The 140,073-nt window shown below is 37.8% G+C and overlaps 18 protein-coding genes and 1 long non-coding RNA gene across 30 annotated transcripts; 11 read left to right on the top strand and 8 right to left on the bottom strand.

Annotated features, from left to right (window-relative positions):
* The first annotated feature begins 48,632 nt into the window (after window positions 1-48,632).
* On the top strand, window positions 48,633-49,397 carry LOC110186019 (uncharacterized). Its single transcript, XM_020955054.2, has 2 exons — window positions 48,633-48,767; window positions 48,836-49,397. The coding sequence occupies exon 2, from the start codon at window positions 48,844-48,846 to the stop codon at window positions 49,147-49,149; it is 306 nt and encodes a 101-aa protein (XP_020810713.1). The 5' UTR covers window positions 48,633-48,767; window positions 48,836-48,843; the 3' UTR covers window positions 49,150-49,397.
* A 1,446-nt stretch (window positions 49,398-50,843) lies between these two features.
* Window positions 50,844-57,181, bottom strand: Kua (Plasmanylethanolamine desaturase Kua). 5 transcript variants are annotated; one of them, XM_086841089.1, is made up of 7 exons: window positions 56,581-56,815; window positions 56,351-56,508; window positions 53,369-53,570; window positions 52,640-52,851; window positions 52,371-52,589; window positions 52,142-52,311; window positions 50,844-51,850 (listed from the first exon to the last, which is right to left on the bottom strand). In XM_086841089.1, the coding sequence occupies exons 3-7, from the start codon at window positions 53,565-53,567 to the stop codon at window positions 51,760-51,762; spliced, it is 891 nt and encodes a 296-aa protein (XP_086697215.1). In that variant the 5' UTR covers window positions 53,568-53,570; window positions 56,351-56,508; window positions 56,581-56,815; the 3' UTR covers window positions 50,844-51,759. The 5 variants fall into 5 exon arrangements, with proteins under 5 accessions (XP_086697215.1, XP_086697213.1, XP_020810413.1 ...); XM_086841087.1 differs by having other exon boundaries at window positions 56,351-56,473; XM_020954754.2 differs by lacking the exons at window positions 56,351-56,508; window positions 56,581-56,815 and adding an exon at window positions 56,990-57,181.
* Window positions 57,182-57,524: 343 nt separating this feature from the next.
* mRpS18B (mitochondrial ribosomal protein S18B) lies at window positions 57,525-58,384 on the top strand. The gene is made up of 2 exons (XM_020954942.2): window positions 57,525-57,925; window positions 57,979-58,384. The coding sequence occupies exons 1-2, from the start codon at window positions 57,633-57,635 to the stop codon at window positions 58,307-58,309; spliced, it is 624 nt and encodes a 207-aa protein (XP_020810601.2). The 5' UTR covers window positions 57,525-57,632; the 3' UTR covers window positions 58,310-58,384.
* A 113-nt stretch (window positions 58,385-58,497) lies between these two features.
* Pyroxd1 (pyridine nucleotide-disulfide oxidoreductase domain 1) lies at window positions 58,498-60,369 on the top strand. The gene has a single exon (XM_020954707.2). It carries the CDS (start codon window positions 58,708-58,710, stop codon window positions 60,175-60,177), a length of 1,470 nt encoding a protein of 489 aa, XP_020810366.2. The 5' UTR covers window positions 58,498-58,707; the 3' UTR covers window positions 60,178-60,369.
* On the bottom strand, window positions 60,174-61,154 carry Taf13 (TATA-box binding protein associated factor 13). Its single transcript, XM_020954708.2, has 4 exons — window positions 60,841-61,154; window positions 60,705-60,779; window positions 60,375-60,642; window positions 60,174-60,313 (listed from the first exon to the last, which is right to left on the bottom strand). The coding sequence occupies exons 1-4, from the start codon at window positions 60,883-60,885 to the stop codon at window positions 60,291-60,293; spliced, it is 411 nt and encodes a 136-aa protein (XP_020810367.1). The 5' UTR covers window positions 60,886-61,154; the 3' UTR covers window positions 60,174-60,290.
* Window positions 61,155-61,528: 374 nt separating this feature from the next.
* Window positions 61,529-63,720, top strand: nesd (SHC binding and spindle associated nessun dorma). Its single transcript, XM_020954544.2, has 3 exons — window positions 61,529-61,778; window positions 61,876-63,397; window positions 63,454-63,720. The coding sequence occupies exons 1-3, from the start codon at window positions 61,634-61,636 to the stop codon at window positions 63,614-63,616; spliced, it is 1,830 nt and encodes a 609-aa protein (XP_020810203.2). The 5' UTR covers window positions 61,529-61,633; the 3' UTR covers window positions 63,617-63,720.
* Window positions 63,721-63,748: 28 nt separating this feature from the next.
* Window positions 63,749-65,055, top strand: LOC110185602 (PI-PLC X domain-containing protein 2). Of its 2 annotated transcripts, none has more exons than XM_020954546.2 (2): window positions 63,749-63,967; window positions 64,025-65,055. In XM_020954546.2, exon 2 carries the CDS (start codon window positions 64,044-64,046, stop codon window positions 64,914-64,916), a length of 873 nt encoding a protein of 290 aa, XP_020810205.2. In that variant the 5' UTR covers window positions 63,749-63,967; window positions 64,025-64,043; the 3' UTR covers window positions 64,917-65,055. The 2 variants fall into 2 exon arrangements, with proteins under 2 accessions (XP_020810205.2, XP_020810204.2); XM_020954545.2 differs by having other exon boundaries at window positions 63,755-63,967; window positions 64,030-65,055.
* Window positions 65,056-65,323: 268 nt separating this feature from the next.
* Window positions 65,324-83,607, bottom strand: neb (kinesin family member nebbish). The gene is made up of 2 exons (XM_020955158.2): window positions 81,981-83,607; window positions 65,324-67,438 (listed from the first exon to the last, which is right to left on the bottom strand). The coding sequence occupies exons 1-2, from the start codon at window positions 83,424-83,426 to the stop codon at window positions 65,471-65,473; spliced, it is 3,414 nt and encodes a 1,137-aa protein (XP_020810817.2). The 5' UTR covers window positions 83,427-83,607; the 3' UTR covers window positions 65,324-65,470.
* fok (fledgling of Klp38B) lies at window positions 69,921-78,762 on the top strand. Of its 5 annotated transcripts, none has more exons than XM_020955160.2 (2): window positions 69,921-70,530; window positions 74,060-75,536. In XM_020955160.2, the coding sequence occupies exons 1-2, from the start codon at window positions 70,374-70,376 to the stop codon at window positions 74,293-74,295; spliced, it is 393 nt and encodes a 130-aa protein (XP_020810819.1). In that variant the 5' UTR covers window positions 69,921-70,373; the 3' UTR covers window positions 74,296-75,536. The 5 variants fall into 5 exon arrangements, with proteins under 5 accessions (XP_020810819.1, XP_086697212.1, XP_086697211.1 ...); XM_086841086.1 differs by having other exon boundaries at window positions 70,023-71,413; XM_086841085.1 differs by having other exon boundaries at window positions 70,023-71,807; window positions 73,773-75,536.
* Window positions 72,410-73,308, bottom strand: LOC147644779 (uncharacterized). Of its 2 annotated transcripts, XR_015273523.1 has the most exons (3): window positions 73,182-73,308; window positions 72,809-73,115; window positions 72,410-72,745 (listed from the first exon to the last, which is right to left on the bottom strand). It is a non-coding gene; the product is annotated as an uncharacterized LOC147644779 (long non-coding RNA). The 2 variants fall into 2 exon arrangements; XR_015273522.1 differs by lacking the exon at window positions 73,182-73,308 and having other exon boundaries at window positions 72,809-73,143.
* A 288-nt stretch (window positions 83,608-83,895) lies between the features above and the next one.
* pr (6-pyruvoyl tetrahydrobiopterin synthase purple) lies at window positions 83,896-85,693 on the top strand. Its single transcript, XM_020955159.2, has 4 exons — window positions 83,896-84,078; window positions 84,190-84,269; window positions 85,057-85,202; window positions 85,272-85,693. Exons 1-4 carry the CDS (start codon window positions 84,011-84,013, stop codon window positions 85,482-85,484), a joined length of 507 nt encoding a protein of 168 aa, XP_020810818.1. The 5' UTR covers window positions 83,896-84,010; the 3' UTR covers window positions 85,485-85,693.
* On the bottom strand, window positions 85,679-93,406 carry bwa (alkaline ceramidase). Its single transcript, XM_020954821.2, has 5 exons — window positions 92,728-93,406; window positions 91,088-91,344; window positions 90,854-90,991; window positions 87,203-87,495; window positions 85,679-86,045 (listed from the first exon to the last, which is right to left on the bottom strand). The coding sequence occupies exons 1-5, from the start codon at window positions 92,872-92,874 to the stop codon at window positions 85,975-85,977; spliced, it is 906 nt and encodes a 301-aa protein (XP_020810480.1). The 5' UTR covers window positions 92,875-93,406; the 3' UTR covers window positions 85,679-85,974.
* LOC110185814 (uncharacterized) lies at window positions 87,788-90,779 on the top strand. Its single transcript, XM_020954820.2, has 2 exons — window positions 87,788-88,262; window positions 88,453-90,779. The coding sequence occupies exons 1-2, from the start codon at window positions 87,892-87,894 to the stop codon at window positions 90,050-90,052; spliced, it is 1,971 nt and encodes a 656-aa protein (XP_020810479.2). The 5' UTR covers window positions 87,788-87,891; the 3' UTR covers window positions 90,053-90,779.
* Window positions 93,407-93,667: 261 nt separating the features above from the next.
* Window positions 93,668-95,883, top strand: vls (valois). The gene is made up of 3 exons (XM_020954751.2): window positions 93,668-94,343; window positions 94,410-94,768; window positions 94,827-95,883. Exons 1-3 carry the CDS (start codon window positions 93,804-93,806, stop codon window positions 95,014-95,016), a joined length of 1,089 nt encoding a protein of 362 aa, XP_020810410.2. The 5' UTR covers window positions 93,668-93,803; the 3' UTR covers window positions 95,017-95,883.
* lok (ovarian-specific serine/threonine-protein kinase loki) lies at window positions 95,626-98,180 on the bottom strand. Of its 2 annotated transcripts, none has more exons than XM_020954601.2 (6): window positions 97,690-98,180; window positions 97,385-97,542; window positions 97,193-97,301; window positions 96,673-97,113; window positions 96,375-96,609; window positions 95,626-96,310 (listed from the first exon to the last, which is right to left on the bottom strand). In XM_020954601.2, exons 1-6 carry the CDS (start codon window positions 97,823-97,825, stop codon window positions 96,004-96,006), a joined length of 1,386 nt encoding a protein of 461 aa, XP_020810260.2. In that variant the 5' UTR covers window positions 97,826-98,180; the 3' UTR covers window positions 95,626-96,003. The 2 variants fall into 2 exon arrangements, with proteins under 2 accessions (XP_020810260.2, XP_086697210.1); XM_086841084.1 differs by having other exon boundaries at window positions 97,639-98,177.
* A 277-nt stretch (window positions 98,181-98,457) lies between these two features.
* Window positions 98,458-101,246, top strand: barr (non-SMC condensin I complex subunit H). The gene is made up of 3 exons (XM_020954596.2): window positions 98,458-98,984; window positions 99,043-100,623; window positions 100,684-101,246. The coding sequence occupies exons 1-3, from the start codon at window positions 98,670-98,672 to the stop codon at window positions 101,026-101,028; spliced, it is 2,241 nt and encodes a 746-aa protein (XP_020810255.1). The 5' UTR covers window positions 98,458-98,669; the 3' UTR covers window positions 101,029-101,246.
* A 2,189-nt stretch (window positions 101,247-103,435) lies between these two features.
* sNPF (short neuropeptide F precursor) lies at window positions 103,436-134,884 on the bottom strand. The gene is made up of 4 exons (XM_020954694.2): window positions 134,473-134,884; window positions 105,500-105,649; window positions 104,978-105,429; window positions 103,436-104,915 (listed from the first exon to the last, which is right to left on the bottom strand). The coding sequence occupies exons 2-4, from the start codon at window positions 105,606-105,608 to the stop codon at window positions 104,631-104,633; spliced, it is 846 nt and encodes a 281-aa protein (XP_020810353.2). The 5' UTR covers window positions 105,609-105,649; window positions 134,473-134,884; the 3' UTR covers window positions 103,436-104,630.
* A 1,000-nt stretch (window positions 134,885-135,884) lies between these two features.
* Window positions 135,885-136,938, bottom strand: LOC110185957 (sperm flagella and cilia-associated protein 1-like). The gene has a single exon (XM_020954975.2). It carries the CDS (start codon window positions 136,711-136,713, stop codon window positions 136,000-136,002), a length of 714 nt encoding a protein of 237 aa, XP_020810634.1. The 5' UTR covers window positions 136,714-136,938; the 3' UTR covers window positions 135,885-135,999.
* Window positions 136,939-138,041: 1,103 nt separating this feature from the next.
* LOC110186029 (gametocyte-specific factor 1 homolog) lies at window positions 138,042-138,665 on the top strand. The gene has a single exon (XM_086841022.1). It carries the CDS (start codon window positions 138,072-138,074, stop codon window positions 138,531-138,533), a length of 462 nt encoding a protein of 153 aa, XP_086697148.1. The 5' UTR covers window positions 138,042-138,071; the 3' UTR covers window positions 138,534-138,665.
* Window positions 138,666-140,073: the final 1,408 nt, after the last annotated feature.

The raw sequence follows: 140,073 nt of genomic DNA, 5'->3' as shown, positions 1-140,073 counted from the left end.
ACAGTCGACAGTCGGCGAAAGTCGCGTATAAATCGTAAACTTTTTAGGGTCACATTTATTTACTTTGGCAGGTTTTTGGCCACTTAAGCGGGGGCGAAACGCAGCCATCACAAATTAGTCCATAAAAGTTATGAGTTTATAAACGCGAACCGTTAAATTGAAATCGGCCTAAGAGAAATGAATATTTTATTTAACCCAAAAGCAGAGCAAAACAAAGCTCGCTGGGCGAAAAATGGGATATCAATTAAAAAAGGGAAAAGGCTTGACCATTTGTTAGCGGGAAATTGATTTACGAAGCGAATTGTTTGGTTTTTTTTGTTGTTTGTGACAATCCCACGAAGTGGATTTTACAATTTTTATGAAAACACGCATTTAATAAAGATTTAAGTTTGCAGCCAAAGGGATTGTGTGTGATGGAATAAAATAATAAATAAATTCAATCGCAGTGACAGAAATGTGATAAACTTTGGTTGACAGCTGACCAAGTAAAAACTACAGAGTTTTCACCCATAATTTTCCTTATTTAATTTACTTAATTAATTTATTTATTTCTTTTGTTTTTTACCATTTCAATTTACTTGTTTTAATCCCCAAAATAAATCAGCTTTTAAGATATTTCAATCACTCGCACAGTTCGGCATTTCTTTTGACCGAATTCATCATTAATCAACACCTTTTTTGCTCCCTGTGAAACACCTTTATCCCAAAACCCAGGATGACATTCTATTAGTGAAGAGAGAAAAAAAAACAATGCGAAAGCTGGAAACTACAAATGGAAAATTCTTTTCGCTCATTTGCATAAATCGACCATAAAACCAAACCGAAAACCGAAATATAGAAAAAAAAGGGAAAGCCTAAATCTGTGGGAAATGCCCACGAAACCAAAGTGACATCTTCATTTATCAAGTGTGCAAAATCTACCGAGCCTCATCCACCACATTAAATGATAAATTGCCCAGTTTTGCTGTGGACCACATGTCGTATGATTGACGTGTGCACTAATGCCCGGCCAAGGCTTATTCTGGCTCTGTCTCCAGTCTCCAGTCGCCAGTCTAGAACCCTCCTCGTATCCCAGGGTCGTCGCAGTCTCTGCAAAACTATGCAAAATCGCATCCAAACTATTTATAATATTTTAAGCCCTGCACATCTCTCTGCCACCCCATCAATCTGCTTGCCTCGCCTCATATTAGTTATGCAGGCGGGCTGCGTTGATGAGAAAATGCAAATTAGTTGCCAACTTTGCCACAGCCCGCTACTCATGGAGTAAATAGCTAAAAAAAAAATAAAGGATCCGGAGGAGGAGGGTGGCTGGCTGCATCACCTGCTCTTCATCAGTGTCACAGACAGCCGAAAAGTATGCAAGCATTTTTCGCACTTTATAATTAAACAACTGAAAAGACAAAGAGGACTTAAAGGCGTTGCCTGGCCGCCTTCCTTTACCCCCCTCCCCCGCATCCAAGCCAGCGACTGGCAACATTTGCACTGTAATGAACTTTTGCAATAAACTGCGCCGCAATTTTTCGCTGACAAAGTTTTGCCCTTTCCACCATCAAGACGCCAGGACACAGACACAGACCGGAGCGGAGGCGGAGACGGAAGTGCGGGCACCATTTTGTGCCTTTTGCTTATTTGTTTTGTTGCGTCTCTTATTTCCGGATAGCTGCGCATTTTTATTGCGCTCAAAAAGTATATGCAAGTTCAAATGTCAAACTACTTAAAAACTTATTGTTAGCAAAAGTACGACAAACGGCAGTGGGAGTAAAAGAACTTCGCCTGTGGATTCCAATTTCCACATCGCAGATCGCTCCTCTAGCTTGGATTCGAAGAAAAAGAAGGCACATCATTAGCTATATTTAAGCCAGAGAACGGATTCTCCAAATATTAATATAAACCGATTCTGCATAGAACCCAAAAACTTTACGAGTAGTTTTTAATTTAAAACGCACCAATTTGCAGAATAAACACATATATGTACATACATGCGCACCGAAAACGAACTTTTCCTCCGTTTGCCATATTTTTCTCAAGCTTGGGAAAATTGTCGGAGCAACGGAGCAACCAAAGTCAAACATTTTCAATAAAACTGCAGAAATTATTTGTCATCTGAGCAGACCCACTTTGTAAGCCTCTGAGAAATCCCATTCTGCCGGGGTAAGAGAATGCCAGACTGAAGATAACCGCACCACGTAGCTGGGAACATGTTCCCAGTTTTCACTTTAACTGCAAATCAAAATGTATTTAAATGCATTTGGTCGTGATGGGTATACAGCTCCCACTTGTCCCTGCCACTGCCTCGTCCTCTATGCCTCTGTGTCTCTGTGTCTCTCTGCCCCTGCAACTCCTGTGCAGCTGTGCTCTACTCCTGGCAGTCGACTTCACCTTTTTGGTGGCTCAAATAGACATTGTTGACTTTGCATAATAATTGAGTTTAACTACTGCAAAATGGGAAATGGCATCGGAGGAGAGCAGGAGCTATGAGCAGGTGGGGTTATGAGTTTAGCTGCTTGGATGGGTTTTGTTTGTGGTTGAAAGAGCCAAGCCAGTTGAGTCAAAGCCAACCGAAGGACATGCATCCACCTATGCTATATACGCACACACATACTCCAGAGAGTGCCAGAGAGTGTTGCACCGCAATTTTTGGGAAATTTCAATGGAGTACTACACTACCGGGGCTACCGGGGTATCCGTATCCCCACACTCTCAACCCAAAATACGCACGGGCTCATCTGCAAAACAAACTTGGGCATAGTGCAAACTGCTCACGCACCATCTACCATATCGCCCAACCTCCTTTTGCGGCAATCAGCCACAGTCTGTGGTGGAAAGTAAACGGCAGACGCCATCAAGAAGGCTCCAAGTCGGGTGCCATCATCATCATTCTAGGATTGGCGGAATGAGGCTGTGCATAACTATGTATGTTTCCCGATGTGTCCCCCGATGTGCTGTCCCAACTTGCAACTGATTTCCGTGCGACTCAAAATCAATCCACAATTGGCAAGTGCAATCAGAAAGTGGCAAATTGTCGGAGGTTTGATCGATTTTCATTTGAAATATAAACGTGTCAATTGTGGCACAGTGCCGCACTATTAACTATTTTGGGACTTTGGGATATAGTAGTTTTTTGGTAAAATAAAATGTACAAAACATACAATTTACTTGAATTTATATATTTTTAAAAAATAAATAAGATTTCGGGGAAGAGGCTTTAACTCACAATATATTTAGAATCGAATCTCCAATTAAGATTAGTATGTGTATTGACAATGCAATCATTGCAAGTCCTAATTTCTTTAGGATCATTGGTTTAAAATCTTTCTCGATAAATAATATTTTAATTATATTATTTGTTGAATTAAATAACTAATTATGGGTTTTTGGAATCTTGAAGTTCTACTGTTTCAATAGATTATATATTTATACAAATGTTTATATTTCCGCTGCTTCTCATTAAGCAAAAGTAAGAACTTTATTCTTTGGTTTCAAAATACCTTAGATGCCTCTTAGCTTTCTAGCTTAAAAATATATATTATTTGAATACAGAACGAATAAATATCACTTCCTCTGATTCATTTAATAAAACCTTGGCTTAATAGTTTATTTCCTTTTTAATTAAAACCTCAATTCTCTGACTTACGACAAACCGTTCCCAAATTATTGAGATACTTGGAATACCTGGACCACACTGCCCCATTACTTTTCATCATGTCTGTACGCTCCGATGGTCAAGCTAAATCTATGGCTTCCAACATCCTGCGTCCTGCGTCCTGCGTCCTTCCACCTACATGCCACATCCCACAGCCATGGCTATGTAAATCAGAGTGCAGCTCTGCGGCAGTGTTGGTATTTGTGCTCCAGCGTGTGTGCAGGGAGAGACCGTGTTTGTGCGGCCAGTAAGGAGTTGTCAACAAAAACATAGAGACGCACTTATGGCCCAATATAGGCAAAAATGTTGCTGATGTGCTGTTGCTGTTGCTGTTGCTGCAGCTGCAGGAGGAAAAACAAAAAGTGCAGACAGCCAGACGGCTGCAGCAGTCGCTATCCTGCGAGAAGTCCTGGCCGCTCCAAAGAGTCCTTGCCTTTGCCGCCACACTCTTTTGGAGATGCGGTCCCCCGGTCCCCCCATCGTATCTGTCTGCGTGTGTTTGCGAACTTTATTAGCAAAATTGTGTTAGTACCCAAATATCCATTAGCCCAATTACGTGTACTTTTGTACCAACAACAGCAAACGCTGGACCAGGACGCAGCTCCTGGAGATCCTGGAGCACTTCAGGAACAGGTCTGTGCTACGAAAACTGATAAACAAAGTGCAAGCACTTGCACAATACCAAACAAACGAGACGACAACGAGATGACAACCGAATGCTCCAGCTTCTCCCACAAATAATTCTGCTGTACTCCCAGCACTGACCAAGCAACAAAAAAGGAAAGAAATAATAATAATGAATGTAAAACAAGTAAACCAGGCTGCCGAATCGTTTTGAGTACGCTTTGCTTTTTTTATTCGGAAATGCTTTCTTTCAAAAGTTTTTCAATTTAAGTTTAAATAAAGTTGCAATAGCTATGAATTATTGTAGCTGTATTTAAGTATTTAAGTTTATATAAAAGGGTTTTATTTCGACATTAAAACTCCTTTTAATATTTTAACAAAGTCTTGTATAAGTTCATTTCTTTTAACCTTTTTTTTATTGCTTACAATATATTGTTGTATAAAAATCTCTTTGGTAAGAGTATCTACCGAGTCCTTTTCACACTCATTTTCAATCGTTGTGGTAAAGATTGGCTTAGCTCTGTGGCTCTAAAGCTTTTACGTTCTAATTCCAATTGCCAAAAATTAAGATATATGTTCATCGAGTGCATTTGATTATTATTAAGTGATATGTATGTGCGTGCCTTCTGGGTTTTGTGGCTTTTGTGGTCACCAATGTCGAATCCTTACTCGGAAATTAAAAAATATTGCCTGCTGGCAGATTCCTAGAGCTACTGGCTTTGGTTTCCCTTACCTTAATGGTTTGAAAAACAATTGGACATTTAAGAGACATCTGACAACTCGGATGTCGTCTTAGTAATCAGAGACAAAATACATTCTCGCTTAAAACTGGATTTCGGTTAGACTTTCCTGGCTTTTTTACGTTGAAATATATTTTTTGTTTTTCCACTCCTGGCATAATAATAAGCCAACTTGTTAAATATATTTTTTTTATTTCCCAGTTGCCATGGCTAGCAAAAGCCTATTATATTCCCTTGACAGTCGGTGGTCCCACGGTGAATTACCAACATTTCCAACGTTCTTGGGGAAATTAAACTTTTACCCATAATTACTCAAAACAACGGGCGGAATAAGTATCTTGCCAGCACCTTGTCCTCACTCCCCCAGCTTCACTTTAAATGTTTTTCACACAATATTACAAATTTTTTCGGTTTTATTTGAAAGGCAAAGGAGAAAAATCCCAGAACGGGAGCTTGTGGTTTTAGTGAAAGCAAAGTACACAGGGGAAAAATTAGTTTTCTTTAAGTACTATGATTTATGATGAATTTTATTTCTAGTTCTCAATTATTTTTTATACCTTTAGTCTTTATTTTGGCAGTATCTTTAAGGCTTTAAATATTTCCAATGCGATATATACTTCAAATAAATTTGCCTCGTCCTCGCGTAGTCTTTCTTCATTAATGAATGTGTCTGGCCAGGCAACTCTTGCTTTTCTTCAACTTTTAAGAGCCATATTTTGAGGCAACCGGCTGGACGGTCATCCTGTCAGTTCCTCCTCGGAGCCTCCTCTTCTAGTTCTGTCTCTCCTGTCCACCCCCCTGCTTCTTTAGGCGTCTCTTGTAGCCCGTAAATAGCGGAAAATTCAATTAAAAGCTTCAGCCACTAGAAAAATATCGTCGCCATGGCTATGACTATGACATAGGTACAGCAGGCCGGTCTTCTGGCCTGCATGGCAGGATGAGCGAAAAGGATTCTCTCTCTTGGTTTTCATTTTTTTTTCCACTTTTTTTTTTGTTTTTTCCTCCCCCCTTCCACGAAGGACCCTCCCACGGCGATGACAGACCCTAAGCGCCGCACAAGTGACTGGCAAATGGCGATGGAGCGGATGGAGGAGGAGGGACTCCATGGAGGCACTGGGCCACGTCATTATTGCTAGCTAACGCCGGCCTAACAGCTAGTCCGGCCCAAAGGCAGAGGCGGAGTTGGGAAAAGGCTTTTTAGAGGGTATGCAACTACACTAAGACATAAACCTTTATGTTTTTAAAAATTTTAATTAAATTAAATTAATGATACTTTGGGATAAAAGTGAGAGTAAAATATTGATAAAGAATTTTTATAGATTAAATGCAAGTTTCTTTAAGAAATATGTATTAAAAAAACATGTTTCTTTTGTTAAATTTCCAAACGATCTAAAGATTAAAAAAAGGTATGTTCAAATTGTAATTAAACTATTGGTAAATAAAAACTTAAATTTAATGTACATGTCTTCGATAGGACATTCCAAAAACTAAGCATGAATTATTTACATTCTAAAATTTCAACAATTTCTAGCACAATTAAACAAGTACTTTCTGTGTTGAGAAGCAGCTTCGAAATTTCCATAGTTATTTAGATTTTTGCATTATTCTACGGATCTTAAAACATTTTTTTTTTGTTTATTTTCTTCTTTTGCTATTACTTTCTTGGCTATTATCTTTCTAGCCCAGTGGCATGCTCTAGTTGAACAATCCTGTGACAGGTTTGTCAGACTTTTGCTGGAAAAACAAACCGTGGCAGCAAAGTTTAGTTCAAAAATGAGTAAAAACTGCAAAATTGAATTCAACTATTTGATATTCAAATTTCACTTAATATTAAATTTTTCTTCTACTTTCTTGTTATTACTAACTGCTGTTGCCATGACAAAGAAACTAGATAGATAAAGCACCTGAAATACCCTTTAAAGAGTGTGCTCTCAGACTTTAGTATATAAATTTGCCTTGGTAGTTATTATTATTATTTTAAAGTTACTGCTATATATAAATCCCTCAAATAATCTCTGTGTGATTTCCATTGAATTTATTTATCCGCCAAACTAGATCAAGTCCTAAAATGAAATTGGGGAAAAATTGAATAATTGATAGTGGGAGGAGATGGACAACCGACCCCAAAACATTGGACATGCAACCCGTCGCGGTCTTGTTTCCACCTTTTTCGATGGCCATTCCCTTCCGACTTGGCCGAAACTACCTGCAAGACACTTGGCCTGCCCATCACGACCACTTTAGGGCCAACTTCCCCTTCCTTCTAGAGGTTGTTTGTTTCCCTGTTTTTTTCCTGCTTTCCTGTTTGCCTCCTGCCCCAAACCGGCCTACAGACATACGTAGACGGGTCTGGAATATGGATTGGGCAGGGCCGAACCGAACTGAACTGAGCTGAACTGAACCGAGCCGGAGTGGACTTGGACTGCTGCGTGATCGACATGCTTTTGCGCTTCCCTTGCTTGTAATTGACAGATTTTTTCCAACGTAATGGCAGACAAAATGGTAACGACATCGTTGGCTTCGTTGTCGGCGGTAAGAGTGAATCCAACTTGACCAACCTTTTGAGAAAGGGAAACTGCCATTGTCAGTTTCTCCTTCCCCTTATCCTGCCAATCATATGCAAACTAAGGGCTGAAACGAAAGTCTATAGCAGCGAAATGCTTAATAACGTAGGGTTTATGATATGAAGAGTCACGGGAAGGCAGGCTATTAAGATCTGCTGAGTGTGGAAAATATCATTTGAAATTTTCCAATATGAACCTGAACTTAAATGTATTTGTTTTCTCGGAATAAGAGTCAAGTTGATTTAGCTATCTCAAACTGTCTGCTGGAACTCAAAATGACAGATTTCTTTGTCTTAATATCTTGATCTTTATAGAAATCTTATAAACTCGTTGAAAGCAAAACAATTTTCTTTTAATATTTATACTCGCAGTTTTGGTTTACAATTTTCTTTACTTACTATTTAATCGAAAGTGAAAATATTCGAGTGATTTAGAAGCTAAATCAATTCACATATATTAGGAAACCCTCTTAATTTGCTCCCTGGCCTTTGCCATGTCAGACTTCGTTTGCATTTGGCGCCTGCTGCATTTGATTTGTCGGCTTTGGCAGCCAGCCGATATATGAATATTAATAGACCCTTCGGGCCATATGCACCGCATTCGAAATGATGCGTCCTCAGACTGTGGGGATCCACAACTGGATCCGGACTGGGCCAGGCCAGGAGCGATTGAAAAATCAAGTTAAATAATGGTGAATATTCATTTTACCCGGACAGACGAAATTCATACTTAGACTGCGTACATATAGTCGAAAAGCTTTTGCTTTCCCTCCAGTTTTCCCTGGTGTCTTTTGCTTTGCCAATTTTTCACTTTACTGCATAAATATTTATTGCAACTCAATTTCGCAGGCAATAGAAATGCCATTTGCACCATTAATTCAATGCAACACCTGCGAGCGACGACTTTGGCCCTGGTTTTGACTTCTTGCCGGCAAATTTTTTCCCACTCTCCTTCTGACTTCTCTGACTTTACACCCCAAAAACACACACAGCTAGCTTTTGCTCCCTTTTCGTGGGCGGGAAACTTGGAATTTGAAAAATGAAGTCGTGCTAAAAATTTTTCTGTGTTTATAAACATTCCAATAGCTTTATTTGCCATATACTTTCTCGCAGCAGTTGATGAAACGGGGTGGCATTTTTGGGAACGGAATGCCGAAAAAGGGGTGGTGGGTGGTGTTTCTGTGTGTTTTTGGTAAGCTTCCGGCCAGCATCGAGGCTGGCTGGGAAGACTCTGGATGACTGTATTCCCCATTCATGGCCTTTATCGTTTGTGGCAACAGCTGTTGCCTGAATTATGCTAAATTTACGCCCACAGCCGCCAAAAGGGAGACTCGAGCAAACAACATCATCAGCAGCCTCATCATTTGAGTTCTTCGTTTCCCGCTCCCCAGTTTCCCAGCTTCACAGCTTTCCCATTTCCCGAACTTCATCATTAGCATTGGCACCATCATTGTCATCATTTGCGGCCATCGCCGTTACTCTGCCAGCTATTTTCGGTTATTTTTAAGTGATTTTTAATAAAGTTGACTCCGGTCTAGGTGGGTTTTTTCACCCAAGCGTAGAATGGGAAAACCGCAAGCGTTTCCCTCTGTTGTGTGTGTGTGTGTGGAAACAAGGCCGGAAGTTTTATGCCAAACTTTGGCAATCTCTCTTTGACACTCATAGAGAGAAAATTGCCAGGCATTTATTATGAAATTTGAGGTTAAGTTTTATTTCATTAATTTTCCGCTTCACTGGCGAAATTTGTATTTTTCGCATCGTGTTAATGTGCGTGTTAAGTTTTCCAATCAACAGTCCTCCAGTTTTTCCTTCTACCCACCCTCCCTCCCTCACTTTTGTATAATATTGTTTGTGGTTTTCTGGCAAGCCACCGAGCAGACAGTCCCATCAATTTATTTTTTAACGCAATAGTACAGATATGTACATATGTCCACACATTGTGTCCGGTTGGTTTTCGTCGGTGCCTGTTGACTAGCAATTAAATTATAAAAGTAAAAGCAGCGGGATAATTCGCAATTGTTAATATATTTATTCATACAATGTGGTAAACAGTTTTTTAGGGTATTTTTTAATTATTAAAGATTTTCAAGTGCGAAGAGGCAGCTAATTTTGATATTGAACTATTTAGTTCAATCGTTCCTTTGGCAGCTGTCGGGTTTATTTATAAAATCTAAAATATACAACCAATATGTACAATTTTGACATTTTAAAATAAAATAAAATTTTAAATATTGAGTTAACTTTGTTCTCAAATCCAATATATTATATTTTATTGATTAAGATTTTTATTGCAAATCATAATATATATATAAATCATTGGTTTTTTATACCCTTGCAGGGTATTATAATTTCAGTCAGAAGTTTGCAACGCAGTGAAGGAGGCACCTCCGACCATATAAAGTATATATATTCTTGATCAGGATCAACAGCCGAGTCGATCTAGCCATGTCCGTCTGTCCGTCTGTCCGTTTCTACGCAAACTAGTCTCTCAGTTTTGAAGCTATCTGAATGAAACTTTGTAGTTAGCCTTCTATATACTCTCACTCGTATATAAGTCGGAACGGGCCGGATCGGACGACTATATCATATAGCTGCCATAGGAATGATCGGAAAATTTTTACAAAAAAAATTTTAACATTTTCAGTTTTCAATAGAATTGGATCAAATTTGAGATATAGCCATTTTACTATACTCTACAATTTTGTATAAAATTTTATGAAAATCGGACTACTATATCATATAGCTCCCATAGGAACGATCGAGAAATTAATAAAATTAAAAATTATAACTTTTTCAGTTTTCAACAGATTTTCATCAAATTTGAGGTGTAGCCATTTTATATTAGTCTTAAATTTTGTGTCAAATTTCATGAAAATCGGACGACTATTTCATATACATAGGTGCCATACAAACTATTGTTTGATGTAGAAGAAAAATGGAAATCTGTGAATGAAAAGCTGCAAATATAATATGTATAGGTGAATGAAATGAAAGCAGGTATTACTTCATTGTTTTTTAACACAAATATATATAATTTATATGGTATGGATTCCTAGTCATAGAATTTCTATCTGCAAGGGTATATAAACTTCGGCGTGCCGAAGTTAGCTTCCTTTCTTGTTGAAGTTTGTATAGCACTAAAAAATACTAAAATATATGTATTACAGGTATATTAAATCGAAATTTTTATATGATAATATTTTTGGGTAGTTCAATGTTTTTTAGTTATCATAACTACGCAAAAAAATACATTAATTTCATTTCCGAAAGGTTTTCTGTGCTACTTGTAAAGGGGCTAACAAGTTTCAAAACTAATCAAATTAAATTTTTAGTCAAATTTTGAAAATTTATTCGATGTAACCCTATATTATAATATGAAATTAAAAAAAAAATATAGTAAATTTGTTTTTCTACCAGATATATCTAGATTAACTCGGCTGTTGATGCTGATCAAGAATAAATATGGTTTATAGGGTTGAAAATGACTCCTTCACTGCGTGGAAAACTTCTGGCTAAAATTTAAATACCCTGAAAGGGTATACAAATATTCTACATCTAATTACTTTGTTTAGCATAAAAAAACAGATTTTTAGCTATCTAGCACTCTGGTTTCAACTATTGCTGAAACCCACAATCATTATTTAAAAAGCAAAAAACAAAAAAAAACTGTAAACTGAACTAAAGCAATTGAAATCAAGCTATTTATTATCCTGTCATTCTTTTTCTGCATAGCACTGCAAATGAAAGTCAACTAAATTAAATTCCGCAAAATACTCGTACTTCAATGACAAACAACTGCAAAAACGAGTAACCAAGGATGAATAGACAAGCATTTAGAAGGCACTCAGTGTCATGTCCCCTCAATTGAAAATGAATCATTTTTTATGGCGTTAAGGGATGAACCCATTTATTTTAGTCCATTATAAAAAGTTCCCCTTTCCTTTCTATAAAGATTGCTATAAGGGTTGCAAACATTTTAGTTATACTTTTAGTATAGTTTATAACATTAGAAAAGGTTAGAAGAGCGGATGATTGGTATAACAAAAAGTTACAAATTAAAACCATAACGTTGCTTCTAATAATATATATAAATTATACTGCTATAAAAATCTGTTATACTGGCATACAAACAAAGTTCACATTTATAAAGCTTTAAACTGAAACTATAATTATGAATAAAGTATTCTGCTACACAAATGTGTTATACCAACCAAAAAGTTTTGTTAATCGGTATTCTATAAATTTGGAAAATAATATATTTTATAATTTTTAGAACAACAATTTTATGGCTTCATTCTATGTTTAACTATAAAACTGACTTTGTGGATTGTAAATTTGGAAAGGCATTATTATTTTACTTGGAAACTAGTAACGCTGAGAAGGTCTTTTTCGACCCTATAAATCATATAAATATTTTTTATCAGCATCAGCAGCCGTATTTTATGAGGGGTTATTATTAAAATTTTTAAAAATTGACAACATTTTTAATATATAAAACTTTATATTTAGTATGCAGGTTTAGTAACCTAATCAAAACTAGCAAGAGAACCCTTCCCGAATTTGCTTAAAAAAATATGTATATATTAAATTAATCAAAGAATGCAAATACTTACGGTTTAGCTATCATCGATTTCTGATTAGGTCATATAATTCAATTGCAAGCTGTAAGGGAATATAAACTTCAGCTTCCAAAAATAAGTTACCATTCTTCAAATAAACTATATAACCAAAAATACGGCACTTGTGTCAAATTTAACCTTTTCTCTCACGTTACTAATTACTTATTAATGGGAAGAAAATTAATTTTGCATTTGCACGTTAACGATGCTGCCAATTGATAACTCTTCCTCCCTTAACCCACAAATTTTCTGGTGTCACTTTCATTACTAATTACAAGTTGCAATTTGCCCAAAAGGACTATTCGATTACCCCATCATTTAATTATTTCACTGCAGAATCAAAATTCTTTTCAACCAAATGTGTGTTGAAAACTATACATATACATATATATAAATATTCGCAGAGATATGTGTTGATGCAAGTTACACAAGGAAAGTGACCCCTTTTTAATGAAATCAAAGCTTTACAAATGAAATACAGGAAAGCAAACAATTCATTCCACCGAAAAGAGCAACACACAAACTGACTTTTAAAATCCGCTCAAATTTAATTAAAAAAAACTTCTTTGCTTTTCGCCGCGAACACAAACACAAATAAAGCTCAATCAATTGAGCACAGACAAATAAGCCCCCGTGCAGCATCAAACGCAAAAAAAAAATGTATATAAAACAGATTTGTATAGATATACTACGTATATAAACAGAAACTGCGGCTATAAAAATGCCAACCAAAAAATGCTTGCAAAAAAAGTGTGTTTCAAAAACGCCTAAAAAAGGGGCATATATTAAACCAGGGATAAATGTTGGCCATCTAAAAATGGGTAACAAAGTGGGTTTTAAACTTTAAACTTTTAAATGCTTGTTATAGAAAAACAGTAAAGATATTAAAGGCGTAAATAATAATTTAAATAAATTAACATATCTTAAATAGTGAAGATCTATGTATGTATAACCGTTGAGTTCTAGTCAATTAATTGGTCATTTATTATTGCTTTTGTAGTCTACAAAAAATATAACCAAGAGTAGTTTTTTCTAGTATTATTATAATCCATTTTTAAATACATTTTATCCCCCATATTATCGTATCGAAAACAAGTCAAGCTGACTAGCCTATAAAACCAATATTGAATGTGCAGTGAATTCAACTACGATAAATTTCTTTTCAATTTATGTGACACACTACTCTGTGTGTGTCGTGTTACTGTTTCAACTTTCTAGTGTTGCTTAGGTATTTTATATTTCATTTTTTTATGTCATTGCCGGCTGGCTGAGAACTAAACGGAATTGTAAGCTCAAATGCCTCTTTGAACCCACAACAATGTCAACACAAACTTGGCTAGAAATCATTTTATTTTTAGTCCACAACATTGATGCAAGGTATTTGGAAAGCCGCAGAAGGCAGTTTATAAACACTGAGCCCCATCCTCCCTGCCGTGGAAAATTTAACGTAAATGAAATGTGTTTTGCGTGCCGTTCCTGAGTTGTGCGCTTCCTTGCCAGCCCGCCATAGTGTGTGTGTGTGTTTTTGTGTGTAAGTTGTGTGTGGCCCTGCCAGTGTTATACTGTCAACTGCAAAAACCGCACGTGCAAACACACTCTCACACGTTCGTTGGGCACAAAGGCAAATGCCAAAAAACCTGAACCTTAACTGAGGCATATCTCCACATAAAGTTAAATGGAAATAAAAGCCTGATTTTATAAAACTGATATTGAAAATGAACTAACAGATTTAATTTTTGAAGGAGATAAAATGATAGTCTTCTATCAAAATCCTAATAATTGCTTTAAATTAATTAAAAAAATAAAAATACCTTAGAACATTTGTTATATTTGAGCAAAATATAGTATATACTTTGTATTTTTCAATATCTGAAGATATCCTTTAAACAAGCATAAAAAATTCGCAAGCTAAAAAAAATCTCATGCCGTTACGCATCTTAAAGCATATAAAAACAAATTCAAAAAGCATCTTGCAGGTGCTACAACTGCCTTTGGTTTCAGGATAATATACAATATATTACTATAGAGTTTATAATTGCATAGAACATTTCAATATTTGAGGGAATCCTGTGGCGTTACACATTTTTTCTATAAAACTGTATTTGCTTTCAGGATAATAGACATTATATTAAGCTAGCTTTTGAGTTCTTTTTTAAATGATAATTTCGTAGAAGATACCAAAACACAAACCCTGTTTATTCTTAATATTTTTTTAACAATTAACCCATTATATTTCCCGCCAATATTAAACAATAGAACGACCCTTTAGTGTAGTACAGCAGAATGTCACATGCAACAATTTCCGGGCGCATTTTGAAGACGCTTTTTATGCGCGCCTTTTTGTGTGTGTGAGTGAGTGCCGGCAGCGAGTACGACTAACACACATACATATAGTACATAGAGTACACCGTGCACTTCCAGCGCACAATTTTATTTGACTTGCGTGTAATGTTCACTCACTTTCGCGCACATTGGAACCCAGTTTTCCCTGCGCTTTTCGTACATATGTATTTATATATATGTGAAGTACAAGCCCACAGCTACAAAGTGTTCAACGACATACAAGGATGTGCCTATGCGGCTGCTTTTAGGCGCTTTGCTGATGATTAAATATTTCCAGGACTTGCAAAGGAGGGAAAGTTTGGCCTAGACCAGACCGAAAATTACCTTTGATAAACACATTAACCGGGGGAAAGGGAACAGGGAAAGCCTAAAGGACTCTAGCTAGCCTCCCCTTGCTTTGATTTCACAGAGACTGTGTAATATATGCCAACCAAAATCTTAATTTGTTGTCCGTTTTCCGCATGAACATATGTAACATATATGTATATGCCACCAAGTTCGTCCACAATTGCAGTTTCAGTCTCGTTTCTGTGCATGAGCTGCCTTCGTGCATTCTGCATAAGTCTGTGCTTAAAATGCTTTTTGGAGTGTGTATGTTGGATTATAACCACCTTCAGCAAAATCCTGGCCAGGATTGTGCATGAAGATGCGTATATAATTACATTTTAACTTCAGCCAAAGCTTCTACGTACGTTTGCCTGCAGTTCGGGATTTTTAGGTTAAAGTCTTACGAGAAGAAGGCAAAAGGTAAAAGGAATTGAGTTTAGAGAGATGGTAAAACATGTAGAAGCTGAAAACAATTTGTCTAATCACCATAAAGTAAATCAGAACTTGGCTAAACCCTGTCACCTGGCAAAGGTTGACAAAGGTAAATTTTTCCATTCAATTTACGTTAATGCCTTCGGCACAGCACAACGGCAATGAAACTAATCCCAGCCACAAAAGTCAGTCTAATTACGCGTAATAGTTTATTTAGCTGCCGGCGAAATACAATCCCAGCGCAAACCGCAAACGACTTAAATGCTTGTCCGGAAAAGGGGGTAGAGGCATTGTAATTTAATGTAAACAATGGCTAACACAAAAATTATGTCACAGTGGGTCGAAAGTGCGTCGAAAGTGGTTGCAAAGTTCTTTCGTGCTGACCCAAAAGGCAGTGAAAGGCACTCATACTCACTGTAGTGGCATCACGTATACGCAACGTAATCTGAAACAATGAAACCGAAAGCGAGAATGTTGCTCCGCCAGCTGACTGCTGTCTGGACAAGCTAATGTACAGCCCCGAACACATTTGCATAAAGTGCATTCTGGGGGGTGGAGGAACTAAGAGGAGATACACAGAAAAAAACATTTTTGGGCAATTAAATATCAATATTACTTTATAAAATTAACTTGATAGAATTTCTTGATTTTCACGTCGGGGAGGAGCAAAAAATATGTGTTGTTGACATTTAACGCTAAAATTATATCAGCAAATCTATTATTGTGCTTATGCAAAGTTCCTTTAAAGTCTTTTATAGTTTTATATATTCACAAACATTTGAAATTCGTACCATAAATATATTTTAATATACTAGAAAACCCGTGAACTTTGCCTCTTTTTTAATCAAGCGAAATTGACATACATATTAATTATATTTTGATGGGACTAAACTTAATATATTTAGCATTCTTGATCAATCAATCTCTTAATCATTTTCGCTATCATTTATTTATAAGACACTGTGCACGTTGGCTTGTCAACCATCAGGAAATTCACATTAAACTTCGAAGTGAAATATACAGTTTAGCCACAAGATTGCCACAGGCTTCAAGAGTTGATAAGTGGCTTTTCCGTATAGAGTAAAGGTCCTTTAAGAAGTGCAATTTTGTGCAATTGAGTAGCAATTCTCTTGCGGTTGAATATTAATTATAATATGACCAAATTATGCTAGACAGTGTGATTTATAACTAAAGTTTGATTAGTAATAAGGGTGGAAATTGTGATTTTTAAAAAAATTAGTCAAATTGATCTTCATTTATAATAAAATTCAAAGAAAATTGTAAATATATAAAATACAAACACAAATTAAATAACTTAAAGCAAATAAATATACATCTCCTTGAGCTATATTGGTTAATTTTAATTTTATCTTATTGAGGTGAAAATTAATAAAATTTTTAAATAATAATTAATTTAAAAGAGCATAATTTGTACATTTTTTATAATATAATCAAATCGATAACATTTTCTTTCTGTGTATTTCCTAATGAACGAGGTTCGCCGTAAACATTTTGTTCGCCCCACCCCCCTGTATACTCCCCTGAATTGTCGAGCGTGAAAGTGATAGTGAATGGGTTTTATAGAGCAGTCACACACACACACACATACACACACACACACTTAGTTCCTGAAAGTGCATAAAGTTTAAAGCTCTCACGTCCGTGTAATTATGTAGACCAGAACAAGCTCGGAGGAGCAGCAAAAAAATAAAGTTTGGCCAACAAATGAACGAGCTCACACACACACAAACGCACTTAAAGGACTCTCACATTTTTGCCTAATATTAGCAACAAAAGAAGCGCACACCAGTGCCAATGCACGTGTGTCGCATTTACAGGCACACGCCAGGTTTTAAGCACCTGGAAAATAATCAGGAGACTAAGGAAGGAGCATTTTGTGTGCATAAATTAAGGCTTGAAAGATTTTAAATATTTATAAATATTAACATTAACTCCTTTAAAAAATCCTCTAAAGTGTAAATCGGAACTCTATTAGTTTTCTTAGATTCTTAAATTTAAGCAAGACTATGTATAGTTGTAGTACAACCTGATCCTTTACCATTAACCGTCCAATCAGTTACCACAAATGCCATCCGAGTGGATGACCTGGCCAAAACGGACACCGAGTCCTTTGAACTAAATTTCGCCCGAGGCTGTGAAAGCTTAAGCCAGGTCCTCGTCCTTGGTTACGCAGAAAATGTCGAGCGTCGGTGAACGGTTAAAGGCGCGCTCACGGAAAGCAATTAAATTCAAATAAACGGACTTAATTGAAGCAGATTAACCCACAGCAGCCGTCGGAAGTGCCAACAACAGGCTGGATGCACTGCTGGCTGACTCCTCGAGTGGAGGAGGCAGGTTGTTTGTGATGCCCTGTGCATGCACTCAATGTCCTTGTTGGCGACATTTGCCCTGATTCCACTTCCGTGGCAATATCCGTCGTGCCAACATCCTTTTTTTCTATAGTTATATATACACAAGTACTCTTTGTTTATTTATATCAACCCTTAGTAGAACTTATTAAATGAAATATGACTTACTAGCACAGCGTGCATAAATTCTTAAAGGGCTGCGTGTTTGTATACCTATTTGGGTTAAAGGAGGGTGAATGTTGTCGCCTAGTTGAAATCCTTCTCCGGTTAATGTTCAGCGATTTTATTTTAGTTCCCCAACTGGAACAACAAAAGTGCACGCAAGTGTGCATAAATGGCGATGCATAACTTGTGCATAACTTATTTATAATCATTAAAGAGAAAAAGATGAGAACATATTTATTTTTGAGTGGATTATAAAGATATAAGTAATAAAATTTCCATTCGAACCAATAAAGTATTGTTAGGTTTTTAACAGAATTTTATCAGTTACTATTTTATATTTTAATTACTAGACTCTTGCCTGAAAATGTTATCTTAAACATTAGAACTTTTATGTTCTTTGGTATATATAGCGCATAAATTTCTGCTTGCATTAATTTACAATTTCTACAACAGTGCACAAACTGTGCATAAATGTGCATTTATTAATTTATCAAGCTCTTGGTCAGTCGGCTTTGCATGTGTGAGCTCGCACTTGAAGGATTAATTGGTTGCATGCAAATGCTATTAAATTACTGGGTCGTTCAGTGTGAGTTCAAGTGAACACAAGCTTATTGTTCTATCGGGAATACTCAAATAGAAAAGTTGAAATGCAATATTATATCCAATATAAGGAGGTGAAACCTGTTTTTCTATAACAATATGATAAAACTCTAATAATTAATTCCCTAAGAATGGTTGTTTATACATATATATTTTGGAATATATATTTATTATTTATATATGATTCATTTGTTCTTATATATTTAAAATACACAAAGTTTACTTAAATAAACTTCAACATACATAGGGATATTATTTTTTCTTAAACCTAGTATGAACTAAAAGCTATGTAGAAACTTTATACAGACTTTGTTCTAAAAACAACCCTCTGAAAAATATACTTTAGCTAATTCTCAAACGGTAAAAAGCCTTTCAAAGCTTCTGGTTAAAAAAATACCCTCTGAAAACATCCCTTAGCTAATTGTGAAACAATTTAATGCTTTTCTTAGCTTTTGATACCCTTGAAATTAATATAATGGACTTTCTATCATAGTTAAAATAGAAATACTTAAAGTGACAATAAAAATGTCATTTAATATACTATAACATATATCTAATCTATTACACTTTTATAGCTTCAATTGTAAGGAATCCCCAAAATCTGAGAGGCAACAATTAACCTTTAAATCACCATTTTGCTGCAATAAAAGTGAAAACAAGAAATAACAACCCTTGCCACCGCCCTGGGGTGCAATGAAAAACAAACTAAACATAAAAAAAATGAAAAATGGACGCTGACACAAGTTGGGGGAAGGGAGGTGGCATCCGAAGGGGTTTTCCACAAAGTTTCCACATCCATTGCAGTGGCAACAATTTCGAGTTTCAGGCAACCCCAAAGCACCGGCACACTTAAATTTGAATTGGAATAACATAAAAAAAGGACATAGAGGGGCAACTATAAAAACAAATCGCGAAGGAAGCGAGGATGGGGGGCTAAAGGAGTAGTAAAAGTTGTGCGGAAAAACTGTGAACACGAAAAGTGAAACTGACACCAGGAGAGAAGAAAGTTCCGTCTAGTAATTGTTGTTTTCGCTGTTGACGATTATGGGCGACGCGGTGGCGACACAAAGTTCAAGGTCAGGTCAACAGCGGCGGCGGCTGGAGGTCTGAGTGTAATGGCAGGCAGCCCTCGACGACATCCTTCAAAACCAGTAATTAGCTAATAAAGACAAGAGGTCGATGGCCTCAGAAATAATTAAAGTTGATGTGATTAATGCACAGTCTCCAAGACACTGCTGGTCTAGTCAATAAGTGTCAATTTGATGAAATGAAAACTTTCAAGCCAGGATATCGAGCCACTAAAAAGGGATTTCGCCACTGGATCGCTTTACAATTTACGTCACGATGCCTCCCTCAATTACCTTGATTTGGCTGTAATCTGGCTGACAGGACTAACACGAGATGCCTGTCAATTCCAGGACTTTCAAATAAACTCCCAGACAAGTCAGTCAGTCGGTTGTCAGATGTACGGCCTTGGGATCCCTTTAAACAATTTTGTCAGGCCCATGATGTACGGCATTCAGAGTCCTGCCGGAAAAGCTATTTTCGTCAACGAGCTTAACGAGTTTTAAAATGAGTTTTTATTCCTACCTCTGGTTCTTGTTCACGAGAATAATGCAGCAAAATTATGTAAATACAATAATACCATTCAATTTTCAATTAAAACTTATTTATTAATTTTTACATAGGGTAATTTATTTAAAATTATTTAAATTGCATAATTTACTTTTCAATTTGCTTGTTTAAATAATATATTTTTGTGAACTAACTTTAAAATCAGTTAATATATTTCTTTAGCCAAGATTTTGTTGCCTAATTCCCACTCAAAAATCATGCCGCAAAAGTCAAGGTCATTGCCATCACTTGCCTTCCTTTGATTACCCTTCAATCATCATAAACTCAAAGTTGTGAAGTCATCCCCCAAAAATCTGCGTCTCACCCAAAATCATCATTATTATGCCGCATTATGGTGATGCCAACCCACTTCCAATTTAGCGCCTGCCAAGATATTATTAACCCAAAATGTATGCATTATGTTTTTGTATGTATTTTCATTACCACCGCGCGTGCAATTATTAATATTTTATGCACTCTTCCTTTTCCACAAAGGACGCGGAAAGGACTCCCCTTGACGGGCAGAGCAGGGCAGACGTCTCATCAGGCACAATGGGGCAGACAGGAAGTAAGCAACAGACAAGTGTTGAATGGTACGGGAAAAGCGGGGGCGTTCCCTTCTCCCACCCACTCGACACCTGTTCAGCCCTCTGTGCGGGGCCTTCAAAGCGCGAATAAGACCAAGGAACACACACACCCAACTTAAATGCGAAATAGAAATGAGACTTTAAACAAGTGCCCAGCACTAAACTGCGCTGTAAAAAAATATTTCCGACTGTTGTTGTTGATACTTTTTATTTATTTTGTCAAAGCATTAATTATGACGTCTTGGGGGAATGTTTTTGTTTATATTATTTTGCATTCTAGTTTTCAAGAATATATTTAGATATCAGAATTTATCAAGTTGTTTTCTTCTGCTCTAGATTACAAGTGAGGGACAATATAATAATAAGATGAGCAAACCCTTACAGTTCAAACATCGCATCGTTTTAATAAATTGTCATTAGTGAAAAGGTAATACAACTCAATGGTATCAAAGGGATGTATATAGAAAGGAAAATTTGGATATTATAAAGCGACAAAAATATCAGGCTCAATATAATGTGCAAATATCGAAAATATTACATTTAATATTGAAAAATATGCGAAAATGTACACAGAAATATACACTTTATTGTTGCATGCATAGTTATTTTCTATAATTTCAAAAATTCTCTTAGGCACACAAATTTTCTAACGAACCTCTTAAGTATATATCTATATATATACCATAAGACATACGATATCACCAGCCGAAGCAATTTAGCAAACCAGTACATTTACATATCTATTATCTGTTCATCTTATCTCCTATGTTTTGTATTAAATAAACTCAAATTTTGTAAACTTTCGGAACTTAATTTCTGTAAAATTTAAAAGGTTCCTGCTCATTAAATATTACATCGCTCCGTGTATCCGTTATACAAGAGCGGAAAGACAAAAGGTATGAATAAGGAACTGGCTGAGAATGATGAGAAAATTGCAGGAGACGTGCAAGAAAATGATTACAAGTAACATTTATTTTTATTAAAGCCCGGTGCCAGCAAAGTGATAGGAGGTATAGCGGTTGGGCGCCAGGTAAACCTGTGGGTAGGATAAATCAGCGCTGCTGTGGGCGTGGCTAACTCTGCTTTCCCAGCACGTCACACACAAAGTGATCTCATAATCATCTGCCGTGTGTATTTTGCTCGGCAACGATGCCAAAACGCCAAACAAGGCGCATAATTTTTACAAAAGCTTCCCCGCTGCTCCACGTCTCCGGTCTTAATTCTACCATTTTTGTTTTCCTTCTCTCTATTTTGTTGTATTTTTATTTCCCTCTTCTTGGCTGCAGCCTGGGAAAGAAAAGCAAGGAAAATGTTGCCGTTGCTGTTAAGTTTAAGCGCGTGTCTGTGTGCAGATTAAATGTTTGTCGTATGCTTTTGGTAAAGAAAAAGACGTGGGACGGGGGATTATCCCAGATGGAAGGCGAAAGACACATGGGCATGGGGTGCATGTACCGCCCAAAGGACATCAGTTTATTACGGTTTATTAGCAGGTATGGCACAAATTTCTTTCATCCCTTGGCCTCGTCGTCGTGCCTCAATGATGTTGCCAGTTGAGTGGGCTTGTGGCAGGTGAAGACAGCCACCAATGATGGGGGGATATACGTTTACTGAAAAGTCTATATGAAAGGCTGAGAAATAAAACTGTTTCAAAAGAAGAGTCCCTGACTAGGTTCACAAACAGCAATAGAAATTACGATTATATATGACGTTTACCTGACCTGTATGTAATTGAGCAATAAGGTTGAAGTGTATAAAATTGCAGAACTAGAAAATTTATTGGTATAAGTAGTAACTTTTACAATTTTAAATGATTGAATTTAAATAATTTTGAAAACTTTAAATATTTAATTAAATTTTCACACATCGTAAATTTCTTAACTTTAACCTGAAATTGTGATGACAGAAAATTGGGATACTCTATCGATATTTGACATAAAGTATCCTGCCAAAAATCCATAATCTATTTGATTTATCGGTTAATAAAAATCGTTCAAACAGACAAATAAATGTAATAAAATAAAATAATAACGACATTAATATGTTCTTGAAATGAACAAATTGGTATTTCCAGTTTCGATATAATTAAATTACATATAATAATATCGATATATAGTTGAATATCAATATATTTCGATATTTTCAATTTCGTAACGGAATTATCCCTCTATATAGTTCTCGTATTCTAAATTTGTGTGCATTAAGTATTATTTTAATATGCAAATAGATTTTTCTAATAGTGATCAAGACCAATAACTCATAATCTTCTGCGGCCTCAAGTGGAAATTATCCCTCAACTGCTACTCAACGAAATGCAGTTAAAGCCGTTTTCTATTTCAAGGACTTACAATTAATTAAGGCGAAAGGATAACAGCCAAAAGGAATATTTAAAAAGTGGATTCCACTGGCAGCTGCCTCCTTGTCCTTCTTAGTTAACATGCCTAATTCGTTGAGCTTTCGCGTCTCAATAATTGCAGCAGCATCATTGGCGGCCACGTTGCGGCCATTATGCTGCATAGTTAAACATACAACTGGCTTAAGTAATTAGAAGTCGATTACAAGGACCACAGAGGCTGGGCTTGAAGGCATTTATGATGACTGTTAGCGGGGAAAGGGTGGATTGTGGCCAACTTGCCAACAAACATTTCAGGCGCATTCAAATGCAAAGGATAGAGAACTATGTAGAGAGCTGCAGTTAACTCGAGTTAACTTCAGGCAGAAAGTTCCGAGTGCAGAAATCCAGGCAATTAAAAAAGGACCATAAAAAAAGGCAAGTGGGTGGAAAGAACGCGACGGGCGCTTAGCCAAACAAGGCGGAAAAAACATAAGAAGAGAAAGCCAAGCTGACAGTTGGAAAATAGTAGAAATAGAAGCAGAACGAAAGGTGCAAACAGAACCTCAGCAGAAAAAAAAACGCCGCGAGCGTTGCAACAATTAGCCAAAGTCCGCCCACCCCCCAAAGTCGCCACATGACCCCAAACGATCCCGCCAAGTTGAAATATTTGCCCACATACTACACATGGGGTTAAGGGGGGTTTGGGCCATGTTTTCATGCCACGACAAATTGCCCACAATTCGTGCCTAATTTTTAGCTGACAACTTTTCCCTCAACTGCGCCTGGCAGCCTGTATTTAAAACGCGACTCCATTTCAACTTTAAGAGTCTGCACACATCGTTCCATTTATACATATATATTCGTTTTGCATATATCTTTTGCAAGCATTTTAGCGCTGCACTTCACTTAATTGAACGCAGATTGCGTGGGATTTTCGTGAGTTTTCCGGATTTTGAGGCGACTAGAGAAATTGCTGAAGCCCTGCTAAAATTTTATCATTTTTTGGAAATTCAGGGGACATTCAGGTTCATCATTGTGGATTCATTTAATTAAAAAACAAGCCTAAAAGACCTATGATTAATTCTTAACATCGTGTTTACACTTCTTCTAAATCATTTAATTAATTAAATAAATAAAATATAATATAAATTGGGAAAGGTTAAAAATGTATAAATGTAAACATAATGCCTTCAAATTTATATATATATTTATCGTTCATGTATTTATATAAAATAATCTATATTTTGACAGTGAGATTTATTTTGGGCTTTTAATCTATTATGTTTGATATTAAAGATCAATTTGTGGCTATAAAAAGATAGTAAAAATGTAGTTTTGATTGGGACTTTTACCAAATTAGAAGAGTAATAAAAAATATATAAATTTTTTTCATTTTATTCATATTTTTGTCGTCATATTCTATATATCTTTTCGACATAAATCATTAAATAACAAGATATAGTATACATATGTAAATACTACACACGAACTAAAATTGGTATTAATTCTGTATAAAAGAATTTTCCAAATAAACTAATAATAGATGTATACCAAGCTTAGCAATTTGAAAAAAAAAAGAAATGGTACAAATATTGAATAAGTAATTATTATTATTCAATCCTGAAGTAGATTAAGAGGAGGACATTTGGTCTCACAGTCAATTGTGAGCTGAAAACCTTGGATGAATGGAAAATCTCATAATTGATTTAATTCCCACCTTACATGCATACCTACAAAAGCCCCCAGTTTGAAAAATATCGAATTGATATGTGCATACTGCTTCTGTATATAAATTGAATTGCCAACTAAGTGCCCGGCGGCCGATTTCATAGAAATTGAATTCCCCATGCGAAATGCTTTTATCAAACAACGCAAGCCAATCAAACAAATAGGCAAACAAATCTGCAAGCTAAATAAATTCAACTTTCTCTCAATCTCTTCCAGTTTTTCGTTGGGGAAAAACAACTCATCGCTTGGAAAAATGACCGAGGGCGATTGGGAAAAACTGCAAAGAACTAAAAAAACACACACACAAAACTTGAAAAACGGAGCAAATTTCACAGAACAAAAAATAGGTTTTCTATTGACTTTTGCAGACAAGCGCATATAAAGCACTGGGAATCACATCAAAGGATTGTGTTTTAGGATATTTAGTTAGTACAATTTTTGAGCGCGTTGAGGTCATACAACATAGAAAAGTTTTTCAATTAGAGTTATTTATATGGAAATTAGATTGCACACTATAAAAATATACAAACATACATATGTAGAGATGGTGGATTTTGTAACTACTTAGAAAGGGCATTAGTTGTAAAACTGAATTTCAACTATATCACCGCAAATGCAGAGCTGTCAGTCGCGAGGTTTGTAGAGGTTTTCCCTGTCAGCTACTTGCATTCAAATTGACAAATGTCACTCACTGCAGACATCGTAACTGGAGCATGGTTTGGGTTGAGGTGAATGCCATTCGAAACTTTCAGAATGTTGGGGGGATTGAGAGTGTGGGTAAGGGGCGGAGCCCCACATGACATCATTAAAATGCAAAACGCAAATTGCATCCATGGCAGTGAAATTGCCAATGCAAACAAACTTTGCGGGGAATGCCAGATAGTGTACGAGATGGAATCAATCGATGAGATAGCTAAGAACGGATTGCAGGATACATTTTTGTGGCGACATGGTATCTGTACAGAATGAAGAACAAGAGCTTTTGGTTGTTCTATGCGATAGATAAAAGTAGGAAATGGTTTTCTTGGCTAACAAGTTGTGCAATGGAATTGCAGTTGATAGAGATATATATGTAAATGTTTCTGTTGGTAAAGGATTCAAATATTCCTTTCTTCTCAAATAAATATGTTAAAATATAACTATATAGAAATAATATATAAATAAAATATCATTATTTCGAGATACTTTGCTATCTCTATGCTTATATTCTAGATAAAATAAAACATCCTGCTGCAAGGCATGTTGTTCTGATGAAAAACATATGAGTATATGTATTTTATATCGTAAGAACACAGAAATCCCATATTTCAAATACCAATAGTATACGACTTTGAATTAATTACCCACTGAACTAGGAGACCAAGTTTTGCCCCAACTAAATCACTAAATTCTCACAGCATCTTCAACTCCACACACAAGCAACAAATACAAGGTCGGCTGGCTTTAGTGATTAGCTTGGTCAATAAACAGAATTCGAATCAGAACCACAACTTGACGCCTTTCCAGGCCTACAACAAACAAACAGAGGCCTAATCAAAGGGTCAACCTACCGCACGGACAGCAACCTCTTTAATTTATGCGGAAGATGGGACTCGAAGCGGCTTAGAGGGGAGTGCAGCCTGATAATACATAATACCAAAGGCGATTACACTAATGGTGATTGGCTTTATGCCTTTGCGCAGAGGAGGAGAGCCAGTGGAGCCCGTCAACTTAACGGTGGCAACTTTGGCCTAACTGTTGATCACCAGCCAAATTTGTCAGGCACTCACAAATCTCTTCTTCCATTCCCCCGTGTGGTTCGGATTTTTCCTCTCCGGCCAAAACTACTTACAAAGTCGTGACAAAGCCATTGACTGTATGGCATTTGCATAGAAATGCAATTTTCGGCCAAGCACACAGAACTCTCAACTCGAATCGAGGAAGACGTCGCCAAAGTTTTATACCCGACTTCCCCCGGCCGTTGCACATAATTTCTGGCTTAGAAAGTTGTCGGTCGCGTAAATTGCTAGCAGCATCTTAGCCCACTTCATCCCTCCTGAAATCGATTTCGAGTGCCTAAGCTGGGCTAACCAAGACCGTTTAGCAGTTTATCTGTATCTCCTACCCAATGGGAACAAAACCCCCCGAAAAATTACTCGGCTAATAGTTGCCCAGCATATTGACAGCTTGTTTAATCATAAATTCCATGACCTAAGCTTTGCCGGCTACGAAATATGGCCAAGAGCAGGCGACAGAGGGAGCAGATAGGGTCGAAAGCAAAGAGATTCGGTTTCTCCATTTTTCTGGTAGCTGGAAAACTCAATGTCGGATTGTTGGTCGAAAACTAAAGGTTATTGGTCTGCTTATTAGAAAACATGTTAAATATTGCAATAGGTACTTAAGCCGAAGAATGATGTAAGATAAGATACAATATGTATCTCATATATAGAAAACTTTGGCAGTTTCAATGAATATAATTCTTTTAATATAAATTCCCTGTCTTTTGGTACTTGGTCTGTGTCTTACAAGGTTTTCCTTCTTGCCAATATTGATTTCCTAACATTCAAAATTCTTTTAATCAGCTAAGGAATGTCTTTAATTTAGTTTTACTTAAGCAATCTTATCTTTGCTTCTTAAGAGCAACTTTTACCTTAAATAATTTTATAAATAAAACCATAATAAATAAGTTGTGCAGTTTGAAAGTTTTGAATACTAAAATGTTAACTTACACATTCATTTATCTCTCGTCAAAAAATGAAAACACTTCAAAATATAAATGCAAATATTTGTAGCTGCTGCTTTTGCATTTGCATTTCACTAAAAAATTTGTTGGAAAGTGCATAAAAATGTTACGGTCACCGCAATTAAAAGTCACACATCCACACCAGTCCGGCAAACGGAATTCAACCACATATGGAAAAAAGGAAAAATAAGTAAAATAAATGGTAGGTTAACGTTGTGTGTGGAAAACTGTCACAGAATCACGTTGCTGTTTTGGTTTTTTTCCTTTTTTACCAATTGGACGTTGCACTGGCATAGCTTTCGCGATAAAGCAATTCAGATTCATTCATTATTTCCACAACGATACGCGAAACAATTGGCTCCCCGCGGACCAGAAAAACAGAACCAAACAATTTTGAGGCTTTTAGAATTTGATTCTTTTATTTTTAAAACATTTTGTTTTTTTTTTTTGGTTCGTTTTTGCTGGTGTTCGCTGATTGGCATAAAACTTTACCCCAATGGAACTGCAGTCGACATCTGACTCTTGAAATGACCGCAGCAGCCTCCGGCAAGAGGGGGACGGGGGGGAGGGAACTTCCAAGTCCTTTCCCGCCCGCGCAATCTGCGCTCCCGTAACTCGAGCACTCCAAAAATTTGCCACACTGACACAATGAGGCCAGAGGTGAGGTGAGGTCGGGATAAGAACAAACAGTGCACCGAACCAGGCTGACTGCCTGGATGGCAGCTCTTTTTAACCATTGCATTTTTAATGTCTGCCAAAAAAAAAGGAGGATAACAGCAGTTCCACATTCACCATTCAGAGCAGCAGCTGTCCTGGAATCTCTATCGATTGGATATCTGACTTCCTGATTACAGGATTTAGTAATTGTATTGCGATGTTTTATTTTTGTACAATTTTGTCTTCAAATGAACCCTAGGTCCAAAGCACTTTCTAAAATTGTTGCACCAAATCTAAAGAAAGGTTTAAGTTGGAGGAAATCCAATTTGAATGTACTCTTCTCATCTAAGCAAGATGTTCTATCTATTATTATCTATCTATAGTTCTATTTATTATATGAGGGATGATAGTACACGTCAATATAAATCTATTGCAATCTAATTAAGATTAAACAATATTGATGTTGATGTATTGCAATAATACAATAAAACAATACAAATATTAAGTATTAAAAACCGTTTACGTTTAATATCCTATACGATATTGGTATTTACATCTTGATTTGAAATTATTAGTGGGTTCTAATTTTAAATCATAAGAAGTCCGATAGGATTCTATCCTATATTTAACGATAATATTGATTTAACGTGAAATGCAAAGATAAAGAATTAAAAATAATTCCCATTAATCATTCAAAGATATTTTCTTCAGGAGTAATATTTAATAAATCAAAGCAAATTTCGCATATTTTGAATGTTAAAGGTTTTCCCAAAGACTCACTTACTTACTTAAACGAGTTAAGCGATGTAATTTATAACATACTCTCCACGTAACCCATTTATTTTTTCATTCTGATGCCTATCACATAATCTTTTGTAATATCTAACGCATTGTACTGCATTCAACTTGGCTAAATTCCCCTTGACACCGAAATACAAAAAAATAAAGTAATTCACAAAAAACCACGAAGCAATCGCAAGACTGCAAAATTCAACTGAAACCACTTCAAGTCCTTGCCAAACTACCTTTTTCCCCACATTTTTGTACTCACGTTTTTTTTTTTGTTGTATGCCGCAAACCGAAGCGCCGACATAACTTAATGACGTCGTTTTATGTTTCACTTTGGCGGCGAAGGCAATAAATTCACAGGGTCTTGGTTCTTACAACGTTCCTGCTCCTGCTCCTGCTCCTGGCCCCCAGACCGCGCTTGTTGTGCAATGCCAGTGCAATGGCAACCACACTCCGTTGAAAAATCCGAGGAATTCATTGCAGCTTGGGCAGGGATTACTGGCGCCGACGGCGCTGAATGCTGTGAAAGTGAAATTCCTGGGGCACGAGAAATGCCCAAATGCACGGCGGAGATTCGACGCCGCGGCAAATATTTCACATGACAAGCCAAGATGATAGGAAACAGGAACCAGAATGGTCAGGAGCGATGTGCCATGTAATGGTGAGAAACTGAAGGTTATTGGGTTTTGGTCTAAAGGATATACCCCCAAATATTTATTTAATATGCATATAAGAAGCACTGTTTTCAGAAGATCCTTCTAGAAATGTATATCGAGAAGAAGTCCGATATAATATGTTATCGAGAACATCCTAAGCTTTGATGTATCGAAGTTTTGAGTATCGAAAAATATCTCCTTTGACTTTGAAATGCCCATATTTTCTATATTAATTTATTTATATTTATTTTACTATTTAGTCTGCTTAGTTTCCACTTCAAGCTGAATTACGACTGCTCTCATATTGAAGCTTTAAAACATAGATTTCTTTCTCATAGAATATCGATACAAAATAGATATATCGATCACTTTTGACTTCCTTATACCATTGGTGATAAATATATTTAACTAAACTAATATCTCTAAACTACAATGCAAATTGTCATTGTCAGGATTTCCTGATCTCAGTTCCATTCTAATTTTATTTTGTTTCTTTTTTTTTTAATTGGAACAATATAAAAGATTATTTTTCATAAAGAAGAGTAAATTGAACACTTTTAAAGTATGCATTAAATGTCATTGGCATGCCAAAAAATGCAAACAAAAGTTTTCAGCGATACGACAGAATCTGAAAGTGACAGAAACAATAAGAGAAGCTGAAGCTGGTTGGATGACTTTTCAGTGGATTTCCACACCTGAATGTGTTATGCAAGTGGCAAGTTAAACTCAGCGAGACAGACAGACAGTTGGTTTATGAAAAAGCATCAAAGAATTCTCGGATAAACTGTTTTCTCACTTAACTTGTCACTGAGCTTACTTCCACATAACGAAGGCCGAGGTTTTTCTCTTTGAATAGTTTTTCGAGTGCTTCTACACATTGATTTAAGTTTAAAATGCTGGAAAAGTGTATAAAAGCCCAAGTGGATTTTGTACGAAGCTCTTGCGGGAAATTTGTTTAAACATACATATATATTGGTAAAACGCTCACGTAGCTACTAGCAGCTACCACAAGGGGGAACGAAGAACGTTGAGCAAACTAGCCAAAAATAAAAGGAGCCACATTACACGGCCAATTGGCAACTGATTGGGCCTGAACCATTGAAGTAGATACGAGAGTAGCTCGACCAGATTGATTGCTGTCTGCAGAGCAGGTGAAATTTCATCAGCCCGGCCAGAATTTCGCATTTCCTTGCTAGCCAGCCTCCTTCTCAGATTTCCTGCCTGCACTTGAAGTGTGTGTACATTTCGCCTCAGGGGCGCCGCAAAAGTATGCAGTGAGTTTGCAGCTGCCGGAATGAGTTGAGTATTTTGAGCTATATAAATAAGTAATTATCACATAGTGCAGATAAACCTTACATGGCACATACTGTGCTGGGATCGTTCACATACGCCTCCTTAAAGCGCAATTTAGTCTCTGAAGCTTTGTTCTTGCATAATGAGGCTTCAACCTTATCGTTTATACGTGCTAAAAATTGCACCTTTGCTTCTTATGCGACCTTCTGGCCACCCACAACACATAAAAGGCAACTGAATCTGAAATGTGAGAAGAAAAACACCCACAGACAGGCCCTTATGTCCACACGTGAGTTGATCATCTAAAATGCAGGTGATTTGAATAGCCTCTCATGGCCTTAAGGAGGATATTTACCAAAACTTATATATATTATCATGATGGAAGCTGTCTGTAAACAAGGTACTAAGAAATGACTTAGGATAGATAACTAACAAAAACTTTACTCATTAAAAATCACAACAAAATATTGTATCAAATGTATGGCTTGTTATTAATTGTTAGTTTCATGACAAACTCATTATAATAAACAATAAAAAACATGTTTGACCTAATTTGATTCAATAATATTTAAATCGTTGGCTTGCCATTAGATACATTTAGATATCGCCCCAAATAAAAAACGTTCTCTGGTAATCGCACAGGATTATCATTTTATATTTTATTAACATTTAAATTCCTATTAAGAGCAATTAATATTAATGACAATGTAATTATAGCTTATAAATAATACTTGTATCTCAGAGAACTTGCACACGGTGGACCACCAGCAATCAAATGTCAGCTGGAAAAAATAGCCACTAATTACCGCATATAATCGATAATGCTAACGAGTCCAGTGCATTAGATTAATGAGTTTTTAATTTGACTTTTGATATGTCACAAAGCTGATTTTTAAATAGAACTTTTCCATTAAACTGACTTTTAAGACAAAATGTGAAGAAATCTGCTGCGGATTGATATAATATTTTCCCCATCATTGTGCCATATGATTTAACATAATAACGTGAGAGTAAATGCTACCGGACAATCCATTTGAAGTGGGTCGAAGGAGGTGCTGTCAGTCTCGTGACTTAATGTTAAAATCGGACATGAATAAGGCCATTGAAGTGGAGTTGCGATATGGGCTGGAATTGTGGGGATTGTTGGCCAGGCATTCAATCAGGCAATTAACATTAATTATGATATACGCTCGGCGACTCATCTTCCCTTTGCCACTCATGGCGTATACTTCATCGCATTCGGTTCGCATTAAAAGCATTTTTGCGGCAACAGCTACCGAAATTCAATTTCGGTTTCCTTTCTCCAATGCCTTTCATTATCTTCCTCCTTTTTTTCGGTGAAAATTTGCGTTGTTGATTTCCCCACAGGCTTTTCGGTGAGTGGGGCAAGGGGGCCATGTAATTAATGCGGATTTCAGCAATGGGGGAATGGGAATTTACGTGAGCCATCAGCCATCTGCTGTGTGAATATGGCAATCGATATGACAATTTGGTGCATCCATTTTCAGCAACTAATTGGAAGGTAGAATCTCATGGGAAACGGAAATATGCTGGACGCTTTGTCCTGCAAATATGAAGTACAGATTGCTGGTATTCAAAAATTGTCAAGCATAGAAAATGTATTTATTTCCTGGCAGGATGTATTCAAATTTTCTATTGAGTAATATTCACATATTGTCAACCGAAAACTAGGGTAACAGAAGAGAGAAAACTAACTTCGAACTCATAAAGAATGAATATACGTTTGTATATGCAGACTAGACCCAAATAATTATTAGTTATGTACTTGCATATATCGATAAATATGCGTATAAAACCCTAATTGTATATTGAAGACTTCGCATAATTTAATATATTATTGAAATATCGTAAAATATTGGAGAAATGTTATATAATTTATTTTTGTCTCTTTCCAATTATAATTATCCCATATAACGAACAGAATATCTAATTATCACACATATATCGAAACGTTAAATTATTGATGTCTACATGTATCGACTTTTTCGATATGGTATATATTTATCGATATTTTCTCTGACTCCTAATTAATATCAAAACGTCTTCTTTAGCGAGTTCTGATAAATTGGATTACATTGAAAGAGTATATATCCATTATTAAAAAGTAACTAAAAAATGTGATTCCCATTTCTAAAAATTATCAAAGCATATATTTTATTTTAGATCTTTTTACCTTCGTAGAGAGCATGGGACATAATTAGACCGTGACATTTGATTTGTCATTGCAAGAAATGACATTTGTAAAAACATATTCCATTTCACAGAGCCTTTTTATCATATTTTCCTGTGTGGCATGGCGAATGTGTGTGTGTGTGTGTGTGTAACAAGCTTTAACACATTTTCCAAAAATGCTCTTTGGTTTCCTTTTGGACACACACTGCGCATTCGCTTTGTTAGTTCTCAGTCAATTAGAGTAATTAATTTGACTTCACGCCGCTTCACTGTGACCAAAAAAAATAAAGCACCAAAAAATAAATGAAAAAATTGAAGGAAAAATCTGTATGTGCAGGTGACCAAAGGACAGTGAGCTCGGTGTGTGTGTTCCTTTTGATTTACTTTTTTTATGCAAAAGGGCCACGGAATTTCGGTGACCAAAAAAGTGATGGGAAAAGTTACTCTGTAATTTCAGAATTCGCAATTCACCTGCACAGTGATTTAAATTGAGATGTCACTAAAAAAAGAAGCAACCCCTGCTGGTCTTTAAATCTCTTTTAAAGCTCTTTTTGTTTCCTGCACATTTTGGTATCGCTCCCCGGCAGCCACCATAAGTGGATTAGTCTTTCAGTTGAGTGGCTTAGAGAACTCACACGGTGACACATTGAGGGAAAAGGGGAAGCTAAAACCGCGGGCGGTACACAAGTCAAAGAAAAACATACATGCAACAGAATAAAACGATGATGAGGAGCTCCGAAGAACCTATCAATGGGGTTTGTAAGCCCTCTGTTAGGCGGCAAATGTGGCGCTGCTAATGCGTGTTTTATTGGATTTATTATTTCACGACAAATAAATAACGAATTTGGCACACATACGGTTTCGAGTGAAGTACAGAAACGACAAGCTAAAAGTTCACCAAACAATTGAGCTCTGTTAAAGCGGACAAAAGTTTTCCCTTTTTATTTCCTCATTAAAAGAAAATCGGCAATAAACTGACAGCCACTTAACTCATTTCCTGCACCAAGTGACTTCCTCATTGTAAGACCGACGTTTCGCAATAAGTTATGCAAATTAATTGCAGTTGAACTGCAAGAGAGTTGAGTCTTCAATTGGTCAAAAGAAAGCCCAATTAAAGTATATGAATTTTAAAATTAAAGTTTAAGTAAAGACTTCTTAGTTGTAGCTCAATTTAAACTGGTTAAAGATAACCTCAACTCTTTCAACTCTTAATTTATAAACAAAATATATACTATACTCTATTGATCTACAAGTTATTCTATTGAAAGGAGAATTATAATTATATATAACGCTTTGCTTTCTTGAAGTTTGTACCATTTCTTTGTTGTTGTTTAATAAAAATAAAAACAAATACAAACTATAAATTAATTTTAGCCAACAATCTTTTTATTACAATACCTATAAATTGAAGCATTTTTGAAATGACTTCAAAATATAACCACAATAACCCAAAACTCATTCAAATGAATATGGGCCAAAACCAAGACTTCCTTTTACACTTGCTTTGCACAACACTATTATATGTGGTAGTTGTGGTTTATGGAAACGACCCGGAGATAGAAACAAAAGGCCAAAATATGAAAATATACAAAATGCTGGGTCTCAGTTCTGGGGCTCAACATATACTATATATGCATATATACATGTGTGGCACCTGGGGAAATCAAGCAGCCAAAAACTCACATGCAGGCCTCATTTTGCCACTTGAACTGCAACTGTAAATGAAATGGAAACTACCACAGACAAATAACAACAAGTTGGGTTTTCTCTCCCTTTTTTCTGGTGTCGAGAAAAGAGCTGCATTTGACAGCCGACTAAAGTCAGAAAAGCGAAAGAAACCACTTCTTTTAGTTGAGTAAAGTCTTGGTAAATTTAAGATATAAATCAATCAAATCACAGAGTGAATGTCGTACAAGTGATGGACTTTTTTCGCTTAAGCAAACATCTTGATATTTAATCTAAGCTCGTGATGCCAAGACCCATAAAGGTTACGTTGTTCCTTAACCAAGGACCTTCCTTACTTCCCACTCTCTGAACTGCTGTCGTAATGTATTAAATAGCCAATGTGACCCAAGGCAAGAAGGGGAGGGAGCTGTGTTGGGCAGACTAGCTCTAACCGCAATTTATGTCGACTTCACTTCCGGTCTGTGGGAAATAACTCTTGTTAGGCTGCGCCAGCACCGGAGTCCTGGCCTGTCCTGTTCTGCACTGCTGTGCACTCTCTCTCTCTGTGTGTGTTAGTGTGCGGAATTCCTTGTCATCATTTTCAGGCGGCTGCAAATTAACTTGCATAATTTAAGCTTCAGTGCGAAAATACAGCGTTCAGTCCATCAGGGCATTTAAAGCATTGGGCGAGGACTCACTCCTCGGCCTTTCGTCCTTGGCTTTTAAATTATGAGCGCACTGGGCGAATAAATCAACACAAAGCTTACGCCCATTTCTTGGCTCAATTAATAAGAAATTTCCGTAAATGGGCCTTAATGAGATTGGTGGGTTAAATGAAAATGAAATCTGTTCAAAAGAATTACTTTTAAATGTTGTTTAAAGCATCTTGAAGTTCATTGTCAGTGGTTAAAGTTGAAGGAAATAAAAGTATTTTACATTTAAAATGAAGATAGAGGAAGCTCTTCTTTATCTTTAAGAGCATTTTCTTATGTAGTTCGGAATGAACTCAGGAAATCTACTCACTCTTGATTCTTTCTCAATTGGTTTGTTGGTTTCTAACTTTTTTATTGTTTTCTATTTTTTTAATTATAATTCAATTAAAGAATATTAAAGTTTGTATTGAAGTTCAATCAAACAGACTTTGTAAACAATCTTTTGACAATAAACGATCAATGGAGACTAAATATTGGTACAAAAATTAAAGAAATACGTATGTATGTTAAGAGAAACTTATTCAGTTTGTTTGAAAACAAAAATTGCTTAAAGTTAAGTAATGTTCCGCTCAAAATTCGATTTTGTAATAACAATTACTTAGTCATTTTAAATTTTATACCAAAATATATATATTTAATATTATTTAACTAACCCGACTTTCATGAACTAGGAACTAGGGTTGAACAATATGTTTAACGTGAGGAAATGTAAGATATGTTATATCACCCTCTATATCATTCCAAAAGTATCGAAATATTCAGTATATTAAAATATAAAATATCGAAAAATAAAACTTTAATAGATAACTTATCGAAATTATCAATATTGCACTCCAAGCAAAACTTTAGCTGCAAGTTTGTTAGATATATCAAAAAGAATATTGACTTATCACACCTACAATCATTTACTCCAACTTTAAGACTTCACTTCATATAGCAATCCAGTATCGATTATTAGATTTTTAAGAGCTTTCTTTGCTTTGAACCATGATTTTTTTTCTGTGTGTACCCATTATGCATAGTCACTGAGTAAAATGACGACACTGGTCTCGATGTCCTTGGCTTCGGCGCCAAAGAGTCCCCTGGAAAAAGTCAAGTCTCGGGACTCACATAAATTCTCTGGTGCGTGCGGTTTCTGGGCTCTAGTTCGGGCAGTATATTTTGGAAAATTTTTAAGCGCAATCCCAATTTTGGCCAGAAAACTGCAAAAGCCAATGACTGCCACTTGGCAGAGCATTGGGAAATTGAGAGCAGAGGAAACTGGAAAATACAAAAAAAAAGAAAGATTGAAGCAAAGGAAATAGCGTATAAAATGTGAATGCGAATACTGGCGGCTTGTTGCCGGCATTGCAAATTTACGAGTGACACAAATGGCCTTCTTGCTGCATTGCAGTTGCTTCGAAAGGGAAATGGGGAAGAAGTTGGCTTAATGACAAGACAAATTATGAAGTTTTTTAAGATCCTTAACTCTGGCTAGCAAGCAAATAATAAATGCTAGTTACGTCATCTAAATAAATGAAATATGGATAAGTTATTAAAATTTAAGACCTAAAAACAAGTTAGAATGCTTTCTAAAGTATTACAAATTTAGCACACGCTTTAAAGGCAATATCATCCCTTGAAAATCCGCAAACAATGCACCGCTTCGTCCTTAGAACTTGGTCCAGAGTCAAATCGAGGGATGACAATAAAGCACGAAGCTGAAAAAAAGCAAACAGAAAAGCGACCAGAAGCGACCAAGTTAAAGACAAAAGGCATTTGTCACATATTGTCCTGGTAGGCCGCAAACAGGTCGGGCCGCAGGATGTCAGAGGTGCCTCCGGGGGGAGATGGAACCACTGCCTCCACTCGGGATTCGATTCATACTCTCGCGTGTGGCCGTGTCAGCAGAACCATTAACAACGGCAACGGCAACAATAACGAATTTCTCGACCTATCGAATTGAAGTGACAAAGTGTTTGGCGGCAGCGTCTTGCCACGACGGTTCCATTTCGACCAACTTCAGTGGCTTGTAGCCCCAAATCCATGGAACCTGGCTGGCAACACTGAAGACTATTGTTAACATCAAGAATATTGTGCCTGACAGGAGTCCGGAATTGATGTGGGTGCGGCACAGGGATATTTGTATTTGCCACTCGAAACAATAAATCCACTCGAGGCAGCATGAAAGCATAGTGTTCTATAAACCAATGGTAAAAGTTGCAACTAAAAAAAAGTGTAAAACCCTAACCACAGCTTAACTGGGTGCCCTAATTGATTTGATTTACAAATCCTCTGAAGTTAAGGAATCTCACAACCTGAGTCTGTAAACTTAAGCTTAACAATGTACCAAATTTTTATAAAATCTGTATCAGTTGCTTTAAGTTTAAGTTGACTTTACTCACTTTACCAATTAGCACTTGACTGGCCCGATAAAGTTTAGCAAACCAATTTATTAACCACTAATTGCATTGGCAATGAAAAATAATTAATCAATTTGCATTAAATTGAACACAAAACCAACCAATTTCCTTTTGATTAATTGCAAAAACTGCGAAAGTCAAAAAGGAAAAAATGCATAGTCAGAGTGGACAAAACTGTCTAAAGTCAAATCAATCTTCGTTTTGGACGATTTCTTTACATTTTCTTTTTCCATTGCTAGACATATTTTGGGTTTTCCTCTTTTTCCACCTTGAGATTGAAGGGTTCTCAATTATTGTGAAAGGAAAACCTTTTGAGGACAATTTTTAAGGGAGAGTGTTTAAGATAAATGAGGTTAAGATACATGCTATCTTTGCATTATATATTCAATTATAGTATTTAATCCATATTAATCTCGCTTTATAGCATCCTTTATTATAATTTTAATGAATATATTCACTTAGAAGTTTCCTTGACCCTCGCTTGGAAATAAAACACAGTTGTACACCGACGTCTCATTGTATCCTAACTCGACATTGTTGTTTCGTCTGGCAAAAGCACTCGAGACTGACATATAAAACACGTCTAGCTCGAAGTGCGTGAGTTTTTCTGTGCTGTCTGCAGCTTGTTAGCGAAAGAATCACCGAGGCAGACACGTCGCCTCCACCAAAGTCCACGGCAAAAAAAACCCAGCCCAGTGCAGCTCCTAGCCAAGTTCTCTCGCTGTCACAGTCAATTTGATGCTTAATATTTAACCATTTAGTTCGATCAATTTGTCACGATTTCCTGCAGGGCATTGAAAAGGAAATCGCGGACGGAGCGCCAGGACACCACGGGCTGTGTCCTATTGAAATCTAATGGGACACATGGCTCAGTAACAGCGGATGATGGCCAAGATGGCGGGACCACGGGCCACGTGGGTCATTGATCAGATCTACGCGACAAACATAACAATGCGGAATGTCCCGAATCGAAACCAGCACGTACTCTGAAAATTTGTAACTTGTTGAAACCGTTTCCTCCTGCGGGTTAACCCCAGGAAGGCGCCAATAAATGTTGACCCCAAATGGGGTAAGCCTTTATGGTTGGTCAACCTATAAACCTATAAGAAAAGGGTGTTAAAATGTTCCCAAAATTATATACAACTTATTAGGTGTCAAATTGTTTAAATACATTATCATTGAATCGGAAGCTTTGTTATAGATATGAATCTTTAAGATACATCATTTAATATTTTTGTTTTCTCTGGTTTTAAAATAATAATACTCAGTTAATAAAATATGTTTAGAAAGGGATTATAATTAAAAAAAAAACTAAGATTCGTCTGTAAGCTTTTATTACAATATAAATATTACTATATTTTTGTATTATTATTCATTTAAAAAAAAAAACATTTTATTTAGTTATTTAATTTATCTCACAAAAACATATTTAATGCTTCTTAAACATCCATTACTATTAATCTCATAAAATAATTTAATAAGTTTAAGCATTATAAGCAAATAATAAGCATCTTATATACAATTTTTATTTAACTTTTCTTTGTATAATGATATACATTGGCACTATAAGGTTAATGTCACCTTGGACTGGGCTTACATTATAGTGTGACTTCCACGTTTATCTCCTGGGCTCCTTCGTGCGCAGCTCCTTTTGACTTATTATTTTTTAACGGGGAAAAAACCGCACAGCGATGCATACCTGCAGGCATAGCAATAAGTTATGACATAATGGTAACATACACACACAGTCACACACACACATTTGGACTTCTTCCCGTCCCATCTTCAGGGTCCTTTGGCATCCTGCAGCAGTTTCTATTAAAATTCAAGTGCGCTGCATCGCTGTGTCCCCTGTGCGGAAATTACATAGTAAATATTACCACAAAGTCCAACCTAGGACGGCCAAAAACGTTTCGGCTAAAAAAGGAAAGCAATTTAATTAAAAATCTGGCGCGAAAGTACGAGACAAACAACGGTTTTCAACGACCCTTAATTAGATGTCGACCTTAAGTTTTCAGCAGAGAAAGCAAAGAAAGGATAAAGAGTATTCCCTTAAACAATATGAATAGGGTTATTTTTGTTATTATTATTTGAAAAATAGTTTGATTTAATATGAATTAAATATTTTTTATTCGACTATGTAAGGTATTCATGAATTTGAATACGTGTTACATTTAAAGCCAATGTTTGCCATGTTCGTCTGTACGTTTCTACGGAACCTATTCTGATAGTTTTATAGTTATCTGAATGAATAAATATATAAGTTCGAACGGGTCTGATCGAACTACTACGTTAAATGTATGTCCGTCTCTCTCTATGTATCTCCAGAGATCTCTTTCTCTCTAATTCTTTCTGTCTATCTCTAGGGATAGCTCTTTCTCTCTAACTCTCTCGCTCTCACTTTCTCTGATCTTCTCTTTACTCGGAGAGTATAAATACAGGCACTTACCTCGCACTGACCTCATTCTGTCCGCGACCTTTCCAGTGTTTACACCTTTTGTGATGGTGGCAGTGATAGTAATTGCCCTTCGACCCAAAAAATATTAACTGACCAATGCTATGCACGAAAATATTGCATTTTAATTGATAGCAAAATTAACGTTGTTCTGATCAAGAACACATATTCTTGATATGCGTTGCAAACCCCTAACTCCTTTGCAAGAGCATTAAAATAATCACTATCCGGTGGAAAAATATGACGCTTTTTTAATTCTCTTGAAACTTTTATTGATTAACCTCTTTACCAATGGCGCCAGTAATCAAGATCAGTCAGGTGCTTGCTCCACGCACACTAACACAAATTGCTGAGCATATAAACTCGTATACCACCACCTTTTTTTTTATGGAGCACTTAAAACCTAGATAATGTGATAATGGGACGGGAAGAGTGAAAAGGGGGGGGGGGGAGGACGGGGTGGTTGTCATTTAAATCCGAGCTAGTGACAGGTTTGCAGCGGGTTAAGCAAAGTGTTTTGTCGACCGCTCATCGCATGTTGACCATCGTCTGGGTCACTCGACTTCTCCAGCTCCAGCTTAAGAGTCCATAAAAAAAAATCTATGACAAGGGAGCCCCAGGGAAAATCGTTCCTGATATAGCTGTCACTTTTTTCTCGCGCAAACGTCACGCGATTTCCACGGATTTTTCCGTTTTTTCCCCCTCAGTTGCATTTCATACTCTCACTTTTTGCGTGGCTCTATGGTATTTTTTTTAAATAAGCACTGCAAATGCTTTCATTTTCGATTTCACTTTCTCCTGCGGCTCCATACTGTTCCATATTTGTTCTGATATCCAATTACTGACCAAAGAAATTAAAAAAATGTTGTTTGCTTTTCCTGGTTTTGTGCAGATTCAACATTTGTATCCAAGAGTCAGGCGTTTGAGTTAATTAGTTGATTTTTGGTGCCTTCAAATTTTTAGAGCTAGAAAAATGTTATTATTTTAAATTATTAAAGTAATATAAATTATAAATTCACGTTAAAAAATAATTTAAATGTCTACATTAAGTATCTTGAGATACCAGAAACTTATAAGTATGCTCAGACACTCTGAAAGTAAGTTAAACACTTAACTATTCAAATTTAAATATTTTTAAAGATCTTGAAAGTTACTTTGTATTTTTTTATCTTCAAATAAAAAGTCTCACATTGACACAAAATTATAGATTCTAAATCGACACCAACTTATGTTTTATCTTTCATTTCTTACAAACTTCAAATTGAAATAAAACCAAAGTTAAACCTAATCTTAAGCAAAGTAAACTCAATAATAAAAGAAATTTTCACGCCACTCTTGTAAGAATTTTCAAGTCATAAATACTGGGCTTTTACAACTTTATTATGGACCTCACAGAAGACAAAAACAAACGAAAAATATAAAAATATTTAGCTTACAAAATTTTCAGGAAATAAAAAAGAAAAACAACATGACGTTGGTGTGCGATGTAAAACATTTTACGACTCCATTTCGGTTTTTGGTGTCTGCGAGTTTTACTTACTTTCACCAAGCTTCTTTCTACCTCCCAGAAAATAAATAATTTTGTCTCGACAATTTGATTGTTATAGCCCCTCCATTATCATTTGTGCCATTATTATGAGCATTAAGACTAGGGGCAAGCCCAGGCCATGAAATGCTCGAGAATGTTTGGTCCAATTAGAAACGGGCAATTAAAAATTCGCAGTCACGTTTTAATAATGTCGCGCCAGGGACACACCTGAACTGTCTTTATTGTTCTACGCAAAATTAAGACCTTTGCCCAGCCCTTTTTTCCATGACAGCAGATTGTCCTTAAGGTTCTACTTGGAGACAGTGTTTACGGTTTGAAATTAATAAAAATAATATTAAAATTTAATACTTTTCAAGACCAATATCCCAGTTATCAAACAAATATATATATTCAAAGTAAATTGAACAAATTCCAAGACTTTTTCTTTAACAGAAAAAGACTGAAAGGTTCTCATGACTTCAGCCTAACTATAGCTCAAATATGTCTAAGGAAAACTTATTCTCTAATCAATATATTAACTTAATGCAATCAAATTATCGAACGCTTCACATTGACCTACATTTACGTTATTTACGCTAAGCCATTTATATGATTTTATGAAAAGATTTCCTGTAAAATAGTTCTTCGATTTGTCACCGCCTGTTGAAGGTATAGATCTCACCTTCATCCTGGATTGGCAACACGTTTCTGGGGCATTAATATCACAGACACGCATACGCATACATACATACATACATATGTACCTTCAAGTTGCAAGGACACGCAACGGAAATGTAGGTTTCGAAAGGACAATGAAGCTCGCCTTAAAGGTGTCTCGCTTAGAATGCCGATATAAGACACAGACGAAGCCAAAATGTTGCCGTAAATACCAGGAATACTAACTATAAGTCTGATGGCAAGGGGGCAGCCCTGCAGTGTTGCGTATACACAAAAGTAAAAGTAGTTCTCAAGTGCCGCACACTTCCGCACAATGCGACAAAAATAAAAAAAGGAAAGGGCAACAGGAGAAGCCAAAGACGAATGAATCTCCAGACAAAGACAAAAAGTTGCAAGTTGCAAGACGCAAAGTGGGGCACAGGTCGGTCCAAAGGATGCGAAAACAACAAAAAGAACACATCTGGGAGGGAAACCCGAGAGACCGGGACTCGGACAGAGCCTGAAACCGATGTGCATTTTCTTTACGGAAGCCGAGATGCATGGAACATGGATGGGATATACTATATGTCAGCCGGTCGAAACCGTATGTCCTTTTGCCTGCATGCATGCTGACAGCAGGATGGCAGAAATTCAAGTCAACACTTCCAAGTGGAAATTAAAATAAAAGGAGCAAAGAATAATGTGCCACATATAGCTGACGATTTCAGGGGAAGTGCATTACAGGCGACACTCTGAGAAAGACTAACTAGTATTATATATTCATAGATAATTATTGTACCATTGTAATGCTCAGATTCAGTGTTTGTTTGGTTAGTTAGTTATTCAATTAAAATGATGCCAATTCCATGTGATTCTCCATCAATGATTCACTGTAAAGTCATGCATTCATATTACAGGCAAGGACATACATAACTTGGTCGTCGCCGTCAACAGCTTGTATGTATGCCATGAGGATGCAAGTTGGCTCGTTGGAGCCAAAACAGGCAAGTGGCCAAAGACGAAGCCACTTGCAGCCGGCGAATGTCATGCTCACACAGATACTCACTCACACGGGAGCAAACGAATGCAACTACTTGTAAGAGGAAGCTGCAGCATCTCCAGCAAGTTGATCCTTGAGTTTTTCAAATAAATATATGGCAGCTTAAAACCGAACAAATACGGGACAAAAAAAAAAGATTCTTAAACCTACATATGTGCATTTATATATCCTTGCTTTATCGGCACGCACAATTCAAAGAGAGTTGGGAAAAACTTGAATGAATTTTATTGTTGAATAGCAACGGTCTTTCTCTTTTTAATAACAGAAATATTTCAGTGTCCAAGAATACCAAAAGAGATAAATTAAATTGAAATTAAATAAGTAAACAAAATCTAGACTAAGACAGAAATACAATATATAAGAAATAAGTACAGAGAGACAAGAAAGCTATGGGCTAAATTACATGTTTTAATATGAAATACCAAGAAACTTTTAAGGTTTCTATTGCAGTATCAGTAAAATTATAAATGGTTTATATATATCCTATTTTCAGCCTGTATTTCTCTATATTTCTCAGCCTTATTGACCCTTGCTTTATGCAATCCAAAGCCTAGAGATTGAGTACTTCAAATATTATTCTCCAATATATTTGAAAACTTTATACTCTTTATTTAGCAATTTCTCAAAGAATATACACTTTAACTAGAACACAAAAATTTCTCAGAGTTCAATGATGCAATCCCCGAAGCTATTCTACCGCCCAGAAAAACCAAGTTGAAACTTCGCTAGCTTTCGTTCGCTGGGAGCCACAGAGCAACAGAAAGTAGTCAAAAGTTATAATTTCAATTTCGGCAACAACTGAAAACTTTTTGCAGCTCTTTGGTGACTTTTGGCCAAAACATCTAGCAAATAATTAAATAAGAAAATAAAAAACAGCGACAAGGGTTGAGGAGCTGCAGCGGAGTGCAGAAAGCAAAAACTAAATGCTAAACGGGTCCCCGGTGAATCGCGACAATCAACGCAAAATGAAAAAGAGAAATAGTAATAATAATAATAATAGTATAACTGAAACTGCAACTGCAAGTAGCCAAACAATTGCATATGCACTTGTATCCTTTCGTGGCACTCCAAGAGCCCCAGGACTCTCAAGGCCTGGTCGAATCTGACCATTTGCCAAAGAAGAAATGGAAAAGTTTTTCAATTAAATTTGTTTAGAATTTAACTTGGCGATTGCCCTGAGCCCTGGCTACCTCCTTGCCCCAGTGAATGCTTGAAATGAACCAATATTAGCTTGGGGTCGGATGTAGAATTTAAGAGTTTTTCACTAGATACAGTGAGGGAAATGGAATGAACAATTAATAATTAATCCATTTGACTTCTGCAGTCCAAACAGTTCAGTGTGTTTGTGTTGCAATTAAAAATTTATAGATTCATCCAGGCTTTAATTGACATCGAACGTGAGTGGCATGCCCAAAGTACATGGGGATCAATTAGGGATTGATTGATGCTTTGCCAAAGATGCTTCTTGAATTTAAACATGTATGATTTATAGGGAATATATATACATAGATTAAATAGATACTTTCTTTGGGTAAAAGTATCCTAGAATCAGTTCCAAGAACCTTTTAATTTCAAATCAAACTCTTGCAATCAGCATTAAGTAAGCTGGATATTTAATTACATAATTAATTGATTTTAAGCTAATTAGGCATTCCAATTTAATTAACATCTCACACTAATTTCAAAATATGTCAAGATTTCCTTTTCATGTTACATTGGCCAACATTTACTGCTTACATCAATTGGCTTTTCAATATGTCGTCACAAATGCTGGCTTGCTTATCCTGGCTCCTTTCTAAGTGTGGCAAAGGTCAGGCTGAAACTAAAGATTAAAATACCGAGCAGAGGCATTTACTGTTTTAATTAGTCGCTCAATATGCTGCCAGATAGTTGAGTCAACCAGGATGCATATGTGTCGTGTATTAATCGCTGGAAAATGGCCAAAGCCAATGCACGTTCATGTTCGGTCAACTGTCGCCTGGCATTTCCCTCCCAGTGTGCCCCCAAACTCCACTTTTATCTTTCCGTCCATGGTCAAAAGCCTTATCGAGGGCGTTAAATCCATTTTACATGCTTCATGAAACAAATTGTGCCACACACGGCATTAATAAATTACATGCAATAATTTTGATTGTGCGTCTGCATGTCTGTCCTAGAGTCTCGGGCATCGGTGTGAGGGCCATTGAATTTCCACTTTTCCATGTCCACTTTATAAAATATGGGAATGCAGCCATCGGTATTGTCAGCTCCAAGCTTTCCCGGGTTGAATGAATTCAAATAGGAATTATAATTACTAAATAAATTAAGAATATTTCGTATTAATATAGTTTAGTTTAGATAGTTTAATAAATTATAGTTTTTGGAGTATAAGTTTTTATAATTATTCCTAAATATATATTTTATATAAGAACAGGATCCAATTGTAATACTTTGTATGCAATAAAATTTTAGCTACTTGGTTTTGCTATAAATTTATATGCTAGTATTAATAGTTGCTTGTGTATACTTTATAAATTTTAAGAGATCAGTGAACCTTTATAAAATGCCACAGAAATTTTGTTCTCTTGAGATTGCAAAAACATATCTTGTGTGTTTTTCGATGAACAAAAAGATCATTTCCTAGCAGGTTCCATCTGACTCTTTTATCTCTATCTTTTACTTATTCAAATAATTCGCTTTATAGGGTTGTGTAAAACCTTCATAGCTGCAATGGAATTTAATAATATAAATGTAGACTTCCTTCCCTTAAATATTATTAAGAAAGGACTTTGTTAATTCGTTAAGCACTCGTTGCCATCACTTAATTGTACCAGAAACCGCTTCACCGGCAAAGAAAAAATGAATGCGACACCAAAGAAATTAAAAACGAAATGCAAAAGGACAGCGAGTCACATTGGAAAAAGTTAACCCAGCAGACTCAGAAGCAGATACTAAAAGTGTATGGGGAAAGAAGGAACTTTATGCTAATTTCACTTTTCTTGAACGCCGCATAACCAAATTGTCCTCCATGGTAGTCTGCCATTTTCTTATTTCCATACAGACCCGCCAGATAAATGGCGCCAGGACAACCAAGCTGAAGGAGAGATGAAAAGTGCCTCGATACGAGAGAGGAGGCTAAAAATTATAATTTCCAACATTGAAGGCCATGTAAAGATTGCATAAACTAAACTCATATCAGTATTGAATTTTTTAAAACGATTTTTAGATTTTTAAACTAGGAAAATTCATTTTTTTTCAACTGCGTTTTGTATACTTTACTATATATTATAAAATGAAAGTTCTTATGAGATGATTTAATTATTCCAAGTACATTTAAATCAACATTATTTTAAACATTCGTATTTTTTTATCCCTCAACCGCATTCAAGTCAAGAAAAAATATTGTTGGACAGTTAATTTGCTCGGCCAGAGTGGAACAATATGAATAACTAATTAACGGCTGTGAAGGATGGATACCCAAAACAAACAAAGGCGGCTAATTAACATTTTTGCCTCATTTTTGACGAGTCATCAGTCAGTCAAAGTCGCGGCCTTTTTCTAACCCATTCAAATAAAACTCCCAGGAGATGGAGAAAGTGTAATTTTTAAGGCAATTATTTAAAATAGAAAAGTAAAAATATTAAAGAAAAGTTATATTTTTATAAAAATATTGTGAAGAGTTAAAAAAAAAGCCTTAAAAGATGCCCTTGCTAATTATTATTTTTCATACAAAAAATATTATATTAAATTAAAAAGAATATATGTACATATAAATATATTTAGTAAATTTTCCAATTAAAAACATGAACTTCAAAAATTCCCTGACAATAAAGTTTAAAGTTAAAGTTTAAAAGTTACATAAAGAGTTACATCTTCCCGCTTTAATGTAAAATAAAACACTCCGATGCGCAAAGGAGGGGCAATGGTTCCGTATTATACAATCCCGGATAAACTTTGAGTCCTCAACACTGCAACATGCTGCTAGATGCTTGGGAGCAACTTTTACCCTTCATGTTTGAGTGAAATTGTATACCGAACATGTTGCATCAACACGTTGCAGGGAGGGGGTATGGTGAATTCATACGAACTGGGGTTTCCCCGGCAACACAAAAGTAAGCAATGTTGCTGGCCTGCTTCGAACAAAAGTTCTTAGCAACAGAGTTCCAAGCTGCCAGGAGGAAAGTTCCAAGCTGCTGGCGACATTTAAGTGTTGCTAGCAAAGTTGGGAAACATCAGTTTGAAGTTTTGAAACCTTTGTTGAAACATTGTATATATATAATTGGATTCTGTTTTCGTTTTATCTCGATCGGAGTGATTATAGCTTTGCTGTATTTTCATCTACGTCGAGATATAGCCGTTTTTATTATAAAAAATTTTGGCTATAATTTTATGATAGTCGGTACAATCAAAAAATGTATAAAAACAAGATAGGAAAGTAGTTAATATACTTTTGCAGTTTGGGACTGAATAATATCTCTTTGGAAATCGATCATAATTATCCTTAAAATGTTCGCATTATTTGAATCATTATTTATCGATATTTTCATATAAACATTATTTCAAACTCTAACTCTCTATCAATAGCTGCCATTGGAACGCTCGAAAAATGTAAGGGAAAATTAAAAATGTAGGCATTACTTCTCTGTTTTTAACATACATATATATAAATAATATATATAATATATTATCTAATATAAATAATATAATTTATATTGTATTTAGTATAAATAATAGAATTGCAATTTAAAATGGTAAACAAACAACGGCGCGCTCTAATTCTCCATCTCTATCCCTCTGCCTCTCGCTCTCTTTCTAACTCATTATCTGTAGAGCTCACGCTTACTCTCTATCTTTCTCTGCCTATCTCTAGAGGTATCCCTTGCTCTCTCGCTCTCACTTTCTCTGTTCTCTTTGCTCGGGGACTATAAATAGAGGCACGGCCATTGCGCTCGCCTCAGTCTGTCCGTGGGGTACCCAGTGATTACATCTATAGTGATAGTGGCAGTGATCATGATTACCCTTCGACCCCAAAAAAATCACCTGGTCAATGGAATGGAAGAAGCTCACTTCAATGAGTTACTAAGAACTTAACTCTACTCTGGAAGGAATTAGGCCATGACTACGGTAAGTCTGAACTATTTTAATTATATACCCCATTACTTAATTTGGTTTCGAGCATTTACTACTAACTTAAACCCATAATCTTTTTATAATCAGCAAGCTATGAGTTCTCTATAATAACTCCTGAGCTGTCAATTATAAACACACATATGTTTATTTTCTTTCAATTCACACAGGAGTTAATCAAATTGGTATGAAAAAATTTTAAAATATAAACTAGGTTTGATTAATTACAGCACTATTTATATTTCCAATTCAGGATCCAACATGGTCTTTACTCTGGTGCGTCAACATCTTCTATCCAACCGGCGCTCGATGGCTAAGATACAAGGAGTTCCAGTACGGAACTTCATGCCTGTCGCAGGACCACCTCGCTTCCCAATGAGCACTGTTCAGCGGCTGATCTTCGGGGTTGGACCACTAATCCTTATGATGATTATACCCTACTGGTCCATTTTAAACCTGCCCCGTTGGTCCCGAATGCATTTGGGTCTGCCACCCGAGGATGAGGAGGAAGAGTCACCGCCGCCACCGGAGGTTAAGGACGAGCAAAAAACCAAGGATGCTAAATAACAAAATCAGAACCATATTATTCTGGACATTCCATTGAACGGTGACTTCAAATGGACTTTTACTGGGGTCTTCAAACTCGCAACGAAGACGGCAAAACAAGTACTTAAACTAAATACTTTATCACTCCGAAACATTTAAATGAAATTCAGCAGACAAATAGCAACAGCGTGGAAATATTTCTAACAGCAAAATTTCACACAAATGCTGTGCTTATCATTTAAATAAAAAGGCTATATATTCGAATTTTATATCAATATTTTATTGAATTAAAAACTATGTTCTTCTTTTTAGTCAGAAATATAACGATTTGATTTTATTCAAAAATTATTTAATTCGTTTACATAGAAGGAAGGAATAAGTTTGTATACCCTTGCAGATTGAAATCCGATCTCTGGGAATTATAACAATATGAATTATAAATATTTATGTTAAAAAACAAAGTAATGCCTGCTTTCATTTCATTCACATATACATTTTATATTTGCAGTTTTACATTCACAGTTTTGCATTTTCCTCTATATCTAACAATAGTAGTCCGATTTTCAGAAAGTTTTACACAAAGTTCTAGATTAATATATAAAGTATATATATCAACTTTGAAGAAACACTGTTGGAAACTGTAAAAGTTATAATTTATGTTCCTAAAATGTTTCGATCGTTCCTATGGCAGCTATATATATGTAGTCCACCGATCCGCCGTGCTTCGACTTACATACTCGTAAAATTATATAGAAAAATAACTCCATAGTATCATTCAAAAAGCTTGCTCTTAAATTCGTTCTAAAACAGATCTCGCACATCTGTCCATATGATTCTCAACTGGTTCTAACATCCCCGGAATGAAGCGACTTCTGCCGGCCAAGTCTCAGATATGCTTTGTGTTAAAAAAATTGAAAGTCATTGTTTATTAGTGTTCAAAGATAGTAACTGATCGTACAAACTGGTCATAGATATTTACTGCTCATAGATACTTACTGTTCAGAGTAACTTAATGTACATAGAAACTTACTGATCATACTTAATTACTGGGCATAGTTAATAACTGATCCTAGTTATATAAATCGTCCTATTCTTCCTATGTCACCAATATATCAGTATATATATAGTCCACCGATCCGCCATGCTCCGACTTATACACTAGTTTAATTTTATAGAAGAATAACCCCACAGTTTCATTTAAACAGTCTACTCTTAAATTTGTTCCAAATAAATCTCGCACACCTGTGCCTATGATTCCCAACTGGTTCTAATATCCCCGGACTGAAGTGACTTTTGCCGGCCAAGTCGTAGAAATGTGTTGTGTTACAAAAGTTACAAGTCATTGTTTATTAGTGTTCAAAGGTAGTAACTGATCATGCATACTTACTGGTTATAAATACTTACTGATCATATTTGCTTACTGGTAATAGATACTCACTATTCAGAGTTACTTACTACTCATAGTTAATTACTGATCATTGTTATTTACTGATCATAGTTAATCACCGATCATAGTTACTCAATGTTCATAGTTATTTACTTACTGTTCATATGAAACCATAAAATGCTTACTGTATTTTCCTTTGTTAAAGTTGATCGAATTTATAGTTTGAGGAATGTAACCCAAAAAAGGTGATCTCTTAAGTCTTTTAATTGATTATAGCTTTCAGTCCCGTGCAACCCACAGGCAATATAAAATAATGTAATGCCATAAGTGTTATTCAATTAGCTTTAAAATTTATTTTATTGGATCACAATTCATATTGCTGTCTTAGAAGTAATGCCAAATGATAAAAGCAGCTAGCACTCTTCAAAAGGCCACTTGGGTTATTAATATTTCTTAAAGAGCTAGTGAAATACCTGAAAATGTTTTAGCACATAACAAACATACACATAAATAAATATTAAATTTGTTTCGTTTACAACATTTTCGATATACATTCATTTTATACCTGTAAAAAGTGTGCGCACTAAAGACTGTTTTTTAGAAATTGGTTTTTATAATATTTCTATAAAAAGGTTTTAAGGCAAAATTTGTAAGTCACATTCTGATTGCATACAGCGCCCAATTTAATTGTATATATATAGTTATATTTTGTTGTAAATAAATATGATTTATTTTATAGCCATCGAAAAGCAGCGATGATGAAATGTATTAAAAATGTCTTTTTGTTAGGATTTGGTACAAAAATCAGTTGCTCTGCAAGTAATTATATTTCCCTTGTGTAAACTTTTAAAAAATTATACGGCAATCGAGCACTGATTTTTTATTTGTCCCTTTAGTTATTTTAGGTATACATAAGGCTCACTCGTAGTATGATTTATCTGGGTCGAGATCAATGAATATATTATATATATTTATGTGCGTGTGTGGTGCTATAATTGTTATAAAAAAAACACTAACTTAAGCTAAAATAATCAACTATTTATAACAATTCAATACAAAATTCTTTGCTCTTGCAACTAACTTTGATTTGTGTAACTTAAAAAATAAATAATCCGCTTTGCCCTCATGTAAAGCTACTTTGTTGTGCAAAACATGTCAATAGGATGATAACATTTGAAGTTGACTTCTGTCAGGTCAAGTCAGCTTGGTCCAAGGTTTCTATATACAGTCGCTGGTTAGCAAACCTATGTGAGTTTCTTTGCCCATTTCATGTCGTCATCTCGAGGCTTAAGACCCGTACAGTGCTCGATGATATGCTCAAATGTTGACCAGAATCTGAAAAGAAATATTAAAAAATCTAGTTAAAATATTGAGCATTTAAAAATTAAACTATAATACATGCAAAAAACAATGACCTTATAATAATAAGAGTAGTATCGCCTTAGGAAAGATTCTAGTCTTTACACATGAAAACTCATTCTATATCTAATTTCTTACACTCTGAATTTCGTGAAAGCGAAAGAGGCTCAGCAAAAAATTGCTTGGATAGGACAATCCTAATTTATGGGCGTTATGCATCTTGTTATTATAACGGTGTGTTTCCTTACAAATCGAAGAAAGACAAACCTAATGCGTTCGAGTGGCCAATTAAGCCATCCGGTTGTGATGCAAAAGTACGTCTCATGCGGCGCCACATGATGAATGCGGTGATGTTTGCGAGGCAGGATTATGTGACAGCTCTGCAATAACAGCACCCACCTGGGTAGGCCCCAGTAAGTGTGCGACCATTTGTGAATCTAAAACAAATAATTCAAATTGGTCAATATATATTTGGAGGACTCTGTTTCCGCCTCACCTGATTGGTCATCACCACAAATATGGAGCACAGGAATACATAGGATATCCAACCGAAATGCTGCTGTATCTCGCTTGGCGATCTGATGTAGAAATAGTGCGCCAAATACCCAAGGATGGGTATGCCAACCATAAAGTTGTCCCCATTCGTTTCAATAAAATCGTGACGAGTTATTGATGTTGGATCCAGATGATGCTCTCGAAATGGCCTCAGAAAATTCTAATTAAATTGAATTAGTTACTTTATTACATCGAATTTAATTTACAAACCTTTCCAATTAGTGGCAAGTCCACCGATCCCCATGTATCCGCTGCCCAATGAACCATTCCAGAGGCAAAGTCAGCTGTTATAATTCCACATAAAGCTGATATAAAGGCCACACTTATTCGCTCCAAACGCATATGCCTCACTATTAAAGCCAAGTTTATAATCATTAAGCCGATACAGGTGTACACGCAAATGAGTTCCTGAGCCCGTTTTCCTGGTGAAATAAGTTAAAATTTTAATTAGTATAGGTTGAAGTTTTTCTTTAGTATTGACTAGATTTAAAAGTGGCCCAAAAACTAATTGTTTGCTTAAGAAAACTGATGAGAGTTTGTGTTTCTAGCTTATTTGTCATTGCCTAGAAATATTATAAAACAAATAAACAGGCCTTTTTTTCAAGGATATTTAAAAAACATCTCTAAACCTTAATTTTTGAAAGCCACTATATATTTTTTCCATCAATTTCAGTTTAATTTGGATAAGACTCCTAAGCACAGTCCCATATATCGAAGAGAAAATCGATTTATATTACACCTTTCAATTTAATTTGTCTTAATAATTCAACCTCTTACGCCAAATTAGATGTCAAAACTTAAGTGTCCTCATTCATTAAAGTCCCTATAATTCCAATTTTTTTGGTTTAACAAACTCTAAATGAGTCTTAATTTCCATTAATTCTTGATTTATTTTAAAACCTAGTCCAATTCCTTCAAAACCGATAGAATACAACTCACCTGGACTGTACAACGAGGCCAGTTCTTGGGCACCCTTATTTTGTGGTCCCCAGCGTGGAGAAACATCGGTGGTTGCCTTAAGTGCCTCTGGTCGGGTCGATTCCTGGTCTTTGGTGGTGGCGGGCGCTGAATTACCATTGGGGTCATCCTCATACATGGAGTTGGCCAGAATATCCTTATCGGTTTTAGCCATTATCATTGTCTGTGGAGCACAAAAAGTATTAGGTGAGCGGCGTAAAAGAACTTAAAGGTCTTGATGACAGCTCATGACTGATTGACAATGTAGTGGCCGGATTCAATGCCAGGACATTGATTTGTTTGCCTGTGAACAAATACATCTGGATTGCCCTCTCTATAATTAATGACTCCGATAGGGAAACCCACAGGCCTGAAGCCAGCTGGGACGATTTGAAAGTTTATAAAAAATATATATTTAAATTATTATTTTAAATGTTTTGAAAATTACCGCCACCGAAGGCCAGTCCGACACGTAGCACCAACCAATGACCTCTGCTCAGGGATCCCCAGCATGTTGCGACGTTGATGTCATTGCCTCCAACTGCACGGACCTTCCTGCCCCTTGCCCCGTGCCACGTGCCCCAAACCATCTAAACAAGACGACGTGTCACGCTATATTTTGGACTTATAGAAGGTCTGCGGGGACCCAGGCTCAGCTCAGGCTGAAGCTAACTCTTCAGAATGAGTTGTCAGTGGCGGAGGCGCGGTCTAGAGGTGCCTTAATTAGGCAAATTGGTATTTAAATTGTTGTGAACGCTATCTCTGCTTTTGGGGTAGGTTGGAAGCAACGTGCGGTCAAAGGATTATATTTTTAGCAGCTTATTTGTTTCTTTGTTATTCGGTTCTTTATATTCGGATTGACATTACGCTGTGATAAATGAGAATAAACACGAAATGTGGGCGGGAAATGTATATAAACAGGACGTACGTGAGGCCTAAAATAAACAAGGCTTGTATGGGTTATGATTTAGCAAATTAAAAGCCCTTTTTAGGGGTAGTTAAATTAAAAAACAAAAAAATTAATTGATTTAAAAAAGCTGGCGAAACAGTTTTTGAAGTAGTCTTTGATTTCAAAAACCCATAATATATGGTATATACAGAAATTATCGATATATGACGCAAAATTCGATATGTACTTCTATATTTTAATGTAAAATGCGATATAATTCGGTTCTTAATATATCGATCTATTAAAGTCTATGATATTTTCGATATAAAAATTTGTCTCGATGTATTTTATTATATTTTCTTATGTTAATAAATCTCAATCCTACTGCAGAATTACAGTAAATCGAAAGACCTAGTATAGTCAATTGATTTAACTTACTAACAATATTAAACATACGATAACTAATTTTGGAAAAATGGGTTCGCAATTACATTAATGAGACCATTAGGATTCGGAAATATTAAACAAAATTAACCTTTTCCAGCTTTGTGTAGACTTGTGACCATCTGACATTAGGTAGGCGCAATTTGTGGCTTTTGGTGAAAAACACATTAATCAAAACTGGCAACAATTTATTGATAAAGCACCATCGACGTGGGCATAGCTGCCAATGTTGCCGGTCTCGAACCCGGAAGGGGTCTCGAAGGACACGGAACAGAACCCCATAATCTGATGGTTGGGCTTCCAACGCCTCCGTGTGACGTGCACACCGGGCAGGATAAACAAAAGTCGAACGGAATGAACACCAGTAGAGGAGCCCTGATAGAAATTTCAATAATAAATGTAAGCTAGTGGAGTATCCAGGTGAAAATACTACTCTTGTGCAGTAGCAGAGTGTGTGTGTGTGGGGTGTGTATTAATGCGAGAACTTTGACAACTAAATTCGTTGGCGCCAAACTACCCTGCAATACAGGTTAATGACAGAACCAATTTCAGCTAAGAGACTTTTTGAGTGCCACTAATTTTATAAGAAGTAGTAAAGTTTTTCCTTCAGATTTGATCAGAAAGATTTTTTCTTACCCTTAAGATTTAATCAAAAAGTTTTTCCACTTACATGAATTATAAATACTTGTATTTCATATAAAATGAAAGAAGCTTTTTAATTGTATTGAATAAGTACTTATATGTATATGTAGCATACCTTGAATTATTAGTATTAAAAGGTTTCTATACTATTTTTCTATTGCTCGAACAGACGGGACTTGTCTAGATCAATTAGGCTGTTGTTGCTGATCAGAAATATAAATAAACTCTGGACTTGTTTAAAATAATAATAAGGCTATAAAAGATATAGGAAAACCTTCTTGCTTTTACAAAATATAGTTATGGAATAAATGAGAACTAAATTAATAAAAAGAAATGTATTTTGAACCATAGATTTACTACATTTATATAAATTTTTAACCAGTACTTTGAATATTAAAAATTTCCCTAAATATGGAAAATACAACGCTACCGTAATTTTCCTCTGAACTTTTTCAAGAAGTATCTCATTTCAGAATTGAATAGGTTATAGTAATGCTAGGGAACTCGAGACTTCAAGCCACCCCCAGCTTACTCATTATTTGTTTGTGTGAAAGGCATAAAAAACGGGGGCGCACAACAGCCAACAGGTACTAATTTGGCACAACGTTTACAATGAATTTCTTAGTGGCGCCGACGGAAAATAAATAAAACAATTTATTACACGAAAATGCGCGAAAGCACACACTCCAAAAAGGAAAACTTTGTATTTCGGGGTTTCTAGGCTTCGTCAGGGGAGGGGTGTGGGCGGTCACCACCCCTTTTGCTGGGTGCCAAAGCCATCAGCTTTTGCTCGTAGGGTTAACTGCGCTCTCGTTTAAAAATTCTGTTTGTAGTTGGCATAGCGGTATTTATAGACCCCGTTTATTGTTGTGGTCGGGTCTCTTTGCAATTGATAAGAAATTTCAATGCGGCTCTATTTATAAAAACAAGCGAAAACACCCAAGCATAGCTCTCGCTCGCTCTTCTAACGGTCAAACCGATTGACTCACCTATACGCAGGTGTGTGTGTCGTCTCAGGCGGCAAAACTGGGTATGTTTGTTGGTCTTGTAATGCTCCCTCTGCTGTTGTTGTTGTTGTCTTACAAGGGCCAGGCTTTTGTTTAGGCCCACTTCTGTCTTAGGAACAATTAAAATTAAATGACCAAGTCTGCCAAATATTGATTAGAACGAAACGAAAAAAAAGGAAACTTATGCATGCACGCAAGCTATTACCACGTACCCGCGGATGGATAGATGGATTACAGCGCGAGCCTGGGCGTCAGGACAAGCTCCGACTGATTTTTTTGTCGCAGCCAAAGGTAAATAAATGCCGTGTTTTTATACACGTGATTTAAGGCCCCACCGCACTCACACTCACTCACACACACACACTCACTCGCGCGCACACAGACAGGCACTCGCGACACTCCGCTGCCGCTGCAGTAACGCTACTTTGCACTAGTAAATTCCGAAAGAAACTAAACTATAACGGGACCGAACGTAGGGAGCAGCTTTTTTCATTCATTCATTCTGCCTCTGCTTTTGGCTTGCGTGTGGGTTGTGTTTGTTTGCTGTGTGCTGCTCCTGCCTTGGTGTGGGATTTGCCGAGCGGTTTTTGTACCGTTAGCCTAAGATACTGGATTACTCACGTTTGTCTCTCTAGGAGATCCTGCGTTACAGCTACTTTCTCCCTTTTATTCTTATTTTTCTTTTTCTTTTGTTTAAAATATAAATGTTAATTAATTAAATTATTTTATTTTAATAATTTATTTGACATCTAAAGAAATGCACATGTTGACTTTACAATTTTGAAAACTAACCACCTGCAAGTATCGATAGTATCGATATGTACTCAGAAATACTTAAATGTATCGAAACTTGTTCCAAAAAGGTTTTAAAAGGAGTAAAAATGCCAATTGGTTTTTAAATACTTTATTTTATTCGAATTAGTCGAAATAAATAAATTATAAGTGCAGTTTTAAAGATATTTATCTTTGGCTAAACATTTTCCCTGAGTTATATATATTTTAATGGATAAAATTAATTAAATTCTTGATCATATATTTTACAATTATAAGTGGTTTTTACTATATTTAAAAAAAAAGGTTTAAAATACAAAATATTTTGTAGTAAACCGATTTATTATTGTTCCAAATGTAATATTTCCGCCCTGAATAGCGCTACCAACCTGCTTAAAATAAAACAGCTGTTCTACCGGCTGCACGCTCGCAAGCTTGTTACGTCGTCTTTCCTTCGCTAATTTCAATAACAAATTGATTTTATTTAATTAAAATGTTGCCAATTGCACGCGGCTTGTACAGTGGCTTGGCCACCATAACGCGTTCCAGCCGCGGAGCTCTGCACACGGCCAGTGTTCTTCGTTGTAAAGCGGAGGCAGAAGCGGAGACGACGGACGAAAAGAGTTCGGAGGCAACTGAGGGCGAGGGCGATGGCGACCAAGTTAGCTCCGGACCTGATCCGAAAGATCGCACCAAAAATATTCCTGTAGAGACATCAATGCGCTACCTAAAGAGCGCTGCCTATAAACAAACTTATGGGGAGGATTTTGTGTGGACGCAGTATAGGTAGGCGAAATGATTTACCACTGAAGAACCCATTTTAATCCACATTCTAAAAGGCGAAATCACAAGGGCATGTTTGCGCCACGGAAAACTCGCAAGACTTGCATCCGCCAGGGTCGAATTGCAACCGGAAATCCATGTCCCATTTGCCGAGACGAGTATTTGGTCTTGGACTACCGCAACACTGAACTCCTGGAGCAGTTTATCTCTCCCCACAGCGGCGATGTTCTTAGCTACTCGCAAACGGGTTTGTGCCAAAAAACTCACTTTCGCCTGAGGGTGGCCGTCCAGCAGGCCCGAGATTCCGGCTTCATCACCTACGATGTGCCTTTTAGGGAGTACGATTACAGCGAGTACTACGGCCAGAAGGAAAAGCAGAAGGCTTAAATACTGATTAAGTGAACATCTAGATGATCTTGCTTGTTATTAAAAATGCGAAAAGAAATTAATGTTAAATGGAAACCGATGTATGTTATTCTGAACCTTAATAGGTGTTATCCTAATGCATTTAGAAAGGAATCAACCTGGATTTGATTAGTAAATGAGACTCCAAAAAACAAGAACAAGCATTACTGATTGATAACAAACAAAAGATTCAAAAATATCGGTATTACAATGCGTATGTCCCCAGTTTCTTAAAATATTTTCTTCTACTTTTAATTCTAATTATTTTTTAATCATTGTGGAATCTTATTGTTTTTTATTTTCCTGTTTTGCTTATAGTAGTAGTGGTTTTAGGCAGACTTCACTGTAATTTTTCCAATCAGCTGTCATGTCAGCTGTGAATGAATCACTTGCAGTGTTTGGCATTTTATTTCATCAGAAGGATGTCGCGGGAGTGCGTTTTCCTTGTCGTCGGTGGTGGCATAGCTGGCGTTAGCTGTGCCGAAACCTTGGCCATCTGCCGACCATCGGCATCCATTCTCCTGCTCACCGAGTCCAGCATTGTAAAGAGTGTCACGAATTTGGTGCCGGTCGCCCGGTATCTGTACAAGTTTGATGTGAGGGAACAGAATGTCTCCGAAATGGGAGCCACCGTGGACACGCTCGTGGACCAGCTGGAGCACATCAACAGCAGTGAGCACTGGGTCCGCACTAGGAACGGTGTGGTGATTCGTTATCGCTACCTTTGCCTTTGCACCGGTGGAGCCCCCAAATTGTTCAGCTCTGCTGCCAATGAATCACGCATCATTGGCATTCGAGATACAGACTCTGTGTTGGAACTACAGCGACGATTAGCAGCGGCCAAGGATGTCATGATCCTGGGAAACGGAGGAATCGCCAGCGAGCTGGCTTACGAGCTCAAGAACGTTAATGTCCATTGGGTGGTTAAGGATAGCCACATCTCTGCCACATTCGTTGATCCCGGAGCCGCAGAGTTCTTTCAACTGGCAAGAAAGGAAGTGAAAGATGAGGGTTCTGCCCCAAAAACAGCGATTAAGCGGATGCGTTACGACGAAATGCTGCCCAAGGATCAGGATAATAAGCATGGCGCTGCCTTGGGTCCGGACTGGCATCGCACCTTTGATTTGAGAGGTGCGGCGGAAACGATCGGAGATAAGAGCTTACCCAAAATCTACTACAAATCGCACATAGAGGAGTACACGGAAGTTGAGCCCGAGGCAGGAGGAGGTCTGAGCATCAAGCTGAGACACGAGGATGGAAGCTCTGAGCAGTTGACCTGTGACTTTATAGTTTCCGCCACTGGCGTCCAGCCACGCCACGAATACACTACCGATGTCCCAATCAAGTTTTCCGAAGACGGTGGCATTTCGGTGGATGAAATGATGCGGACCAATCTGCCTGATGTTTACGCAGCAGGAGATGTTTGTACAGCCGACTGGTCACCTGCGCCCCACTGGTTTCAGATGCGCCTGTGGACACAGGCCCGTCAAATGGGTTCCATGGCGGGCAGGAGCATGGCAGCAGTTAGTGAGGGCGAAACTGTCTACCAGGACTTTTGTTTCGAGCTCTTTGGCCATGTAACGCAGCTTTTTGGATATCCTGTGGTACTACTGGGCCGCTTTAATGGCCAGGATCTGGGACAGGACTATGAGATCCTAGTGCGTTGCACCCGCAACAAGGAATACATCAAGTTTGTACTACAGAATGGAAGGCTGCGCGGCGCAATCCTCATCGGAGACACCGACCTGGCCGAAACCTGTGAGAACCTCATACTAAACGGCATCGACCTGGAGCCATTCGGTGATGATATACTCAATCCCGACATTGACATTGAAGACTTCTTTGATTAGTTAATATTATGGATTAGCTTACTATATTCCAGGACTTTGTGAAAAATATTTTAAGGACATTACAACTACGATTGGCTTGTGGCTTGAACCGATGGCGATTTCTTTTGTCGCTTTCATTTGAGCTTGCCCTCGTTGCCTGTGCAAAAAATATAGATTTATTTATATCTTGGTTGAGACCCGAGACAAAAGATACTTACCAACATACTTGATCTCATCGAAGGCCTTGCGCGCCTTTTTCAGCTCTTCGTTCATGGTCAGCAGGTCCTTGACCCTGGCGTATTTGCGGGGATCCTTACGAACCAGGAATATGATATCCTCCACCTGCACGCGACCTGTTCGTCCAATCTCCATGGCTCGGTGCGTTGTCTCCGCTATATATTCTATAACGAGGTCTTCTAGAAGGTCCACCGTTTCCGTGTAGGGATTCTTATCGTCACCAAAGCCGAACATCATGCAGCGCAGCTCCTGGGAAAGGAAATATATAATATATTTATATTGTGTAAGCGTGTATTACATTTTCAGCTTACTTTGCTGAAGAGACGCTTTCTTCCCGCATTTGTGGCCACAAATTGGTCATCGTCCGCATCGTCATCAAAGTTAAACTAAAAAGCGAGATTTTCAATGAAAATGTGTATTTTTGAATATCGCTATCAGTTTCCTTACATCTCCGCCTTCAAAATTATCTTCTGGCATATTGTTTGAGGCCATATTTTAAGTAAAACTTTAAAATTGTTTATATCTTTTAAAAACCAAAACTTGAACAGCTGTTGAAAACACCAGTGATGCTAACAACATAAAGCTAAATACCCAATACTAATAATAGCTGACTTTTTGCTCTTAACCAACACATAAACTTCGCACCAAAAATATTGAGAAGGCGAAATTTAAATTAACGAACGCACACGAATTCTTATTATTTTTATACATTTATTTGGAGCATTGACGAAATATAAATATTTAAAATATCGAAGCCTATGAAAACTATCGAATCATATTCGATATTTTTTTGAGAAAAATAATGCACAGTTTCTACTATGACCTGCTTCAGACACACGATTTTACTGTGAAATATAAAGAGGAATATAGTAATGAAGAACAAAATCTCTTTTATTTTCCACAAGTGTGTTTTATTTTCTAATTTAATCAATATTAAGTTTTTAGCATGTTTGCGAATCTCACCCAAGGGGAACTCACAACGATGTGTGTTCGCTGAATGAAATAAGAAATACAAAATTGTCGAATCAAATTATTAAGCTTTTTAATTAGAAGAATAATTAATAATTTGAGATTAATTTCGCAACAACTCGAAAAGCCGCAGTGTGAATGTTTTATTCTCATTATGTTAATGACAACAGCTTGCCATCTCTAAGTATCGATAAATAGATCATACTGCCCAGCTCCAGCACGCATTTCAAAAATTGCTAAACGGCTCCACCGGCTTGGCATAGTCGCGAAAATGGAAGTTTTTACATTTGAAAAATCGTATTTGGAGCGCCTGAAGGAAGCCGAGGCTGTACTTTCGTGGGAAGGAGCTGTGATACCAGCCTCGCAGGTTCGATCGGAGTGGAAGTCTTACGTGGAGCTGAAAATTGAGCCGGCAGGTAAGCCATCCAACCAACACACAGATGTGCTCAAGGCAAACAAAGGCTTATACATATGCACACTTACACACGCTCACCCACACATTCACCTGAACAGGCTGGCAGGCAATTTGGAAAATACCGCGCGTTATCTGTGAGGATCTGAAGCTGCGCTATCCCACAATTGTGTACGGCTACGTAGAGCAGGTGATCTTCGACGAGCTAAAGGCTGTGTTCGTGGTGACCGCCGTACAGGACAATGATGTCCACCTGCCGGAGAACAACGAGGTGTCCCTGGTGGAGCTGTGGCCCACGGTGCAGCAAGAGAACTCCGCCCTGAATGTGGACACCACGGCGGAGTGCATCGATCGGTTGCGCTTTTTTTATTCGCACGTTTGGATGCCGTGGGACAAGGACTATGACGATGACCGCGACTGGGTGCAGATGCACCTGCAGGCTCGAATCCAGCTGGCTTGTGATCTGAGCAAGAACAAGCTCTCCCGTCCGTTGGCTCTGCACATGCGCACGCTGCTCGCGGAGGCCAAGTACATACAGCAGCGTCTGGAGTACCTGGAGCTTGACCTGAGCGATGCCGAGCCAGAGAGCGACGACGAGGCTGTGGAACTTAACGACAATGGTACAGAGCCGACAAGGAGACAGCAGCCTAAGCCGGGAAGCTCCGACGGAAACAGCCTTAACGTGTCCACCCTTCCCGTGACGGATCTTATGTGTCTGCACCTCCGCATGGCTATAATAAGAAGTGAATTCGAGATTCTCGAGAATCCGGAGATGAGGCGAGCTTACAGTGAAATGCAGTCAAACTCCCTAAAACGGCATCTGCTACAGCGCAGCTCTGGGAGAACCGCCCAGCCATCGGACGATCTGTTGATTGAACGCGCTCCCATTGGCCACGTGGTCGCAGTTCCTGGTAAGCTGCAGGAGCAGCTTGACCTGTTGCTGCTGGCCAAGGAGCAAGTTAAGCCAAACACCCAGATACAGCTAGCGAATACGCTCCAAGGAGTGCTGAGCATTTGCCAGAGCAACGACGACATATTACTCTCGCCTGGTAAACACACCATCAAATTTATGGAGCACCTCAACGATAATGGCAGTCTCAGCGGGCTGGTGAAGCCAGAAGCGATCCTAGCATCCGTCATGGACCTCTCCAAGATGCCTGTGGTGAGCTCCAGTGATGAGGACAGCACTTTGTTGGTCATTGACGGTGACTACGCTGTCTCGCAGCTTGTCCTAGATTGTAGGCATGTTCGTCGTGGTATTCTCCTGCGCCAGGGAACCCTGACGATGCGCGGATGTCGTTTGCTGGGCGATGGTAACTCTAGCACCCAAGAGGGCATTGTCTGTATGCCGGGCGCCAACTTAGAACTCAAAAGCTGCATCATCGAGAAGTTTGCTGTGGGAATATCGATGCAACCTCGATCCAGCGCAGAACTGGGAAATGTTCAGGTAAAAAACTGTCATACGGGAATGGAACTAATGGAGAAAACAGTGTCCCTGAATCTGCAGGGCAGCAAGTGCAGTTTTGACAACTGCAAGCTTGGTATATGGGCAGACGGCTTGGTTCAGGGTCAGGAGACCTCCAAAAAGTTTGTCTCTCTTCAGCAATTCCGAGAACTGCAGCGGTAAGTGTACTATTTTCAGTGCTAATGGGTATATTCAAATATAATTTGACTTTCAGATACAACGAGGAAAATCTACTCGGTAATTGTAGCTTCAATAACTGTGCAAGCACAATAAAAGTTTCGAACGAATCCGATCAGCTGCTGGCTCAGCGATCGCAGCAGTGGCTCCTGGAGGACGAACTTGAGGGTGAAAATAAGGAGAACAATCAAATGGTTTAAGGGTATCATATATATATATATATCAACGCAATTAACTCAGATTTCTCTATAACAAAAACTACATCATATAAAAATAAATTTAAACTTTAGCGGTCACCTTTAAATCGATAGTTCACAGGCTTATTTAGCCCCATTCTTTGACTGCTTGTATTTTCCACCGGGTATGCACTGGTCACACCATAAATCAGAAAGCAAAACATTCCGCAAAACGGTTTTATTATCGGTTTGAAGTTAAAGATTACCATTATTTACGAAAGAAAATTGGGGGCGACACCATGACAAAGGAGTACTGGATGCGGGATCTGCCAATGGCATTGCGCGACATGTCCATCATTAATCTGGCCATTCCAGGTTTGCGTGATGAGATCACCCTTCAAAATTGAGTTAATTAAAACGTCGCACATCTAGTATAGGTTCCCATAACTCTATGACCTACGGCATTAGCAGTAAATCGAGACTGGCGCCAGATGCAGACAACACCGTAAGGAGATGGCATCGCTTCTTTCCATGCTTTGTTCGCCGGTGGAGCAGGACACAGGCCTCCGGCGTAGTTGAGCAACTGCAGCTTGGTGTGCGGTACTTTGACCTTCGGATAGCTCAGAAGGATGACAAGTTTTACTACTGCCACGGCCTGTTTTGCATGGAGGTGTTTGAGCCCCTATTGGAGCTTCGTAACTTCCTGGACTCCCATCCCGAGGAGGTCGTCATCCTGGATTTGCAACACTTCTACGCTCTGACAGTGGCCCATCACCAGCAACTCCACAAGGATCTGATCACCTTTTTCGGCCATCGTCTCTACTCCACCGCAGATGGATCCCTTAAGGATTGTACTCTGAACCGGTGCGTTGAGATGCGCCGCCAATTGGTAATCATCTATAGGAGGTGTCCCATTCCGCTTCCCCTGCGTTTTTGGCCAAGTTATGCTTGGCCAACCCCCTGGCCAAATAAGTCGAGTGTAAAACAGTTGCAATCATTTCTGAAGGATTCCCTCCTCTCCCGGCAGCCCCAACAGGGTTATGTATCTCAGTGCCTCATAACGCCATCTGGTCGTTATATTGCCTTCCGCCTCTTCTTCACATTGAAGAGCACAGCCAAGCGGGTAGATAAGAAGCTTCATCCGTGGATAGCAGACCAAATACCCGGCCCCTTTGAGCCTAAAGAGGAGCCCAAGGTGAATGTTTTTCTTGCCGATTTTGTAAACCTTAAGGATGGACAGTGGTGTGATTGGGTACTGCAGCTCAACACAAAGTTGCAGGAACGCATCACGAATGAGACTCTGCAGGAGGGTGAAGTATCATGATGTTATTGGTCAAATAAAAGAGTTTATCTAGTGGTGCTATTATTTTTTACCTTTTATATAAATATGCAAAACACATGTTAAAGTTTTACATTAGATATATATGATTAAAACAGGTCGGTGCACAAACAAAACCAATTAACTTAATGGTTTCTTTTCATTTTCGTGCCACAAGAACAGCAAACTAATCTCTCTAAAAGAACTTGGTAAAACCTGGAAAACTAAAACCTAAATATTAGATTCTTTGGGAATACATTTCTATATATGTTGTCTATTGAAAAATACCTCCTCTGCAGAGGCACTCTTAAATATCGAAACCATAAAGGTCACAACACATTCTAAAGTCATTAATATTTTGTTCTACAATACCAATTTAAATTATACACAATTATGCTCAAAATTCGTCTTCATTTTGGTGCTATTAAATATTTTATTTTTAAAAACCAATACACAAAAAATATATATGAGTATACATATATAAAAATAAACATAAAAACAAACACAAAGCACATTGCAGCAACTTGAAATGTAGTCCAAGGTGGGAGAACTAATAGCCATCAATCGATAAGAAAGCGCACCGCCTTCTGTGCTTTTGTTGGTGACATGGCACCACCTGCAGCAGCAGCAGCAGCCTCCGCCTGGGCAAGGGAGCTGCGTATTCCGTTCAGTACGCTATCCAGTCGTCCCAGCGCCTCCTGAACACTGACAGCTAGGACTCCGCTATCCTGTTGATTCTCCCGCTCGAGCAAAACGCTCTCACATTGCCTCTGAAGACGCTGTGAACAGCGCTGTATCATCAGCAGCTCTTGATGAACAACGGCGGCGAAGTTGCTACTGTTTCCAAGGGGCGTCTCCTCGGGATCGTACGTGAGCAGACGCTTGGTGTACTGCACCAGTTTGCTGCCAGGAGAGGGACTAATGGGCGTGGTTTTGGCAGATGGCGTGGATGTCTGTCTTGGGGAATTGTTACTACTACCCGAAACGTTCAGTAGCAGCCTCTTCAGGGGCTTATTAAGCAGGACATCCTTCATGGCACTTAGATTTAGAGCTATTCGACTAGAATTGTGCGTGTCACTCAGTGTCTCATTGAGATCCGCATCAAGGGGTTCCCAATCAACCTCCACGCTCTGGAAAATGTTGCGGGCATTTTGTTTATCCGGCTGCTCCGCTGCACTGTCCCTGACCATGTCAAGCCACACGCCCAAACGGGCCGTAGGCCACTCGGCCTTCAGGCCACGCTGCTTGTCCAGAATCAGGATCACCGTCCGCAGCAGTCCAAACTCGTCTGGCGTTTGGGTTTGCCGAAACTCGAGTTGCAGACCCAGCTGACGACACCTTTGTGTGGCCTCCCTGACCATTAGCTGGGTCTTATGCAGGCTCTCTTCCGATGGATTCAGCATGATGCGTTGTATATCCTCCAGAAGCGTTGATTTTTGCGCTGGAGTCGATGTTGCCTGCTCCTCATTAAGCGCTGTTTGCTGATGCTGCTGAGCCAGTGCCTGACGCTCCGTTTCCAATATCTCGCTGTTACACTTGTACTTGAACTGTTCCAGTTCGAGGCACTGCAGCCGCTCCTCAAAGTCCCTGGCATGTTGGGCACGCTCCTGTTCGATGCGTGTTAAGGCTGCTCGCTTTTCAGCTTCAAGCTCCGAGCGCAATTGTTGCTCCTGTTTCTGCAAAATCTCCTGGTGGGCCAGCTGAAAGTCCACCGGCTGCTCGGTTTTGCCTCTCTGTGGACAAAAAGGATTGGAGATGCGGAAATAATGGGAGCCACCAATCACCAAGCGATCGCCATGGAACAACTGCCGACGATCCTGCAAGAGCTCTCCGTTCACATAGGTCTCAAAGTCCTCGCTGCCGGGTATGACGAAAAGTTTTCCAGACCGATCGTGTTCTATATTGCAGTGCTGCAGGGCAACCAAGGGACCATCCAGTACAATATCCGGCTGGGAACTGGAATTACTGGGAAGGCGACCGCGTCCGATGCGCACTAGCCCTTGGGGTAGCAAGTAAAACAAGGTGCCACTTAGGATCGGATCCGCTGTAAGATTGACCAAGCATGCCTGCTTTTGATCGGCAGTCAATTCCAGGGCTAAACCGCGACGCTTGAGCAATCGGAGCTCCGACTTGCGCTGATCCTCCGCCTCCTTGAGCTTCTCCATCCAGGATTTTTGAGCACGACTAAGCTCTCGTTCCCTTTCAGCCAGCTGCTGTCGTAGTGCCTCCACCTCGGTGTCATCAACCGAAGTCTCGATAATGATCTTTCTTGGCACCGGATTATTATTGTTGTTCCCGGAAAGACGCCTTTGCCTCTCGTACTCGTTCCGCAGTGACTTCAGGCGATCCACTTCGGCACGCAGGTCCCGAATGATCTTGTCATGGGGAGATTCATTCACCTTAACCCGGTTAACGATGGAGCGTGCCTTGCAGGCATAACGCAAAGTGGCAAGAGTTTCGTCCGCATGCAGACTAGCTGGTGAGATGGTAGCCAACATGACAGTTTTTGAGTTTCCACCGAGGTTTTCCTTGAAAGAAGAAAAATGGAAAGTTATAAGTTTTGAGTTCGTGAAATGGTCATTTAAAGAAAACTAATATTGCCTTATATGGGAGTACTTGAAAGTATTATTTGCATCACTTTTTAAAATCACAATAAAAAAAAAAAAATTACATAAAGAATTAATTTCAATTATTTCTAGAACACTTCTATCTGCGCATATTTAACTTAATATACATACATATACAGACCTCTATATTTTATAGGTGTCATTAAAACTTTGTCGCGGAAATAAAATCTACTAATGATAATGGTATTATGTTTACTTATAAAACTTCATACATACATATGTATTTAATTATAAACAGATATACTGTAAAGAAACTAAAGTCGAGTGTTCTCTATTGTCAGATAACTGCCCTCTTAGAAAAACTCTGCGAAATGATTGAACAACAGTCTTAATGTTTCGGTTAAGATATTTTACTTTGATCGAAATGGAAATATAAGGAATTTAATGTCTAATTACAATCATTTTTATCATTAAGTTGTATTCAATTTATCAACGAATGATATCACAAATGTATCATAGAAATTCCATTTAAATTAAAGCCATTAGTCAAAGCGCAAAAAATAAACTAGATGGGATTGATTTAAAAATACACTGTTATGTATGTGCGTAAATGAATAGGTTTTATGTAGAACAACGAATATTTAAAATTGTTATACATCATAAGAATCGAGTGCAAAACTTGACCTTTAATTGGGAGCTCTTATTCAGATAAGTACATACATATGTCGTTTTCTTTCAGTGTTTTGAGATTATTATCTATCGCCCAACTGTTATCAGTAAATGCATTGAAGGCAAGGAGGAAAGAAACGAAGATAATCAAGCATTTGTTGTTGTGCCAACAAAATACATACTATATACATACACTTACTTTTCCCTATATCCACTAACAAAACAAACAAATATGTACATACATATTTAGCATTTAGTACACATACTTGCTTGCCAGAGTTCGGTATGAGTAAAAGACACTTGTTTGATTAAGCAGGTCAGCACCGTGGGCCAAAAGAACGTTAGAGAGGCGGTGAGAGCGGGCAGGGGATATTTACTCAAACTGCGCAGCAGCAGCGGCGTAGGCGTAGCTAATTGAGAGGGCACAGTGGGCTGTATTAACACGTTATCTAATTAAAGTGTTTTTGAAGACACGTTATACAAAATGGTCTTATGTAATTTACCATCTGAGTATTTAATTAATTAATTCTGAAGATCCAAAGACGGTACGATAATGCAAACGACCTTTAGGGGCTTGTCCAATCCAAACAGATGGAACTAAAACTGGAACAATTAACCGCAAACTCAATTAATGAAAATTGTGGATCGCGATTAGTCATTTGGGTTCCAAAGCGGCCCATATAAGCAAAGTATTAGCTATATTTAGCCATCTTATGTCCGCCCACCTTTAGAAATCTGTCACGATATCTTCGTATGCCCCGAAATTCGTGTATAGCAAACTTAAACCGCAAAAATTTGTTAATAAAGCCGGTAGGTCGATAATATAAGGGAACCGGCTAAAATGACGTAGACCATCCATTAACACTAGGTTTACGAATATGTACGATAATGTTAACATTTAGTAAACAGAAAAAATAACATAAGCTGCACATTTTTATGTTTGGTGTGATTTTTAAGGGTCCAAAGAACCATAAGCACTAGGAGCTTTTGGTTTGAAACCATGTTTAAATTAACTAACCCCAATAAAATCAAATACCGCTTAGCAACCGAATTTCGCTTAGCTCAATTAAGGCTAAAACAACTCGTGCTCGGCCTGCAGTCTAGACTTTGATTAGCAAACCTTATAAAGATATATCTAAACCTCCAGATGGACAGCAATCCAATCCATCATCCATCGTATCACTCTCTTGGCATCTGGTTTCGGTCACCTTTTTGCTGTTAGCAATTGATTGCTAATAAGAAAAACTTCCAGTATGATTTTCATGCCCTCACCTAATTAACATTTATTAGGAATTTTTAAAACTAATGCAGGGTGAATCATTAGGAAAATGAGTGGTTACGAAGCGCATCGATTTCTGTGTTTGTCCCACTGTGCCTCATGTGAGAGCGCTGTAAGCACTCGACGAGGAGGGCAGGATGAAAGGTGAGGCCTCAACAAAAGCACGAGACGCGAAAACACAACACAACAAAAGGTCGTACACACATGCTTATATACATATGTGTACACAACGAAACATACAATTTTCACACAATCCAGGTCACTTGAATAATAGCGAAAATTACATTTTAAATAAGCAAAATAGCGATTAGAATAACTGAATTTCAATAAATTTAAAATAGGAAATATTGAATACATGCTAAGAAATAAGAGAATGCGTATCAGTGAATCCGATTCATACAATTCTAGCCCCCAAGTGTTTCTACCATTGTGCCCCCCATTGCGCACATACACTCACACGTAACCAGTAAATATGGGGGACAAAAACAACTTTACGCACGAGCTGTGAGACCCGAAGTCGACAGCAAAACAAGAGCCGAAGCAGCCACCGCGCACACGAGGGCTACAAAAATGCAGTAATTTCGACGCTCGGCTTTTAGTTTCATACGAGACTTGCCACTGAGAATACATCGAAATCGGTGAAATATAGACGAACCCATTTGCATTAAGACTGGAATGCACAAACAACATACCTGACTTTTGGTGTTCACGCTTAAAAAAAGTGCATAAATACGCGTCAAATAAAAAAACGCCTGAGACTACGGCCGCAAGACACAGTGATTCAAACAGAGTTCATTGCACGGCAAAGAGCAGAGAGACAAAGTGAAACGACCTCGCACAACGCGCCGTTCACAGAGAGAGAACAACACACCCACGTCCGCCAAACCACCATAACTGTACCGCTCCTTGCAAGGCGAAGGAAGAGAAAAAAAAAAACAAGCTACAGACATGGATGTTTGGGGATTCTGTGTTAGCGACTCTACCATGTCATATGGCGGATCGATGCGCAACGGCTATTACCGCGACTACGAGCAGTTCCCATACGGAACCCTGGAGACCACCACATCTCCGTATGCGGTCAAGGATTGCTACAGTCGAGTGCAAGGTAATTGTCGGGGCCCCAAAAAAATGGCCATTAACGATAGTCCTCCAGAGCTTCCAGTAAGGCAATTGTAGAGTCGTAAATGCAACGAAAACATGCTTTCGAGTAGAATGTGCATTCATACATACAATATGTGCATGTACACACGTACGATAGCAAGACCCGCCCCCTTCGTAACGCCGTTCACTTTGTGAATTGCGTGCGTTGTTTGTTGTTTTTGCAAGTTTATAAATAGCCAGCCCGATTTTTCGTCTGTGAATACGAGTGGATTTGTGTGTGTGTGGGGAACACGCCTTAATTTTTTGCGCATACACACAGGGTGTCTACGGTGGTTTCTTAACAGGGCACCCGCTTTATCAGCTCAGCTTTCCATCTTTGTTTACGATTTTTCCCTCTTCTGGTGGCCTAGCTCCACGTGTGGTAGGATATGGACAGTCAATTGCAAAAAACTAAACGAGCACGTTAATAGGTTTCCATTTGAATTTAAAATTTGAGGCGCAATTAAGGTACACAAAGAGTGTATTGTAAGATGTGGAAATCGTAAACAGTCACAAAAAGGTGGTTAAACTCGGCAACCGATTCCGTGTTATGGAGGTCATTAAAGTCCAATAAACAAAGCATGCATATACTATAAACAGACACATGCCAAGACTGACGACTGTACCTCCACAATTGGTCAACAAAACGCAAAGACTGTATTGGTAACTCTCTTTTGCACAGACACACATATATAAATCAGAGTTGGGCTAAAACTGAGGCGCAATAAAAGAACTAAGGTGCGCGGTCAATAAATACAGATATATATTTTTTGGAGTACATCCGCATATCATATGACTAATTACCCCCACTGTGCCGTTCGGTTACCACAGCAGACAACAAAAGAAATGTAAGAAAAATATAGAAAATTCGATACGATACTAAATTCATTAAGTCCGCTTTTCCAAATTGAGGTTAGGGCAAAACCTGTTAAATATCTCAAAAGTAGAAGTAGTAGTAGTAGTATCTAACATTTTTGGAATTTACGAAGAATATTTTCAAATTTTCAAAATTCTACTTTCATTCTGTGTCTAATTTTAAAGCTTTTTTATTGATTAATTTCCTTAAAAATAGAACAATTAGTTTTTTTCCGTGTGTTATATATATGGTAACATAGATTATGCAAGGTCGCTTATCACAGCGATTGGCTATTTATAAACCGTTTCCACATGAATCGGCTGGGCTTTGATTAATAAGAACCGTTTAGCATTTAACACGGTGTCAATTGAGCAATCAAAGCAATAGTGTCCCTGCAGTACCTGTCATCAGTAATTCATCAACGTTTCATCAACAGCGAAGGGGGTGCTGTTGATGATTCATCGATGACAGCCCATACAAACTGTTGATGAATTTAACATGGGCATGTCCTAGGCTGTCATCAATAGAAATTCATCAACAATAAATCGATGATTCATCATCAATTCATCGATGTATTGTTGATGACACATCGATGAAACATCGATGTTTCATCAACAATTCATCGATGTTTCATCATCAATTCATCGATGTTTCATCAACAATTCATCATCAATTCATCGATGTATTGTTGATGACACATCGATGAAACATCGATGAATTGTTGATGAAACATCGATGATACATCGATGAAACATCGATGATACATCGATGATACATCGATGAAACATCGATGAAACATCGATGATACATCGATGAAACATCGATGAAACATCGATGATACATCGATGAAACATCGATGTTTCATCAACAATTCATCGATGTGTCATCAACAATTCATCGATGTTTCATCAACAATTCATCGATGTTTCATCAACAATTCATCGATGTGTCATCAATAATAAATTAATTAAAAAACATAAATAAGGGATTTCATATTTCAATTCATTCATTTTTATTATATCCTCTTAAAAACTAACATAATAAAATTATAATTATACATAAAATAATACAAATAATCAAATTAAAAATATTTCTTATAATAATACAAAATACATTTTAAAAAATAATAATACAATAATAATAATTATAATAATTAACATTAAAAATTAAATATTAATGTATTGAAAAACGCTCGGACCACATTCTAACACGTCTTCATCCCTTTTCCTTTTTTTATGTTGCGCCTCCAAATTTTTTGCGCAAGGAAGGCTTTTAGTTAAACGGTTGGCAAGTGGCTCCGTTGCATCAACTTGACTTATTGCATCTGAAAAGGAAAATTTGGAAAATAAATTGATATCAAAATCTAAAAAAAAAAATACATAATTACCTAAGAGTGCAGAGTAGAACTTCTTATGGTCTCGAAGCCTTTTCTTACACTTCGCACCATCGATGTATCACAATAGATGCATGCAGACACGAAGTGGGAGGACGGGAAGATGTACTCAAAATAGAAGACAGAATTGATACGAAAGTAAACTTTTTTTAAATCTTTACATAAAAACTCACCTGATATATAGTTTCAATTATTGAAAACTAAACAGAATATTTATATATGTACATATGTCAAATTTTTTTTTTTAATTTGGCGTGCGCAGTGCGCAATCCGCACACTTCTCACTTAGCTCACTGTTTAACTGCAAGTGAAAACACGAATAAGCAATAGAAAAAAAAAGGACCGTGCCTCCAACAACAAAACGAACCACGATCCGGAAAAACGGATCCTCAAGTCCGTTTTTTTTCTCTTATTGTTCGTTTCGTTTCACAAAGTCCCGTTTGGCTATCTTGTGTCCGAGTGTTTTGCTTCCTTGTAAACAGGGTATAAAGGATATATCCGACGAGGCAACAAGTTACTTAAAATGTTATTGCAGCTCAAACAATTTTGTTCGATATGCAATTATTTTTTCATTCGCGTTTTATATTTAAAGAATATTTATTCCTAATACCATCATTATAATTGTTAATGATAATATATTATACACATAAAAATGCTAAATTTCTAGGGTGCGAAACAGTTGGTTCGATTTTAATTGTTAACTTATTTGCTTTTGGCTCATCTCACTCGTTTGAAGAGTGAGTGAGGCAGTGAGATAGGCAATCACCATGGCAGCATTAGAGCGTAGGCTCCGTACAAGTCGCAGTCGGCAGAGCGTCGACTTTATAGAAGTCGCAGCGGGCAGAGCGTCGACTCGGTAGAAGTCGCAGTCGGCAGAGCGTCGACTCTATAGAAGTCGCAGTCGGCGCGTTGATGACGGGTTGATGACAGTGGCTATTGATGACACGCGGTACTGCAGGGGTAATCTTCCGACTGTGTGTGTGTGTGTGTGTGTGAGCCACAGGGTCACCACGGCAAGTAAGGTCGCAAGAGGAAAAGGAGAGTGAGAGCAGCTGGTGTCGACGTGACGTCGTGAGCATAGGCCCAGCGACGTCACGCCGGTACAATCAGCTGTCTGGCCCAAAAGGGCAGTGGGCACGTAGGCCAAAATAGAGGAAGCAAGGGCGAATGTGAGAATAGAGGAATGGAAGATAATTAATGCGAGCACATAAATAACGGTGTATATTCATTTTGCTTTCCTTACAGAAAAGTGCAAGCAGATAAAGTCCGAGAAGCAAATGCGCAAGGACTGCCCCTTCTGCAAGGAGCACAAGAAGCGACCGCTCATCAACTACATGCGCAAGCGGGAGCAGCGCAAGCACCATGACAGCATCTGCGAGGATGAGGAGGAGATGCACGAGCATGAGCACAGCCACGAGGTGGTGCAGCAGCCCGCCCCAGCGCTCTCCTCCGTCCTTGCCCAACAGAGCTGCAAGGTGTGAGCGGGACGACAGCCCTGAAAGCAAGAACAGCAATTCGCAAATGCCATATAAATGTTAACCAGAAGAAAGGAAAAACCTGAAAAGTAGCAAAACATAAAAGAAGACAGTAAAACAAAAAGAAAAACAACGTAAAAGGTAAAAGGAAAAAGCTGTAAGACACAAAAGATGGCGCGAAGCATGCGAGAAAGTGGGACAGCAGCTGTGCAGCTACAATAATCCAACGCGACTGTACTTCCGCATCGCGAATACACTACCATTTACAATGCAGAAGCCAGAACTTGATACCAATTTACAAGACCCTATACTCTTATTGTTAACACCCATATAATCTTCCAAATGCTTTTACAAAAAAAGTTTCGTGTGAAGGCTTAACAGTAAACCAAATTGTTTACAGACATACAACAAACAGCACTCGATGAGAAAATCAAACAACGAAAACCTGCCTGCTTGACCAACGCATTTTTTGACCCTAGGCGAACCAAGGAAAAAAAAAAAAAACACTTAATACACAAACCACAAGGGAAGCAAAACGAAAAAAGCTAAAAAAAATAACATTTTCTATTTTGCGTACGAGACTGAGTAAATTGCAGTAGATACTTTTAAATCTACATGTGCGTAATTTGGTTTTTTTTTTACCTTATTGGATCAGTTACAGGAATAGAATATTAACGAAAAATAATTAAAAGTAACAAGGAAAGAAAAATGCTTCATTGACGCCGATTAAGGTTTACAATTGTTATTTTTTTCAATATGTATGTATGTCTAACTACGTATACTTTGGACCCCGATTTTTATTGTATCCTTGTCTATATTAGACATTTCCCTATATATTTATTGTAATACCAACTGAGCATTGTCACAGTCCGAGCAAGTGTCAAAATAAATCTAAATCTAGATATATGCATATATGTAAAAGTTGAAAATGTTTCGAAAGTTTATGGCCAAGTTAAATTTTCTTAACCCAACTTGTAATTATACAAAATATAAAAATGTAACCGGTTATTTGGTATTCAAGCTCAATTGTGCAAAATACGGAAATATTATGAAAATAATTTAACATTTGCTTTAGACGTATAAGTAATTGATCAAATATGTGTTGATTTGTGAAAAAATTGCTTGCAGGTACCGAGAAGTTTTTCAATTTACACAATGTTATATATCATATATATTATATATTAATGTTTAATTTAAATTAAATATATATTACAACAATAAATACAAAAATGAAAATCAAATCGAAATATATTTGTTTCTGCTTTTCGGACACTGTTTATAAGAATTCACAAGACGAATCGAATTAATTTTTAAACGATTTTTTTACTTAAATTAATATATGCGGAGAAATATAAAATAAAATATTGGGGTGGGTCAGTTTGGGTATCTGACTCAAGCTGGATTATTTTACAAAAAAACGTTATAATTTTTAATACAAATTCTTTTGGAAATCTTTCCGTCTCGCACCACTTTGTTAATTAAGGTTAATAAATCATTTGTAGGCAACATCAAAGACTTTTGAGCTTGAAATAAGATTAAATATTAAATTAAGAAAATATTTAATGGGTAAGGTCGGTTTTCAAAGCCGACCCACAAAATGAAAATAGGTTTGACAAACAACGCCTTGAACCTCTAGTTAAACCAACCGGGAACCTGACCCTGAGGAAGTGAATAATAAAAATGTATTTCCCTGAAATCTCTCTTAAACAATCAAAGTTTGTCGGAACATAACCTTACACAAATTATAGTCCCTCTCATCTGAACTGAATTGAATTAGAGCAACGACCATAGACACGCGAGGATGAGATCAGCTTTTGTCGCTATAATAATTCAAGAACAGCAGCAAAACAGATTGTTTGTTTGCATATTTTTAAATTGTTTTTATTTTCCCTGTGGATCCGGACAGGGAGGTGATCAGACTGTGAATTGCCCAGCGTGCTATACGATTTATATTATACGAATTTAAGTGCACTGGGTTTATACGGTGAGAGCTGCCCTGGAGAAAAATCAGCGCATGAAGGGAAGCCATAAATGCATTCATTTAATATTCAATGTTAACCACATTGCCCAGGGAATGGAACTGACTATATTATTATTATAAGCTTGCTCTGATTACTATTGTTTGTTATGCAGCAAACTGGAATTCAAGCTGCATGTACTACTTATTATATAATGTAAACGTCATAAACTGTATTCTACGAGGTAGGTTTTTCGTAGGTTTTAGATAGGTTTTTTTAAAAAAAGAGTGGAAAATACGAAACAGTTTTTTGTTGAGTATGAATATTTTGAATAATTGTGTAAATATAGTGAGTGTCAAGCCCCTAATAAGCCCTAATGAGTTTTGTTCAATTAGCAACAGAAAACAGGCACTTTATTTTCCATCACTGACATTTGCATATCGGAGATATGTACATACCTTATTGCTTCAATTTTGTTAATTAAAGTTAATTATTGAGCTAGCAACGTGGCTTAGTTTAAAACTGATATCGCTCCCAAGTGTTGCTAATTATGAAAACAATAAAGTGACGTAGCTTTGGAGGCACGCTTTCCTTATTAGAGTCACGTATCGAATGCGACAGATCCACGAATTTTTTTTATTGTGTGAAAAATTAACCCCAGAATTTAAGTCGATTTTTCTAGACTATCTCTGAAAAGCCACTTCCTTTATAACATATATAAAAATGTTTGTGGCATGTCAAAAAGAGTGTTCGGGTTGCATTGCGGTTTTGCAGGGGCTTTGCTCACGATAAAGAGAAAAACTAGCTCAGAATTTATTTAGAATTTTAAGTTGTTTTAGTTCTTAAATGGTTTCTGAAATGTAAAGGTCATAAAGTAAAAAAAATCCTTTCAAAATCCAAAAAAAAAAGGATAAAATGCTTAAGCGTCTTTTGGACAAAATGAGAACTCCTTTTGGAGTAAAGTTAAAAGGTGAAATTTGTTTGCTTAATAATAAGCAGTGCTGCCAATTTGGATTTATTCCCGTCAAAACTGGCTTTTTTTTAAGCCTAACTGCGGGAAAAATTTGTGAATTGCGGGAATTGTGAAAAGCGGGAATTCTGGGTTTTTTGGAAATTGAATTGGCTTTTTCCCGATTTTTTTTGTGTTGTTAAAACTTAAGTACAAAATATGAAAAAGTGGCAGCTAAAAAGTTAGCTTTACGAACAAACCAGATAATGTAGCGACGTATCGATTGTTTTAATAGATATACGCTAATTTCATAAGTCGCTTAGTTTTTCCATCTCTATATAAAAAGTCCGCGTAAATTGTTAGCAAGTTCTAAAATGCCGAAGGAGTATAAACAAAAATGCCGCGATGTCTGGCTTAAAAGTGATGAATTTAAGGCATGGATTCGCAGGGATGACACAGACCTGCAAAGGGTTTATTGCAACTATTGCAAGACTACTATTACAGCTAAACTCAGTGATCTGCGAGCTCACGCTGCAATAAAGAAGCATACTAGTGCAAGCAAAAGATATTCATTTCTATTTATATTCATTATATTTATTTTAATATACAGAAACGGATTGCGAAGGGTCGGGAAATGCTGCGTCGACTATGAAGTGCCAATCAAATATCTGCAGATGATAGGAACTATTAGGTCTTACGAAAATAAGGAAGACCATGAAGAAATTGATCAAATTATGGAAATCTTTTAAACAAAACTGAACTTATTAAATTTTTATATTTGTTGAAATTTTTTCTATTTTTTATACATTTGTTTCAGCTTTTTTTTTGGATTTTTTTATAAATTTTTTAAGCTTTTTTTTTCACTTCCCCCGTCGAAAACAGCTTTTTTTGTTGGTCAAAAGTTGGCAGCACTGATAATAAGGGATATAATCAGACCTATGAAGTCTCTATCTGGATTTTGAACTAATTTAGTGAAACTGAAGATATATGTTATTATTCGAAACCTGCTTTGAACTAGAAATACAGATTCGCTTGCTAAATTAAATAATTACAAGGACCGACTTCTAACCCCAATCTTAAAGTTAGAGGTCAGATTAATTCAGTGCTGGGTTAGTAGTAATTACCGGACTCCCTTCGCGTTTTTCTTTTCGGCTCGATAAAAAACCAGCTTACTTAATGGAGTGAAGACAACCAAGTTGCTTTTACGATAAGTTTATCTGATATTTATATTTTTCGACAAGATAGCTATCAGGGCCTTGTGAGGGTAGAAAAAAGACCCAAGTTTATTTAGCAACAAATAATACTTTGTTCCTTTAGAATAGGGTTTGTATACCTATAAATTATTCATATTATTTACGACATTTTATTACAGCTACTAAGGATGGCAAAAAGTTAAGCAAGAGCAATTGCAAATGCGAGCCAACTGCCTGTAAATGTGGAAAACGACGACATCTAAAAGTGTTGGTGTCGCAACTTCAGAGACGCGATAACGTATCAAGTGTTATATTGTTTTAGTACAAGTACACCAGAATAAATAAAGAAAACAAAAAACAATGCAGCACATTATCAGCAAAGTATTTTTAAATCGGTGGTGTGAGAAAAAGATGTACACATGTGGGACTTGGGTTTATATTATGCAAAGATAGGAAAAGTACTTAAAAGATATTAGGAACTGTATGGAAAACGAAACGAAAAGTCTAGTATAAAAGTGAACTTAGGACAGGTTGCTAGCTAAGGCTATATATGGTTGCCTAACAATGTTGCATTCTCAATCAAAACGTGATTCCTTATTGGCTTGGTTACGATGTTACTACGACGCCATAACTGCAAATATTTGTCACTTTTAATGGCCAAGACTATTTAGTGGGAAATAAAGGGCTGAGATTCAGTTCGGGGTACTACCGTAACTTAAATTAAAGTGCTTAGACAATAACAACACTTAAAAATGAAAAAAGACAAGTGCTTGAACCTTGTAATCCCTTCAATCAAATGATAGTCTGTTTCTATAATTACTCATCCAGTTTTTGGAATGATTAAAAATAACGTCGTAAAAACTGAAGCGCCACTTTTCACTTATGTAAACACGTTGATACTAGAAGTTAAGACTTAACTTTAAAGGAAGATTAAATGCTTAAGTATTGACTAATAATAATCAGAAATCAATCAGATAATACCTTGGCTCTAGGCAAGTATTACATTGGCAATTCACACATATCTCAACTCTGAAAATTGTTCCTTGGCACGTGTTAATTTTTGAGGGGTGGAATTCAAAGAAATGGGTGCGAAATCTCCTCATTGTTTAAACAAAATCCAATTTGATGAACTCAACGTTGTTATTTTTAAACGTGTTGTTTAATTGTTCAATGGCTCACAATTATTTTGTTCAGTTATTTACTCTACTTAGTCATTCAGAGGAAAGTTACAAAAAAGAGGAACTGTTGTGCGAGTTTTCAAGTTATGAGAATTCAATTTAAGTTATCAAATTTGTTGTCAATGTTTAAAAAAGGTAAGAAAATGAATTAATAATATGAATGAAAAGGTTTTTATATACCTTCTAGTAATGGAAAGTCAAAAGATAATTTTAAAACGACAGAATAAACAATAAGTGTATGTGAAAATTGTATGTTCTCTTTTTAAAAAGTTTTAAATTGTTAAGTTTGGATTTTTTCATTTAACTCTGAAATTCTTTTCTGTCTGAGGCTTGGCAGATAAATATGATGATCCTTAAAATAGGACCTTGTGACCGTTTGTTTTATAGTTCCAGATTCCTATATGGGAAAATGTTTTGGTTTTTAGTTTTGAGGACTTTGAATATTTGGAAAAACACACATTAGTACGTTCCATGTGAGGCCTCATGTATCACAATGAAATTAACACTTAATTATAGTCAATAGACACACCTGATTTTTGTGTTTTTAATATAATACACTCAATGTGGTATGTACTCTGGAAAATCTATTTATGAAGAAAAAATAATGTTTGCGTTGAATATTTTTGTAATATTTAAAATAAAAGTCTTGGAGACATTCAAAATAGTCATATTTTGTTGTTCTTTAAAACGTTGGAAAGAAAGTTTACAAAAGTTTAGCTTTAAATCTAAAATTTTAATTAAAAGCTTTAACTTTCATTTTAGGAGTAAAATAGTTAATAAGCTTCTATATATGCCGTAGTTTGAGTATGATTTCTATGGACACGTGCCCTTATATCAGGTCATGAATTGTATAAGTATAGAAAAAGCAAAGCAAACGTTTGAAGAGATATGATAAGAGCCCAAGGAGAAGCTTTAATCACTCAATTGATTGTTGCGCAGGGAGGTCTTTGATATCTCTATAAGACCGAGATAAAAAGCTCTTCTATGAATTAGATAGGGGAATAGAAATAAACTGGGTCTACATTTTTATCAAAATACAAAAAATACTTTTCAAAATAAACAAAAATGGAAGGTAGATTATAAATTAAAGCTCAAAACTAAATCAAATGTAAAGAATTCTGATAAGAAAAATAAAATAATCCTCTCATATATGTATACATTGAGGTATTTTAATTAGTGTGATTATCACAATATATTTAATAAAATATGAAAACCTAAGTACCCCAAACATCATCTACAAAGTAAAGAAAATTTTACTCTCATGAGACAAAGAGGAACATCACGAGATTGACTAAAACAATGTGATGGAAACCTTCATGATTATGTAAATGTTAGCCAGGGAACATGGTGTTTTCAAACTCTTTGTGGGGTTTCCATGGAGGTTATCGTTTTGTGTGCATTTGCAGTGCACTTCTCTGTTCTGATTGCTTTCCGAGTAATTACTGATTGTGCGGAGGCCTCATTCCATGGGCCATCAGTTAATCAAAGTGAAAGTGTAGATAGCCACGGCCCCTTAGGGATGGCAGAGCTTTGAAAAATATCGCAGGGAAATTTATTCCATATAGGAAAAATACAATAAAAATTATAGTAGAGATGAAATTTAATAAAAATTGTATTCTGACAAAGAAACTAAATTTCAATGTTAATGAAAAATCAAATAAAATTGTCAGTTTTCGCTGATTAATAACATTCTTTTTACCCTTTTAAATGTTTCTATTATGATACATCTATAAAGTATAAAGAATGTTTAGTTTCTTAAACCAGCAAGGTCAGTTTTTATATGTACAAATAATAGAAAACATTAAAAAATCTTTTGACCTGTATAATCAATATATTGGGATCAAAACATTTTACGACGTCAACACAGAGCTAAGCACTGATAAGGATAGGAGAGTTATCAAATGATCGGTAAAAAGGGACACCGTTCTTCTCAAAAGCTACATGTTCTATACTTGCGACCTTCAAGGATTGTACTAGATAGAAAATAATAAAGTACTCTCATTGATCTTAGAATAATTAAAACCGAAACTTAAGACAAAATTGATCTAATACAATTATTTGAGGTCTACAAATGTTTTTGCTTGAAAGCACAATAATACAAGAATATTATGTCTTGCCAACATAATGCTCATATAGAGTTATGTATATCGATTTATTTATACTTCATAGGATCATATTATCCATTTTTACTGTCTTGCAAACTAGTGGTCAATAGAGGTTTAAACTAAAATCATGGTAATATGAAAGAAAGAAATATATTACAGTCGAAAGAGACCACCTAGGCTTTAATCTAGCTGTCGAAGTATTGTTGGTAACTGAAGTAAGATACAATTATCGACAGTGGAAAGTAAACCAGCCCAATGACCCATTTGATAAGCTCAAAAAAGATTAAATAAATAATAGTTATTCTTACCCTTAGGAGCCAGGTTAGGACGCTTTCACGGTAGGGAACGAATGTGCTTGGTGTTCCAGAGGATCCCATTTGACTATTTCCGGCCGCCTTGCGGGAATCTGCCAATGCTGCAATTACTTTGCCCAAGGTGAGCAGGCTCTTGTTTATGCTGACGCCTTCGCGTATCCGTTCACCGTTTGAGCCTGAAACGCTGATGCGTTCGCTGCCGGCCAAATCCACCAGACTGATCTTGCTGCGCCGCGTCTGTCGCAGAGAATTGGCAGTGCCCGAATCCGTGTCCGAGGAGGACAGGCCTTCGTCCCCGCTACTCAAATTGGTCAGGTTCAGGACTATGTTGAAGATGGAATGCGAGCGGGAGCTCTTGTCGTTCATGGCCGTAGAGGCGGTGGCCCGCTGCGAATTGCCCACAGCCAGCCAGTTACGGAGCGCCGAATATGAGTCCACCGAATGGGCACTTAAGTCCACAACGTAGGGTCCAAATATCGGGTGCTCTCTCACCTTCAGAGCCGGCCGTTGCTGCTGCACGGGCGTGGAGTCACCGGCTGCCGTGGTGGCATGCTGAACACTCAGCAGATCATGGATCTTCTCGTTGTAAATCTCAAAGTAGCTGACTTCGACCTCCACTTGCAGCTGCTGATGCGCCTTGACCTCTTCTATCCGTCGGAACAGAGCGTGGCAAAAGCGCGGAATGATCCCGGCTTCGTCATGTGGTGGCCCACCGTCAAGGGCTGCATCATCCAAGGCTTCTATGCCCATCATGCTGTAGGACTTGCCCGATCCCGTTTGGCCGTAGGCAAACAGACATGCATTATAGCCATCGAAGGCGGTATCAATGAGCGGTCTGGCCGTGCCCTCAAATACCTTTGCCTGATCGGCAAAGTTCTTGCGCTCCGGATCGCACGAGTAATACACCTGGTCGTAGCTGAAGAAGTGCGTTACACCCGCCGAGGCGTCAGCACTGCAGCCTGCCTGGACGGTTAGCTCATTGCTGTCGCCATGCACCTGAACCACGTTGGTAACCTGACCACGCGTGCACTCCAGGGCGTTCAGAGGGCGCACGCGCACCGCTACTATCATATTGCTTTCCTCAGAGACGCTATGGAAAGACTCGATCATGGAATCCTTGTCCTTTGCCTTGCTGCTGCTGGACATACCGCTCGGCGTCCTCGTTCTCCCGGGTGTGTGCGAATTCCGGTACAGTGATGAGGGAGTGTAGCAGGCATTGAGGGCAGTGGACTTCTGCCTAGGCAGCGGCTGCGGTGTGGTGCTGCTGAAGGCCGTGTTGAGCAACTGCTGATCCTGGCGAACATCGCCGCTTTGTCTGGGCGTCCGCGTCAGCACCTTCCTCCGCAATGCACTGGCGTCTGATGACGGCGTCGACTTCTGGCCGCCACGTGTCTGGAACTGCTGGATGCGCTGGCGCACAGGAGTGCTTTTGTTGTTCATCTTTTTGAAATATCCACGGTGTTTCAGGACCTTTTTGTAAATAACTTCTTAAATAGTTCGAATTATTGCGCGGCGTCGTTTGTTGATAAATTTTCGTTAGTAGTGATGTGCCTTGTTCGATAACAGAGTAGGGTTGTTCGATGACAGGCACATGTGTGATTTACAAATGTCTGGCAACACTGGTAGTAGTTAGCGATGGGCTAAATATAATTTACATTCTTTTGCCACTTTCGATATATTTAAAAAATTGTGAGTCTACAACATAGTTTCATCGTCTGGCTGTTTCTCTCAACAAAATTTCAAAAGCGGTTTTTGCTTTGCAAGAGCTGATAAAATCTAACTACTATCGATAATGATGGCCGATATTATCGATATTGTCATCAATGTTTTGACAGCTCTAATGCATTTGTTGTGCTACCAATTTCCTCGTTCTCGCCTTATAAATACTCGCCAACCAAAAGCAGGTTTTGCATTCACTGTAAAACAGTGTTCGGCGTGCAAGTCACACTTTTAAGATAAACATTATACAGGTGGTGCCTTTTTTAGCGAAGATAAACACACAAACCGGATCAAATCGCCAGAGAATGTCTCAGCAACCTGTGGCTTTCCTCACCCGCCGCGAGACTTTCAGCGCCTGTCACCGCCTGCATAGGTAATTAAAGAGAATCGATTCAATTGGTTGATTCGATTTCCGTTTAAAAATTAACTTTGTTCAATTGGCTTTAACTTCTTAATGAAATGAATTCCCCGACTCTCCCCTCAGTCCCCAGTTGAGCGATGCCGAAAACTTGGAAGTCTTTGGCAAGTGCAACAATTTCCACGGCCACGGACACAACTACACAGGTGAACGAACATTTCAACTATTAGATTGTATACCATTCATTTAAACGCTTGATTAACCGCGAATTGGAATCCATAACGCTAATAACTAGGTTTTGTCAGGTATAACCAAGCCACACAGCTCAGGGAAATTTGATACCTAAAAACGCTTAACCATAACAAAACCTTGGCCGATAAGCTCGCTTATCAAAACCATGTTCAAGTTCAACGCTCAATGGTAATAAAAACCGAGAATTGATAATGAACAGGGAGGGAGAGAGAGAGATCAAAGTGATCACAATAACTTTCAACACGAGCATAGCATTTGAATGAATGTAGAAATTGTCATAGGAATATACATTTATATATTGCATATTTAGCAGAAAAGAGAGAACAGGTTAAGGCAATATATAGCAATATTTATGGATTAGAACTGCCATGAAATTAAATTCGAAATGTATTCCTTTTTCCCTTTCAAAATAGGGTATCATGTCTAGCTTGAATAACTATTCAGAGAACTCTTCAGCCAAGTAGCCACGTTTCATATACGTGGATACTGTGGATTTTGTCGCTATAGCCTTATATTTTCATGAGTTCTGCTTCCTACTGAGGAGGTCCTCTGTTAAAACATTTAATGTATTTTTTCCTATTCCTTTTATTTACATTTAAGGGACTAGTCTTTGTGTCTAAACCCGATTATCTATACAAATTTCAACATTTGTGCATCACTTTTAACACAAATAACTGAACTAAAAGGATGTTTACTTCCATGCCTTCAAGCTTAATATACTTATTTATTGACTTTTTCCAGTTGAAATTACTGTTCGCGGTCCCATCGATCGGCGAACAGGAATGGTGGTAAACATAACCGAGCTAAAGGATGCCATTGAGACGGTGATTATGAAGCGCCTGGATCATAAGAATCTCGATAAGGATGTCGAATATTTTGCCAACACAGTAATTTTAATTTGCGCCACTAACTAAAAAGAATTAATAATAATATTAATAACATTAATCCCTTCTTAGCCCAGTACGACTGAGAATTTGGCCGTTTATATTTGGGACAACATCCGTTTGCAATTGAAGAAGCCGGAACTGCTGTACGAGGTGAAAATCCACGAGACACCAAAGAATATTATTAGTTATCGCGGACCCTATCCGCTCAATGGTATCTACAATCCCATAAACAAGCGTATTGCTCGCGATTCCTGCACCAATATATCATCGGATTCTGATTAATTGGGGCTAGACGGAAAGCGGGATGAACTATGAACGAATTTTATTGGATGAATGCTCAGCGAACACACACACACACGTATAGGAAAAAGACATTAGTTATCAAGTAAGAAAATAAAAAGTTATACGATTTACAAAGTATATATATATTTATGTATATTGCTGCTGGTATAAAATAAAAAGAAGTAAAGAAAGACTTGTGCTTAATAAAATGTATACTCTTTATTATGACAAAACAAGATATCATGATATTAACTCAGTACATTTGCTATCTTTTTTAATATGTTTCTAAATATTTCTTAACATTACGTTCTTTATGGCAGCTATGTAATTTGGGTTTCAATAAATCTGGTTTCTGCATTGAGTAGTAAGCTTTGAAATATCTAGGGATTGTAAAATTAATTTAGACACTCGTTCTTCCCCTTCTTATAGCCTAATTTATATCACGGTGTAATTGTCTATTTTTGTATTACAGAGAGAGCGAATCTGGTCACTAGTTCTTTCCGTGCTTGAAGTCGTAGTCCTGCATATACAGGCTGCAGTAGATGAGCCAATCTTTTGAATCTGTGGGATCAGCAAGGTAGCGGATTGAAGTTGTATCATATTTTGAGCAACTAACTACTTTGATTAGTGAAGCTTTGGGTTATTATGTATATTCATACTTGTGGTTAGTACAAGGCAATACTATTGGTGTTATTTTAACTATCACGATAATACCGAAAGAAATCAATTTTTTTTTGTATAATTTTATAGTCTTTCTGTTTAACTTAATTCAACTCAACTTTTTAAATTTTAAATTATTATTATTCAGAAATCGGATAAATTCTTTCTTTACAAAAATATGGATTTGCAAATTTAAAGATTATTCATAATATTGTTATTTTATATAAAGTGATAGAATCGTGATAGTATTTATTGGCGCCACTACCGATGTTTTCATATCTCTAAGCCCAAACCAAGAAGTTTTAGTAGGATGGCGAAGATTACAGAGAATATTAAACACTGAAAACGTTGAAATTTTTCAGGTAACAATGGGGTTAGTCAACAAAAGTGTAGGAACTGTTTTCTTTTCATTTTTTTTTGTGGAAGTCTTGATATAAATTATTTTATAACATATCACAGTCTGATGGTATACGGATACACACACTTAAAAAACATGTTGAAGACTTTGGACTAAACTCATGGGAAAGGCGAACCGGAACCTACACTTTGGTATGGCGTTCTTTTTGTTACAGATATGTGTTTTTAACTTAGCTTGATCAATAGAGCTTAAAAAAAAACACTGATACTATGAGGATTTTTAACGTGTCAAAAAGGGTAAAAATCAATTTTGTTTTTTTCAACTTGTATACATTGTATTTTCTTGTAAAAGATCGAAAGATACGATTTTTCTCAAGCTCTATTGAACAATCGTCTATCTAAGCACCAAACAAAGCTCTACGATATTATTGTAATACGTCTACGGACTTATGCCTTCAGATACAATTTGCGACTCGAGTTCATTTTCTAAATTATTTGCTAATAGAATACATTTCAACTACATAAAAATATTGTGCGCTACAATAAATGGTTTGCAGTTTTACAATCTTTGGTTATTTTTGGTTTTAGTTTTAAAGCATTTACGATATTATCGATTTGGTCTTTAGTCAATGCGCTGTGCTCTCTCTTTCTCTATCCGCTCCAGTAGCAGCGCACTTAGATTGTGTTGCGCAGCGCCTTACCTGGATTTCTTATCGATATGAACGGAATTCCGAACTCGAAGTCATTCTTTGGCCAGTACTTGAGCAGAGGCTGCCGCTGAGGGAGCTCCGATTCCACGTAAAAGTACGCGAACAATACTAGCACCGTATACGCAGCAATGAATATGAATATGTGCCAAAAGCCGTGCAGGTACGGGAAGTTAATTGCAGACCAGGCTTCACAGAAAATCCTGTCGTTGATCCAGCAAAACACAGCGACGGCCCAAACAGTCGTCGATCGGATACCCAGGCGGTAAACTCTCTGGTCGCGTACCCTGAATGGGATTAGAGAGGAAATAAGGAATTATAATATAATCTACAGAGATACATATGTATAAAATAATATCATAATATCAGACCTAAGTCAATATAATAAACATGTTTAATGCTTTACGATTTTGTTACACTTAGCCACTCAAGTGTATGGGCATTGTGCTTCTTATTCATTATATTATTTAAATGACAACTTGGATGAAAAGCAGCCAAGCACTTTTAAAAGTAAAATAGCGTATAGGGGCACGTGATGGAGTTGCAAAATTTAAGTTTACAAGTCATAAATATTTATAAAAGAATTATATTGGCTTGGCATATCTAATAAAGCTAAGCGTAGTAAATAAAATTATTGTCCCATAAGAGAATCAGAAGAGAATATACTTTAGTTTGTGGCGATCATGATTCGGACTAGTAACGAGCTCCGAATTATTTTTCTTGTATACCTTTGTCTCTGGGTCAACATAAATGTGCAGGGAGAGGATGCAGTTCAACAGTATTATGTGAATAGTTCGGTATGCAAAATGCCCTATGTGGATCCCTTCACGAGTGATATAATGGGAGAATTTGAAAAATCTCAATTAAAACTTTGCTCCAAAGACAAAGATATAGTGACTAGCGTTTATGATTATGAAAAACAACAGTATCGCCTACACATAAACGAGGACGTCGCCAGACCCATACTGGAAACAAAGAGAAATGCGACTCTGGAGTGTCTATATCAAAAGATATCGCGGAATAATACTGCAAAGTATCCCGATCGAACTTATATGTAAGTAATTAAGTACAAAATCATTACATGGTTTAATTCGAAAAACTAATCGAAATAGATTCCTCTATGACACCATTAAGAATCTTAAAACTCTACAATGCTAAAGCTTTCTTTTTGATTATATTGCATTTTTAAATATATATTTTAAAATGAGGATTCTAATAATAAAATAAATAAATATAAAATTCAGTAAATTTCAGGGTCAGCGCTTTGTGCAAGACCAGCTAGTGCCGAAGGACACCGACTTTATTATAACCAAATGCTTTGCCAAGGACTTAAAAAATATAAGTGAGTTGCTCCAAGAAGATGCCATGACATTTATTCCGGAAATGTGGACAAGCCCAGAAAAGGTTAGAACTCAGCCAAGTGTCCTAATTATGGGTCTAGACTCAATCTCACGGATTAATTTTCGACGAACGATGCCATTAGCTTACAACTTCGTTAACCGCCCAGGATGGTACGAGATGCAGGGTTACAACAAAATAGGTGACAATACTTATCCCAATTTGATGGCCGTTCTCACAGGACACTCGGAAAAAGGAGCTGAGGAAGTGTGTGATGTAACACTCGCGGGCTGCCTGGACACTCTGCCTTTCATCTGGAAGCGATTCAAGAATGCCAGCTACATGACAGCCTTTGCCGAGGATTGTGAATCAATTAATACGTTCAACTACATGCAAGCCGGATTTATAAAGCAGCCAACGGATTATTACCTACGTCCCCTGCTCCTGGCCATCGAAAACCAGTTTAACGTAACCAAAGAATTATGGCTCCCGTTCTGTATAGGTCGCCATCACAGTTTCAGTTATGTCTGGGACTTTGGTAAACAGTTCATCGATCGGTTCCTGGGAAGATCGCCAATGTTTGGATTCCTGTGGAGCAACAGCTTCACACACGACTACTATTCGGGAGCCACAGCTTTGGACGAGCTCTTTCGAAAGTATCTCACGTCCTTTGAAGAGGCCCATCTATTTGAGCACTCAATTGTGATCTTGATGAGTGATCATGGCCAACGTTATAATTTGTTAAGGGAAGCTGCCTCTGGCTATTTCGAGGAGCGCATGCCCATGATGTTTATCTATATACCACCATGGTTCCGCCAAAAGTATCCTGTTCTGGTGGAGAACCTTGAGAAGAATCGCAATCGCTTGACCTCCAACTACGATATCTACATGACCCTGCAGCATTTGCTACAGTTAAAAAGCAAATCCATGGATGATTTTCCCGACAACTTAAGGGCAAAGCAATGCCCCACCTGTCAGTCGCTCTTCTTTGAGGTGCCCTTTAACCGCACCTGCCAAATGGCCGGAATCGAGGAGAAATGGTGCTGCTGTCAACCCACGGAGACAATCAAAGTGTCCTCGTATGTACAGTCCATTGCTCTGGCCATTGTAAATCATATGAATAATCATCTGAAGGAACATCAACTAACCGAGCTCTGTCACAGTTTCAGTCTAAAAGAAGTCCACAAAGTGGACCGCAAAGCCATCTTAGCCACGGGTCTTAGGCCCACTGATAAAGACGAGCATATCTACATTATTGTGTTCTCTACTTTTCCAAAGGAACCCAAATTTGAAGCCACTGTCCGGTGGAACAATCGCACTAATGAATTGCTCGATATGGACGTTGATGAACTGAGTAGACTGAATTCATATGAACATGATGCCAACTGTATCAATAAAAAGAAAGCCAAAATATACTGCATTTGTAAGGATAGTGTTATAGCAGAGAAGATGACAATAAGCACTCAGAGTTCGATGGGCAAGAAAACTACTGCTACTATATCTTAATTGAAAGGTGTTTTAAAGCTCTTTAAAACAATTAAAAGTGGATTATTTAATCTTACTTTCACTCAAAAGATATTCAATAAACCCTTGGTTTTGCGAAATGAAAACGTTTGTCCCCTTGTTTTTCTGTTTTAAACCTTTATTTTAGAGTCCTGGAAATCCCTTTATTTTGTGAAACAGAACAAGCTGTGTATATAAACTAAACTAGAAATTGGGAGTCCCTAAGAGTAAACAAACTTGTAACAACTGACTTATCATTACAATCATTTTGGACATTTCGTAAATCCCAAAGGGATCTCCACAATGACACAATGTAGCACACTGTAGTTTCCTACCCCAACATCTGTCATAAGCCCTTGAGTAATGCACATTAGAAGTGTGGTTACTTGAGGCTTATCTAAATGACACACTCAAACCCGAGTGAACCCATTGACTTGATTGATTGATACAACCCACCCCCGGAGTTTCCCCATATATATAAATATTACTATCAGGGGGGAAATAAATTTTTGGGGTGATCTTTGAAACCGTATGATAAAACTAAAATTGATTAAATATAGCGATATGGTTTAATTTCACAATATATGTAAAAACTTCGAACATGCGACCTACTCCCCAGTACACTTGTTCTAAAACAAAAGCACAAACAGAAGATAATACTTATGATATGGATGAGTGATGATAAACACATATAAATGTATATGATTTATGGGCTTAGTTCAGTTTGGGTCACCAGGCGGGGAAATTATAGCTAACTTTGCTTATCGGCAGCACACCCCTCCCTCAATAGGCCGGTTAACTTACCTCTGCAGCTCCGTGTAGAGCATTACCATGGTCGGTACGCTCATAAACATAAGAACAAAGGCATTAACAATGGGCTTCCACCATGACAGGCCCGTTGCGGCAATCGCCGACAGTAGCATTAGCCAACTGAAGGTTTTGCTGGAAACAAAGGAAACCGAAAGTCGATGGATTTAGATAGGAAAAATGCGTGTTTTCTTCAGATAGGAATAGTTGAACCCTCTGAAGCTCACTTACCGATCATTTTTTACAAACTTTGGATAATAGCGCTTTGGATAGAACAGAGAAAAAGCAGCCATGAACACCCACAGGATGGCCAGCTCATCGAGCAGTTGGCCAATAAGGCTGAGAGTGGCGTGGAAATACATGGAGCTCAGGCCGACCACGATGAGTAGCACCCAAATCACATGGATTCCGGGTGTAACAAAACGTCCGTACTCCTTGAACAACATTATCAGCACAGGCGGAAGTAGGATAAACAAGAAATTACTAAACTGTAAAATTAAAGAAAATATATATATTACTTTGGAGTTACTTTTTTTTCATTATTTATTGATATGTTAAAAGCAAAGAGTTTCACTTTGTTAAAAAAATATTTCCTTAACCAGAGACCTTTGAATTAATGGCTTTATTCTATTTAATTTGTTCGTGCCACCTCAACAATTGCCACTTTGTCACGTAAATTGCTAAACAAATTGAATTAACAGCAATTAATTACTTTGTGTGGCAAAACAAAGCGAAAAGTGTAGCATTTCTCACATGTAAGGGGTACTGGATTATTATTTACATACATATGCATGTTCTATTGGGGCAATAGATAACGAAATGGGGCTAGGCTTGAATATATATCTTTATATATATGTATACTCCAAGGCCCACTTTGATCGTATCCGCTCCCTTATTCCACAATGAAGTGTCAAGAGCGAAGTTCATTCACTTCATAACAAAGCCAAAATGCGTTGTAAAAAAATCAACATCAACTCCAATGGTCTTGGTTAATGATTACTCATAACAACACAAAATCCATTAAAAAGTATTAATTTTTAAGTCATTCCCCAGTGCATCATGATCGTCCTTAACTTTCTATGTCATTTAATAGTTCAAGATTTGTTCTATATATAATGTATGACTGAGTTGATGATAATGCGTGCCACTTGAAACATAATACGATCGTAAAGTGATAATTGAGTTAAAATTTTGAATTGATAGTGGAACTTATAGTGCCTATAGTCGTTGATAACCTTTGAATTGTATTTGTTTGCAATACTTATTGTTTATTTAAACAATCTGTACTTAGGAAAAAATTGGTTAAGAATTAAAGTTATTATTTAAACGCTTATTTATTAAATATGTGGCTTAACTGAGAGACTGAACCATATGTTCCTTATTAGATATTAATACCTGGGATCAATTCTTTTTGATAAACTATTAGTCACAAGAGGTCTGTTTTCTGCTACTATAGTAATAAATTCAACTATTACGCAACCTTAATTCTCAAGAAGTTCTTAGACTGGAGATGCTTAGGTTTCGATTGAAAACTAGTAGTAATGGTATCTTTTACTACTTTCTACTCCCATCTTTGCTATTTCTCTCTTCCCAGTTCCTCTTCATCGGCATCTTCGATCTTCCCTTCCATAGCGTATCTAACAGCCACTTTTGTTTACTTTGGGTCGTGTTGGTGGCTCTCGCTCTATAGCCTGCGGAAAAAAAGGTCAAGGCCCAGCCACAGCCACAGCCACTCTTTCCGTGTGCCAGTGTGTGCGTGAAGAGAATTCGCAGCTGCTACGCCACAACTACAACGAGGTGACGACGACACACTCACTAACTAGAGCAAAGACACCTTTTTCTATATATTAAAATAAATTGCACATACGCACCGTGTTCACAAACTCAGCTATATTCGATGAAATTAAGTAATTGCCCTCGCACCAATCGACGGGCGAGCTTCCGGGTCTCAGATGCTCCCAGGCCATGGCGTAAATATCCAGCAGTCCACTGCCGCCGCCTCTTACCCCGCTCATCATGCACCAGTCGCCACCAGTTTTATTCTTGTGGAAAACCGAACAAAGAGTTTACAAATGGCGCGCTTCGAAACTGATTTGATTCTGGTGACTGGTTCCTCCGTTTTTAATTCAATGCGAGCTGGAGTCTAAGACTAAGGCACTTTTGCATTTCATTTTTTGTTTTTACACACAACCAGAGGCCAGTGCTACGATGTTGTTGTTCTTGCTGCTGTGTTTGCTTTTCCTGCACTTTGCATAATAGCGCAGAATGTAGGCCCACTTGCGTGTCTTTGTTAATTGCCTGTCGTCAGTTGGCCGTTTTAAACTCAGTTTTAGTTATTATGTAAGACAAAGCATAAGTTCTTTTTAAACCAAACACAAATTCTGGAGAGCTTATGCTACTGCGGAGATGCAAGCGGAAGGTAGAATTTAAATAAAAATCTAGCGCGTAACGTCCGACGTAGTAGAGTCGAGCACAACAACAAATAAAGCTGATTTTGTTTAGTTGTTGTCATCGAACAGCTGTTTGGCGATAGCGATTATCGATATATACAAAACAGCTGATTTCGATTACATACTTTTGGTGGGTTTCATTTGTATTTTCCACTTTTACTCAAAAAAATAGGCGGCAGTTTAAAAAATATAATTAGCGACTCTATTAAAACAACAGTAGTTGATCACGATCACATCGATAATAAAGGAATTTTTGTCGAAAATTAATGAATACAGCATTTAGCACAAAATGCAGCGTTAAGCAAAACATATTTTTATACTAATATTTATTTATTGCTAGTTTTTCCAGTAGGGATGGGACAAACGGCTATTTTTGGTTCGTGTCTTGACTGATACTCGATATTTTTTTCGCAGCTCTACCGGGCACGCACGCTGGATTCTTTAGTTTTTCGAGATTAACTTTTCGTTGTTTCCTGGATATATTCGCTGTAGCCAAGATGTTTCCGCAACGCAGCTCGGAGCTCTATCAAGCGCCGGCCAGCCACAATCCGCCACCGGCTCTAGAGCTGGCCACGAACCTAGAGTACCCGAATCTCAACATTGCTGATCTGAATGCCCGCCTTGAAAATCTGTCGCCGCGATTGCACGACTGCTGGGACAGCATCTCCATCAACGACCACCAGCACTTGGCGCTGGCCACCAACCGACGCGACGGCCACCAATGGTGGGGCATGTTTTTTGGCTATGGCCGCAGCCAGGCGAACCGCATGACTGTGGACAGTGCGGACTTCAAGCTGCAATCGGAGCACACGGTTAACATTGTGCGTTACGCGGACAACAACGTGTTGCTGGTGGCGCTCGGCGATACCCGCCTGCAGGCCTGGTCCACCTACTCGAAAGTCCGTAATCCAGAGTCGCCCTACTGCCTGTTTCTCATTGGCGAGTCCTGGGCGCATCCCACGCCCATTAGCCAGCTTAGTGTGTTTAATGCCAACCCCTATAAGGCCGTCTCAGCTTCAACGGATGGCACACTTAATGTAAGCTTAAAATATAATATAAATATAATTAATAATAATATTTTTAATTTCTACTTGCCTTTGCAGGTTTGGGATCTTTCCGGAGCTGACTTGGAGAGCTCCTATCACTCGCGCTCCTCCCACACCGATAAACTGACCGGCCTGGCCACACCTTCCGCCTCCTCTGACCTATTTGTAACCTGCGATCGTGGTGGTTGTGCCCGTCTCTGGGATGCCCGGGCAGCGGCACCGTCTTCAACATGCCTCTATGATGACGCCACGCATTCGATAAGTTTTACGTGTGCCGCCTTTGGGGCTTCCAATTATGTGTATCTGGGTGACTATGATGGAAAAGTTCATACACTTGATATCCGTGAACCTGGAAAGCTGGTTAGATCTGCGGAATATTTTGACAACGGGCATGTCGCCAAGCTTTTAATAAATGGGTAAGTAAATAGGAAAACATTTTGTACAAATTACCATTATAACGTATTTTGTTTTAAGCCCTCATTTGGCAGCGATGAGCAATTTGCCAGCATCAGTAAAGGTGGCCAATTTGGAGAGGGATGAACATGATATTATCTACAAGCACCAGGACACCCATTCTAGACTCATGGACGCCGTTTGGACCGATGACAGGACGCTCGTCACCGTTGGACATGGGCGTAAGATGGTGACGCATTCCCTAAAGTAATTCTACTGCCAATTCTGGGATTCTGTGATCAGCATAATCATTTGCTTGCATTTGAAGCATTTCCATAGTGCGTTATGTTTCATCTTAGTTTTTACTTAGGCCGCGAGCTTGAACTGACCGAATTATGGCTTATGTTTATCTTTTTTTGTGAAAATGTACAGTGAAACCTATATCTTGAATGAACAATTACTGTATTGGCACAACGATAATATACATGATTACGTCCAAAAAGAAGAGTTTACATGTATGAAATAGATTAAATGGGAAATGTAATGATTGATATATAAAAAATATAGCATCTTACATTAAAGTATTGCTATTCTAGAAAATATAAAATTTGGTTAAAATGCAACTATTTCCTTTCCTTGACACTATAAAAAAATATAAGTATGGAATATATAAAACCCATTATAACTATTAATTACATCGTTAAGAATTCATTTAGACCGAGGGTTTAAAACAACTTTTCGTAAACTCTTACCAAAATAAGTATTTAATACCTATTCATACCCTACCACTATTCTTCAGATAGCATAGATATACAAAATTCCCAATCAAATATATACATATATGAAAAAGCTATACTAAAAATTAATAAATACACACAAATTATATTACTTAAGTGCAAATGCTTTATTTCAAAAAGCTCAGTTTGTATTCGCTGAAAAGTCAAATCAAATTTATCCGTATAACAATTTCGTTTAGTTTCTAAACAATAGTTAAGTATAGTAATTATAAATCAATAAGAATGACAGATAAGATTGGACCAAAATTAATTATAAAATATCCAAAGAGGGGGAATCCAATGAAAAACTTATACTAAACAACACGTAAAAATAAACAACCGCAAAATACTGGAACATCAAACATAATGATAAGCGGCGGCGGCATTTGAAGAAAAATGTTTTTGAATAATTTTTCCAGAAAATTAAAACTTTTTCGCGCCTTAACCTAACACTGTTGGTAAATGGAATGGATAATAGAAAACTAGCGCCGCGACCGCTTAGTGGGCGGCTCAAGGAAGTTATTTTCCTCCTCGATATCCATGCTTTCGAGCTTCATAAGCTGCTTGGCTTTCTGCAGCATCGCTGCATCCCGCAGCCAGCTACACTGCAGAACGTCATCAATTGAGGGTCGCTTTACGGGATCCACAATGAGCATTTGGTTAATTAGAAGCTTGGCGCGCTGCGAGACACCCTTCCATGCCGGATGTCGATATGCAAACCTTCCCTTCTTTATTTGTTCGGCCGCTGAAGAGCCGTATTCGTCAGAGAAGGGAAGCGTGCCGCTGAGACTTAAGGTAAGGATCAGCATTAAAGATTAGTTTGCAAGATAAATTTAATATGAATTTCTCCTACCAGGTGAATAGCACCACTCCCAAACTCCAGATGTCTACTTTTCTGGTGTACGCCTCTCTACCACCGGTTATAAGAACCTCTGGGGCCACATAGAGCGGAGTTCCACAAAGCGTACGCATCACAGAGTCCTTCTGGACGAACTTGCTCAGTCCAAAATCGGATACCTTTAGGAGGGTATCCTCGTCGTTTGTTTCTAGCAACACATTGTCCGGCTTGAGGTCGCGGTGGGTGATACCTACAGAGTTCATCTCGTTTAGATTACAAGTGAAATGGTAAAATCATAGACATTTTGGCTTACCGCGATCATGAAGGTACTTAACGGCATGGCACATTTGGTAAAAGTAAAGCTTTGAAGTCTCTTCATTTAGCAGCTTCTTGCTTATGATCCTATTTAGTAGATCGCCGCCTCGCATAAATTCTAGCACCATATAAACGGCATCCGGCTTGTCAACAATATCGTGCATTCGAACCACACACGGGTGTGATAGATTCTTCATGATTTTGGCCTCATTTAGCACTCTTTCGGGATCGCTCAAGTTAGTGCTGGGTCGGGAGCCGCCCGACAGCATATTCTTCTTCACAATCTTCATTGCGAACTGCTGGCAGGTGCGTGTATCATAGACAAGGCGCACCAATCCGTAGGCCCCGGAGCCCAGCTTCCGATTTATATAATACGATTTGGTTATCTCCTCAGGCAGACCAATAGACTCGTTCGGGCTGAGATCCTTGAACACAAAGGCTGTGGGGCAGGTGCAACACGTTGCATTACTTTTGTCCTTTCACGGTTTTTACCTAACCTATTTTTGCAGATCGCTTACCTTTGTGTGTCGGATGTGATAGGGAAATAACGTCGTCGTTTTTCAAAATTCTCATTTTGTTCATCCCAATTTTTTCATTGTTCACAAAGGTCCCGTTCCGCGAGAGGTCCTAAGAATTGCAAAAAGCAAGCAAATGTATTACACTATAACAATGCCTCTTCGCATAATAGAAAGCGACAGATGAGGATTTACCTGAATGTAAACTGGACTGGCAAGGTCACAGTTTGCTCGCTTAATAGTAAAATGCACTTTGGAAATGCGCGTCAGGATTTTCTCAGACAAATCGTTGAGCGTAAGGATCAAATCGTTCGCCTCTCCACGTCCTGCGGAGAACTCGTCATTGTTCAGATCTGAAAGAAGTTATATAAATAAAAGCAACCCGAATTGTTAATATCGTTGATACTCTGATGGAGTTGAACACATAAACACAGGCAAATTTTGGTTACCAACAGAAAAAGACGAAGGCGTATAAATTATACGATATTTTGAGCTCGTACCCAGCGATTTGATCTTGATGTTTTTGCCGTACAACCGGCCCCAGACTATCTTTTCCATGGGCTGACTTTCCACCAGGGTCCAGATGCTGGATGCCTGGCTCTGGGTTCCCTGAGTTCCTTGAGTGTCGCGTGCCATGCTTGATATTCCGTAATTTAAGCGCGTCTTTAACAGTTTCTTATAAAACTGCGCAAATTCGGAAAATCCAGTTATTCCGTCCACTAACACAGGCTCACACACAGGCGCACGCTGCCGACAGCCGCAGGATTGCAAGAGCGAGACTTTGCCAAGGCAAAGATTTCGCTATTTCACAAGAATACTTTTGTCCAGGCAATTTCTGTTTAAGCTTAGCTAAATTCCACGATTAGATCAGATTATTCAAAGTTGATTTGACGGTAACAACAAAACTATAACAATCACGGACACAAACGCGATCTGCGCGGCTATCTTGGGCTAGAGATGCTAAAACTTCGATAGTTCTATCGATATTATCGACGGCTTAGTTATAGTTATAGTTATGTACATATTTGTCATGCAGCTAGATAAAGGATAAAGAATTTCCAAAAGATGATTTTTTGTACGTTTAAGAGCCCAATTAAGAAGGGTGTTACATAGGGACTGTCACTAAATAATTAATTGTAAATTAGTTAAGTTTCTCTAGTTAAAAGTAATAAAGGTCGTGAATTTAGCTAGTCTTTGATGCGATATCTTAAGAAATTCTAGCTATTTACTAGCCAAGTCAACATTCCTCTAAAGTTTTCCAACACTGTAACATACAATCGTTGTGTAGCCCTAAATTGCGGCGTCGTTTGAAAGAAACTGTAAACTATTACTAATACCAGCACAATCAATAAACGGAACGCACATAACGCAATAGGAAAGGAATTAAAACAAACGCAGCAATCGAATTTTGACCATACAAGTCCCTGTTTCGATCATTGCTTCGTTCTTCGTTGCTAGTTGCTTTTGACGCCCACAAGCCATGACACTGCCGCGCTCGGAGACGCCGCTGCGTCGTTCCGCGGTGGGCAGCTTCCGCGAGAGTATGGCCCGGGAGGTGACCGTGGTCAATGATGACGAAGCGGAGCGACAGGAGGCCCGACGACGCACACTGATTCAGCATCAGCAGAAGCGCCAGAGCACACTGGAGTCCATTGAGGACAACGAGACCATCCGGTCCTGCCTGGAAATCTACAACGGCAACAAGCTGAGCAAAGACAACGCCTGGAGCCTGACGCTCATCGACTCGTTGGCCAATTTGCTCGACCATCATCACAAGCGTATGAGCAACTTTAAGGTTAGTGGACATAAAAATTAAGCCGAACACGATATTAACCCTCTCGTTTCTCCCTAAGATGGCCGGGTCATCGCTGGAGGCCTCTTCAAAAGTATACGGCCTGCGTGTGGACTCCATCTACATGGATGCTATGCGCATTTCGGCAGGTTTGAGTGCCCGCACGCTCACGGACAAGCAAATGGAGGATGCCGAAGATAATGAGGGTCCGGAGTCTGGGCAACCGGCTGGCGGTGATGGTGAAGATGCTGGGCGAGTCCAAAAAGAGGCAGCTCCTAAGCCGAAGAAGCAAAAGAAGAATGTGTCCACTGTAACCAAGAACAAGGACACACTGAACGCTCGATTAGACACAGCGCCGCTGCAGGATCCGGTGTTTGGCAAGCTGAACTCCACTGTAGGGTCCATTAACGCTTCCAATCGCCTGATGCACAACATCCTGCCCAGTTTGGACTCGGAGCTAAGGTTGCGCACCACCTATATGTTCTGGGATGGCGAAGAAGAGCCAACCGAGGAGGTGAAGGACCACACCACAGCAAATGCGAATGAGGAATCAGAGCAGTGGTCCAATGAATCGCTGATGAGCGCGGATTGGGTGCAAGATCTAATGCCCGATGTTGATGACTTGGTTCTGCGACCTCTGCACACGGGCTATATCATCACAAGTGATCCTAATCCGCGAGCCCCTACCGATAAACCAAAAGATCCCGAATCGGATGAAGACGACAACCGTGACTTTGGCCTTGATGGCGCCGAAGATCTGTGCCCCCATCCCAATGAGCTTTCCATGGCATTCGACATCAATGGTGAGTGTGAACCCATGCCGGACTTAGACGGGCAACCACCATTGGTTCTTGAGGTGGACTGCAATGAGCTGGATGAGCTCACGACGGAGGAGCAAGTGGCAATCAACAATTGCCGCCGTTTGCGTAAGCAGGCAGAGTTTATCGAGGATCTGCGGCCGGTCGATGGTTCCTCCAAGCTGGAATATTCATATCGCCCTATGGCCGAGCAGATCTCCCAGTTTTGGGCAGGACCCTCGCACTGGAAGTTCAAACGCACGCGCCAGCGTAGCACCCTTTTCCAGGCCAATGGCCAGGTGGACTCACAGTCAGGCCTGGCTATTCAGCGACCGAAAAAGTCGGCTCAGTTGGCCGCGAAGCGAAGGGCCAAGGCAGTGGCCTATGGAAACTTTACAGAGAACTTATTTCAGACTCTGGATTCGACTGTAAAGCAGCGTAAGGTAAACTTCCAAAAGAAGTGGGATTCCCGCAAATTGATGCTACCCACAAAGTTTGACATTGATCCGGACTTCTTCTTCAAATATGATTCGGCGCCGAGTATAAAGTTGTCTCGGCATTGTGGCAAGCCGGACTCCGATGAGGGCGAAGATCTGGGCATGGACATGGGTGATGGGGGCCCGCATCATGACGATGTGGACAACGATCCCGACTTATTTGGTAACGAACACTTCACTGCGGCAGTCCCCGCCAATGTGAGCGTTATGCCGGCTATGGGAGACGAGGCTTGTCTCGGCGAAGGATTGGTGGATGTGGATCCTAGTCAGATTAACGCTAGCATAAGGGACGCTTGCAACAACACAGTGTTTGAGATTGGCACAGAATTTGAGGGGGCGCCGACGCAGGTAAGACGCCATTTATTATTATAATTAATAGTAATACTAATAAATTATCTTCTCTTTCAGGTCACCAAAGTTATTGTTCCATTTGCGAAGCGTGCCAAGGTAATAGACATGAAGAATCTAAAAAAGAGCTGCAATTCGCTGATTCAGAAACAACTTCTAAACGTTGTGCCTGAAGAGACGATACCCTCGCATCCAGTGCCGAAGAACGAGAACTACTCCAAGGGTATGGCTAGTTTCAATGAAGTGTACAACAAGCTGCCCAACCTGCTGACCACCAAAATGTCGGATTCGCTGTCCACGTCGGTTGCCTTTTATGCGGTTCTGCACTTGGCCAACGACATGAAGCTGCGCCTAATTCCACAGAAGAACTTGGAGGACTTTCAAATACGACAAGTCTTGGACTAAATTACTTGTATAGCTACGTTTATATGAGCTTAATGTGGTAGTTTTAAATCCCTTTTATCAGTGTCGAGCTCCCAGTGTGGTGGCTGTTTTATATCTCTAAAACGTTTATTTTAAACTCATCGACCCGTACCAGTATTCCCGAAACAAAACCCCTCATCAAAGTCGAATCCTGCTTTCATTGTAATTTTTCTAATGAATATAAAATACTGAACCTAAAATTATTTTAAAACATTTTGTTAACTGTTTTTTGCTTTATTCTTTTTTAATAATATTTGAAAACAGTAACGTATGATACAATTATATTTATATATTTCATTATTATTATATCAAAATTGTATCATGGTAAATGGAAAGAATTGCAGAGAGATAAAGGGATAAGGACCACACCACAGCTAATGCACTTAAATTTGAAATCACTCCTATTGATATAAGAAAAAAACTTTTTTAAGAAGAAATCTTTAAGGGTTCAGTGGAAAATCTACAAAACCATTTATATTCTCATATGTACATACATACTTAAGGTTTGTCTAAGGCTCGAGTAAATTAAAACTTTCACATTAGTTTTAGCTGTAAAAGTTGCGCTGGCGGCCCAGACTGAAACGGAAGCATTTGTTAAGATTGTTTGCATTGGCTGTTGCTCTTTCATTTGCATACTTCATACCAGAAGGCACACTTTGGAAAGTCTTCTGTTCTTAGATGAATGTAATTACAGCGATAAATAGTAATATAATTATCAAAAAAGTTATATGAATTGTATAATTTTTTGGTCTTAAATGTGGCAATCACATATTAACGCGTTTTTAGTACCGAATGTCTCAAAGTTGACGAACAGCAACCATTTCCGCAATTCAAAATAAAGCGAAATGTATTTTTAATAGATAATCAAAATATATTCAAAAGAAAGTTCTCAGTGTGCAGTGGGGTAAATGAGGGAGAAATTCGCAAGACAATTTGTTGCCGTTTTTACTCGCAAATGGTTTCTGTTTCTGCCTGAAGTGGGTTTTCCTTAGCATCTCCGTGTGGGTATGACACATTTGTGCTTGTTTAAAAAGTTTGGTGTTTACAGAGCGCTTTTAGGCGCAGCTTGCCTGTGCGTGTGTATGTGTTTGTGTGTGTGTAATTGCATATTATTTGCATAAATATTTACCAAGTACTAAGTAATGTTTGGTCTTATACTGATTACGTTCTTTACACTTGTACATATGTGAAAAGAAAGCCGATAGAAATCGAACACAGACTTTCTCTATTTAAACTATTACTTTATTTGAAAACAACTAAGAACTGTACAAAAGAAACAATATATTTATATAATTATAGTTATATTATTTTATTTAAATAAAAAAGAAAATGTTTTAAGTATAAACAGTAAAATAAAGAACAGAAAACGGTTAATATTTGAGCTCTAAAAAAATAAATTAATTACCTAGAATCTTTGAAAAATAATAATAATTATAAAATAATAACTTCAAAAACAGGATAACAAGAGTTTCATATTTTTTAAATTAAAAATTAAATTAAACGATTAACTAAACTATTGTTGGTGCTAAAAATGCGTCGTTCCTGCTTTACTACTTTGTTAAGAGTTTGTCTTTGTTTGATTCAAAATTTTTGCATAAACATATATGGTGTCAAATATGAGAAGCACATTACTTTTTATAGGAAATTAAGGTAACCAACCAAAAATTTGATTACCCCAAAGTGCATTTCCGTGTTGAATCCTCAATGTTGCATGCAATTAATCGAGAATAATGTGCTTCATGTGTGGGAGGGCACAACAATTTCAGTCAACACACATTTCCCTACATTAGGAGTTAAAAAGTTAATTATCAAAACAAACAACAACAAACGGGTTGCAGGATGTGGTACTAAAGTTAATGGCTGTCATCACAGTCGAAACCGGGGCCAAAACAGGTTGGGAAGGCAAAAATGTCCTTGCCACCTCCCAGCTGATTGTTTGTCCTTGCCCGGGATAATTCCCGTGCCCATTCCAGGTGCCATACTCATCGGTGTTTTTGTATCTTGTTTGGTCTCGGTTTAATTTTCTGACATTTGTTGCTTAATCCCATTACGTACAACAGCTTGCCGGCGCCGTGGAAGTTTAAGTTTGATAATTGTTGGCACTTTTAGTATGTAAGTGAGCTGTGAGGGGAAAAGCATGTACAAAAGTCAGTAACTGGCAGTCCAACCTATATCTGACAGAGATTAAAAAAAGTTTTTGAATAAAAATAAATGCCTTAACTGTGATGGCTTTAATGCATATAATTAAAGGTGTTTAAAAGCAACAACTTTAGTGTAAGTATGCTAAAAAATATTAAAACGACACTACTTGATAACTAGTACAAACCTCCTTGAGTTTTAACCATTTTCCATTCTTAAAGAAGTTCGAGAAAAATAAAAGAATTGTATGTTGACTCCATCTGAGTTATTTAATTGTTGCATAGATCGAGTTAAATGTTTGCTTTTTAATATTCCTGTTCTTTTATTTACATTCATGATATTACATTCATTAAAAGGTATATACGCGTACATAATGATATACACCTAGAAAACAGCATTGACAATTTTTACTCGAAAGTTGCGCTCAGCGGGATATGGGTCTTTTGAAGAACAGCGCCTTATATCGTGTGTGTAGTATGGATCGGTAAACAAAAGTTTCAATGATGGTGTAAATTAAATATACAAAAGTTTCTCTAACAATATTCAGCATAATGCTTGCTTTGGTTTGACTTCTTCAGTTATTAAAATACATCAATAAAATTGTAATAGACAATGTTCATCGTATTTGTATATATATATACGTATATATATAGTCGTATAATATATATAAGAGTTGATATACATATATAATTTGTAGCACACATAATATAACAAGTGTTACAGTAATACAGCTTCCGGGGGCTTCAACATGTTTTTCAAACACTTCCGTCGTAACATTAAATCGAAGTTTGCTTAAAAGTTTAGAAATCAAAAGTTCATCTTTCTTTAGAATAATATTTCTATAGGTTTCTAGCGTTTCTGATTTTTCGCTATGTTCAAAATGTTTAATATATATTTCTTTTATATACATACCGGCTAAAAGTTTGGGATAATTGAATATTTCGAAATTTCTATAATTGAGCACGTTAGGATTGGATGATTTCCAAATTTGTTGTATTCCAGAAAACATATATGTTTTAAACAGGGGGGGATAGAAAATTCTTTAAACTGTGTGATCAATTCTAACTCATTTACAGATCGAAAACAGATACATCTACTCTTTAATTCACAGACTCCAAGTCTATAAAACGGGCTTACCTTGTTTACCTGCGCATTGTTAAAGTTTACAGACAAGTGAGTATGTCAGCTTTGGCCTCAAACCCAAAATTTGCACAGTTGTGGTTAATCGTATGTGTGTATATATAAGATATAAGTTTATATGTATTTATTCCTCAGCCCATGCCTCCCTGCGTACCTCAAAATGCTTTCAAAAACTGTTTATAACTTGGGTTCAAAGGTTTTTCCGTATCATATTTGGCATGGGACATTGACCGTGTAGCTTGCTTCCGATTCCCTTTCATTGGTTGGCATTTCTCTGGAGTTGCCCTGGCCATCATCCGTGAAATTTAGTCCTGGGTCTTGGGAGTCACCGATGAAGGTTCCTCTGAAGTTTTCTTCTGATCGGCCGGAGCTTTACCAGTGCTTCGTCCCCACCGCAAACGCATCGGTTTCCTTGCCTCTCGCTGGAACTCAGAGGTGTCTTCCTCCAGATCCGCCTCATTATCATCTTCGTTGGCGAATCTGGCCACATGTCCAGGGGCTTCGTACTGCTGCTGCTGCTGCAGGGACAAAAGCATGCGACGCATTCTCTCCGAGTTCAACAGGGAATTGTACAATTGTGAGCGTTCCATCTGGGAAAAATCATTGAATTATAGATGAATCTACTTTAAGGAATTCAGTTATAGATCCCCACCTGATCGTTGTCTTCATTGGCTGCCTCGAACTGAGGAACACTGCGTCCCCAGCGTAGACGCTGTGGCTTTCGCACCACACGATCAAAAGCACTGTCATAGTCGTCGACCAGGTCCAGATCCCCCTCAGAGCCCAGTTGCTGCTGCTGGCTATTAAGGGTGAGCTCCCGCTCCAACAGATCATCGTAGGCGGTCCGTCGCATTTGCGGCAAGCTGGGATCCCGCCTGCCGAACCGCAGGCGTAGGGATGGAGACCGTATTGGCTTCTGGTTGACATCGCCGAACCAGCGTTTCTCCACTATATTGCTCAGCATTTCCGGATCACTGCGTCCGAAGCGGAGACGCAGCGAGGGAGAGCGCTGGGCCTTCCGCTCCACCTGGTGATTGGGGAAGACGACGGGTCCGGCGTACTCGCGTTGCAGCAGATTGTCATACAGATTGCTCAGGGGAGTGCCTGCAAAGAAGTCCTTATTAGTTGCTTCTCACGCGGATGCTGTCCACAGGGGAAGGGATTTGCTGGTCACCTTGAGCTGGAGGCGTCTCGGCCTGGGTGGGATGGTACATCAGAAGGGTCGCCATGCAGACGAGGACTAAGGCGCAGCCTTGGCTTAGTCGGGGCTTCAAGTAAAACATTTTTGCTCCTATTTCCTTTTACCCTTTGGGTTGATGACAAACTGAAAATAAAAAGAAAATCAATAATAAATTAGAAATCGTAAGATATACACTAAGAAAAAATGGTTATTCTGAAGAAAAATATGAATAAGTTCATTATCTAATATCGTTTTTGATAAACACACCCTTTGGGTCCGATACCTACTATGGTATAGATAGAGATTAATTGTCTTATATGATATATTGGAATCGCACTTTTTATTAATATAATATTATAATTATATTGGACAACAATTTTTAAGTTGATTTATCCAACATTTGAATATATTAACCTTGAAGATATATCATCACTAGCATCACTACTTTTGGTGTTGATATTGTGAAATATATTTTGTCTCCTGCAGAGGATTCCCTGAAAGAAAATTATTCATGACTGCACCTGAATGGGGTCGCATATTCGAACTCTTTTAATGCATTTTTTTGCCATATTTTTGCAAATAGTTAAAGCTATCGAAAGGTTAGAGAGCAGAAAACAGAACAGCTGCGGCACTGCCACTACCATTAGTTGCAACAGTTTTTATAAAAACTTATGTATATATTTCAGAAAATGATGTCATGGGCTAATGGTTTGCCTAATGGCCGACGGCGAGGGATTTCCCATTATTATTAAAAATTAAATTGTCAGGGGGAGAACTGGTAATCAATAGGAATGCAATTTGTATGTCCCCGCAACATAGACGTGGACTAGACAATGGAGTCCGCGTGCATTGCATATCGTGTGAGGTTTGCTCATTGGAATTCATTTCGCAGTCATATGTTATGTATGTTCATTTTACAACAAGGAGAATAAGGCGAGTAAAATGGCAATTGAATTATTTATAAGAAAGCACACACAGGGGCAAGGGGAAAAAATAAGACTGGGAGGATTTGAATACAGGGAAGAGGGGAAGAGCGACCCTGGATGAACTAGCCGGATGCTGATGGATTGCTTACCTTCAGAGCGGTGCACCGAAGGCAAAGTGAGGCACCCTTCGAGTGGAGTTCTTATGACAAGTAGGGCCTGAACAATGGCCAGAAATGAGAACAGTATATTATGCACAGCAGGCAGACTACACTTACCCCCAAAAGGGGTTGAAATTTCAACTTTTGTTTGGCATTCTGCCTGCCGCTGCAGGCGGAAGTTGAAAGTTAAGCCTTTGCAACAGCATCGGCTTCATCCTTGGGGCGTTAAGTGCTGGCGAAATATTTTGTTAGGATCTCTCTCTCTGGCTGGGTGGCGATGCAACTCGCTGTATACGTGATAGCCTGCGTATACGTGATGTCAGCCAGCGGAGCCGGAAATTGAATTGTAGTTAAGGCAGAGACACGTTCCACGAAATGATGCCGCCATAAGGAGTAATATCAAATAGCCTTCGAAGGCAATTATTTTAGGTCTTCAATTAATCATTTTAAATAAATATTCGAGGTCGAGAGAATGGGTTTTAATATTTAAATTTGTTCTTAAATTTTACAGATGATATTCAAGATGTCATACATTTTCTATTTCCCAATAGTTATTCACTTTATGGCGTAAATACCCATGCCATCGTTTTATGATTTACCATTTATTCAGCTCTCATCTATCCATCTTTCCTGATGCCTGGCCAGACCTTAATCGAATTGACTTTCGCTTTCTTCTTTTTTCCTGTCGCTCGTTTTGGTCAATGATATCTCGGAAATGTCGACCCAGAGTGATTTGCTGGCGGAAGCTGCTGGCCAATTGCCGGGCAGAGTCCAGTCCAGAGCCAAGCACTCAATATGGAAATTTGGTATCAGTCTCTGGCTCTGTGTGTTTGTGTGTGTGCCTGAGAGTGGGTGTTGTGAGCGATGAAATGTGCCCCTAGACTGCGCGACATTTGGGACGTTTGTCAAAATTGAAAGTGATTTATCATCGTTCTCCGACGGCGCCTTCTCGTTGTTGGCTTTTGACGAATGACGAATGAGTTGTGCGATATTTCCCAGATAATGATGCTATTTATGTACGAATGTGCCGTTTGTGCCTGAGCCTATTGCAGCCAGTTCGCACTTAAATAGGCTTTAAAAAACAATGTGTCAAGCAATAATTTTTACGTGACATCGCGAATATTCCCAGAGGGTGTAGGAGAAAATTCTTGATTGACACATAATAAGCAATCCCATTAACACGTTGTTGAGCATCGAGTGGCCGGATAAATGCCTCATCGAGCGATTCATCTGAGGGGGGCACTATGTAGCAAGCAATTGGTTTTTACTATGAAGAAAGCTGAAATTGGGATATTCTTGCAAATATATATTTGTTGGACTTATAAAGCACAGAATACAGCTTAAAGTTTGTAATTTTCACTAAATAATAACATGTATTGCTTAAAAATTTCACATCAAAAGAAAGAATTCCATCACTCAAAAAGTTTTCCCAAAATGTTTGTTCAAAATATTGATATATTGAAAATGTGCAGATACTTCAACAGAAGTCTGTTATTTAAAACTGTATTTTAATGTGTCTTTATGTTTGTGATAAATTGATATTCTATATACTCAATCGGAACTGTGCCGAAATTGAGCTTGAACCAACTACAGTATAAGTGTAAGATTCGTAACGCACAAATATGTATGAGACGACAAAAATCTACAAATGTGAGAATGAATAAATTAAATATACATTTTTGGATATTTTTTTAATTATATTGCTTTCTTTGTTGTTCTTTGTTTTCGTATATGTACATCCCCAATCCCATGTATTTAATTTTCCACCTTTCGAATTAAATTGGCACTGAATTTTAAGTTGAGGTAAATATTGATAGCTTTGGTACAGAAATATTTCGTTTAAAAGAAAATCCTATTCACAAATCAAAATATATATTATATGTAAATATAATAGATATATTTACTCACATTCCATGGCATTTAGATTATATTCTTTTGTTACCTAGTGTAATTCATCGCCAGACCGCTTCTGAAGCGATGCGTGAAAAACACATTGACGACGTTTAAATAGCCTTTAGGGCATAGCCCAACTAATACATTTAACGCCCCCAAAAACTCGCACACAAACCAATTTACACACACTTCCAAACAATACACACACGCACACACACAACAGGTTGTTTTTGTGTCTATGTCGAGACTTTGATGAGGCTCTTTTTCACTCTTATTTGTGTGACACACAAATTTTATTCGCCTTTTATTTAACAATTTTTATTTCGTTGTGCGAAAAAGGTCATCTATGGTTGGTCAGCCTTCGGCCCATTCTCCCTTAGATCCTTCGGCTATCTAGCTGGCTTTATGGGACCCCAGCTCCCGACAGGGGCATTAAAACGTTTTGACAAACACATTAGATGCCTTGGTCCTGGCCCCGGTCGTGGTCTGGCTGACTGGCCTCCATCCTAGCTCCAGCTCCTGCGACCCTTTTTCCCAGGCTCTGGTTGGATGGAATCTTTTGTGTTTTATCAACATATTTGATGAGACTTTGCCGCTGTTGTTACTGTCCTGACATTTTGTGGGTTTTGTGCTGCCTACTTTGTGGCTTTTGGGCGTTAATCATACGTCCTGTTGGTAGCCGTTTTTCTTCGTTGTTTTTCTTTTTTTGTTGTTGTTTATGCCATGTGGTTAGTTTTTTGCGGCTTAAATGTTTGTAACTAATGAAATTAAATTGGACAACGTTGGTTAAAATAGTTTATGCGTTGGCGTTCGAAAGTGGTTAAATAGAATTATGTTCAAAATTATTTTCACTTAAATATATTTTTAAATTTGGATATGTAACTATTTTCTTATACAAATTTTAGTTACAGGTTTATTTAAATATTTTATAAAAGCATAATAATAATATAGCTGTAAAAACTAAAAAAGCAATGCGAAAATACATTTTTTAAGAGATAAACAATAAAGGCTTCAAGTTTTATTACAACAATTAGTTTCGCAACTTTTGGAAACTTTAAAATATCAAAATACGAAAGGTATTAGTCAAGGTATGCTGATATGCGTTATATCCTTATAAAACTTGTGCTGAAGAAAACCATTAGGGAAATTAGGAATCTTTATAGGTCATCTATGACGTATATATAAAAATATATATACCTGGTATAAAAAAGGTTAGCTCTGAGAAATTTTGTTCTTTTGAATTAAAAAAAAAAAAACGTTATCAGAAACGGGTAAAAAACTACATATATCTGACTGACTCACCATGTGAACCAGAATTTGTTTACGCTGAACCCAATTAAACAGAATCCTGGCGCAGCTGACGCCTTTGGATACGCCTCGCAGGAATTCACTTCCCACGTTCATGGTTTATTTTTGCTATTTTATGTGCAGGACACCGGCTTGTACTCTGTTTTCGCCAAATGGTCAGAGAGTATCGAACCAGCAAACACACACCAAAGCGACAAAGTCATGTTGATTAAATTTTCTCCTTTTCTTTTTTTGGTGCCAGTTTTTCTGTCTACTGATTTGCCACTTTGCAAGTAAAACATTCATTCATTGGTGGGCGTACTCCCGAGGACCAAAAACTTGCATGACGTCGAGTAAAAGTTGAGATAAACTTAGGTGTGTCCTCTAGAGCAAACAATTTGCACCGGCATTATCGCATTTTGTCATGAGAATTAACTTGTGTATGTTCAGAGTCTGTGTTGGAAATCATGAATTTGCTTGACTCATGTTCACTTTTGGCATATGAGATGGAAGTTTTTCCATAAAAAAATATCTAGCTAAACATTCAGACACTTTTTTTGTCTGACTTCTGCAGCATAAGAAGTGAAAGTATTTAGGGAAATTATGATTATTTATTTTGGGGTTCGAGATAAAGTTAATCAAAAATGGTTTGAGGCTCCTAAACTAAACTGTTATACGAGATAATGAGCCGTATTAATGTTTCCTCTTCAAATTTAAAAACCATCTTGACTCTAGACTTCCACACCGGATGTTGACCAAACTTCTCTAGACACTTATCCACACAGCTGTGGGCGATATGGCCTTGGTGACTACACTGCGGCTACGTGATGCCGGAAGCAGGAAGGAAATGTAATTTTCGGTTCGTTGTTTAGCATGGAAATGGTTGTAGCCGATTGTTGTCTTGGCTTCCTTTGTTTATGTTTTTGCACTTGGCCCAAATCGTTTTTTGGTTGCTCCTCGGGGTGCTCCTGTCGTTTACCTAGCAGTTTTTCAATTGGCTTTCATGTCATCAGACATGACTTTAAAATACATATATACTATATAAGAAAAAACACGCCAAGGGTCTTTAAGAAATTTGGAAAGATTTTACATTGATTGATTGGCTGCCGTCTGTATATCCCAAGGAGGTTCGAGGGTTTGGGCCAGGACCCTGGGTATTACAATGGAATTCGAACAAGGCCATCAGGGTGACAAAAATTTACAAAGAGTGGTTCCCGCCGGAGTTAAACTTTTGGTGTTGGAAGTTCATATTATTGTTGTCAAAAAAAAGAGGAGGGTCGGTGGATTATTTCCACAATTCGAATGCGTCTGGGTCAGGGCAGCAACAACAACAGCATTTTTTTGTGGTACGAAAATCAAATAAATGAGTTTAGTATGAGGATCGAAGAGAAGTTACCTATTGAAAATATGTATTTAATAAATTAAAAAAAATAAAAATAGTAGCAAGTAGCAGAAAAAGTTTGAAAGTTATCTCTCTTTTTATCATAACAATTACAAGGAGAATTATATTTTCAAACACATCTTTAAATTATATTTTTTTTTTAGGAAACTCTATTAATTTTGTTTTTACTTCAAAACCACTAATATTTATATTTATTTAGACAATCAAAATAAAGAAATTCGAATTCCCAGGACACCTTTTTCCGGTAAACTCCTTTGACTAAAAGCCAAGAACTTCAGTAAAAGCCTTTGGTCCTTTGTTGGCCTGTTTATTTGAAATCATTTACATAAGCAGCTTTATCAGCTTTTAGTGCGTACCCCAAAAAAGGGTCTTCTGACAAATTTGGCAGCATTTATACTTGATGCGTTTAACTTGTAGGTCTTCGACTGATTTAATATGTTTTGCATAATCTCGAAGGCAATCGCAGCCAGCCACGTGTCAAGTAAGGCTTTAAGCCATGCTTTCCAATGTCAGTAGGTGAGTAGGGGTGACCTTTGACCAAAAATTAATAGCCGTGACCGAAGCTAAAGTCGACAGACCACATGGGTCATCAATTTCTGCAAGTAAAAAAACAAACACAAAATAAAAACAGAAACCTCAAATTACAAATAACAACAAATAAGCACTTAAGCTCAAATATAAAGTCGGCTGGAAAAGAACAAGCAAAAGCAACTTAAACTCAAGCCAACCCAAATCCAATATAAATTCATCAATATCCACTTCAAAATGTCTGCTCTGAGAGGCCCGAAATATATATGACCATGGAGCCAGGCAGGCTTCCAACAATATATTAAACGTATATATAGATTCATTTTTCGCCTGTTTCCCCGTCAAGGAATGTCTAAGATTACACAGCAATTGATGTCTTTTTTGGGGCCGCTGTCTAATAACCGCTTTTTTGTTGTGTTTATTTGGCCGGAAAGCGTTTTAAAGCTTTAAAAAAAGAAATCAAGGCTGCCATATACGCTTGTGGGCGGGTAGATAATATCAGCTTAACTCTGTGTTATGGGACTTCCGTCCCTTTTCCGTTTCTTTTTCGTCATTATCAAAGCGTAAAAATTGCAAACTTATTGCCACCCCAAACCCCCCTTTATATCTTTTAGTTGATATCCCATCTAGACTCTAACTTTTTGGCAGTCAGCATAAGTTGCGGGAAAAATATGCTTTGATTTGGGAACAGGTTCTAGTCGGGCTTTCAGATTGGTTATTTATAATGCACATACACAAGGAATTTGTTGCTTTTTAAAGAGATAATTTTATTTAATATAACGCTTATTATTCTTTTATTTTGAATATTATTTACTTATATTTGAAACGCACTAGAAAGTTCGCAAATAATTATTCCTTTTAGCTTTTGTCTAAGAAAGATTTTCCACCATAGATAAGCAGATTATTCAATGAATTATAATTCTGATTGAAATATGATGCATATTTTAAGCTAGAAAGCTTAAAAATTTTATTTCAATTAAATTAATAATACCCAAATATGATACCTATGTTTAGTATGTTTACCTAAGTTAAGTTTGTCCTTGTTTCAACGCATGTTTCCCTATTTTTAAATAATTTTTCTCTTTTTAATTCAATTAAAAACTGTTTCCTGTCTATCTTATCTGACCATCCATCATAATCAGAATAAAATTCCTGTTAAATCTAAGTTTCCAGCCGCTGCCACAGGTTGCTCAAGTGTCTTGCCTCGGCAAAGTGCAGCCAAAGCGCCAATAATGGCAATGAAATCTGGCTCTACAAGGACGAATTCGGGCTGCGTTGCCAAGGTTAGCTCAGTTAGCCTTCCTCAAGGACTCTGAGAATATTGACTGATGATGGTCATAATGGCAATGATGGCTTTATGTATAAACATAACACTTACTATCTGTCTGGGTATCTATTATGTCTCAGACAAATAAAGTGCCTTCTACTACAGGGAATTACGTATGTCCCCTAAACTGAAGCTAGTTAAATTAATTAAAAGCCTCTATGAGGTTCAGAAATAAGAAAGCTTATGATTTAGGTGAATTAAATAGAACAGTTTTATTAAAATGAGGTCTCAGTCTTGTCTGTTTTTTTAAGGAATATAAATTGTTATGGTTTACACCCTCTGATTATTAAATGAAACATGATTTCGCGAATGTAATTTGTTGCACCTGCACGTATCTACCATCAGGACATTATTTCTGCTGCAAAGTTGCCATAAAATATGGTCATAAATCGCCGTTGACAACTTATTGAAAAGCGTAGATAAAACAGCATCCAGCTGCCCTCTTCCCCCCTTTTGTTATTGTGTGGGGCGCCTCTGTTGTTTGTTCATTTGGCATTACCATAATGTCTGGGCACGTGCTCCGCTCCCAGTATAAAATGTTAAATGTTGCCTAACAATGGACAGCAGGCAGGAGACTGGAGGCTGGAGGCTTTTCCGGAAAACTGTTCGCTATTCTGTGGTGGCAAGCGTGAAATTGAAATTTATGCTCTAATTACAAATGAATGCTCAAGCAGTAGGCTTTCATTATTGTGTAAGCGGCTTGTGACGCTAATGCCCGACTCAAGTCAAGTGTTTCTTTTTCTGTATTATTTTAAGCAGCAGCTTAGTGGCTTGAATTTTCAGGCTTAGCTAATGAGAGTTAGGCTTTTATACATTTTTGAGCACTCTCCGCGAAGGAAAGAGAAGAGGACTCAGACTTTTTGGCAGACAGTCTTTTGTAGTAAAATGATTTTCTTTTTTAAAAATAAAATAACTTCTTTGTGAACGATTTCTTTTTTCTGTTATATGGATTTATGCTTTGCCCACAAAATTGTTTCACATTTGACCATCGATTGAGGGGAGAAATAATGTCGTCCTTTTGAAGTCAATGGTGTTGCCCTTGAAGCCTCAGACTTGTCAATGTCCAAATTCGCTGTTTCAATTCCAATTTCATGTGAAACTCCAAATCACTTTGTCGGAGGAGCTTAATGCCGGTGGTACCTTCCTTCCTGCTTTTTGTCCCGACTCGCCTTTGACCTTTTTTTTTCTTCTTTCGTTTTACGGCTGGACAAAAACTTGAAATTGAACTGAGAGGAGGAAAGGACAAGTGGGCGTTCCGCTGTAATTACACACGCAATCAAATGGACAAAATCCCTGTGACAGTTTGTGAAAAGTTGCTTTTATTTCTTGCCTGCTGACTGACAGTCGAGGACATCCTTGGGACTTCGGTGCCATCTACTCTCGCGACAAGCAAAGACCAATGTTATTTCGTAGTTTGTTTGGCTTTGCATACTCTCGGGCGCCACCTTGGTCGGGGGTTCCCCACATAATTGAAAGCCCATTAACATCGTTGGCACACTGAAGCGTGAACAAGCGACAGTTTGTGTTAATTAATTAAATAACTCTCCAGTGGAGGAGACCCCGGCAAAGGACTCGGTGAGTGCTGGAAAACGATAAGGCAAATTATGGCCGGGGTAAAATATTCAAGGATGAACACTGGAGTGGTGGAAAATCGTTGGCAAAAATATATGTAATCAATGAGCCATTGTTTTTACATTGAAGCTTAATCATTTGTTTACAGATTTTAGATTTATTTATTTTACGAATTCTGTTTGAGAATTGAAATTATTCCAAATGATAGCAAAGATAAACTAATATTTTTTTCTAGTGTTACAACACTGTATTCCACTTCTATTTCGGTGGAAAAAAAATGTATTAGATTTATTTTCATTGAATAATGGCCAAACTTGTTCAACAATTTGAACAGTTTGGTTTTGTTTCTGCTGTTGAGTCAACCCTAAAAATATGCAAAAGTATTTGCAAACAAAATTAAGTGTCGCCAACAATTTGCATGGGCAACAAATAATAAAACGGCAGCAAATCAAAACTTTTTTATCATAGCGCCGGGGAGTTCAAGAGCAAGCAAAACTTTTGGGCGAGACAGTGAACGTGCTGGTCAGCAAATTAAAATTGAAGAACGAGATTTACTCAACGCACAAGGAACATATAGATATATTTATAGCAAAAGCTTTTAATGCCTAAATATCTGTTCAAAATGTTTGCTTTAATCCTATATTGTGACGCAAACAAGGAATTATTTTGAGTGGGATGTGTACGCTTTTTGATATTTTAACGGAAATATCATGCTGAGTAACCTGTCTAAAATATTATATATGAAACTGGAAATATCAAAACATCATATGTTAAATAAAAATCTTTGAATCTATATTCTTAATAAATATAACTAAATTAAAACAGGTGAAAGACGCAGTCTGAAACCACTCCGATATATTCGAAAATGTCTCGCTTTATATCATCTATTTAAATATCGATTTGTATACTTTATATTCTATCAATCTATCGACATTTCTTGCCATCCCCAATCCTGAGCCTTCAGTTTAAATTAGTTTCCAGTCTGGAACTCATTTACTCACTATTATTGGAATCGATTTGACTTTGGAGAGCCCGTTCTTCGGTACCTGTAGAATGCAATTAAAATTGTTGTCCAATTCGCACGCAACTTTTCCTTGGCAAGTTAATTAGCATGAACTCTTTCCATTCATTTCATATCCGGACAATCATAAATAATTTCGCGATTGGGCGACACGAGATGAAGATGTCGGCGGAGCACAGCTGTTGCCGTTGAGCGATTTCCGCTTTTCCACTTGCCTGCTTCAACTTTAAATCGAGTTTATGAATTATGAAAGGGAAATCCTTGAGTTTTTTTCGTTTTCAGATTGAAGCTCGAAACGCCCGGCAGAAATGGAACGGCTCCCTGAGGACACCGAAGATGTGAGATGTGTCGTGTGGAACGTGGAACGTGCCCAAATACAATACAGAATAGCACACTGTCCGCCATATACACAATTTCAGCATTTCGCAGACACAAATGTATTTTTTATGTTGACAAACATGCGGTACGGTACGGTTTGTTCACATTTGGTCCCAAAAGAGCCGTGAGGTGTCTGTGAATTCGGTTCTTGCTCTATGATTTGCGGCTGTCCCAGTAATGATCCTAATGGGCTCCTTAGCACTCATTTTATGATACACAGAAACAAAGCAGATATCACTCATCTAATTGAGAAAAATGTTTAAGACTTAACATAATTTTCATAATTCTTGACTTGCTTTTACATGGCTAACATAATAGTATTGCGCCTGCAAAATGTTTAGAATTTAAGGCCTTTGATTACTCGTCGGACCTGATGGTACTAAGTTTTAATTCCGTCGCAAAAATACTTAAGAATAAGCTTGAATATAGCTCCTCTGTGGTAAAAACACCTCCATCAATCCTAGCCATTTACTTAAAGAGTAATGAAACCCAATATACAGAAAATCTCATGACATTGAAAACCAAACTACAACACATGTTGACATCGTAAAAAGCCTCCACGAATATTGATTCTCTTGCATTTATATTGTTATTGTTAGAAAATATTAAAATCAAGCCTTAAAGCATTACATAAATTAACAAAGGAAATGAAAATATAGGCAACATGCAGTTCACAAGAAATATTTGTAGTTATTGCGAAATTATTAATATCAAATCATAAGTTTTTAGTCAGAAAATTTAGATTAAATTGTATTTTAACAATTTACTAATAAAAATAAATCCTAGATTAGCAGGAAATGAATTTTTCTATGTAAATTCTAATTTCTGTTTAAGTAATGATTATTTAAACGAAAAACTACATTTACAGCCATGTGAAATGGAAACAAAATTCCAATCAATTGCCAAGTGAAATGTGTTTTTTTAGACACCTAAAAACTATACGAGTTTAATGCAGCTTACACAATTCCAGACATTTTCCGCATCGTGTTCTTATTAATTAAAATACGATTACAAAGACAGTCATTGTAAAAACACATTTCGAACAATGGAAATGCAAAGTGAGCGGAAGGACCTGTGAGCGGATATGTCACAGAATAGTCAATGGAATTGTTCAGAGGACAGGAAGAGACTGCAATTACGAAATAAAACTTAATGCTCCGCCAAATATGAATGGTAAACTGAGTAAACCCAAACTAAGCCCGATCCCCGACACTTCTCCTCCTTTGTCCGCCGCTGGTTTGGCGCCTTTATTTAATAGTAGAATCGGTACGGATCCCATGGCAAGTGAGAAAATAGCAAAAAGCAAAACCCAGACCAAAACCCCAAGGATACTTTGGGGCAACCATTATGGCAAATCCCTTTAGTTTGCCGCCCTCGTAGCCGTTTCTATTTGCACATCGTTTTGTAATGTAATGCGAGTTGTTGCGACAAATTGCTGGGGATTTCGAGCCACTCAGATGTCTAGCCCCAGAGGAGGAGCCCGGCCAGAGGACCCCAGCCAGAGGAGAGGGTAGAGGGACCTTGGATTGCGGTCAGGTCGATTGGTAGCTTCAGTTGGTTGAATTGTGAACTGTAATGTGGCACAGTGCTGCCAAATTTACAAAGGTCTTCGGCCAGAGACAAATTTTACAATTTCCATACAAACTGTATTTCCATTCTTGTGTTCTAACAACTTTTAAGTTTATTTTTTATGTTATTTGTTAAAGCTTCAAAGAACTCCTTGTTTATTCAAGTTACTGACAGCACTGATGTGACATGCAGTTGGTCATTCGAGGTGAATGGCTTGGGCTTACATACACTTTTCATTGCTCCGTCACCCCTTCTCATTTGAGCAAATTTCACACTAAGCTCTGGGTAGTAGGGCACTTTTCTGTCTTTGGCTCTATTTGCTATTCACTGTAAGTTGAGAATGTTGTTTGTCGTTGGCCAGTTTTGCAAAGCCTTCTGGCTTCATTTTTAACTACTTACCAACTGAAAGTTGGTGTCGAATGCGGTTGAAGTGCAGTGAAACAATCGATGGGTTTCCTTTTCAATTTGAGGCCTAAAGTGGGTTTGTATGTTCAACTAAAGCAATCACAAAATATCATCTAAGCTGAACTTTTACTCAAGGTGGAACAATCGATGGTTTTTTATTGGGCTAGTATTTTTCTGGATTTTCAAAAACATTACCTTTGGCTACTATCTAATGTAGCATATAATGTATATATATTCTTGATTAAACAAGTCGATCTGGCCATGTCCGTCTATTTGTTAGTTTTTTCGCAAACTTGTCTCTCAGCTTTAAAGCTATCTTACTGACTTTTTACAGAAAATATTTTATATACTCTCAATCGTATGTTAGTTTGAAAGGAACGGATCGAACGACTTTATCATATAGCTGCCATAGAAACGATCGTTAAATGTTTGACTGTCTCTCTCTGTGCATATATAGAGATCTCTTTCTCTCTAACTCTCTCTGTCTATCTCTAGGGATTGGTTTTTCTCTGGTGCCCTCTCGATCCCACTTTCTCTGCTCTTCCCTTTACTCGGAGAGTATAAATACAGGCACTTCCCTCGCACTGACCTCATTCTGTCCGGGGCCTCCGCAGTGTTTACATCTATAGTGATAGTGGCAGTGATAGTGATTGCCCTTCGACCTTCGAAAAATATCAACTGACCAATGCCATACATTTGGATAACAAGAAAGGAGCTCAAATCAATGATATCATGAAAAGCCTACTCCAGGAATGACAAAAAAGGATAACCGGTAAGTCTTAACCATGACAATTATATCATGTATATAGATGCTATAAGAGGGATCAGACCTAGGTTTAGAATCACCTTTGCTAGCTATGCATTTATTTTCTACACAAATAATATTATTGCAATTAATAACCCAATAATACCTACCCTCCAATCTAACTACCAATAACACACGTTTCTTGACTCACTGGCAACCGAAGTAAGAAACTCTCAGGCATAAACCATTTATGAAATGTCTCGAGGGCATTCTTGAGGGTCATCAGATTAGCCATATTAAGTGCTCTTAACAGATGGCATTTCCCTGTATTTATTTCTAGACCGCACCACAGGAACCAGCAACTGGACTGGGGAACTTGACTTGTAAGGGTCCCAATTAATCCACCTGAGCCAAAGCCAAAAGCCACCGACTCCGCGACGCATTCATCAAATTAATTTTGATCGATTGCCGGCACTCTCCCCGCATTCAATATATGTAATTAATGATCCCGTCTCAGACACAACCTGAGGGATACGCCAAAGACTTTTCATTAACAAATTGCAGAGCGCACTCAACTCAACGTGAGTTGAGTGTATTGAAAGAAATGGCACTGTCTTTGACTGTCTGCCATAAATTGTATAAGCATTTGCATTTGAAGAAGTGCAAGGCAGGTCGTTCTGGAATTACGCAAAGGGGTGTTCCAGGCAGCGTTTGAATGCTATTTACATAAGCTCATGTCCAGAGTTCTCTTAACGAACATTCGAAAGTTTTGTCACACACAAAAGTAGCTAAACTTAGCTTACCTGAATGTCATTGGCATCCACAGTACGGTTCACTTGGCCACATTTGTTCGCCTTCATTGAGGGTCAACTGAGTGAGCGATGACATGCAGGTGGAAGGGAAACTATTGGAAAGTTCGGCAGGTGGGATAACAAACCCAAACTAAAGCTGCGAAATGCTATTAGCCGGATACCCATTTCCTATTGCTAACAAAAGCCACCTCAAGCGGGTGGCAGTGCCATGTGAGTTTCGTACTGACCGAGTAAATGGGACACTCAAGCGTCTAGACAAGAGTGAAAATGCATTTGTGCCCATTCAATTGTCACTTACGATTGGCGAGCATTATTCAAATATCTACCTGCAGTATTTTTGGAAAGGTTCTTCAAGTGGTTTTCAGGTGAATGCGTTGAGTTCGGTAAATGATTACGAAGAATCATCATCCGGAGCTCGGAGGTTGGTTCTTTAATCACTGGAAGTTTGACAAAAATTTACTTAGCTTCGAGTTACTCATATGGAAATCAATTAGATCATTAAACTGAAAAACTGTACCTTAATTTAGAAAACACATAAGTTCTAAAGGTCCGTTTTCTTCAAACAGAAAAGTCACGGCTAACAACATTTGAGCTAATAATATTTAGTGGTCAGTAAAGACAATCTTGCAGTTAAAAGCTAATTATCTGAAACTTTCAGTTGCCAGAGGATTATTTTCACTTACAAATCACTATCGATTAGTCTCTCACTCTCTCAACACACACGTTGCCGGCCAGTTTTCGCTTTTCAAATCTCCTGCAAACTTCAATTCGTTTATTTTCTTCTTTGATTTTTTCAGCCACAAATCGATAGCTTAATTAAGCGTGAGAGTTTCTCTGGCTTTATTAATAGGTTGCCTTGGGGTTCGTACGTCCTCATGGAACTACTCGCACTCTGGCGGGATTATCACTGCCATCATCCGGTGGCCCCAGGTCAATTAGTCAAAATGTGGCCCAGCACCTGCCTTCTTCAGTCCCTTATCCTGTTGCGTTGCGTTGGCCATGTTCTGGTCAATATTTGCTCATTTAAACGTGCCTTAAAGTCGTTAACAGTCGTTAACTCTCTCTAGGCCAGTTTCGGCATCAGATATGTATGTAAGGTTAAAGCTAAAAATATATGCTTTAAAATGTCTAGAAAGACAAGCCGGCAATGGCAGCTAACCCCTTTGATTAGAGTTTCCTTTCCAATTTCACCTGCTGATGGTATGCAACAAGTATCTTGGGTTGCCAAGCCTATAAATTAGTGTCATTATGAGTAACTTTTCTTCGAGTTTTGTGACTCTCTCTCTCTCTCTCTACCTGGGAAATTGAAAGGGGCGTATGCAAGGTCATTGAGTGGCTGGCAAACTCCTGTTGAACCGGCTTATCACTAGCAAATTACACGTGCGCCACGCTTGACTTGAACTGATGACAGGACATCGGATGCAGCTAAAATTACACATGCAGTTAGTTAAAACTGCTGACACATTTGCCTGACCCGAGCGACCTGTCACCGCCCTACCACCCTCCCACCTCCCACCAGACACCTATGAGTGCCTCCCTTACCTCCCTTTATCCTTTTGCAACCAGGACTGCAGCAGCAGCTGTTGATGATGCGAGTGAATTATAGTTATGTATGAGCTAAGCCGTGCCAGTATTTGCTTCTAAGAGCAAATTGGTAGAACAGTGTTGGTCGCCCATCCTGGTGTGGGTAGTTTTTCTGACGGAAAATGAACATGAGGGATCCTTACATAAACTTAGAAAGGAGATTAGTGTTCATAAGGCGTTAAATGTATTGTTTTCAACAATTTCAACAACAATTCAATTCAATAAAGAGATTCTATTGTACACTTATAAGCTATGAATTTGGGATCTATTGAGCATCATTTACTATAATTTCCAATTTAGAATATATTTTCAACATAAAGAAACATAAATTGAAGAAAAATCTAATATACATTATATTTTTAATGGAGAAAAACACGCTGTGGCAGCAACCCTGCCTGTGCGTGTGTACAAAGTGACAGTGTGTTCACTGTTGCATGTTTGTTGACACGCTTCGCACTCGTCATAATAATAAAATGTCCCCAGCTCACCTTCCCTCACACTCTCAGCCGCGTATTTTCCGGCGCAACATGTGAACAATGGCAATTGTCTTGGCCCGACATTCTAGCCCAGGTAATACAGGTGCGAGATGGATGGGCACAGCTAGCTGAAAGATTATACATGCGCGCGTCGAGCTTCCTGTGTTGTATGATGAGTGTTTCGCCCACATTCAGGAAGATGAAGGTCCTTGTTTTTGTACATAAACTAATTTTTTGATATTATTCCAAGGAGCCAAGTAAGTGTAACAATGCAATGCATGAACACAGAAAAGATTACATTATGATAGATAACTTTTAAAGTGAGTATATAGGAATATATAGAGGATTGAAAGTGGGTTCCAAAATATTAAGGTTTAATATAATATTATGATTCGAATCATTAGGAGAGTTGTTTTCGCAATGTTCTTCTGTGTTTTTAGCTTTATGACACGCTTGTTACGATATGCGCTTAAAGCCAATGAAGTTTTAATTACCAAAGAACACTATAGCTTTCTTAATTTTTAAACGAAATAGATTAAGGCTGTATAAAGTTTTATTACATAGTAAAATTTAAGATCTTTAAACTACCACCGGTAACGATGCTGATTAATATAAATATTATTAATTTTATTAACCAAATTACAACCGAAGAAAGGCAGCCAAAGCTAACCCTCTAAATGCAAAGAACACGACAATAAACTTAAGATTACGAGAAGAACTTTACGTCGCTCTTTAGAGCTAGTTACCCATATTAATCTCTCAGTTCCACTTGTTGTCTTCCTGAGAACATTCTTTTCTAAAGTTCCTTGTTTTATTTGCTTCCGTTTCCGCTCATTTTTTGGACTTCCGCCAAGCAGAACAATCTGCTTGTCAGCTGCGGAGCTGCTCAAGTCTCCGGCAAGTGCTAATATGCCCATTAAACGCCACCCACTCCGAAATGAGCAGCACATAATAAGAGCTCGAAAACTGTCACAAGAAAAAAAGAACAGGAAAAATGAGAATGGAAAGGAAGTAGGGAAAAGGGAGGAAAAGCGGGTTGACCCAAAAAAACATTCAGCTTTTGCCGCGGCTTGAGTGCATTGCCAGGGAGATGAAAACGAGGCGAAAACTCTTGAAATTCCCGCAGGCAATTTCACATGACACAAATAATACATGAATAGCAGTCGAGTATTTAAGGTTTCGGGTTTCATATGCCGGTAATTCATGGAATCGATCAATGATGAAGATGCAATTTTAATTAGTTCGGACAGCGTCCTATTACCAGAATTTAATTAGGCTTTCGTTAATATGACATGTAATGAGAGAGCCGGAAGCGCTTTGTCCTTAACTGGTTTTCAGGCCCATTGTGGCACAAAGTGGCAGCTTATTGGGATCCTATTGAATCAAATTTTCCATGAAAGTGCAGAGGCGTTGTCATTATATGAAATGCATGCTCGAAGATATCAAGTTTCCGAGAGGACAACATAACTTGCATCCCGAATCCGACAGCCAATTAGCAAGGAAGCCGACTGAAATCCATATGCCACTCACTCTCTGTGTCTGTCTGTCTGCCTGTCTGTGGGGTCGGGTTGACTGACTCTGTGTTGGACAAACAACTTTTGCAGTGAAAATTGCCAGCGCCTATGCAACGGCTTTTGGTTTTCCTTTTTCTTCACCAGCAAAAAAAAATTGGGGGTGCACCCATTAGTGGGAAGGCCGAAAAAGAACCAGGCTGTGGAAGTTCCTACGCCGCATGCAACTTAAAGTGGCGCAGCTGTTGCATATTGAATAGCTCCACGCCGCTTGGATAGGGTTTACTTATGACTTTGGCGGACACAGACTTGGCTGCAGCATATCAATTTTGAATTTTGCACAGTGGGGAACCCGTATTCCTAATTATGTGTTAAGAATTATAAATTCAAGGACCAAAGGATTCCGAATATCCTCCAAGCACGACTTTATGCAATTAATAAAAAATGCGTCTTTAAAAGTTATCTAAAATCAGCTTATCACATACATCTTACAAACTTAAAAAGAACTCTCTGTATGAACTTTAGATTCCAATTAAAATGAAGGAGCCCTCATTTATCGTATTATCGTCTTCTATTACGATAATAATACTTTTGCATTGGATTAACCTTTTGTGGTAATTATCCTGGGGCTGCTTTGACCTACGCTAAGTATCCCCTCGATAGCTACGTGGCACTTGAGCTCATAAAGAATTCATGTGAAAGCAAACCGTTAGGGGTCGTCAATCAATTGCAGGGACTGTGGACTGTGCCTGTGTCCAGTGGTCGCATTGATAAATAGAAAATGAGGTCGGACCAATAACCAAGTCAAATCGGTTCGCCAAAGATATATCGATTTTGAATTGAGTTGTGTGTCGGCGGCGGCGGAACAGTGCGGCTTAAAGAGCAATTCGAGTTGAGGCCACTACACATCCTTCTCGGCCTGCCTTTGCAGCTGTCTCATTTTGTGGTTTTGCTAATGTATTTGCAATGCAATATGAAGGCTGCGGCTATATGTGCAGTAACCATATGCCAGTTGTTCTATTAACACCGATGGCGTAGGCCGGTTGCTTCAGATGCACTGTCAAAAAGTTCTGTGAACCTTTCTAAGACCAAGAACAAGTGGCGTCTCTTTCAAGTTTAATTTAACCTAAATAAATGAAACACCAAAGGAAAAACAAAACTTTAATTGAATTAGAATTAAGTTGTATGAATTATAATTTAAAATTAGAAATTTGTTAACGATTTCGTTGCGTGTACCATGTACTAAGAAAACGGTTAGTGGTTTGGGTCGCGGATGTGTTTAATGAGTGGCATTCTCCATGTTCAAAGGGAAATATTTCATTAACCACACTGCGCATTTACAAAGCAAATGCTATTCCGGGAAGACTTTCAAACAGGTAAAGCCGCATTCCCAATAAATATTAATTGAACATTAATATCTTGCTTATTCTGTAGACATATTACATCTATTTCGGTTGCCCCAACGCCTGTTTTAACTCCCATATGTCACTTGCAATTGCAAAATGAGCTTGTCGGTCGGTCTGGAATTCCCCAATGCATTTACTCGTTCAATATGACCTGTTACACAGTATTTATATGCCACAAACCATAAATTCGAAATGACATTTAATGCACACAGTAAAATATTATAATGTAGCAGCCAATGGTAATGGTTGGGTGGCCCAATGGTGCGGAATGCGAAAAATGTGTTTCCTCAATTTTCAATTTTAATACCCACGCTTTCCGGCGGCACCCGTCGTCCTTCCTCGATTTTCTGTCAATTTTTTGATGGCCACTTTGCGCCATTTTATGTGACACACGCAAAGCCATGTACGAATAGTCGTGTCATGCACTCGTTTATGGGTAAGTGTGCAATGGGCTTTATTTATATTATTATTTTTCTTCAAGTGGCTGTTAAGCTGTTGACATTTACCGCGACAGGAATTTTTAAGTTGATCATGTTTTATGTGATTTATTTCTGGGAGGTATTTTATAAAGGATGATGAAGGGTAAGAGAAGGACTTAGTTATAGTTTGAAATCAAAGAACAAGATTGGGTTTGATTATACTTATTTGTATAGTTTGAGTTATTACAATAATTATAGTAACTGTACCCTTAGGATACCTTAAAGGGACAGTTACGATGGTATGAATCTAGTAAATTTTGTTGTCTTTGTTACAAATATATTATTTAAAATCCCAACCCAGAATTCCTGCAAAAAGTACTAATTAAAAAAGATCTTGAATATATATAGGTAATAGGGTCTGAAAGGCGATTTAATAAACATTTTAATAGCAAACAATACAATTAATACCATATAACTTTTAATATCGTCTAAAATAATATAAGAAACTCATCTAACAATGTGTAACGTAACCTAAGTAGTTCCAAATGATTAGTTAATCTATTCTAAGATTAACAGATTAGATCACATATTAACAAGAATATAGAAAAGTTCATTGTCCACAAAATGAGCTCATTGATTGATTCAATTAGATGGGAAAATCACTTGCCCGCAGTAGAAATAAAAGTAGCAGCTTACACAGCCAAATGCGAGTATAAACAAAGAGAATCAAGTTGGTCAATAGCGTCCTATCTAATCCGAGTTATCTGGCTTTAACTTGGCTGGCGGGGGAATGGCCCGATAAAGTAGCGATTATTATTCCCCGATTTATGCTCTGCTTCGAGGGAGCAATTTATATTTAGATACGAGCATTTCTCATATTAAAATGTACTGGCGGCATGTAGCCGGCAAAGATAGCTGGAGAACACATCGATTGCATGCCGCTTATCGCAATAGTGACGTACTTGGCCAGCCAGTGCAAACTTTGCCGGAGGCAACCCAATTAGCTCATAATTACTTCAAAATATTGGCTGTAAGCGAATTAGCAAAGTTTTGCCGCTGCACTCCGGGCCATGCGGCTCTGCTGCCGGAAAATGTTTTAATTATTTTCTCATTAATTTTTAAATGTTTCGATATTTTGATTTTGCGCGCTCTTTCTACTCTCGATGGAGTAAAATTGTAATTTATTTGATTTCTTCAGGCAAAGCTTCGCCGGCGGCTAGTCGAAATCAACGGACAGCAAATATTTGCTTAAAATTTCCGTTTGATTGCAAAGCTCATTAGGACCCAAAATAAAAGTGAAATGATGTATTAAAGGGGGAAGTCTTGGCAATTCCCAAATGATTGCCAACTTTTCAGGGACTTTGAGGGGGTAAGATATAGAGTGAAACACTCATTAGGAAATCTAGCTAAAGGATTTACTTCATTTTTTAATAAATTAATGAAGAATTAATTCCTATGATTACAATTGTTTTACGTTAACAAAATTAAATTTCTTTAATTCCTTCTCTTTTACCATTATTCATTCATAACGAATTATTTGTTCAATTAAATTTTGAATTACAAGACACATATTCTACAACCGTTTGTAGATTTTCAGCTATTTAAGCACAGAAAATGCTGTATTTATTCATTTTATAATTGAAAATCGTCTGACGTGCTCCCCACCTCCCCCTCGGAAAAAATCAACGCCTCGCGTTACACTTGGCACGGTTTTTATTTTTATTTATTTCATGAAATGCATAAATCAGCCCTGGTCGAGGAGACCAGACCAAGACTCTAACAGAGTCAGATTCGTGTTCATTCACACAAAATGCGGCACATGAATGAAAACGTTATATAAATCAAATTGCGCCCCAATTTTTAGACGCCCGTAAAAAGTCCTTAGGACACCGAATAGCATTTTGCCGGCACTTAAAGCGGCTCGCAAAGAGACCGCCAAGTTGAACAAAGAATTAAGCAAGGGCCAGACTCGCCATCGAATAATTATTCTCACTCATATTAATTGCTCTGATGGGCTGGACGACAGGAGTTTATCTGCTCAGCGTAATTTTATGGACACCCCAGCGTATACGCAATATTTACGTTCGTATTTATACCGAGCCAGAGACTGCTTCAAAGGTCTCTTCCTTATTACATTTCGAGGGCCCAGCAGCATATGTATTCGCTTATTTTAAGTGCTCACATATCCCTCTGTTTACTGCTTGATTGAAAGCAAACAAATGAGCAAGGACAAGGCACATTTATTTACTCTTAATTCGGCGGGAGACGATTCCTCCTCCGCAAGAAGCAGTTTCCTCGCCGGCATATTTTCGCTTGTTGTGCACTTGTTGGTGGACTCCTGGCGGCGTAACAATGTTCATTTGAATACTGTAAACATTCTTTGGCATTACGCTAAGCCAGCGGCAGTAGATTCCATTTATTTTTGCATTTGCCAACACATTAGCCGACTTATGCCGGCATGACTCGTCTAAACAAAGTCAGGCCGAATATTTAAGCATATTGTTTGTGTATGATAACGAAGGAACTTCGGGGCAGTTTTCTTTTTAATCTTATTTATAGAATTTAATTCTAGGATAAGTACTATTGAATGCATATTGGCTTTATTCTTGAAAAATTTGTTTCGGATTGATTCCCCCACTAAGTCTTTTTTTATTTAAAACAAAAAGGTTGAGTAATTTGATAACTAGTTTTGATTGGTTCTTTCCCTACTATATGTGCATTGATTCTTATTGGTTTCATTGCCAATATTCAGCGACGCGTTCTAATCGAATTCACATGGACATATTTGTCATTCAAATTTTTTATTCTCCGAGGGACTAATAGAATTTACACGTTTTCATCGAATGCGGAATAGAGCGCGCAAAATAAATAGAATCCAAAAAATGTATTGCTATGCTGTGCAATCAGAACAAAAGTGGAAAATGGGATTGGTATTTATTTAATATATTTTTAATATTTATGCATCGCATGCCGTATGGATTGAGATAACAGAACAAGTTTCTGAATATGCATCGACCTCTCATTCGAACTCACGCAAAGCACTCGAAGCAATGCATATGAATAAGGACTCTATGTTATTTTTTTGTTCCTTTCTGCTTTGACCCGGAATCCAAGCATTCCTCGATGGACAGGAGCTGGGAACGGTTTCTGGTTCATATTAAAAAATACCGGTGCGCCTGATTGATTTACGGGAGTGTCCGCCTGGCTGGGCCAACAAACCGACGCGTTGGGACCCTGAAGGTGTTGCAAGTGAGCAATCCAACAGCATGGAAGGTGCCACTGCACGACCCAGAAATATGTGCAACATATATAGAAGTAAATGCCGACAAAAATATCGGGTTCAATATGAGGCTTAAAAGATTGAAACACTTGCCCTTCAGCATTTCTTTTAAACTTTAAAGGGTTTAAAGGCCTTACAATAAAGCCACCTATAATGAACATACTAAATTAATAATTTTAGCATATCTAAAAATTAATTAGAATAAAAGCAATGAATTATTTGCTCATATATTTTCTACTTTTCAGTAAAACCATCTGCCTTAATTAGATTCTTTTTTTTCTTCTGCTTCCTCAAATTTGAATAATTGAATCGAATAAAAAACCAGACTGAAGATTAATTTGCCAATCCGTTTGACTGGCTCTGTTAATGTGCCGGATGCCTAATTGTCTCAAACAATTTATGAGGGTCCTGACTTATTCGAGTTAGCAGCTTATAAATACTTTTGCCCTTTGGTAATTCCTCATTCGGAACGTAACGAGCTTGGCAATTAATTAGCTAATGAAATTACATTTAAGTGGCTAAAAACCTTTGGCATTACAACTTGTTGACACTTTTTTTGGCGGCAAAGTTCCTGGAACAGCTTCTGTTTCGTGTTTCCGCCGACTGCCAATTACATTTGCCGTTGACAAGCCTTTAAAAATACAAAAAAAAAACGGCTTACCTGCCCTTGGGCCACATTTCCAGCGTGTCGACTAATTAAGCCCACAAAGCTTAAAACTTAAATGCTTTACATATTCCATGGACTTGTTGCACTTCAACGAAGGACTTAAAGTGTCTGGCCCTTGTGTTTACCAAGTCATTAAATAATTATGTGCTCAAGACAGGTAATAACCGACCTTCTGACTGGGCCTATGGCTGGATTAATTGTGGCAAATTTAAAATAAATTAGATTCTGCTATTTTACCTTTAAATAAGTCTGATTCAAGTCAAAAACTCTGATAAACCATTTCACCACAATTTTCATGCTAAAACTCTTCATTTGTAATGCTTCTATGTGTTTAAATATTCTTGTACATCAGAAATTACGACCTCTTTGTATTGGCTTCTTGTGTAAGCTGTCAAAATATTATTTCATATAAACTTTTGGTTTTGAATTAACGCCATAGGAGCACTAGCGAGGCCATATCAATAAATCAGTGTTACTCTGTGGCCAACGACAAATAGAAACACATTGCCAGATTACGACTTTCTGGCCTGCCCTGAACGTATTGCGTATACGCCGCGTTGACGAAAGCTCATTAGTGCTGGGCGGTGTTTTAAAGGGGCGTGGTAAGCCCGCTCCATACACCCACCGGAGGGGGTGGGGAGGGAAAACCCTAGAATCCAGTATGGAGATAGCTTGTTGTCAGCTCATCACTCTGATTTAATGACCAGATGGCAAGGATGTGTGGACAGGACACCAATATCCAGCACGTACAAGCAATTAAACTAGTTCACAAACTAAGCAATTATCACAATTAAGCTGGGTCCGACCACATCGCTTCTAATAAATAACTTTTGCCAAGTAAGTAATTATTATTATCCGCGTGTTGCGAAAAGTTCACTGATATTTGATACATGAAAATGCTACCGAGAAGAGGTGGGAATTGCATAGATATCTAGCGGAAAATGCAACATGTTTTTCAATATTTAATAAGCTAAATATATTAGTCAAAAGATAAAGCTTTCGATATTTTACTATAAGATAAAGAGTCTTTCTTGGATTTACGATAGAAATAATACACTTTATTCACGGGCAGTTCAGGTATGGTTTAGTCTAAAATATGCTATAGAGAAGCTACAATTTCCCTTGTGACTCGAACTTCAGTATATCGAAATCCATTTTCCTTATCAAAACAATTGCGATATATGTACATTCACTTGCTTCCCATCTATATGACTTGGACCAATTGACCCCCAATGGCAGAGAGAGAAAGAGAGAGTAAGAAAAACAATCTTAAAGGGCAACGCAAGTCCTAGCCAATTTTGCAGTATATTTGCTTATCACATTCAGATTGCAGCGCAAAATCAAAGAAGAGCCAACAACGAAATTGTATGGCATCTGGCGGAAACGGAGTAAATGGAAGGAAAGACCAAGAAGGGAATCAAATTACTTTGGCTTGGTCGCAAAGTGGTTAATTTCAAACTGGCTGTGGTGGGCGTGACCTGTGTGAGGGCGGTCTAAGCCAATTTGCGCTCTATTGTCCAGTTAATAAATAGTTTGGGATGTTTGTTTGGGTTCATACGAGTTTCTGGACTTGGTTTTTATTATGGGATTTTCTTCTTGATGAAGTGCATTTGAAGGAGTCCAAAGACTGGAGACATTTCAGAGAGTCATAAGGTGCTTCGATTGACACTTTTAAGAAACATATTTCAACGCAAGATAAGGAATCTACGCTTTAAAATCTTTATAATAATTCTATTCTTTGAAAATATTTTCAGCATTGGGCTTATCGAATTTCAGGTGAAGTTGAATAAAGTGGGTATAGATTGTGTAATTTTTAAATTATTCTAGGTTGACGATTGCAAATTTCATTAATATAATATATCTAATTAAAAGATATATATCTTAAATGAGTAAAATTATAATATTTATAAATTTTTTTTAGCTTCGATTGAGTCTGTGAAACAAGAACCAACTCTGTGAGATCTGGTAAAAATACAAAGCAAAATGAAATGGATAGCTTTTAAATTTGAATAACCCAGAGGGACTTTCTAGTCCTGTCTCGTCCTGGCCATCCATTACAAATGTTGGCACACTATCTAGGTAAATAATTCACTCCCAAGTTACTCCTTTTTTGTGTGTTAGCCATTCGCTTCGTTACCCGTTACCCTTTTCTCACCTGCCGGAGCATGACAGACAGGAGCAGGTTCAGAATGTAATAAAGAGCTTACAATTTATGACACCTCGGCAGAAGTGGAGGCGTTTGGACGAAGGATTCCTTGTGCTTGAGCTGTGCTGGAGTTGTTGTCACCTGCGGAAGCTCGGAGGTAAACTGCTGGCACCTGTTGATTGCTCGCCTGTCATCTATACATATTTTATCATATTCGGTTGGTTTGAAAACGACATCTGGATTTCTTGCGGCACAATTGGACCTTACGGGCCGAAACCATTAAAAGGGACACCTCAATCCCCGGCTTAATTACACAATGTAGTGGGATATAAAAGGTGCAACTAGTTCTGCCTTTGGTTTTAATTTCATTATATCCTATCCCGTCCTTTTTCTGTCAGTTTAATTTGGCGGAAAATTGCATGGGGCAGCTAATTAAGTTTCACAAGACAAGACAAGATAAATTATTTGACCGCCAGGTGCCGTCCCTCGATTGACCTAGCCACCCCACCTCGGTGGGAATATAATGCCTCCCGATTTTCCGCCTGCGGCCATGTTATTGTAACAACTTCTTCATTTGATTGTTTTCGTTTGTTTGTTGTGGCTGAATGCCACAGTGTGTGATGTTTGTGAGTGTGCGTGCCCCAAAATTGTGGCATTGACATTCGCCGGAAGCCAAGGAAAAACATTTTCCGACGGCTTCTGCTGGGCCCGACACTTCTGTCTGGCATTTGTAAATCAGTTTGCACCCCGAGCCGGGGTCCGAGCCTCCATATTATTGTTGACTTGCTAACTCAAATCAATATCGACACACACTCTTACACACCCACCCACACTCACACAGTGACTGCAATTGAATTTGAATAATTCGGATCTGTTTCGATTTAAACTTTGTGGCAGGTCACATACATTATTACCGAAGGAGCAGTTGTTCTTTTATTACCGGAACTTTTGGCTTTTCATACCCTACGCTCTAAATTATTAATATTACATTTTCAGCCTTTAAATAATTAAATGGGAACAATCAAATTTTAATCCAGGTAAATTGCCTAAGCCGGGCAAATGTGTCAAAATTAATTACAAAATGCATACACATCGGTTTAATTAATGCAATTCCCGATGTTATATTGTGTGGCCTCACCTGTTGCAATTATTTATGCAAAAGTGACTTGGCCAACACATTTTGGCAACGGATGTGTGTGATGGGCGGAAACTGATGACAAATGTTTTAATACTCTATGTACATTGCATTTTCATCCTATTTTTGGCCCAGCAAAAGTGCAGTTCCAGAAATAACTGACTAGCAAATGAAATATTGAAAAGTTTAACTAACAACCCTGGCTAACTGGCTGCGAACGGGATTTGGGTTGTCCCTGAAAAAACGGAAAACACGGAAATACACTCGAGACCCATTTTGCATTATAAATGACAAACGAACTTTTAGAAAATTCCTGTGTTAAGTTCGGGAATAGGGAATGTCCTGAATGGCGTCAATGCGAAATATTGACATACAGTATTAACAAAGCCGAATGGGGCCCAGGATCCGTATAAAAGTTAAGTATTCTTTTAACTAGATGTAACAAATCTAAAAAATTTTAAAGGTCAATAAGATTTTGTTGAGCTTGTTAGATCATGCGCCCTTGGGATTTAAGGAAAAGATATCTGATGTATAAAATGTATACATAATAAAAAATATACAAAAAATTAGGACTATGCTTCACAACTTTTAATTATTATAGCAACACGTTGCTGCTCTTTCTTGATTATAAAAATAATATATAAAGTTATAAAGTTTTGTTTTATTAATATTTTATTATATTTATTGTATATTTCAAGTTCAAATTTGGTAATATTTTGGTAGTGAATATATATTTAATATAAGGCTAAAATATCTAGCTGGCATTATTGAGGTTAAATGGTATTATTACCAAAATAATTTCTCTACCACATTGCATAGGGTTAAATATATTTTTATAATGCTTCTAATACTTTTCTAATTTTTTGGTTTTATCAAATGTATATTTGTTTTGGACATGTCTGTATTCAAATTATGTAAAATCCCTGTTCTGATAGTCATCTACAAGAGGCGTGCCCAATCTGCCACAGCATTATGTTGTTTAAATTACTTGAGTTCCTGTCTTGTGTTTTCATCTGATTGTGCCACTTCTGTTTCCGCATTTTATTAGCCATGTGTCATTAAAGTTAACGCCTCCTTCTCTTTTGGGAGTCCCAAGCTGAAGGAAACCCAACAATTTTATAAATTCGGTTCTATTCGTATCATTGAATAACAATCTTAATTCGAAACCTTGTGTGTTTGCCTGTTTTTTTTTTGCTGCGTAATGACAATGTTATTCCATAGAAGAAACTTGGATATAGTGTTTGGATAATAAAACTTTTAAGATAAATAAAATTATACAACAAAATTTGTATAATTATGTGAGAAAACGAATAAAGAAGTCAATATTTTCGATAACTCAAAGTTTTAAAACCCGTAAAGTAAATTTTTTATTTGGAAAGCTATTTTATGCTAGTTTTGTTTAGGTCAATAAAGTTTGTTAAAATTTGTTGTCAAATTTTCCAATTTTTTCATTTATCCCCTTTTATATTTTTTATTTATAAAAAAATTTAACATTTAATTTTTCTCATGTCGTTGCTGATCAACAATATATATGATTTTTAGGGTCGGAAATGGGTCCTTCACAGTGTTACAAGCTTCTGACTGAGTTTATAATACCCTGTAAGGTAGTACAAGACACAACAAGGAAAAAAGGCTATACCGTCTACTTATTTTATTTCTTTTGTTTGTTTTTTAAACCTATTGAAACTTGACCAAGCTTATTCATTTTACTGAATCAAGCCCGAAATAATTTCAGGCACTGGTAATAGGTTATTCATTTTTTTTACACTCTAAAAGTCAGTTTTAAATTGATTGACAATTATTGGTCTTTTATGAGTTTTGTTTGGCAAAGTAGCTAATGTCGTTTTGATATGGGTAACAGCGGCTTTAACTTTAAAAGCAGCCAGACTGTGAACAAAACATAAATACTTTGAATACTTTATGATTGCTGTCTAAAGGCAATAAGTTGTTGTTTTTTTCTTGTATTTGCAATTTTGTCTATATAAATGAAAATAATAATTTTCTAATTTAATATATAACCAATAATTTCAGAAAATATCATAAGTGCACAGTAAAAGTATTAATTAAGTGTATCAACATTGTCCCTATAAAAATTGAATTAAAAACTAAGACCAATTAGTAGCTGAAATTATTATTTTCTATAGTTTATAAAGTTTTTTAAGTTTATCAAAAGTTCACTTCTCAAAATATGTATTTGATACTTTTCTTCTTATTCTTATAATATTTGCAGTATCGCGAAGGAAAAGTGTTTGTATATTTTAAAAGAATAAGCTATTCTGTTCTTTCGAGAACATTTAAATATTGTTATTTTATAGCTCACCTGTTATATAATTCAACACTGTTTAGTATTTAAATTCAAATAATGCGAGCACTGATTTTAATGGATTTTTTAACTTTAGTCTTTCAATTCTATTCAAATGGGAGCGCACAAATGTATACTACACTTTTTCCCCACAAAACAGAAAATGGGGAAAACAGTTGAACTCCAAAAACACACGGAGTGCAGTTGAAAACTATTTTTTTGAATTTCCTTTAGGGTTCTGTATCTTTTCTCAGCTGTCAGTTGAGGTTCTTTCGAAGCGCGCCGAACGAATGCAACGTTCCCGAGGCTTACGACTCGCTTTATAGCCATCCACAAAAGCCGAAACGCTCCCGAATTTGAAACGGAAACCGAGTCGATTCGGATGCTCCACGAAGTCAACCATGTCGGCATTTCCCGTTCAACCTCAACTGGTTGCTCCTGTTGCTTCTTCAATCGGAAGCTTTTCCAGCTAGCCGGCTGTCCCTCAGGTTTGGGTCTAGGCTTAAGCTTTAGCGCCAACGCAATTTTCCTGGCTACCTGTGACGTCAGCGGGTCGGGGTCGCGGTGATTTAAAGCTATGCTAGCTGGCTGCCATTCGCTGGAATTGGAATTGGGCAAGTTGTTGTTGGTTAGCCTTTCACCTACGCATCCCACACAAACACACATACACACATCAGTAGGCGGCGCCTACGTAGTTGGTCCCTAAATCAACCCAAAGTCACACATAGCGATGCAGGATATGAAAAGTCGGACATTGCGTTCATCTTAACTGTCAAAAATATTTGTAGGCATTAGGTAGTGGTCAGTTAGTGAGAAGTCTATTCAAATCAAAGTCCACAAACCATGACATTTAGGTGTAATTTTAAAAATATCCAAATAATTTACATCTTTCAAGCGAATGTACAGTTACGGCCTTAATCCTGGGTACACTTTTTTATATTTCAAAAGTATATACATTTAAAAAGGCTCTCCCTGTTTCTGGTGTGACTTTCCCCTCGGAATATTTTAAATTCCATTTGTTCAGCTGTATTTGCTTTTCACATTTGACATTTGGCCGCCTAATGAGCAAGGACATCGCTTAAAATGAAAGACAATCTGGTGTTCGATGGCGGCGATTCCTATGGAATGGAAAAGATAAATATTACGCAGGCGCCATGTTGCCCAATTGCATTATAGTCATGGCAAAAAAAAAGTTTGAGTCGCCAACTGATTAAAGAAAAATATAATTTACAATTACAATTATCACTTTAAATATGAGAACTAACAAGCTACTCTCAGATTCGCTTCATGTGGAAATAATATTATACTACATTATGTTATTTTAACATTGGTCTTAAGTATAAAATTCGTCACTACTTTGTACCTTTTAAGTTTATTTTTGTACATCATTATTTGTTTGAATGTTAATTTTAGGATATTTCATACACATCTTTACCTTTCAACGTCACAAGTCGTTCGTTATTTATTTTAAAAAAATCGCATTAAGATTTTGAAAAATATAAACGTTAAAGGAATTAATATATTTTGCAAAGAGCCCATGCTGGTTTACATGATGCTGTCCGAAGTTTGGGACGAAAGGATACCCAGACTGCAATGCTTGCGGCTATAGTCCTTGGTGGTATTTTCCTGCGGTAGTTTTCCCATTTGCATTAGAAGCTCGTCGATGCGTTCCGTCTTTAATTTGAGAATGTTTTCCATGTGAATTAGCCGCTGCTGGAACGTATCGATGATATCGTCCTTGGCCTTGCATTCGCGGTTCACCTCCTCGTATATGGAGTATAGAATCATCTTCTGGGGCACCTGAACGATGGCGTCGCCAATCTGCTTGTTCACCAATATGGTCTTAACCTCATCGTTCTCCTCCCAGACTCGCTCCTGCCGCAACACCGCATTGCGTTCCTCTTCCAAGCGCTGCCGCTTCTCCAGCCGGATCACCTCATAGAGCAGCACTTCGGCAGCGCCTTCGATGCCGTTGGCCAGGAGCTCCATGAGTTCCCTGCTGAGAGACAGATTAAATTTCGACATCACCTTGTAGTTGAAGGTCTCCCAGTTGACCAGCTTCAGATTGACACTGCACTTCTTTGGGTAGTTGTACAGGTCGATAAGTCGGGGATGGTTGCGCTTCAGTATCTCGGCGAGGGGCAGGACATCGGAGAAATCACGCCGTAGCTTCTTGCTATTGATTTCGTTCTTTTCGAGCCACACGTTCAACTCCTCCACCTCCCCGTCGGTCAAGCGTTTGTTACCGATAATGTGCATTATTAAGGGATAAATAGTTTGCTTATTAATAACGAAGACAATTTTTTTTTTTAGTTTTTGATTTCGCTTTTGTGTAAGATACACACGTTGAGAGAGGCCAGAAAAGATAAGAGTTTGCTGCGAAAGCAAAGGCAAAGATTACTATCCCGAGTGAAGTCAAGGTAGAGATTTTGGTGGACATTAGTAGGTTCGGAAAATTGTTGTAGCTTGTACTCACTACAACCTATTTTGTATTTTAATACAGTTTATTAATGATTAAGAATAATGAATGAGAATTGCTAGGACTAGGCGACTAGGACTAGGTGAATCAAAAACTTAGTGGAAAAAGACACCAGAAAACCTATAGCTTAGGCCATGATTCCTTACCAAAGCTATCATTAAGGTAGAAAGACAGATGGATATATTTTCATGTTATTTATCATATATATGTAAATATGTTTGCTTAAAACTAAGCTATATTTATAATAACTGTATCCTTTACTGGTTTTAAAAAGACAAGCTGAAACGAATTAAATACTTTTCCATAAACTTAAATAAAAAGGACGGCTGTAATTTACATATTTAGTTTTAGATTATGTTTTTACAAGCATCATTACTACTTAATAACTCTTTACATTTTACTTGTCTGTAAATTACGTTTACACAATTTCCCTCTTTGCGTTTGAGCTTTGGGTGCTATGGTTCAAGCTTGTGATTCCCGATTTTTCCACACCATGAGCTTGAATTTGTAAAGGAATTTCTGTAAATAACGGTCACTAAGGTTGGGCATTGATGGTCAAACACTTATTATTATTTCTGGCTAGCAAAAATATTAGATAAACAGAATGTACACTGGTCGACAACCCAAACAATTCTATGTTACCAATGTGGAAATCGAGTAACACCTAGCTCTAATGTCAGAAGCCATACGAATAGTCAGGTATATTTTTCAAATCCGACAACAGAAAAAAAACGTTTGTATTAACTTTCTGCAGAAACCTTTGAAAATATCAAGTAAAATTAAAAGTGTGTAAAGGTAAAGGGTGTTGAATTGATTGAAGTTAAGTTCAGGTCAAATAATAAATTTGTATATTAAAACGGCTTTAGAATTGGCCTTTTGTTTTTTACTAAAATATTATGATCTTCTTCAATTAGACTAACAAACTTCAACGGCAGAACTAAGAGATCTTATAATAATTTAATTTCCAAGGGAAGTCTTTGATTTCTTCAAGTCCGACAAAATATCAAACTACGTTCGTGCTGATTTACTTTAAAGATATCAGGTAAGATAAACACCTATAGGGTTTTGTCCCAATCGCCTCAATAAACGTATAAAAATCAACGATTTCTTTTCTTTTTCCAAGTAACACACTTTAACGATGTCTCAGAATTATAGCATTATTCCGGGAACAAAGCTCGAGGACTTGGTGGTCTGTCCCTACGACAGCAACCATCGCCTGCTTCCCAGTCGCCTGGCCGTGCACCTTGTACGCTGCGGACGCAACTATTCTTCCAAACAGAAGGAGCAATGCGGCCCAACTTGCGCCCAAATCCACGCCATGATGGAGATGAAGGCGCATGCTAAAGTCTGCCCAAATGGGTGTGCGTTAGAAAAGGCTATGAATCCGGTCATGGTGACACAGGAGAAGGCACAACCTTCCGATTTCTGTGTGGAGTCTACTGAGGACTGGGATGCTGAGCCACCATCAGGAACCTACGATCCGCTGGACCATTGCGAAAAGGATTATATCATTCGCAATCCCCAGGGAAATGCGCCGGCGGCACGTCGCGAGTTTCGTGCACGCGAGCGCCGTCGTTTCGTCGAGAACAACAAGTTCTAGGATCTGGATATTCATCAAAACCGACTTTTCCTTATTACCAAAATCTTATAAACTTTCATAATTGTAATTATAAATTTACATTAAGCACATGTCTTGGAGTTTGTAAAATTAAAACCATTCATTGAACAACAATTGTACGGATTACTAATTTTATTTTTTAATTTGATTCCTATAAGATAAGTAAACTTAGTTAATTTGATCAAATTTAACCTTTTAGCCTGCGGGATGTTTTGTAGAAGGGTTCTATTTAAATAATTTCCTTAAAGTGTTACCATGTAGCTTATCTCAATTCAGATCTCTGTGGATATATGCGTTGCATATGCATCTTCATTATTATTACAAAAATCCTAGATTGAGTTAGTTAATTTCTAAGATGTTAATATGTTCACCTCATGCTCAGTGCCGTACGTAAGGTAGAAAAATATTTATAGGGTCTGAAATAACTCCCTCACTTAGTTTCAACCTTCTGACTAAAATGAGTCAATTTTTATCAATTTTAGTATGATAATTTCAGTAATAAGTTTCAAATTTAAAAAAGCACCTGAGCCAAAAATGTATATATATTTTGATCCGGAAACAGCCAGTCTCTAGCTCATATCCGTTTGTCCGTCTGTCCGTCTGGCAATCACGAAACTGTATACTCAATTTACTCTGAATGAATCCTTCGCAATTCAAAAAGCTTCTTACTAAAGTTATAATACCATTCTTTGAGTCGATATTTACCTATTTTATATGACAATTTTATCAATAAATATAATAAATAATACATTTTTGACAATTTTAATGATGTAACCCCTTATCGTTTTTTGCAAAAATCGAACAAAATTTCAAAAAATTATTTTCAACCGTACATAGCTAGATCGATTCAGCTGTTGATGCTGATCATGAACATATATGATTTATGGGGTCGGAAATGACTCCTTCACAGTTTTATAAGCTTCTGACTAAACGTATAATGCCATTTTTTTCAGTCGGTATTTATTTTATAGGACAATTTTAGCAATAAATCAAATTTTAAAAAATTCATAGCTAAGCCAAAAATTCATAAATTTTATTTCGGAAACCTGTCCTACTCTATTTTTTATTATGGCAATAAAACTGCATACTCAATTTACTCGGAAATGAGTCCTTTGCAGTTCTACAAGCTTCTGACTAAAGTTATAATACAATTCTTTGAGTCGATATTTACCTATTTTATATGACAATTTTATCAATAAATCAAATTTTAAAAAAGTAATAACTTAGCCAAAAATGCATTAATTTCAATTCCGAAACCTTTCCTGTGCAAGTTTTTATTACGGCAATAAAACTGCATACTCAATTTAAAGCGTTAAAAAGTGAACATTTTTGTCGATTTTTGACAATTTTAATGATGTAACCCCTTATCGTTTTTTGCAAAAATCGAACAAAATTTCAAAAAATGATTTTCAACCGTACATAGCTAGATCGATTCAGCTGTTGATGCTGATCATGAACATATATGATTTATGGGGTCGGAAATGACTCCTTTACAGTTTTATAAGCTTCTGACTAAACGTAT

Source organism: Drosophila serrata, unplaced genomic scaffold, assembly GCF_035046125.1.
Source record: "Drosophila serrata isolate PLE 108 unplaced genomic scaffold, ASM3504612v1 contig_100, whole genome shotgun sequence".
NCBI classification, from domain to species: Eukaryota; Metazoa; Arthropoda; class Insecta; order Diptera; family Drosophilidae; genus Drosophila; species Drosophila serrata.
This window is presented reverse-complemented; position numbering and strand designations above follow the sequence as displayed.

Coding starts and splice junctions, on each gene's coding strand:
- LOC110186019 (XM_020955054.2), top strand. CDS start 48,844: ATGGTCTTTACTCTGGTGCGTCAACATCTTCTATCCAACCGGCGCTCG.
- Kua (XM_020954754.2), bottom strand. CDS start 53,567: ATGATAATGGCTAAAACCGATAAGGATATTCTGGCCAACTCCATGTAT. Junction 52,852..53,368: donor GGCCTCGTTGTACAGTCCAG/GTGAGTTGTATT, acceptor TTATTTCACCAG/GAAAACGGGCTCAGGAACTC. Junction 52,590..52,639: donor ACTTGCCACTAATTGGAAAG/GTTTGTAAATTA, acceptor CAATTTAATTAG/AATTTTCTGAGGCCATTTCG.
- mRpS18B (XM_020954942.2), top strand. CDS start 57,633: ATGTTGCCAATTGCACGCGGCTTGTACAGTGGCTTGGCCACCATAACG. Junction 57,926..57,978: donor TTTGTGTGGACGCAGTATAG/GTAGGCGAAATG, acceptor ACATTCTAAAAG/GCGAAATCACAAGGGCATGT.
- Pyroxd1 (XM_020954707.2), top strand. CDS start 58,708: ATGAATCACTTGCAGTGTTTGGCATTTTATTTCATCAGAAGGATGTCG.
- Taf13 (XM_020954708.2), bottom strand. CDS start 60,885: ATGGCCTCAAACAATATGCCAGAAGATAATTTTGAAGGCGGAGAT. Junction 60,780..60,840: donor ATAATTTTGAAGGCGGAGAT/GTAAGGAAACTG, acceptor CTCGCTTTTTAG/TTTAACTTTGATGACGATGC. Junction 60,314..60,374: donor CGATGAGATCAAGTATGTTG/GTAAGTATCTTT, acceptor TTTTTTGCACAG/GCAACGAGGGCAAGCTCAAA.
- nesd (XM_020954544.2), top strand. CDS start 61,634: ATGGAAGTTTTTACATTTGAAAAATCGTATTTGGAGCGCCTGAAGGAA. Junction 61,779..61,875: donor GCTGAAAATTGAGCCGGCAG/GTAAGCCATCCA, acceptor TCACCTGAACAG/GCTGGCAGGCAATTTGGAAA. Junction 63,398..63,453: donor CAATTCCGAGAACTGCAGCG/GTAAGTGTACTA, acceptor TTTGACTTTCAG/ATACAACGAGGAAAATCTAC.
- LOC110185602 (XM_020954545.2), top strand. CDS start 63,892: ATGACAAAGGAGTACTGGATGCGGGATCTGCCAATGGCATTGCGCGAC. Junction 63,968..64,029: donor CATTAATCTGGCCATTCCAG/GTTTGCGTGATG, acceptor CATCTAGTATAG/GTTCCCATAACTCTATGACC.
- fok (XM_020955160.2), top strand. CDS start 70,374: ATGGATGTTTGGGGATTCTGTGTTAGCGACTCTACCATGTCATATGGC. Junction 70,531..74,059: donor TTGCTACAGTCGAGTGCAAG/GTAATTGTCGGG, acceptor CTTTCCTTACAG/AAAAGTGCAAGCAGATAAAG.
- neb (XM_020955158.2), bottom strand. CDS start 83,426: ATGAACAACAAAAGCACTCCTGTGCGCCAGCGCATCCAGCAGTTCCAG. Junction 67,439..81,980: donor TCCTAACCTGGCTCCTAAGG/GTAAGAATAACT, acceptor TCTTCTTTCAAG/GAAAACCTCGGTGGAAACTC.
- pr (XM_020955159.2), top strand. CDS start 84,011: ATGTCTCAGCAACCTGTGGCTTTCCTCACCCGCCGCGAGACTTTCAGC. Junction 84,270..85,056: donor CCACGGACACAACTACACAG/GTGAACGAACAT, acceptor GACTTTTTCCAG/TTGAAATTACTGTTCGCGGT. Junction 85,203..85,271: donor TCGAATATTTTGCCAACACA/GTAATTTTAATT, acceptor ATCCCTTCTTAG/CCCAGTACGACTGAGAATTT.
- LOC110185814 (XM_020954820.2), top strand. CDS start 87,892: ATGATTCGGACTAGTAACGAGCTCCGAATTATTTTTCTTGTATACCTT. Junction 88,263..88,452: donor TATCCCGATCGAACTTATAT/GTAAGTAATTAA, acceptor TATAAAATTCAG/TAAATTTCAGGGTCAGCGCT.
- bwa (XM_020954821.2), bottom strand. CDS start 92,874: ATGATGAGCGGGGTAAGAGGCGGCGGCAGTGGACTGCTGGATATTTAC. Junction 91,345..92,727: donor TAGCTGAGTTTGTGAACACG/GTGCGTATGTGC, acceptor TTAATTTTACAG/TTTAGTAATTTCTTGTTTAT. Junction 87,496..90,853: donor CTCTACACGGAGCTGCAGAG/GTAAGTTAACCG, acceptor AATCCCATTCAG/GGTACGCGACCAGAGAGTTT.
- vls (XM_020954751.2), top strand. CDS start 93,804: ATGTTTCCGCAACGCAGCTCGGAGCTCTATCAAGCGCCGGCCAGCCAC. Junction 94,344..94,409: donor CAACGGATGGCACACTTAAT/GTAAGCTTAAAA, acceptor TTGCCTTTGCAG/GTTTGGGATCTTTCCGGAGC. Junction 94,769..94,826: donor GCCAAGCTTTTAATAAATGG/GTAAGTAAATAG, acceptor TTTTGTTTTAAG/CCCTCATTTGGCAGCGATGA.
- lok (XM_086841084.1), bottom strand. CDS start 97,825: ATGGCACGCGACACTCAAGGAACTCAGGGAACCCAGAGCCAGGCATCC. Junction 97,114..97,192: donor ATCACATCCGACACACAAAG/GTAAGCGATCTG, acceptor CCTGCCCCACAG/CCTTTGTGTTCAAGGATCTC. Junction 96,311..96,374: donor GGAGTGGTGCTATTCACCTG/GTAGGAGAAATT, acceptor CCTTACCTTAAG/TCTCAGCGGCACGCTTCCCT.
- barr (XM_020954596.2), top strand. CDS start 98,670: ATGACACTGCCGCGCTCGGAGACGCCGCTGCGTCGTTCCGCGGTGGGC. Junction 98,985..99,042: donor AGCGTATGAGCAACTTTAAG/GTTAGTGGACAT, acceptor TTTCTCCCTAAG/ATGGCCGGGTCATCGCTGGA. Junction 100,624..100,683: donor TTGAGGGGGCGCCGACGCAG/GTAAGACGCCAT, acceptor CTTCTCTTTCAG/GTCACCAAAGTTATTGTTCC.
- sNPF (XM_020954694.2), bottom strand. CDS start 105,608: ATGTTTTACTTGAAGCCCCGACTAAGCCAAGGCTGCGCCTTAGTCCTC. Junction 105,430..105,499: donor CGAGACGCCTCCAGCTCAAG/GTGACCAGCAAA, acceptor ACTTCTTTGCAG/GCACTCCCCTGAGCAATCTG. Junction 104,916..104,977: donor CCAATGAAGACAACGATCAG/GTGGGGATCTAT, acceptor GATTTTTCCCAG/ATGGAACGCTCACAATTGTA.
- LOC110185957 (XM_020954975.2), bottom strand. CDS start 136,713: ATGCACATTATCGGTAACAAACGCTTGACCGACGGGGAGGTGGAGGAG.
- LOC110186029 (XM_086841022.1), top strand. CDS start 138,072: ATGTCTCAGAATTATAGCATTATTCCGGGAACAAAGCTCGAGGACTTG.